The sequence below is a fragment of the Plodia interpunctella genome, chromosome 25 (assembly GCF_027563975.2).
Source record: "Plodia interpunctella isolate USDA-ARS_2022_Savannah chromosome 25, ilPloInte3.2, whole genome shotgun sequence".
Classification (NCBI taxonomy): Eukaryota; Metazoa; Arthropoda; class Insecta; order Lepidoptera; family Pyralidae; genus Plodia; species Plodia interpunctella.
Window position 1 is genome coordinate 6,027,174 of NC_071318.1, and position 138,328 is coordinate 6,165,501.

At 35.1% G+C, this 138,328-nt stretch overlaps 3 protein-coding genes across 4 annotated transcripts; 2 read left to right on the forward strand and 1 right to left on the reverse strand.

Annotated features, from left to right (window-relative positions):
- Positions 1-504: 504 nt before the first annotated feature.
- Positions 505-97,715, forward strand: Lrt (Leucine-rich tendon-specific protein). Its single transcript, XM_053764084.1, has 16 exons — positions 505-936; positions 61,207-61,360; positions 69,518-69,734; positions 71,655-71,773; positions 73,858-74,001; positions 74,605-74,752; positions 76,070-76,198; positions 77,756-77,947; positions 86,661-86,980; positions 87,739-87,941; positions 88,266-88,418; positions 88,669-88,919; positions 92,966-93,034; positions 94,652-94,740; positions 95,107-95,167; positions 97,585-97,715. Exons 2-16 carry the CDS (start codon positions 61,208-61,210, stop codon positions 97,713-97,715), a joined length of 2,379 nt encoding a protein of 792 aa, XP_053620059.1. The 5' UTR covers positions 505-936; position 61,207.
- On the reverse strand, positions 35,219-53,330 carry LOC128680730 (lysozyme-like). Its single transcript, XM_053764083.2, has 5 exons — positions 53,271-53,330; positions 49,598-49,740; positions 45,478-45,566; positions 38,455-38,518; positions 35,219-35,872 (listed from the first exon to the last, which is right to left on the reverse strand). Exons 2-5 carry the CDS (start codon positions 49,737-49,739, stop codon positions 35,739-35,741), a joined length of 429 nt encoding a protein of 142 aa, XP_053620058.1. The 5' UTR covers position 49,740; positions 53,271-53,330; the 3' UTR covers positions 35,219-35,738.
- Positions 97,716-118,313: 20,598 nt separating the features above from the next.
- On the forward strand, positions 118,314-127,320 carry LOC128680933 (uncharacterized). 2 transcript variants are annotated; one of them, XM_053764428.1, is made up of 7 exons: positions 118,314-119,373; positions 120,117-120,212; positions 123,775-123,964; positions 124,467-124,569; positions 125,097-125,198; positions 125,757-125,909; positions 127,167-127,320. In XM_053764428.1, the coding sequence occupies exons 1-7, from the start codon at positions 118,848-118,850 to the stop codon at positions 127,227-127,229; spliced, it is 1,233 nt and encodes a 410-aa protein (XP_053620403.1). In that variant the 5' UTR covers positions 118,314-118,847; the 3' UTR covers positions 127,230-127,320. The 2 variants fall into 2 exon arrangements, with proteins under 2 accessions (XP_053620403.1, XP_053620404.1); XM_053764429.1 differs by having other exon boundaries at positions 125,757-125,874.
- Positions 127,321-138,328: the final 11,008 nt, after the last annotated feature.

Genomic DNA, 138,328 nt, shown 5'->3' on the forward strand with positions numbered 1-138,328 from the left:
AACTAAGTGCAAGCTGCGCCTTATCTCTGCTAATTAACAGCTAAACCCGCCTAAAAATGACGCTTTAACTCTCGAGTTAAGGCGTCGCGTGAGCGCTCATTAGACATCCAACGAATTCATTACCGATCTTATGGAGAAACTCACTGTACAATGATCTTTTCTGTACAACAATAAACCAAATAAACTTGACACCACACACACCCTTTGTTACCTCAAAAAGTCGTAATCGATATAATATCGATACGGGACGAGGAATGCCAACTTATACTGGGCACATCCCTAGCTCTTTCCTGCACTGAACAGCAAAAAGTCGAAACGTGTGGGACTGCAGAGGAACCCGTTTCTCCATACAAGGTTCTGTACGCCAAGCAACCACCACATAATATTGTTAGCTGCCGATAGCTTTTTATGTCGAATGCATTATTCGATATCATTTAAAATTCTAACATAAGCTTATAAAGAAAGCCTGCCATTTTCATGTCGGGTTTCGCTGCAGCCAGTCGTTTTGGAAATCGAGTAGGCCGAAAGAACAGAGTTAAGCGTTTTATGTATTACGCAAATCATTTCGGGTGCTCGCCAGCCGGCTCTGCGCCCACGCGCCAAAAATCGCGGGGGCGCGTCGAGGCTTCTACGCGTGCTTAAACTAAAACGCGCGCGCAGACCGCATGATACACACGCCTCGATAAAAAAACCTAATAAAAAAAGTACGAAAAAAAAAAAACAAAACAAAATCTCGCGCGTAAAAAGTGTAGTGATTCGAATTTCGAAATTTGAATATTACTGCCAGTGTTGCGTTACCATAGACTTATCGATGGCCGATTTAGTTTATGAATGAAGTGTAAAAGGAAGTGACGTCATGAATAGTGTTGTGACTGTGCCAAGTTTAGTCGAACGGGCGCCGATTTGTTGACAATGAGTGGACATTAGAGCGGAAAGGTGAGTGGAAACGTAATGACTGTAACTATTTACTCGCTTGCTGTTAGTTTGTTTAATGCCGCCATCGAATACCATTCAGAGGCAGTAATGTATGCAAACATTCCAATAATGAACTTTGGTCATATATATTCACAGAGTTTGTATAGGTTAACGGTTCGTGACACTATGAATGGAAACCGACTACTTTCATGTAAGTTTATAGAAGAATATAAGAGGACATTTAACTAATTGTGTAGGTTGGTTATAATGTTCCGCAACCGTGAATGAAATAAGTTATTGACTATTACAGTTATGGCAGAATAATCTATATATATCATCACGTTGTTAAAAAATACCTATCATTATGTACCTATTTCTAGTCCGATCATAATGAAACATTTTTATTTTCTGATTTCCAATATAAAGAAAAATTGCTTCTTGAAGAGTTTTATTATATATTTATATTTATATTTAAAAAATGGTAAGCCCTTCTGGCATAATAGGCACCAACACTGTTTGAATGCGTTTCTTTCGGCATTTCTTCTCAGCAGTGGTCGTTCCGAAATGCTAGTAGTTTGTAGCTTTGGTAAACATCATTTAATTTAGAATATGACGTGAAAAAGTGCCTGTGAAGGCCTAATTTCTGAATAAATGATTTGATTTTGAAGAGATTTTTTAAATAGCTAAACTATAATAATTGAAAATTATATTCGTAATATACATATATTTTTATCCGAAAACAATTATTCTGCGTAGGTACACAAATAATAAACGCAGTTGCAAAAGCGATGAATGTTAAAATGGAAACGATTAATTGTAATGAAACAAAACAAATATTTGATGTACCTAGGTATCGTGAATGAGGTTAATGGGTTATTTTCATTACTATTCCTCGCAATTCTTTTAAATGAAAAAAAAAAACTCATAAATAATTAAAAAAACATTTTAATCCACTTGGTACTTAGCAACTATTCAATTACACATTTCGGTTCTTTCATTACGTTTTTTTTTAAATTCGTAATTTATTTTAAAATTAGGTAACTATTCATGCTGCGTCTTGCGCTTTTGCTTTATCCACGACACAATAATCATACAATAACTATATTTGTTACTAGATGTTGCCCGGGGCTTCGCTCCCGCGGGAATTTTGAGGTAAAATAACTATAGCATGTACTGTAATGTACCTTTCTAATGGTGAAGGAATTTTTGAAATCGGTTCGATAGTTAGTTCCAAAGATTACTCGCCTCAAACATACAAACTCACAAACCTACCACTTTATAATAATAGTATAGAAAACAATTGTATTGTGTGTTTTTATATAAATAGTTTATTTATATAAATAATTTTAACAAATATGGTTCAAAAACTTATCATTAGATAAGTAAGTATAGTACCTATATTGAAATTTTTCGATAATTACTTACATATTTTGCTGACCATATCCTGCAAGACACTGATTGCGTAGGTATCAAATAAAATTATGATTCTAGCATTGCCGCATCGAAGTATAGTCGATTAATCGACAACAATATTACAAAACAATTTAGATACCTTTTAAATAAAATAAACTTCTTATAATAAAACCATTTAAATAAATGATTTTCGCAGGTTCTGTCTTATTGTAGGTATTTATGACAATCCTGCTTTTTAAGAAAATGCTTTTCGATATAATTAAACCCGTTTTGTTGCATATGCGACCATTTGGTCGGCGCGTGGGTGAAAATAATAGAGCGAACGAGACGACGACATTTCGAAATTCGAAATTGTGCGCTCAGCATAAACAACAATAATTTTACACACAAATATTTAATAAATAAACTCTTAAAGTCTACACAATAAAGTCTAAAATCGAACAGGTTTTCGTTCGAGAATTACATATTTGAATTTGTAATCGCACCACTGGAAACGAATGCCGGAACGATGTAGGATTTGAATAAACTTAGCATACAATGAGGCGTGTGAACTGATGCACGAAAGATTTTAACGTATGAACTCAGAAATGGTTATTGAATATGTAGATACGATTTGCAGGTTAAGTCGGCTGAAACGAGTATGGTGAACAGCTGATTCACGGAAAGGAATTGGCGTTTTGATCCGTGGCATTTTCATTCCATTCCATCACCTACGAGTACAAATTCGCTTATTTTAATATTAAGTGTTATCATGTTCAACAAAATCTCATACCTAATATATTAATAATCATCATATCGAGTGTGTTATTGCTAACAGTGGTGTCAGATTTTATTCAAGTCGTCTAAAGACATGACTTTTACGACTACTTACCGCCATCTAGCGGCAGATAGTCGCATACACATTAGGGAACTAAACTGTCCGCCAGTGTGCAGGTTTCTTCACAATGTTTTCCTTCACCGGAAGCAAGTAGTTGTCTATGAAAACTACTATATATGAGTCAGATTGGTATACAAACTCGGATAGGATACGAACCCGAGGCCTTTGAATCCACAGGCCTTTACCATTACACCACCACCGCTTCTATAATGCACATAATAATATTAAGTACTTAACAGATTATTGTACACGCTAATCTCCGGGGCTACTGGACGGATTTGATTGAAACTTTTTTGTTGTTTAGCTATGAAGCCGATGCAATGAAACATATAGGGTACTAGATATAGCACGGGGCTTCGCTCCCGTGGGAATTTGAGATAAAATATAGCAGCTATAGGAGCCTTTCTAATGGTGAAAGAATTTTTGAAATCGGTTCGGTAGTTTCGGAGATAACCAGTCTCAAACATACAAACTCACAAACACTAACCTCTTTATAATAATAGCATAGATAAATATTTAAACAGGAACAGCTTATTCCTTACTCTAAAGGAATACATATCGAAATGACGCTTTAGCAAAAGTGGTATCAGACTGACAAGCAATATTTATTGAGTTATAAAAATTGAACATCTGGAATAACTGATGTGGAACACAAAGAAACCAGCGACACAATAAGATATGTATAAATAAATTACGCCTTAGCAGAAGTTGTTCAGTCTGATGAGCATTTACTGTTGAGGCACGGACGTTTGAAGGCGTAAATAAAAGAAATATATTTATTTTGTCTATGTGTTGAGGTATAAAAATCGAAAATGTTTTCAACATTTGATGTAGTGGAATATCAAACAGACCAGCTAGGTACACTATAACTACGGCAAAATTTGGTCTGCGTAATAAGTATTTTTACTTATTTTGTAGTTTAAGATTACGTTTTATGTTACACAATAATATAAGCTGGGAAAACGTCTCTGTCGCAAAATGTCGATTGGTTGCAAAACGGTACTTCCACGTGGTGAAGGCAGTAACACAGTTTAGGCTTGATTTTCGATGATGGCGGATTATATACTATATATAATCTATACTATTATTATAAAAGGTAAGCGTTTGTGAGTTTGGGGAGGGTAATCTCCGAAACTACCGAACCGATTTCAAAAGTTCTTTCACCATCAGAAAAGTACATTATTCAAGATTGCTATAGCTTATATTTTATCTCAAAATTCCCACGGGATCGATGGCCCGGGCAACATCTAGTCTTAGATAAAATCCGTCCAACTTGTTTGGCATTAACTAATTAACAAATATCCTCACTTTCGTATTTATAATTCACTGGAGTCACAAAGTTTAAGCCAGACAGTTTTTTTTAATGAATTCTGTGTGTTACATAAACTCGTTTTTAACCTTTTAAATGCGATAAAACATCAGCTCGTCGGGTTATATTTGAATTTTTATTGTGTTAAGATGTCCTTGCGATACTATTGTCACAAATATATTGTGCCATCTCACTCAATAGACGGGTTTACGCCCGGTTTCTGTACAGTTTTTTTCCCAAAAAGTCGTGCGCTAACGAGTTACATAGCCAGACTGTTTGAAGAAGCTGGGCAAATACTTGGCGTAAATCAAACTCTGCCTATCCCATTCAAATATTTTTAATGCCATTTATATCTAATTTCAACGGCTGTTGTCAAAAATTACATTACAAGTAGGATTGTTCAAGGTTTTAAAAAAAAATCATTGTTGTTGAGTCAATATTTTTGTTTAAGGTACTATTATAAGTACATTAATAAGGTATAAAATATATATTATCATCACTATACATGGTGTAAAACGAAGTCGCTTCCCGCTGTCTGTCGCTGTCCCGTTGTAAAATTACGAAATGGATTCTGAAGAGAGTTTTTTTTAACAAATATTTTGAACAGAATTTGTTATGTCAATTTGAGGAGTTTCCTTGACGGAGATGATATTGGTCCAGCCCATAATATACATCTATGGTCCATTGGTCCATATAAAAAATCCATTGAATGTGCCAATGAAAAATGTATTGAATAAAAAAATAATGTTTTATTTTTATTAAAATAATGTTTAATTATTGTATTTTCAGCCAATAAAACCATAATAATCACATACAGTACAGTAGTAGGTAGTTTTAAATACATCTTTAGTTAAATCAATAACTAAGTTTACTCAATCAACATGTTTGGTGCCTAATCAAGTCCTATTTCGACCCTAATTGTATTCTATAATATGGTAATATGGTATCTGACACCGAAAAACACAAAGGCTGTAATAATAATACTTTTAGCCAATTAAAAAATAAAGAAGGTAACTTTATGATAATTATTTTAAAAAATAATAATCACTACTAAACCATTACCTAGGTACATATAGTATGGCAAGTAACCATACTAAAAGAATGAATACCTATTAGAATTTGCGTTGGGATACGAACCCAGCTAAGATTTTAGATTTTGGTCCTCTAAAAATGCTCTTCACATTGTTCATTTCATATGCAACCATTCCTTTGTTTTATTTTTAATTCCATTTTTATTCTGTTACGATAACAACTCCAACTTTGAATTTCAGAATGGAATTTTAAAATTCAAATATCCGAAACACGGACGCGAATCACATTTTTACCAACCTTTCACGGAATAACACCCAGTAGATTGGCCAAATAATAAAAGATCCATCATTTTTGCAATTTTCGCTTTGTTTATAACACAGGCAGATAGCATTAGGTTATTACAGTCTACAGAAAGTTATGTTATCCTGTATAGACCTTATGCGGTGGTTATTAGAGCGAATTTAGGTAGGTTGTTGTCTGTACATGATTTACGATCTGTGTAATTCCATATGAAAATTATTATGGGGTAACGCATTTGAATTTTATTGTTGCCCTTTGTTTTTGTTTAATTTAAACCTCAGCCTTTGATCAGATGAGCTTGCAAATAAGTACTTTTATGAATGAGAACATAAAATAGTTTTTGCTATTACTAATAATTTTTAATTGGCTTTTAATTAGAGCTCTCAGTCGCCTCCCTTTTACTAAACACTAAGTGTCTTAGTTTATTGTCGTTCGCTTAATTTTAACATGTACATAATAAGACGCATAATTATTATCAGTTGACGTCTTTGGGGAAAAGGCTGCGGTGAAGTTTGTTGCGCTGCTTCTTTTTCACCTGCGTTTTGGAAGTCGGCAGTAGACTTGGTTTTAAGAAATTTTTTGACGTCAATAAGTGTTGTACAGTCAACAGCACATCAATCTACCCAAATTTATTGCAAACTCGCCGCTATTGCCGCTCCATAGAGGTTAATGCGGGGTAACTTGATGTGCTGTTGACTGTACATATATCACCCAAGTTGAATAAAATAAGTGTGGCTTGTGTTTCCGCCCTAAAACATTATCAAACCATATCTCACGGATGTCGTACGATGCGATTAAGGGAAACAGGCTAGGCAGCTGATCAGCAGGCATCAATAGCATTCCCATTAAGGGTTGACATCAGGCAGACGCCTGATGTCAACCCTTATAAGTAACTAAAAGTAAGGTTATACATATAGATGACAAATAGTAATACATCTGTCTCTGTCGCTCTTATTTCGAATGTGTTGGTTCATTCTAATGGAATAAGGATCATTCTATGTAAAATGTATAAATATTATATTACATACATACATTATAAATGTATAAACATTATATTACATACATACATTATAAATGTATAAACATTATATTACATACATACATTATAAATGTATAAACATTATATTACATACATACATTATAAATGTATAAACATTATATTACATACATACATTATAAATGTATAAACATTATATTACATACATACATTATAAATGTATAAACATTATATTACATACATACATTATAAATGTATAAACATTATATTACATACATACATTATAAATGTATAAACATTATATTACATACATACATTATAAATGTATAAACATTATATGACATACATACATTATAAATGTATAAACATTATATTACATACATACATTATAAATGTATAAACATTATATTACATACATACATTATAAATGTATAAACATTATATTACATACATACATTATAAATGTATAAACATTATATTACATACATACATTATAAATGTATAAACATTATATTACATACATACATTATAAATGTATAAACATTATATTACATACATACATTATAAATGTATAAATATTATAAGCCTGAAAGTTCGATTAAAGTTAACTTGAAAATTTAGAAGTTTGAAAGTTTGTTTGAAAACTTGAAAGTTTAGAAGTCCACCAGATTCTGAACAAAACATAACCTTTTAACAAAGTTATCGTAGATGAAAGGTCATAGTAGGTATGTTCTGCCTGCAGTGTACCAGAAAAGTTTCTAAACGGATTCCTGTCAACTCGTTTTGTGGGCGGCCCCAACCTCGCCACACGCTGGCCCACGCAACGCCACGGAATTTAGGATTAATAATGGATCTAGTAAATGATATTGGACTGGGCCAACGCGCCACCATTACATCTGTATCAATTTTTTTTAATTTATTGTCATTATTTAACGTTATTAAAAAAAAAAGTCAGATATTCATATAGGATTCTAAGACTTACCAACTTGCGTCCTTAGTGCTATAGTTCTCTGAAAAAAGATAACTTTCATCTAATTTAACAATTGGAACACATTTTCTATATTTTCTTGAAGAAAAAATAGAAAAGCGAGGGCTCTGAGTCTGTGGCTCCGGCGAAAGAAGAAAAGGTTTTAAGAACATCACTAACTTGTGCCTATCACTAAATGACAAGCGACGACAGCGCGACAAAAATGAATTAAGATTCTCTCTCGTCCCTGCGTTTAACGTTCGCTTGCGCGCTCAATTTGCCATTTCCATTAAACAAGTAAAATTAATGTACAATTCCGGGATCTAATACAATAAACGTCTTCACCATGTCATCTTTTTAATTCATCCACTTGAGCATCTCGTGTCCAGCCCCGAACACCATGAACACATAACTTCTAGATTTACCTCTGTGACAGGAATATGCTCAGACGATAGAGGCCGCGTTGAATTTTTCCGTTTAACCACACCATACCTAATCGATGATTGCATAAACCATCAGGATATCACCAAATAAAACAAGTATGTAATGAGATCATAACAGCTATCGATTAATGACTAACCTTTAAACCGCAGACATCTGACTTCCAATGTGAGCAAAAATTGTCTGTAAGCAAATGTTATGTAGGCTCCAATCATGTATGTAGGTTCAATTTATATTTGCCTAGTGTAAATAATGAAACATACAAAAAAAGTGCATTTATTAATGGAATAAAAGTTTTTAACTATCTACCAATAGATATTAAATCTATTTCTAATTGCCAACAAACTAAAAAAATGGCTTTTACAACAAGTATTCTATGATATAAATGAGTATTTTAATTACGATACTAAAAAACAATAAAAAATTAAGATTTCTATGGTTATATGTAAATGTAATTTTATTAAAATTAAGATAATACTATAATAATATAATAAATTGATAACTTTGTTATTGAAAAATATTGCACGCGTGAAAGGGCAATCTGTTGAAACTCTTACTTATATTTACCATTCTTGTATGTATGTAACATGTACACAGATTTTGCAATAAATGTTTTTGACTTTTACTTTGACATTGACACTATCGCTGAACAATGACAGATAGCGACGCGAATGCGAATACAATCGATAGAATCGATGTTGTGTATCTACATCCATAACACAAGTCTCGAACTTACTTTGGGGCTAGCTCAATCTGTGTGATTTGTACCTAATGTATTTATTTCTTTATTATTTATTTACTATTTGCAAAATCAGATCATTTGTTCAAACATTAGACCTTCATAGGTCACTTTTTCATGTGATATTCTAAATTAAATATTATTTATCAAAGCTACTAACTACATGCTTACCTAACACATACATATCCTTACAAACTTTCGCATTTTTTTTCTCAGTAATTTGAATTTGAATTGTGATCGAATGCTAATGAAAACTTATAATATCCTTACGTATTATAACACAAAGTCCACAGCCGCGTCTGTCTGTCTGTTCACGATAAACTAAAAAACTGATGCATGCATTTTCATGCGGTTTTCACCAATAGATAGTGTGATTCCAAAGGAAGGTTTAGGTGTATAATCTATTATGTTGTATAATCTCTTATATTTTTTTATACGAGCGAAGCCGGGACGGGCCAGTATATCTACAAGAGATCGAGCTTATATTCAGTTCCCCCCGGCATCTATTCACGAGCTGACGCATGGTTCAGCCATCGCGAAGTTCAACCACATTAGAGGGAACCTGCCAATGAATACTATCGATACTATTGCTTTTTCTCAAACTATCGATAATCTATCGAAACCCTATCGACAGTTGACTATCGAACGGCAACAGTATACCGGATACAACCGGTTAATGGTCGATCGATCTTGTCAGATAAATTTGTCCACATACATTGATGGATCGTCTCTCCGCGCATAATAGTTTATCCAATACATCTCACTATTTTGCAAGTTTTTTATTTAACTCGAAATGTATCTATCTCTCTCTCACATCTGAGCGTTTTCTCGGTTGCCGATGAGCGTCGGTCACAGAGGTGGGTGAATTTCGGGACCGTTTGAACATGGCGTGTAGCGTTTTATTAGTGTCGCACATTTAAAAAAATAAAGAATCTTTTTTTTTCAGTTAAACATTTGTAAAATTAACATTGTAGTCAGTACTTTACTTATTTTTAAAATAGGATGATTACTGTGTAGGGTACAATTTAATAAACACAAATGACAGCACGCGCGGGAGTTTAAAACGCTCGTGAAATTCACCCAGGTGGGTGAATTTCACGACTGTTTGAACGCGGCGTGTAGCGTTTCATTAGTGTAGCATATTTTATTTAAATAATGAATCATTTTTCTAAAATTAAACATTTATAAAATTACCATTGCACCAGTGCTTTACTTATTTATAAAATAGGATAATTAAATTGATCACTGTGTATGGTACAATTTAATAAACACCAATGAGAGCCCGCGGCGGCGTTCATGAAATTCACCCAGGTACGCTTTTGTACTTGCAATATATCTTGCAACTAAATTTTGTAGCAGATATCTTTCAGATTGATATGAAATTTTGATGACAAACATAGATAAATATGTATAAAATAGATTTAATGTCATAGCAGCCCGGTTCGTGTGAACAAACCATGTATGAACTTTACGTAGTTTACATTTCCGCCGTCAATCTAATTTACTACGCGTCTGTGTCAAATTAAAATTCAAAATTCTTTATTCAATTTAGGATGATATACATCACTTATTGAGGTCAAAAAATTACTTAAACTAAGTCTACTGCCGGCTTCCAAAGCGCAAGTGAAGAAGAAGCGGCGCAACAAATTTTCAGAATTTTGAATTTGAATATGCACGACTTTATAGTGCACACTGAATCGGCTCCCGACGAGGGAACATGCCAACGGCTTACTCGTGGCACGACGTGATAATTTTTTGTTATGACCTGGGTGGCCCCTTGTGCCTGGTACTGTAGTTAAGCCGTATTTTAATCTAGACTTTAAAAGATCGGTTTAGTCATTTTAATGTTATTGACGTGGCTTTAATAAGTCGATTGAAAGGAAAACTTCACAGTATTTTAAGTGCGTTTGCTCAACCTAAATAGCTATAGCAAGTAGGCTAATTTACACATACTAATTGTCGGGCAGAGCCGCGTGGGCGAGTGAGTCAGCCTCCATCTATCATACTTAGAGGAAAAGGGCTCTATGAATGTGTTTGAAAATTTATGCCTCACTAGCTTGTACCCGCGGCTTCGAAATAAATAAGAATAAATAAATAAATATGTATATTAGGACAAATCACACAGATTGAGCTAGCCCCAAAGTAAGTTCGAGACTTGTGTTATGGGATACTAACTCAACGATACTATATTTTATAACAAATACATATATATAGATAAACGTCCAAGACCCGGGCCAATCAGAAAAAGATCATTTTCCTTCATGACCCGACCGGGGATCGAACCCGGGACCTCGCGGTTCAGTGGCAAGTACTTTACCACTGCAAAGAAAAGGTGACAGATAGACAAACTTTCGAATTTTAATATTAAGTAGTATGGGTTGTGTAACCTCTGACATACAGAAAGACAGTCTAAACTAAATTATATAATTACTAGAGGTTCATCCCGGCTTCGCTCGGGTAAGACCTTAAAAAAAGCCTATGTTACTCCTGAACGATTCGTCTATCTCTTTGCTAAATTTCATCAAAACAGGTATAGAAATATTTCCATTTATTCCCAAACAAAAACACAAATATTTTCTCTTTATAATATCAGTATGGATATTATAAAGAGATTTTTACTCAAGTAATATTTTCTTTGACCTCATCTAATTTAGGGTCGACGCGATAAACGACCTATGTATGTACCTTTAAATCAAAAACGATTGTAGAAAAACCCGTGAAAGCAACGACCAAGCTTTGTTTTACCGCGTCCCTATTTCAGAACAAAAGTTGTCCTCAATAGCCATTTAACCAGCGATACACTGAGCTTTCCTAAGCTGCCAGGTTTCAGCCTGAAAAGGCCGAAATTGGACAGGAAAAAGTATTTTGTACTTCACGAGATTTTCGCAGAAATAGGTGTTAAAGAAAGATAGAAATCTTTCTGGCATCTTAAAGAAGTTGAATGGCTAAACACAAACTGCGACACAATAGGTATATTGTGGATTTTGTAATTCATTGACTTATAATGTGATATTCTTATATTTTAATTTAATTTGTATTTTAAATTGCAATGCCAGATAGGGTTTACATTGTGCCTAGATTATAATGACTGAGGTGACTAAGTTACTGAATTACCTTACTGTACATTGTAAAAAGCAATAAATGATTTGAATTGAATGAATTGATGTAGATAAAAGACAGACTTATTATGTTATTCATAATAAAGATAACATACAAAGATAAATATAAATTTATACATTTATATCCCAGTAAGTATATCTTATTTCTGTCAGAATTTCGGGAAGTCGCTATAATAACTTCAGCTTTCGATTGCAATGCATTTATTGTATTAGCAAGACCTGATGGTCTTGTAGTGAAGACCAGGATCGGCTCCCAACGAGAACTTTTTTATTTTTTATTTTATTTTATTTTATTTCACATATAAAGAACAAATATATATATAGTACATAATATAAGAACACTGACAAAAACCACAGAGGTTTGTCCTCAACAGTTTACAGCACGGACATGATATTTTGTTGCGTTGTTTGAAACATGATCTCTCTGACGACCATAAATAAATAAATAAATAAATAAATATATTAGGACAAATCACACAGATTGAGCTAGCCCCAAAGTAAGTTCGAGACTTGTGTTATGGGATACTAACTCAACGATACTATATTTTATAACAAATATATATATAGATAAACATCCAAGACCCGGGCCAATCAGAAAAAGATCATTTTTCCATCATGACCCGACCGGGGATCGAACCCGGGACCTCTCGGTTCAGAGGCAAGCACTTTACCACTGCGACATGAATTTAGTAAGTACTTCGGCACCTACTAATTCCATGCATGACGCCAAAAAAGGTAAAGTAAGGTTTTTTGAAAAGTCATTTTTCACATTGTGTCAAAAATTACATTTTAAAAAACGTTATTTCGGTTTATTAGGTGATTATGCTCGACCGCCACCGCAGGGAAGATCTTCCCGCCAGGCTAGGCGTTGCGCCTGGGGAACCGCACGCGACAGACGGTGTCATGTCAGAGGTTGTATTTATGCTTCCAATCGAAAACGCACTGTCTGCGCGGTCTAGGCTTGTTAGCTGTCCATAGTGAGTCGACCGTCGTGCCATCTGTCCGTAGTGTCCCGGATCACTTGTGTAGCTTGTTATTCGTTGCGTTTGGTCGGCTTTTTACATCTGCGCCGTTGTGCATGTGGCGTGGTAAATGTCGCCACACCAGTTTCAATTGGAAGCTTATTGTTTTGCCTCATGCTGTCAACGTCAAATGTTGCAATGTGAGATAGGAACAAAATATTTAACTATTATAGACTGAACCGTGTTGCAATATTGATATTATTACATTTCATATAAAAGTACCGTGTAAATCTCAAGCTTGACGTTGGCAAAATCATCGTTTTGGCGAACGATGACACATAAAAAAAAAACTATTATGCGTTTAACCCTGGTTTTAATCAGTCAAGTATCGGTCGGACTATTGCCCGTAGGTGGCGTCACTGTATTTTTGCGCCTCGCGGGAGCACAGTTGATTGGATGCATACAGGAGATAACACAGAGTTACTGGTTATAACGCTGTAAATATGATTAAGGGAGAGCACACGTGTTGAGCTGAAGCGGTGGTGGTCGAGTGGTCACTTGTGGTCAGAACATCTAGGTTACTTTGTATCAGGTCAGGCATGTACTCCGACGAATGAGGCCAACGATGTATTAAAAAGTAATTGACTGTTGTGGAAAGGACGTCTGCAGTAAAACGTATTAATCTACACATTGAACTGTAACCACAAATACTGTATTTTTGTGTCTTGGCTTTTCCACGAGTATCTTCCACTGATGAGAATTCTTCCAGTACCTATTTAAATTTAAAAAAGCTTCTTTAAGATCTTTAGCATTATCCGCCACGCTAAGATGTTAAATGTTGTTACATTAATTATGATAATTTGGAAGCAGAAGCAGTAGAATATAATGTTAGGTTTAACTTCAGCCCATCATAACATTTCCCTCATATAGCCTGGCCCTTATAGCCGTGATATCCCGTACTCGGTCATAATAGCATGCACGCTAAAACTTAAAAGCTTTTGCGGATAATCTCGTCGTTAATTATTTGGTGTGCCTTCGTGGAGAAATACAGGCTGGGACAACCCTGGCTTTGTAAGATAAGGGTTTTTAAAGACTAGGTTACCCTAGCCGCTTTCTCTATGTCTCGTCTGAGCGTTTTTCAGGTTACTTCATCAGCCATTGAGCGTCAAGCCCAGAGGCCGTTGTCCTACTTTCTCGTCTCCACTTCACATGGCAACACTAGTTGTCGGACAACTAGTGTTGCCATCAAGCCAGAACTTTTTTTCGCTAAGGACTTTGTATGCGTGCAAAAGTTTAGGAAACACCGCCGAAGGAAGTTTATTCCATAGACACAGGCACAGGTAGATATTATTTTGTAAGCAATTATAACCAAAAACATCTATCGAGTTGCTCTGGCGCTGCATCGCAGGCCACGATCGCATACAACACCCACAAATTCAACAATAAAACGTTTCATTTTACGAGTTTTTCGTGTATAATATATTGTCACCGGCGTACATAGAAGCCCACACAGTTTTTATGGTCGTGCAAATAAATATCTTTCGTTACTCCCACCGGAATGTTAGAGTTTCAAAATATTTACGTTTTTTAAATGCGCGATTTAACTGTGGTAATGGATAAACGAGTATTCAAATTTGACTACAAAACTTACCTGTTAGATCAAGGAATAAATTTTGACAAGACTGGCACATATTGGCATACATTTTGTAAATATTTAATTTGTAAGTTTTTTAGTATAAGTGTAGATAGTTTTAATTTTATTTAAATATCCTAAGATCGTAATGAATATTATAAATGTGAATGTGAAAGCAAATTTGTTACCTCTTCACGCTTTATCAACTAAACCAATCTTTTTGAAATTTTGCACACATATAGTTTGAAGTATGGAGAAGGACATGGGTTACTAATCGTGGAAAAATAACTGTCCAGTTGGAAATTTATGCGGGCGTAGACGCAGGCAAAAGCTAATTAGTCTAAGAAATCAAAACAAAACTAAACAAAAAGTTGATCTAGAAATAAGACTTTCCCAGGCATATTTTTAAATCTTCTAAGTACGTATTCAGCGTGTCGATTAGGCTAATTTTGTGACCAATACAACTCCACCGTAACGGCACTATATATGTGCCGTCATACACGTCTTTCAATGTACAGGTGGTGGAACACTTAGGGCAGGACTTAATTTGTCCCATGGCATGGAAGGAGGCGCCACATTGCCAAGCAATATCAGCGCTATAGACGCACTTGGCTATGTGTTGATTTGATAGATGTCACACCCTTATGAGATATAGACAATAGACAATTATTAGAAAATGGCGTCAGCGGGAAAACATTGCTTGTTAATTATTTTTGTACTTACTTAGTAAATACTAAAGTAAATAACTGTATGACTGTATCGTGATACCAGTTTAATTATTACTATGGGAACTAAGGATGGGACCGTGGTAACACAACCAAGTAAGTACCATGTTTTCTTTGCTACAGACGACTTGTGTCCTTTTCAAATCAAATCTACAAATTATTAACATTTCGAAACGACACCACACTACTATAAATTGACGTGTAAATGTGCAGGTAAAAGGTAGTATATAATATTAAAACAAATGTTGTCTGTTTACCATAGAGTACGCTTGGTCTGTGTTGTCTATGGTTTCGTCACAGTGACATGAAGCCCGCCCACCAGAGTCACAATCGAGTAGTACTGTTAAATTGTAATGAACCGTTTTAATGTTCAAGCAACGAAAAATGTATTCTCTCCAGCTTTTCAGTGCTTCGGATGAGTTATTACATTCAGCACGCCAATAAGAGCTGAATCTTTGTTCATTTAAAACTAGATGTCGCCCGGGGCTTCGCTCCCGTGGGAATTTTGAGATAAAATAAAGCCTATAGCAATCTTGGGTAATGTACCTTTCTAATTGTGAAAGAATTTATTAAATCGGTTCGGTAGTTTGGGAGATTACCCGCCTCAAACATACAAACTCACAAACGATTAAATACCTCTTTATAATAATAGTTTATTCATTTATTTCATAAACAATAAAAAGAAAAAAGGACAGGTCATTTTAACTTTTTTGAACTCAAACTAAACACCTAAATATTACCCGTGAGGGATGTTAAGAGCGCTGGCTGCATTCCCGGGTTTTATAGCGAGGTTCTCTAAGAGAAAAAGCTTTTGATTTTATTCACCACAAAAAAAAAAACAAAAATTTTCTCTAAAAGATTGGTATGGATTTAGCAGTATGAATAAAGTCCTCGCGCACTTCACTTGAATATTATTCCACAGCGGAAAACCGGCCATATTTCAATATCAGCTCTATTTTATTCGCATTAAAATATGAATTTTACAACTTTTAAAGAACCCTACACTTCTATGGCAATGAATAAAACCCGAGTGCTGTAACTGGCGCTCAGGGTTAGGTTGATTTCCACATATAAGCTAAGCTATAAAGCGTTTTTGTAAAAAATCAGTAGAATAAAAACCACTCTTATTTATTATTATAAATAAGAGTGGTTTGCATACGTGATTAGGTGGTGGTGGAGACTACACTTCAATGTACAATTTATCTAACACATATATTATAAATTCAAATTAATTTTCAAAAAAATATTTATTTAACTTTATATAAGTACCACTTATTGACTTCAATCAACAATGTTGACGTTAAAGAAATACTGAAAAATAAATCAACCGACGACTTCCAAAGCGTATTGGTAAAATGTAAACAAAACGTCACGGCAGTCATTTTTCGAAGGCGTCGATTAACAAAATGTGTTTCTTATATTATATGGTCGAGTATAAAGAGCAAGAAGATGCAAGACTTAGATCAACAAAAAAGACACAACATTTGTGTAATTGTATATCTATAAATGAACAGATTTCAAAAATACTTTCAAGTAGAAATTAAAATTTTTTCATAAGCCTATTTTAGTTCCCACATCTGGACAAAGACCTTTTCTTTAAGCTTTCAAAACTGGCGATCTATTACGCGTAGTACTAGTATAGCTTATCGCGCCAATATTATAGCTATATACAACATTTTTGGTGGGAAACTAGCCTAACAATGCATGCATGAGATATCACACGAGTGTTGAGCTATAATATACTTTGTAATGGAGTCTGAGCTTAATCTTAGGTATAGGGTCGGGACTTTTATAGTTTTATGATCTTGCTATTGTACATGTCATAGATTTAGAAGGGCCCGCGACATATCCAAACTAATTCTAATCATTTATTCAGAAATTAGACCTTCACAGGCACTTTTTCACGCAATTTTTATATAAAATAGTAATTTCTCGCAAGTTACAAACTACTGGCATTTCGGAACGACCAATATCAATATCAATGTACTCAAGAATTGACTAGCACCGTCATAATTTAACATTAAGAATTTTTTTTGTCTTTTGTGTTGATTTATGTACGAAGTTAAAATAAGTTTTATTTGACTGTCCTTTGAAAATAATTCGGCAATTCGGTATAAAATTAAAAAATACATAAAATCAAATTATTTATTCAGAAATTATACCTTCACAGAGTCTCATTAAATCACTGATAAACTAGCTTTTTCCCGCAACCTTGTCCGCGTTAATGTTGTGCGTCCGCTCATAACTTATTAAACCTAAACCAAATTTTAAGTTATACAATCAGCTATACAACTGTAAAAATAGCATCCAATTTCATTCAGTAGTTTTCGCGTGATGCGCCAACAAACATACAGACGGAAAGACAGACAAAATTTCTAAAAATAATTGTTTTGCTTCTATTAGTTCCATAAAGACCTCCTACTTATATTTTATATAATAATATATAGATTAGATTTTGCAAGTTAAATAAAAATTAGTAAATAAAATGGGATGTACTTATATGTACTGGTTATGGGTGACTAACTTGTAAACTTATTGAATGAATTATATTTAAAAAATGGTAAGCCCTTCTGGCATAATAGGGACCAACACTGTTTGAATGAGTTTCTTTCGGCATTTCTTCTCAGCAGTGGTCGTTCCGAAATGCTTGTAGTTTGTAGCTTTGGTAAACATCATTTAATTTAGAATATGACGTGAAAAAGTGCCTGTGAAGGCCTAATTTCTGAATAAATGATTTGATTTTGAATGAGATCTTAAAAAAACTGATTTTATAGTCACTTTATAATAAAAACTAGATAATGCCCGCGGCTTCGCTCCCGTGGGAATTAAAATATAGCCTATAGGCCTATAGCCATCTTGGATAATGTACCTTTCTAATGGTGAAAGAATTTTAGAAATCGGTTCGATAGTTTCGTATATAACCCGCCTCAAACATACAAACTCACAAACGCCTACCTCTTTATAATACGAGTATATCATATTATTAACATTTATCATGTAATTTCTTGCGTAAATAATCATTTCAATAATTAACTTGTGCTTAAAGTATTTTGTCTACCTTTGATCTAAAAACTTTTCAATGAATATTGGAATTTTTTTTCTCTCTCTAGAGCTCTGTGAAGACTCTTCACAATTCTAGCCATTTTCAATCTGTAATATACTTGAGTAATGACCACACTGTCTGTACTATGACTGGCTGGATTTAATCCCAGGACACAATGGGAGCTGGAACGGGAATCGTAGATGGGATTCAATTGGTAGCATTTTTATTAGCTACGATCTTTAAACTGTGTTTACCTAATGCTAACTAATATTATAAATGCGAAAGTAAGTTTGTTTGTTACCTCTTAACGGTCTATCTATTCAACCAATCTTTTTGATTTGTTTGCATACATATAGTTTGAAGTACGGAGAAGGACATAGGGTATCTTTATTCTCGGAAAATGCTCCCGTGGGAAATCACGCGGGCGAAGCCGCGGGCAAAAGCTAGTATAATATAATTAATTTTTCCTAAATACATTACAAAACAACATCGGCAGAACTCCGTGCAAAACTAAACAATTTTTTTTTTACAAAAATGTAATTTTTGCCACGTTTTTCTTTGTCGTCATAGAGAGCTCGTGGTATTCAACGCCTGACAATAAAACCATGTCCGTACTGCAAATCGTTGAAGATTTCCCTCGTTGGGAGCCGATTCTGGGTCTGCACCATCTGGTCACGCTTATAATAATAGAGAATTGTCATGGAAATTGAAGCGACGTGGGAAATTTCAAATCTGTAGGACAACAGACAAGCAAATATCGGTACAGGTGAAACTAAATAAAATCTTGTAATCTACATCTTTTATCTATACTATTATTATAAAGAGGTAAGCGTTTACAAGTTTGTACGTTTGAGGCGGGTAATCTCCGAAACTACCGAACCGATTTCAAAAATCCTTTCACCATTAAAAAGGTAAGTACATTATCCAAGATTACTTACTTAGTTACTACGGTGGCTCAGTGACCCCTAAGTGGATCTTGACCTCCAAAACGAGAGTAAGCCATAGTCTTCTGTTCTGCACGGAGTTCTGCCAATTGACCGCTCCCAGCTCGTAATACAGCTTATAGTAATCCAAGATTACTATCAGCCCCGAGCAACATCTAGTATCTCATATTTTTTGCCGTGCACATGTAAATGGAGAAGAAAAAGCAGAAAATCGCACTCTGGTCTTCATATATTGAGAAGGCAACCTTGAATGTGAAGACGTAGCCTTGACTGCTGATTAACAACGATAGCATTCCCAAGGAGATCATAAAATCGCTGTCGAAACTTCAAAATTACCCCGACCCATGGTTTCGCGGCATCACAAACCCTAAATCCATCGGGGAACACGCGGGGTGAGAATTTTTGACATTAACATCAACAATAACAGTTAAAATAATTACATAGTTTACCTACTTATCAGCCTAATACTCTTAAAGCGGCGAAAGTTCGGAGCGCAGCTAATAAAACTACTTAAAATTACCAAATAACATTTTAAACCTCCGACGCATAAAGAGGGGTCTGTCGGTCTGTCTATGTACATGGCACCGTAGCTCATCAACGGGTGAACTGCCGATTGGGATGCATTTTTTTTTATTTGATAGCTAATTTTTATGCGGTGATTCTTAGATAATATGTTTTGATCAAAACCGATTCAGCCGTTCAAAAGTTGTAGTGAAATGAATATTGAAAGTCGGGAGTTTTTTCATTTGTCTAACAACCAACTAACACATAAAAGAAGTATTTCCGTCTGTCTGTACCTAGTGTTGGCAATCTCGTCACGTACTCAAAACTCCTTACCTAGGCTCACTGAATACCCGGATTCGCGTATAAAAATGTTAAGAACCGTAGTGCAACCGGAAAATATGATACGAGACGTGAAAACTCAAAACTTAAAATTACCGCAGCATTTCTTATTCGAATCCACAATATCGTCGAATGCTCCGACTCGAATGCTAAGTTCATTACTTACATTGCAAAGTTCGTATGAGTGATTTTATTCAACGCAATGATAAACCAGCAATGTACCTATGCAGAATCCGTCGAAGGTCGGCGAACTTTTTCGCGATAGTGTGAAACCAAGGCATTAAACTTTTTCGCTTAGAACACACTTCTGAACACAACTTCATCTATACTATTATTATAAAGATGTAAACGTTTGCGAGTTTGTATGTTCGAGGCGGGTAATTACCGAAACTACCGAACCGATTTCAAAAATTCTTTCACCATTAAAAAGGTTAATTATCCAAGATTGCTATAGGCTTTATTTTATCTCAAAATTCCCAAGGGAGCGAAGCCCCGGGCAACATCTAATACTATATAACTTTATACGTATACTCTAGTCTCACTACGACTACGGTGAGTGCAAAGTCCTTGAAATGTCAGCTACATTAAATACTCTTCACTCTGTAAATAGAGGAATATTTATGTGTGAATTTATTGCTCAGTAAGCACGCTTATAATAGTATGTTCCTTTGCCATTTTTGTGTGTGTCCTTTCGTCCTTACACCCACAACTCTTTCTGCAATTTAGTAATTCCTTTGTGGTTACTCCATGTTGGATTTGTATGAAAGGGTAAGTTGCACCGCCAAATTTGACGTTGATTTTAACTGGCGCACCGCTGACGTTTAGACAAAATGGCGTACTTTGTGTTTTTCATGTTAAAGTTAACGTCAAAGTACACGGTGCAACCCATCCTAACAGTTTATTATCACTTTACACGTTAAAACACTTTAAATCACTGTCATTGACGGGCATTTTTACAACCATTTTACGGCTTAGCATGTAAAAAACCGTTGGTTAATTGCGGTAATTGGTTATAAAATGATAACCTCAAAATCAGTTCACACCTTTCCACATGTGTATTCTTTCATAAATATGTAACTAAGTATATAATTTTGACTACCTATATCTACGAGCTGAAGACAAAGAATTTAAAACATTAGCAAAATTAAAAAGTACAAAAGTTGTTCAATGCTTTTTAAAAATGGACACCAAACATTTAAGCTATGCATTAAGTAAAATACACATTATATTTTAAGATAACTAATATATCTATGAAGTTTTATTATCTAGATATTTATGTTTACTAGCTGCAAATTAGTACTAAATATTTAAAATAAAATACTTTTTTAAGCACAGTAGCGCCATCTACTTTATAAAGCGCCACTGACTATCTGATGTTTTTGACCAAATCCTACGGGAATCGCGTTTACCTACTTCCGGGATAAAAGGTATCAAGTATTAATCTAAGATATCAGTACCGAATTTCATCAAAATTGGCCAAGCTGTTTAACCGTGGAGATATACCAAACATACTCATAAACTGTCGTCTTTATAATATTAATTGGATTCCTACATGTGGCCAGCGACTATTATTTCTATACGATTCAATATTCGATTCCGTTATCAAAATTTTCCCGCGCATCAGAAATCGAATTCCAATTTCAAACGTTAATTTACATGTCACATAAGCGTAATCATTAGACGATTATTAGGCTGCCCACTCACTACACAACAATGGCGCTGCGGGCGTTTCGTCCCACGCATGTGAATGGACAACTTGTATCAATGAACAACTATGGATTTGCATAACGGAGCTTGTAATACGGTTTTTTATGGTTGTATTAGGTATGTGGATGGATCGTGAGTAATTTCTTCATCAATTCTGAGCGAATGAAGTCATACAAACTTATATAATACATACAATCTGTCAAAAAAGTGAAGAAAATGTCCTAATTTTAATATGATATTGAAGAATTCAACATTGTATTCTTCTTTTACTGGTAAATATGGACTATTGGATCAACACACTGAACGGGTTTTAAAAAGCTAACACAACTAAACATTAATATTGTTATTTTACGACTACCTATATTGTTATTTAAATTTAATTTACATAAAAGAATACTGCCAATTATAATGAAAACATTCGATCATAACATAACACTTCCAATGTGTTAGATTTTGTTATAATAAAACGTCAAAAAATACAATTATAGCTAGAGACCGCCTACTGTTATACATATAATATAGCTTACCATGCCATTGAGTTACTACACATGGTGGTGACAATAAAATTCGAGAAAATTGGTTGATAAATCAAAGCGTGAAGAGGTAAAAAACTACTTTAGGATTTATAATATTATTACTAGCATTTGCACACGGCTTCACGCTCGTGAATTTTCTACTTATTTCCCACAAACACGAAGTCTTTCTCCGTACTCATGTATGCGAAATTTTAAGAACACTGGATGTGTCTTTCAGTGCCATTACTTTTCTTTTTTATTAGCGTGTGTGTAGATTAAGCAATGTTGAGATTAACAAACAAATAAACATGTTTTCGCATTTATAATATTAGTGAGGAAATAAAGATATGATTTAGCCTTAGGTATGATAATATATAATTTTCAAATACCTTTCTTTAGTACCTATTTCTGAGGATTTGGCATATTTGGATAACCATTATCACACCATATTGTTACACCAATGCGTCACAGAAGGAAGATAAGATTAGTAACATTTCAGAGCTCTTTATTAAACCTCTTTGAACTGCCTACGAATATAGCAATATTGGGTGGTTCGCAGAGCGTTTGGAAAGCTGCGGTCGCGCAGTCATTACAATTTTTCAAATTTTAACACAGACAAGAATGAGTTTTACTATATGACTTTACATTAATTACTTTGTACTGTAGTATTGTCAATTTTATGAATGATTGATTTTGGAAATGATTCCTTGCTCAAGAAAATTGACGGATTGTAATGACCGCGCAGCCGCAGCGGGCGAAACGCTCAGCGAACCACCCTATTATGATGTCGACTCTAGCCATTTAGTTCTACACACTCGTCTATCTTATAGTCTTGTTTGGTTTCAAGGAAATTAATGCAAAACTATTGCCTTATGTATCGAACTACATCTCGTAAGATTTATATTTTTTATAATTTACATAAGTTATGGCAGACATTTTATGGACGATGTATTTTAAGTAGGAGGCAGGGACCATTGTAGACAAAAAAGCGACTTTTTTACACGAATACCCAAAAAAGGGTATGTAATGTTTTCTGTGTTCAGTGTTCATGTTTGTATGTATATACTACTGGCGGCCTGACCCGGCTTCGCTCGGGTAAAACTATAATTAAAAAAGTATGTCACTCCAAAAATTCCATCTATCTCTGTGTCAAATTTCATCAAAATCGGCCCGGCAAGTAGTATTTGAATTCATTCATTACAAACAAAAAACTAAAATACAAATGTTTTCTCGTTATAATATTATTATGGACGTATGCAGAAAAAAATATATTTCAAAATACTACGTATCGCATACGGAATTATTAACACTTATTATGTGCCTTTCGTCCCATCGCAATTGGGACGAAAATTTAATGGGACGAAACGCTACCGTCTCCCTCGTCGCCCCCATTAACCAATATCAATAGAAGCGTCTCCCACGCACGATGTGGGCGTTCTAGTAAACTTTCCAAATTGAACACAGTTCTATTGTATAACTAGATTCTTAAAATAACTTGAATTATTAAGAATATATATATATATTAAAATAATTTCTATTGCCGTTCAATTTTTCGTATGTAATGTTGGACATTTATTTTTTTTACAAGCTTTTATTTAACTTGCAATGTAACTATGTATGTATGTCGCTATGTCCATTCGGATGGAATCTTGCAACTTAATTTTGCAGCAGATATCTTCGACCAGTCGACCTGAAATTTTAAACACACGTTTAGTTTGGATGACAATGCATTATTATGAGCTGATGGTGCACCTAGGAACGGCTTCAGACGTGGGAACTCCTCGACGGTTTACTGCACGGACAATGGTTTTTTGTCACACATTGAATGGTTTAAGATAAATAAATAAATATATTAGGACAAATCACACAGATTGAGCTAGCCCCAAAGTTAGTTCGGGACTTGTGTTATGGGATACTAACTCAACGATACTATATTTTATAACAAATACATAAATAGATGAACATCCAAGACCCGGGCCAATCAGGAAAAGATCATTTTCCATCATGACCCGACCGGGGATCGATCCCGGGACCTCTCCGTTCAGAGGTAAGCACTTTACCACTGCTCCACTGAAGTCGAGATCTCTCTGACAATAATGAAAGCTTGTGCCAAAAATGACATTTTTGTAAAAAAAAAACTTACTTTATTATTCTCTGCGAAGATTGATAATCAGGATTAATTCTGAAGTCTGGCACTCAGACGTTTCATAATCTGTTTAGTTGAAGTTATTTTTACAAATTGTTTGTATTGATTATACTTAAAACAGGTTTCAAATGCGCACGTGTATCTAGGACGTTTCCGAAACAAAAAGATTTCAAGATACCAAAAATTAAGAATTGTAGCTGCTATATTTTTGTATTTTGTGAAAAATTACTTGAAACTGTATGTCACGACTATGTAATTCTTATAGGCCGCGAATCAAGGGACCAGCTTAAAAATAAACTTAAAATAATCTTGACAATTCGGCTGTGATTTTCTGACCGGCCTCCAGCCTGATGTCGACCCTTTTGGGAATCCTATTGTTGCCATCTAACAGCCGCCAAGGCCTTGTTAATCGCTAAAGTTGAATTGTAACACGCAATATGAAAAGTGCCAAGCGCGAAATCTCGAACGTTTGCTAGCGATCCATTCGACTGCCTGGCATCCGAGCGATTGATCGCAAAAAACATCGTCAATCGTTCAGCTTATGTCGACGACCTTAGTACGTGGGAATCTATCCTTTGTCCTTGTTCAACTCTCTGGCGGGACAGAGGGGTGTTATAGATACTAACGGCCCGTTCCGACTTCGCATTTTGTCATATTCCTCATGGCTGAGGGTCGTGATCATTACGCCTTGCCTTCTCCATTTCACACAAGTTAATAAGAATCAACTAGTGTGCAGTTTTCCTCACGATGTTTTCCTTCACCAAGTGGTGGTCGATGAAAAGTACTTACATGAGTCAGATTGAGATATAAACTCATGTGGCACGAGTAGGATTCGAACCTGGGACCATTCAATCCACAGGCGGGCGTCTTAACCATTACACCACCACCGCTTTTTATTGTTTAGTTTTTTAAAAATCCTAAAGCTATCCGAACAGTTACTGAATTTAGGAAACACTGTTGTAGCGTAAAAACGTTTTCAGTTTTATTAGGGTTCCGCCTACAGAATACTTAGTGAATTTTATGGGCTCTTTGCGCATCCTCCGAGTGGCTTTAGAAAATATTTCCGTGTATTTTTTGTCCTTTTCTTTTAAGCTTTCGGTAGCCTAACTTGGATTGACCTTAAGAGGAATGAGGAGCGGACCGTAACAATGTTTTTGGCATGTACACGCAGGACGCCCTGACGTGCATATTTCAGCCAACGTGGCTTTGATACATGGAAGCAGCGTTACATGGGTCGCCTAAAATACTAATTCTAATAGAGGAGACTGCGTTAAAGTTGTACGAATCGACGGTAAAGAACAAAAGGACAAAAATATACAACATTTCTTTTTTATTACAACAAAATATACAGAATTTTGAGATAAAATCATAGCCTATAGCAATCTTGGATAATGTACCTTTCACATGGTGAAAGAGTTTTTGAAATCGGTTTGTTAGTTTCGAAGATTACCCGATTCGCGTTAAATGCCACCAGAACTCTCTGACGACAATGAAAGACAAAAATGACACTTTTGTAAGTAATTTGTTACCCCATTTCGACCGAAGCAAATAGAAAAGTAGAAAAGTTCTCACATTTGCAGCTGTAATCTATATAACGTAAATAGACATGCGTAATCTAATAATATGTCATGTTTATTGAAATATATCAATAAACTGTACTAAGTGTTATTGATACCTATATTGTATCAATAAACTATCGCGTTATCTGGATGGCATCGTAAATTTTGCATTAACGATATTGTTTAACTCCATTACTGATTGTTATAGGAATAGGATCCGCCTACATCTAAATTAATGTACACAGATATTCCCGTACTCGGAAAACAATTGAAAGTGATATAAAATGAACATATATTCTATCTTATTATTTATAAGGTTGCATTGTCAAATTTGACGTTGACGTAAATCGGCGCGCCTAGAAGTTTGCTGTTGCTAGTTTGCTGTTTTCTGCGCACGTTGAAGTTAACGTCGGTAGATATTATAAAATAATATATTGTAGTATAGTGTATATATCATTGCCAATAATTTTTCTATCCTATCGTCCAATAACAATGTAACTCGACACTGGCAAAAATAAGCTCTATTGAAGAAGTTTGATTGCCACAAAGAAGAAAAGAAAAAAAAAAAGTTAACGTCAAAATTGACGGGTCAACCCAGCCTAACAGTTTATTATCAATTTACACGTTAAATCATTTAAAATAGTTAGTGACGGGCATTTTTACAACCATGTTACGTCTGTTATGCACAATTTAGAAAAATACTTTTATTCTTTTAGTAAGTATATATCGTTGTTTCTAGAAATAAATTTACAAAAAAATTAATTTTTAATACAAGCTTTTATTTTCATCAGAGAGATATCATGTTTCATTAAATGCGTGATCAAAAAATCATATCCGCTGTGAATCGATCATCTCTCACCATTAGGTCTTGCAACAATGCATTGACTGACATCCCGGGACGAAAGCCACGTGTCAAGTTTCATGACCGTAACAACTGTTGAGGAATTCGCTCGTCTGGAGCTGATCCTGTGTGCACTGAATAATCCACATTATTTTTAAGAATCGCGCTGATCTGCAATTTCAATTGTAAAACTTTATTTCTTCTGAAACCTAACATTCTCTTAGAATTTCCAAATTATTGTACAGCAGCTTTTGCCCGCGGCTTCGCCCGCGTGAATTTCATAGCAAAATCTCAGTAATTTTTTTATCGCGTACTCTGTAAGACTGGTAAACATATATTATTCAAATTCGCATTTTTTTTCATCTTTAGTTCAATTTTCTGTTTCCCGTTGCGTGTCTCGTCCCGCAAACTTGTCCAATCCCGCTTCCTGCTATGTAATGTAAAGTAGATATCCCGTACCATTTCCTACATATTGTGCCATCATGTTTTTTGCAATGTGTCCCGTCCTGTTTCCCACTACGTGTCTCCTTCCCATTTTCCGCTCCTACTCGCACTCCCGCTTTCTGCAACGCGTGCCGTCCCATTTTCCATGAAGTTTTACGTCCTGGTTTTTTATTAACTTGTCGTTAATAAAAAACGTAAATTAAACATTTTTTTTTTAATTTACTATTACTGTTATTTACTACAAAAAGTAAGTGTGCCAATTTTCAGCTTTTTATGTTGAAAATTGTTTTAAGTCCCATACAATCTTTCACCCCCCTCATGAAGGGGTTGTGGGTTAATTTTCAGAAAAATCTGAAACACGTATTAATTACTTTATTGTAAATAACCAAAATCCAAGTTTTCAAGTCACTAACTTCAATGTAAAACTTTCATATTTACAGTTTTTCGCCCCTTTCACCCCCTTCGGAGTAGAATTTCCAAAAATCCTCTTTTAGTGCTCACCTACACTCACCTATATACCAAATTTTAGCTTCCCGCCCAGCAGTTTCGGGTGTATGTTGTCTGTCAGTCAGTCACTCAGTAACGGAAGAGTTTTATACTGATATATTGATACATACTGCGCCCATTATATCTATATCAGACGTTGATCGATAAAAACAATTTGTTTATATTCTGTTTACACCTTTCTACAAAATTTTAAAGTAAATCGGCTCCGTGGATTGTTATTTTAATTTTCTTATAGGACCCTCCTCATTTTCCGGGATGAAATGTCTATAAGATGTTAACCCGGGACTCCGAGAAATTTTTGATTCATAATTAGTTTTACAATTATCCTACGGGAACCTGACCATTTACTGGCATGAAATGTATCTAAGATGTTAACCATACCGGGTTAGGTTTACCATAAGGTACCTACATACCAAATTTCAAGCAAATCGGTCCAGTCGATTTCGAGTGATGCGCGTTCAGACAGACAGACAGACAGACAGACAGACAGACAGACAGACAGACAGACAGATAGACAGACAGACAAAATTTTCCAAAACTATATTTTCGTAATCTATATCAGTAATTAAGTATATTTCATGAAGAATTTAAAAAATATCCAATGTACAAATTCGGCCTTTCTTCAATTTTATTATATGTATTGATACAATTTTATTATATGTATTGATTAATTTCGAAGATAATCTCTGAGAAGAATATAATTAACGCATTGTCATACAAACTAGTGCTTTAAATATATTTATGTAGTTGTGTACATGCAACTACACATCCAGCATTCCTGGATTGACCTCTATGAGCATAATGTATAGGCTGATGTGGTATAAACTGTTCATTCTCCAAATAACTAGAGGCGGGGTAAACTTAGGCTTAAAAAATAACAGACTCAATCGTTAAATTAATTAAAAAAATTAGCTTTTCTTAACTGCTTATCTGTCTAATAGTTTATTATTTTCGTATTCTTGATACCATTTGTTTGTTGAAAAAAGTTGTTAAATTAAACAAAAAATGTATGCTAATGTTGGAGAGCATACTGCAGAAATGAAACTCGAACTGTAGTAGAAAATCAGACGATATTTTGACAGATTTACACGGCTATTTATTACCATAATTAACATTTTAATCGTATAAGAAATGATGATAACCAATAACAAATTGCGATTTATTTTACGCCGATTGCCGCCAGGGGTCCACTGCATAAATATGTTCGATCTGTCTCAACGCTCGCAGAAATGCAGTGACGGCCGTGTGGCGCAGGCGTGAAAATCTTGTTCACAGCGCCGTGCAGTCAAATCTCATACATGCATCATTGTAGAAGACGCTACACTAATAATAGTTTTAAACATAATACAATTTTCGTTGAAAACAGTTGCTAATATGTAGCAGAATTAAATTAATTTAAATTATTGATAGTTTTAACTTGTTACTTTTTTTTACTTATTAAATTTTTGAACGATTTCAATGAACTAAAATTTCTAAAAGAATTAAAATTGCCAATGAAATAAATTGAAACCGTAAGCAGTTAACCTAACGATTAATTAACCTATTTTTGTGACTAAATTTAATAATAGTATTATGTTGTAAGATTGTCGTTTAAACGGCTCTCTCGAAAAACAACCACTGATTGAAATAATTACAAAATAATGCCAGGTACCAGGCAAGTAATGTACAGTCTCTGAAAGTTACGGGCGCGGAGTTTAGCGCACTCTGTATATGGGATTAAAGTTGGACGGATTAGATTTTCATTTAAAAATGTATATACACGTCCTTTAGTGATGTGCACGAGATGGTTTAATATGTTTGTCGATGTTATTGTAATTTTGGAAATGATTTGTTGAAAATCTTTATTGTTATTTTGTTAAAACACCATGTTGTGAATTATTCTTTCAAATCATAGATGGCGATATCCGAAATTAAAACGCCAAACTGACCTAACTACAGATGTTAATGTCGAATGTGTCAAATATACATGTAGTATACTTATGTTTGGAAACGTAACTATATTTCCACACCATTCTATGGTAAGGCATGTTGAGTCTAAATTGTTTTAAGATTTTATGTATAAATTTACACGTGTTTTTGCAAATAAAAATATCATTTATCTTTTTCTCTTTTAACGTGTGTATTTTTCTATTTATTTTATTTAAAAGGCACACAAACAGATTACAGACAATGAAGGACAGAATATTGACTTAACAATAATTATCAAACTAATAAATAATCATCATTTTTCTTACATTGTGGTGCCAACTAGCAATCGTATTCAACAAAAGCCAGCTTGTGTAGGTACGTTCTTTTAATCTGATGATTGTAATTGTAAAACAATATTCTGTGCGGCGAATGCTATCCATAAAGAAGGAATAAATAAGAAAGGTCTGTGTTGTTTAAATGGCTGAAGACATTGAATACTGAGCTGTTCTTAATCTTGACGTTGGTATAATCTTTCTGGCGTACGATGGAGCCATAACACAAGAAGAAGAATGCGCCATTGGACGAATTACTTATTACTTGCACGATCTTAAAGGCACGGTCATGAAGCATAAACGGAACTGAGCAGGACAGTGGTAGGTGGAACAAAGCACTGACTGTGGTGGTGAACTAAGACATGAAAGAAGTGTCGGACAACCTGCAATGAGATGGGCGGACGATGTAATGGAAGTCGCTGGTCGTATTCGGATGAGAGAGGCACGAAACATAGGATGGTATACGCGAAGAGATGTCTATACTCAGCAGTGAATGTAAAAGGATAAATTAGGATAGGATCGGTTCTCTATTGGTTCTCAACTTTTTGGTCATAAACAAACTGAGGATTGTAAATTTCGTTGTCTGTATGTCAAGATTTTTTTTCATTAAATAAATGTTTCTAAAACACACATAAGAAAGAACAGTTTCAGAGTCGACTTATCGATACTTATTATCGATGAAGCGACGTCACTAATCTGAAAGGCTGGGCTAGGAAATTGTCAGGGCTTACCTAACTTGTTTCTGGATTTAAAAAGTTATTTAGTTTTGCTTTGAGTGAGTTTTGCGTAGTGGTCACCACGCTTTCAATTTGGGAGTCCTGTGTTTGATTCCCAGCGGGGACAAAATATAGGCCCGGTTTTCAATGATATTTATCTGCGGTTAAGGGTGTTTACAAGCTTAGTAGGTAGTATGAGCCGTTGTGTATTGGAATGATTGGAACCAAAATGTAGCCTTGTGTCCTTCCTCACTCCTGACTGTATACATTAAATTTTACAATTAATAAATTAAAATAAATAAATTTAAATCATTACAGTTCATTTTGAACGCTATTACTCGGTAAATGAGTGTATAAATGACAAAACTGCCTATAATTATGAATGTTCTCAATAGACTCATAGTAAAAAAAGTAAAAATAGTAAAAACTAGATGTTGCCCGGGGCTTTTCTCCCGTGGGAATTTTGAGATAAAATATAGCCTATAGCAATCTAGGATAATGTACCTTTGTAATGGTGAAAGAATTTTTAAAATCGGTTCCGTAGTTTCGGAGATTACCCGCCTCAAACATACAAACTCAAAATTCACAAACGCTTACCTCTTTATAATAATTGCATATAGATTGACCGTGTAATTTGAATTTGACTAAAATATTTGACAAGATCTGAAACGCTCAATCTGTATTCTATCTACCTAGATAGAATACAGATCAACCGCAGATCAGATGAACCGCATGAAAATATATTCTTTCTAACATTATTTGTATTACGTATGACAGCTATAGCGCAATAATTTTGTAAAATTTTAATTTTAAATTGCTGCACAATATTTTGTAATCCTTATGTTGTACATGTTTGCAAATAAATAAATTATGAATTATAAAAAAAAATATTGCAATTAGGATGGTTGATTCGACGAAGAATAAAAATCAAATTGTGCACATTATCATAATAATGCACACTATTCCAAATTAAACGTGTACTTAAAACAAAAAATAGGTACATACATTGCAAGTTAAGCATACTTTACAGTACTGCAAGTAATATATAATACTCGTAAAGTATTACTTAAATCCCTCGTGTTTTAAAAATCTGAACAACATCGCATGTCCGTTAAATAAATATCAATTAAAATTTTTCAATCCCGGATAATCGTCTCTGATTGGTTTTAATCGGTAAAAATCGATACATCGATCAGCTTTTTAGGATCACATAGCGAGTCGGACAAAAGTCGCTTGTCGTAAAAACCGGAATATCCGAAAAGGAAATAAATGCCAGCTTGTCCAACCTTTTTGTGTGTCGGATTTATGTGTACTGCAATTCGGTGTGGTTTTTTAAACGTTTTAATTGAAAAGATTTATCTTATATTATTACATTTTGGTAGGTAATTGAGTATTAAATATAAATAAATATATATATTAGGACAAACCACACAGATTGAGCTAGCCCCAAAGTAAGTTCGAGACTTGTGTTATGGGATACTAAACTCAACGATACTATATTTTATAACAAATACATTTATAGAGAAACATGATCCGTCCGGGCCGGGATTCCATCATGACCCGACCGGGGATCGAATCCGAGACCTCTCGGTTCAGTGGCAAGAACTTTACCACTGCATCATATATAGTATATATTATCACTAGTAAGTAGTCTTTTTCCCTGAAAAACCTACGTACAGACCTACTTAGCGATTTAGATTAAATTCAAATTCAAATCATTTATTCAGAAATTAGACCTTCACAGGCACTTTTTCTCGTCAATATTTATAGTCATTTCTCACAAGCTACAAACTACTGGCATTTCCGAACGACCACTGCTGAGAAGAAATGCCGAAAGAAACTCATTTGAACAGTGTTGGTCCATATTTTTTATCCCTATTAATTATTTTTGAAAGGCCCTTTTTAGGGTATTAAAAGACTTATTGTACCCCTCGTCCCTCGTGTACAGGGCAAGGGATATATGGACTAATATTTTATAAATCCTCTTATACTAGTTGTTCGCCGCGAACTTACACCTCGAGAACACAATAAAATTTTTGATGACTTTTACAAAATTGTGAATATTTCAAAAACGACTTAACCGACTTTGATGCCCCACAAACTAAAAAACCATATTGACAGATTCTACATACCTTTTAAATTTGAACAAAATCGATCAACTATTCAAATTCGAAAGTTAACTTTTACGTAAATTTTTTTGTTGGTATGTATGTATATATACATACATACATACAAAAAATGTATTTTGCCCCAAGTTGACTTGTAGACCTCGCCCGCTCGGTCAATTATTTCTGCTTATGGACAGAAGTAGGTTTACAATAATATTTTATGTCATTATTGTCGTCAGTTAGAACTTGTTTCATTCAACGCGTGATGTAAAAATGATATCCGTCTCGCAATCCATTGAGTTTTCTCGCCGGTAACCGATCCGGGTACACTATCTAGCAGGGTGTGCATATAATAATTGTGCATTGGATAATGGATCCATGAAGTCATATGAAATACCAGAGGTAGACCTTGATACAAAGGTCGTCTGCATGGCTGTACCCCTCTCCCATCTGTATCTGTCGCCAAACAGCAGCGCTTACATTGTTGTGTTCCGGCTTGAAGGGCGAGAGAGGCGGTGTGATTACAGGGCACTGTGGCAAAAGATCCTAGGTCATAAAGCAGGCAACGCGCGTGACAACCCTGGTGTTGTAGACGTTGATAGGGCTGTGGTGACCCCTTCCATCAGTTGGCCCACATGCTTGTTTATCTGTTTGCTAGTATAGAAAAGAAATACCTAAAATATAAAGTTATACACAAAATTTCGCGTTTGTAATAGAAAACGTGTAATTGAATATCTCACAGATCCGCCAGCATAAAAGTAGTCTATCAACTTTTATAGGATTTTCAATATAAAATGCATCGCACACGTCGAACTAAAACGGGTGATATGGCTGCGTCAAAGGACTTTTTTTTTATACTAAATATATCAGAAGCTTTGCCAAGGAGCTTAGAGTCGTATGAATCTAGAGTGAACTGAGAAAATAAATACATTATTTAATAATTTCAGTAGAAACTGGATATTTAGAGTAGGAAAATAGACAAGAAAACCTTTTAGTTAGTGCCCTAATGTTTTAAAACTTTTTTGAATGTTATATATTTTAGGTATATTATTCGAAATTCGATTTGTGAAAAAGGGGATGGGGAGCAGTGCGGGTTTGCATTTGACTTCTCATTATCGAATCAATTCGAAGTGAGACGCGGCGAACCAATCACATTGCGCCATTGTGACACAACGACAACCACACCGCAATGTGATTGGTTCGCCGCGTCTCACTTCGAATCGATTCGATAATGAGAAGCGAAATGTTTACCCGCACTTCGTCCAAGGTCGCAGTCCATCGCGTTAAGAGATGATGGTACCTAAGTACCCAGTAGTACAGTTTCTTTAACAACACAGATCATAGATTACGAATTTAATATTCCATGTTTATAAAAAATATATATTTAATTTTCTGGATACAATGAACAATCTTGTCTTCTGAGCGTACAACGCCTGCAACATCCCGTATAGCAACAATGTGCTACAGAGCTAATTCACTACATCGAGTCTCTCAGGCGTTAAATGGCTTACTTGACTGGAAGCCCTAGAAGCTTAATTCCCGTGTTGATAGATACCTAATTAGATTATCTATGTAATATTTCAGCTGATTTTTACCTGCGACGAAGCAAAAGAGAATTGTGTGTGCCAAAGTAAGCTGTTAATGTACTTATGTGTGATTCGTAATGCGTGTGATTTGATTTCGTTTCATATGTGGAATGTGGACCATTTAATATTTTCATATCACGACCCACCGGGGCGTTTTCTCTTTGACGACCTCTGTGACCTGATTGTCATCATGCCGGACTGCTACACTGGAGGTCCCGGGTTCAAACCCCGGTCAGGTTATGATGGAAAATGATGTTTTTCAGTTCGACCCGGGTCTTGGATGTTTATCTATATATGTATATGTTATGAAATATAAAATCTTTGAAAAAAAAATCTTAAGTATTCCATAACACAAGTCACGAACTTACTTTGGTTCTAATTCAATCTGTGTGATTTGTTTTATTTATTTGTCTGTAGGTAATATAACGATCTACAACGCTGTTTTGTGTGTACATTCAACAGCACACCAACCTACCCAAATTGTAATTGACTGTACAATATGTACGGCGTTTTTTTATGAGTACTCTAGTACAGCAGCATACACAATATTTGCATTACAATATTAATAAAACAAAACCATTTTATAGAAAATGATTTATTTATGCTTTTAGATAAAAATAATAAAAAGATTGGCAGTGTTGGAGTTATGTTAATTGTTAGTGAGTATAAAATGTTATCCTAACAATAATAAAAAATAGTTAAATAACAAACTTCTTGTGAGGTTAATCTATCATAAAAACAATGTAAATAGGTACTGTTGGCAGTGTCTTATTTCACTATAAATATTCATTGAGTATTATTAACATAAATTTAAACTTTGCCGCCATGTTTCGAAGTCCAGTGGCGTATATTGCATTCCATATGAAGTGCTTGGAGTTAAAGAAAGTATTTAGTTAAATCAAGGGCAAAGTTAAATAAAAAATCTTTTATATTTTGTTATGATAACCCATTCAAATTCACGACTGTGTCTCTCTGAGTAGGTAAGTAAGCCATTGTAATATGGACTGACAACAAACTGACAATTATTCTGGTTGATGTGTTGTAGGCTGCACTTTGACAATAAAATAGGCTAGTCAAGCTTTGATGCCGACTGACAAATTATAATAACTTTTAGCATTTCGACAAATCAGGTAGGCTTTTTTCCTGGCAGTACGAGTAGGCCAGGGGCCAGGCTTTAAAACCAACCCGGTCGTAGATTCTCTTGGCACACCGCACGTCGTCTGCAAGGTCTTCGTTCAGGAGATCTGTGAACACATTTTTAGCCAATTCAAAATTTATACCAGTGATTTATATAATGATAAAACTGTATGAAGTGAATAAATAAATAAATAAAAATTGCTAATTTCAGACAAACAGTCCATATTATCATTTATACAGGGTGATTTCTTATACATTGGCATTATTTTATTTACATACTCAGTCTATGGTACTGAACAACTTTTCGTGTGGAAGCAACCTTGAAATCGCGAAAAAAAAGGTACTCAATTTTGTATAGAACAGCAGATTTCTTTCGCGATTTCGGAGTTACTCCCATACTAAAAGTTGTTCAGAATTATAGACAAGTGTGTAGACAATATATTGCCAATGTATAAAAAGTCACCCTGTACATGCCCATAAAATAAAACTTATCTTAAATTGACAATTTATGTGGAGATGAGCATACCTCTTTTAAACTTCTGAATCCATCCTCTTATCAATGAGCTCAAAGCTACAAGTAAGCTTAAGTCAGTTGCGAAAATAAGTTTATTTGTTGTTTGTTACATCTCCACGCTTTGGCCTCTACCAGCCTTTATGAAAAAAAAAAAACCTAAGTATCATATATGTACTTCAACCAGAGGCGGCAAGGCATCGGCGACGACAGACGGCCACCGTTCAAGTGTCTGAATTATACTTCTATTTCGACGAATATGATTTGTAATTATGAAGTCATGGGAATCGAGTGTGTCATGCTCACTCAAATGGTCTATCTGGTGGTGGCGTCGTGGGCCGGGTCGTGAGGTTCCCTCTATTATGGTTGAGCTACGCGATGGCTGACCCATGCGTCAACTTGTGAACGGGTGCTGCCAGAGGGAACTGGTCATTACGTTTCTCATATATTTTTGTGTAAGTTAATTGTGTTTCACATCGATATTGTATATATATATATTTTAATCAGCACTCGGATCACAATCATAACCTGTCCTGTTTTGAGATACTTTTTGACTATGTACATTATATACTTTTATATATTATTAGAAAAAAACATTGTAAGATACAACAATGGTAAGCCGATCTGGCATGATAGGGACCAACACTGTTCAAATGAGTTTCTTTCGGCATTTCTTCTCAGCAGTGATCGTTCCGAAATGCCAGTAGTTTATAGCTTGTGAGAAATTACTATTTAATATAAAATATGACGTGAAAAAGTGCCTATGAAGGTTTAATTTCTGAATAAATGATTTTATTTGATTTGAAAGCCAAACTAATTTACTAAGAAATTAACAAACCACGCATTGAACTTGAATTACCACATATTATATCTGCAAGTGAAGATAAATGTAAATTGCGATTTGCCGATAGCTTGCTCGTGGACGATTTGAGATTCGCTTTGTTCAACCAACCAAATTAAATTTACTCTCATGTCCTGGGTTATTGAGAATTCTGTTTATAACTTAGGCTTTTGATTTGTCAGGAAAATCTGTTCTGTTCGTCTGATTTGGAGGATTTGCGTGCGACGTGGTGCGGCCACGTTTTGCGTAAACCTGTAGACCTTTTCTACCTATATAGATTGCGGAGATATTATATACAATTTGATTTTTGAAGCTAAAAAGTTGTCGCATATACATTACTAGCGCCTCGCCCCAGCCTCGCTTGGATAAAATCATAATAAAAAGTAGCCTATCAGTCACTTCTGAAGGTTTCGCCTATCTCTATGCTAAATTTCATCACAATCGTCAAGTAGTTTTTAAGTTTATCCAATACAAATGAAAAACAAAAATACAAGTATTTTCTCTTTATAATATTAGATGGATGGGGCTATAGTGCTTTCATAGCACTTAAGCTATAGTCAATCAGTGTTTATGGCCGTTATATACCTTTGGAGGAGGGGAGGACCTTGGGAGGTCTTTGCCCAGCAGTGGGGCACCACAGGCTAATAATAAAAAATATATTTACCTTCACCGGAAGCAGGAGGTGGTCTATGAAACTATTCATGAGTCAAATTAGTTTACATACTCATGTAACACGAGTTGGATTTGAACCTGGGGCCTTTCGATCACAGACCCCGTTACTGCTTCAAGTTAGCTACCTACTTGAAAATTCAGGGCACTTTCGACATCAATTGAAAGAGATTAAACGAGTTTAAGAGTGAAAATTGCTTGGTTGTATTTCCGCTAATGTAATTAGTGCTGCCCTGGTAATTTGTGATTAATGCTAAAGTGGTACTAGTTTGTTTGCTAGGCTAGCTTTCATATCCCGGCACTTATCTCCGGTTTTCCTAATACATATGCGTCTGTCTGTCTGTTCGCGATAAACTCAAAAACGAATGCTCTGATTTTTTTATGTAGTTTTTACCAATAGCCAGTGTGGTTCCTGAGGAAGGTTTATGGTGTATAATTTATTATGTTCTAACGCGAGCGAAGCCGGGACGGGCCGCTCATATTATTCATATTAGACGGAGTACTCTGCCGCGTCATTCTGTTCGCGTAAAATTAAAAAATATGTGCGTGTCTGTCTGTGGGCGCACTTCTCGAAATTCTAAAACTACTGCACGGACTTTCATTCGGATTTCACCAATGGATAAAATGATTTCTGAATGTTGTTGATATAATTATATAAAAACCTTCACCTTCGCACTTCACACTGCAATGGCCACCCTTTCTTCCCTTCTTGCACCATTCTTTGTTGTTTATCTGAAAGAAAAAACCGATAATTTTTTTATCGATCAAAAATAAAACTGATAATTTTTTATCGATCAAAAATAAAACCGATAATTATTTTATCGGGCAAAAATTTATAAACATCAGCATCATCAAAAGATTTCTTCATAAACATCAGCATCATCAGTCGTTATAATAAACTAGATTTTGCCCGGGGCTTCGCTCCCGACTAAAAATATAGACTATAGGAATCTTCTCACAAACGCTTACCTCTTTACAATAATTGCATAGATTTTTTGAGATTAGAAAATTAGTTGAAGAACTCGACTCACTCTTGACCAATTATTGATAATTGCCTCACAGTAATACCGAATTCATTCACTTATTACACGATATATATATATATATATATATATATATATATATATATATATATATATATATATATATATATATATATATATATATATATATATATATATATATATTCATTAATACATCGAAACCCCTGACACATTATTGGGCTTCTCAATTTTGCTAGCTGATTATGCAGATGATTTATCATTATCGCTGATATTTCACCTCATTTGGGCTTCATCAGGGGATTGTTAATTAATATAATGCATCCATGAAATGTGCGGCTCATTTTCTGCCAGCAATGACGTAAGCAAATCGTGGACCGTTATTCATTTTCAGCCGGCAAATGGTGTACCGTTATGTGCTGTCCTCTGCATGTGACTGTATGTCACAGCCAGGTTACTGACGTTCCACCCACTCAGTGCTTCCTCAGATTTAGTTCTTACCTAATCGTGTGTGGATGGTTTATATACCAATCTGATTTATCTATAGTAGCACATCGACCAATGATGCTAATGAATACTATTATACGTGAGTGAGATTGATATAAACACTGGATTCGAACCTGGGACCTTTCTATTCACAGACAAGCGTCTTACCATTACACTAACACAGCTTCTTACCTCATACCTCACACAACTTAATATAGCTTAGCCAAGTTTATAGCTTAGCCAAGTTCATAACTTAGCCAAGCTTTACATTAAAGGACCACAAAATCCTATCAAAACAAACCGAAAATGCTACAAAATTCATCAACTCCCGCTCCTATATATTGAATTTTCAGACGGACAGACATAGTAGTTATCCGGACGTGTGAGCCTTTGCGATGCAGAAGTGCAGTGGCCCAATTGCATCCAATGAATATTGCACCGGCATCTATTGGTTCGAATAGCTTTGTCCTTTCAATAGAAACAGTTTTAATCTAAGTACTTACATAAATTTTTTTGGTTGTTCATTTGAAAGGTAGGTAAATAAGTCAAAAATGCCATTTTTGACACAAACTTTTATTGTTGTCAGAGAGATCTTACTCAATTAAATGTGTTACAAAAACTCATGTCTTGCACAGACATGATGAGTAAAGCGTTGAGGAGTTACACTGACCTTGGGCTTCGCGGCCCCACAGCCCAGAATGTTACCAGGAATATGAGAAGATGAGGAAGAATACCTACAAAGTATATGTAGATAGATTTGTTATCATGTCAGTGCTACACAGCTGGCAATATAAATTAGTCTCTTGGGATGTTATCACTTATTCTCTGAAGTGTGCAGATAATATTGTTACATTGAATTAAGCTTATTCGCGGTAAAATCATGTTTTTCTTAAAAGATTTTTCAGGATATTCTGCTGTCTTTTTTCAAATATTTAAATCGTATTTTGGTCTATCCGAAATGTTAGCATGTAATTTAATTTTGAATATGATGCAAAGTGACCGTGAAAATATCCGCCGCGCGGGATATTTTTCCAGAAATATAATTAAAATGTAATTTTCAAAATTAATTAAAAGCATTATGTGACATATAGAGGAAAATATTGTTGTAATTTAAACGATTTATCCATTGAGAAACTCAGATAATAATTACATTAATATAAATCTTATAGTTCTAATAGTGTTAAGTTTTTCTGTCTGATTTTGTTTTTAGCGATAATAGTGTCTTTATTTCTCTCCGACGACCTCGGTGGCGCAGTGGTAAAGTTCTTGCCCCTGAACCGAGAGGTCCCGGGTTCGATCCCCGGTCGGGTCATGATGGAAAATTATGTTTTTCTGATTGACCCGGGTATATATGTATATGTTATAAAATATTGTATCATTAAGTTAGTATCCCATAACAAAAGTCTCGAACTTAATTTGGGGCTAGCTCAATCTGTGTGATTTGTCTTAATATATTTATATTGCATACCCATAGCCGGTGAAATATGTAGAACTTTGTTTTATTTAGCACCACATTATATATAATACATAATAATTATAATGTTAACTCGTGTTTTTTAATATCCTATGAATCCTACCAATATTATAAACGCGAAAGTTTGTATGTGCGTGCGTATGTTTGTTATTCTTACACGCAAATTCGCAAAATCTACTGGACATATTGTTATGGATTAATATAACCCGGATTAACACATAGGTTAGTTTTTTTTCCCGAAATTCCCACGGGAAAGAAGAAAGAAACGCCCCGGGGCGCAGCTAGTAAATACACCTTAGTCTAAACTAGCTTGCCATTTAAAATTTCATCGAAATCTATTCACATGCGAAGATACAAGAATAACATCATCCAACATAACAAACTTTTTGTTTTGTAATTAATATTATGCCTCAGATATCTCATTGCAGACGTAATGTGATTGTAATTATAACTGTGGTTAATTCTACTGTTGGTAAGCTGAGCTAATAACTTAATTATTCATATAACATACGATATACGCCTTTGCGGCGTCTGGTTACCGCCCTAAAATAGGATTATTACAAGTCTGCGGGGATGCCGCACAAGGCAACTAAGATATACGAGTAAGTCAATATGATTAATATCATCCTCAGTTGTATAAATAACTAGCTTTTGCTCGCGGATTTGCCCGCGTGGATTTCCTACGGGATCGGGCCGGAAAGGAATATAAAAGCTTGTAAAATAATCGTGTGCAGCGTTGCACAAGATCATTTTCTTGAACAAATACCTTATCAAGACATTAACAATCTCCGAAAGTATTACTGGAGGTTGTTTACCGACTGCCTGGTTTCAATCGGGACTTCGATTTAAACAGAGACGCGTCTTCTAGTGATGGGGCTAGGACGAACTTGTCGATATTTTTGATTATTCCGATAAATCACAATACACGCGCCTAATGCTAGTCGATTAATCCTAACTAATATTATAAATGCTTCTTCAAGCTCTATCTACTCAAATTAATTTTCTTGAAATTTTGCATAAATGTAGTTTAAAGTACGGAGAAGGACTTAGGGTACCTTTCATAACTGTTACCGCGAGAAATCACGCGGGCGAAGCCGTCGTCTTTAGATAAATGAGTCGATGTTTTTTAAATATTAACTATGGTATAAATGCGAAAGTGAGAGTTATAGTTTGTTTGTTTGTTACTTGTTCACTCTTTAACTATACAACTGACGTTCTTGAAATTTTAGTTTTAGTTTAAGACTACGCACAAAATCCCTTGGGAATTCGAACGCGGGTAGAGCCGCGGGCCAAAGATCGTGGTTGTAAATGAACTTGGAACAAAAGCGACTTTTCCTAATGAACTGTAATTTAAATCGGATAAGCAAATCTAAATCGGATTTCTTTTGTGAAAAAAATAAAATACACACTAAAAGTTGTGCACATAAATTTCTTGATTACAAAAACTTATCGATACATCTTCAAAAGTATCGACACCGCTACGTCACCGACGTAGCACGTCTTCGAATAGATCCGAATCGATCGCACACCGCAAGGTAACGAGAACTCGAATCGGTGACAATGCAAATCGGTACTCGAGAGCTATCGAATCGGATAGTGGGGCTTCAATTATTGGCGCCTTGCAGCAATAAATTGCGTCCAGGTTATTCTCGTGCTCAGTATCGCTGTGATAACGTGGCGACTCGGCCTTACTTCACTTCCCTCTTTTTCCACCCAAAAATTAGCTGAAAGGAAGCATTCAAAACAAAATCAAATTATTTATCCAGAAACTAAACTTTCACAGACACTTTTTCACGTCAAGTTTCATATTGTATAGTAATTTTTCACAAATTTACAAACTAGTGGTATTTCGTGATGACCATTGCCAGAATTTTTTTTTATGTTTGTAAATGTTGAATTAAAGAGTTCTGTTATATATTTATTTAACTATAAATTTCGCATTCTCATACTCAAATCGAACTCTAACTGCATCGTTTGACATATCGCTCGTTTACAGTTCAGTCGATACATCATAGATAAAACAAAAAATATCGATTCATCGCTGAACGGTATTCTTATGTGTGTTCTTATTCTTATAATTCGACATTTCTCGCTAATATAGAAGTGTCACTGGAATATTGACGACGTGAATACCAGTTTTGAGTAGGAAGGCAATCGAGCTATTTTCCAACATTGACGACATTTCAATAGGATAGCGATACGAGAATTACCTCGCTGGGAATCGATGTCTGCTCTTGCGTGTTAACCAGTGGGATGTTAAGACAGAGGGTAGGTGTGACAAATGGTATATTGCCAAGGATATGTACAGACCAACTAGCGGCCCGTCCCAGCTTCGCTCGGGTTAAATCATAACAAATTATACTCTTGAATTGCTCTTAACCCGAATTTTAAAGACCAAAACATATACGGGAAGACAGCGGGAAGGGACTATGTTTTAAAGCGAGCTAGCTTTTGCCAACTTCGTATGTGAGTAAAAATCCGATTCCCGTGGGAATTTCAGATAATCCCTTCTTAGTGCTCCCCTACACTGTCCTAGTAACCTACACACCAAATTTCAGCTTTCTACGCCAAGTAGTTTCGGCTGTGCGTTGTCTGTCAGTCAGTCAGTCACTCACTCAGTAACGGAAGAGTTTTATATAATTTGATTGATTGATAAAGACCAAAGTCCCTTCCAGCTGTCTGTCCCTATATACATAGGGATATGTCATATATACTTTCTTTTATAGTGAAACCCGTGCAAAGCAAAAACGTATGCAGTGCATACACTGCATTTTATTTTAGCGTGTACATCTGTACATACGCGATTCTTTATAATTATCACTATCTTGGGAATTTTCCACGTTCTTTGTAAGTCTTTGTATGGCCTTTTCCATACTTAAAACTACATGTATGCAAAATTTCAAGAAGTTTGGTTGAGTAGACAGAGCGTGAAGAGGTAACAAACAAAGTTACTTTCGCAATTATAATATTAAGTATTTAGGATTCCAGATTTCTGCGCAACTGTTCATAACGTCGATTCCGATAAATTCAAATGCTGTGAATTTATCAAAATTGACGTTTTGAATAATCGCATCTAAGAATATTGGATCCCGGATGCCAGTTCACACCAATAAATCCAGTGTCAGATTATGGATTCCTCCAGATTCCTATCAGCATCAGGTCTCACCGCGATCCGAAGACAATCGATTTCAGAAATAAACGAGTTGAATTGACGTGTGATATTCGAGAAAAAAATGTAAATTGTTCCGTGGGTTTAGTGCGGGTTTGCATTACACTTCTCACTCACCAATCACATTATAGTGTGATTGTCGTTGCCTCACAATGGCGCAATATGATTGGTTCGCTGCGTCTCGCTTCAAATCAATTCGATGGCCAGAAGTGAAATGCAAACCCGCACTAACCCTTCTGGCGACCCGGCCCGGTTTCGCGTGCGATATATACCTTCCATAATAAATCTAAATGACATACAGAAAATATCGCAATCAATTTCTTTTTCATAATCGTATGTTTCATGCATTAGGTGGTGTAATGGTTTAGACGCCCGCCTGTAGATCGAAAAGTCCCAGGTTCGAATCCTACTCGTGACACATGAGTTTGTATACCAATCTGACTCATGTATAGTAGTTTTCATCGACCACCACTTGCTACCGGTGAAAGAAAACATCGGGATGAAACCTGCACACTGATTGATTATTAACTTGTGTGTGGAATGGAGAAGGTAATGGCAAACCACTCCATTACTAATGCCAAGAGAGTTGTTGTGTGTGTTTAATCCCACGTAATGACCACGACCCTCAGTCATGAGGAATAAGAATATGAAGAAAGAAGATACTTCATGACTGAGAGACGAGAGAGACTAGAGATTCAGTGATTTGACAGTATAGTGTACATTTAGCGAACACATAAAATATAACTCCAAAAGATTAACAGCATAGATTATAATAAATAACGTCCGTACGTTTGTCTGTACAGATAATTCGTACGTATCAGAATAATTTAGATTTCTGGCAATTATTTACAGTGGCAGCCTAACATCGACTGATTAGTGCGCGGATCATGCAAATACGTAACACATTCTGATTGAAATATTTAAATGCGTTGTGAATCTGTGGCGTTATTCCATGATACGATATTTATCCAAGCGGTGATGGCCCAGTGGTTAAGACCGTCCGCCTGTGATCGAAACGTCCCAGGTTCGAATTCTACTCGTGCCACATGAGTTTGTACATATGTTTTTGTTATTAATTCGTTTACCCATGACAGATTCTAAGATCAATATTTTTGTGTGCTAGGTAGTCAATTAAGTCATCTCTGGTCTCGTTAAAGGGTGAATTTCTGAGCGTTTCGTCCGTGCGGCCGCGGGTCAAGGCTAATTTTTCAAATTTTAACAAAGACGAGAATCAGTTTTACTATCGGTGATTTTGGAAATGATTCCTTCCTCAAGAAAATTTACGAATCATACTGACGGTGCGGCCGCAGCGGTCGAAACGCTCGGAGATTCACTTAAAATGAGTCTAGCGGTTTTCATATAAACTTTTACCCCCCATTACAGTCATTTAGGGGTTGATTTTTGAAAAAAAAGTAGCCTATGTTTGAACGGGGGTTTTGTCAACATGCATCCCAAATTTCATCCAAATCGGTCTAGTTGTTTGGCCGTGAAACGTGAACAGACAGACAAACTTTCGCATGTATATTGAGCATGTATTGTACGAGTATATTGTATAACTTACCTGAAACAGGCCGTAGCTTGTGTAGGAGTTGTTATGGTTGGTCACCTTCTCCGTAGTCCTACCGCTTCCATGTTCGATCAGGCAGACCCCTGGATAGAAGGAATTATTAACGAGATTCAGGGTGAAATAAATCTAAAAGATCGGAAATGAATTTTTCTATAATATTTAAACATTTAAAATTGTTTTAAAAAATTTTCACATGTCCCGATGTTTCATCAAAACTTTCAAGTTAAATTTCATCTAATTTCGTTTGTCCTACAGTGTTGAAATTTCCCACGTCGATTCAGTTTCAATGACAATGCATTATTATGATAAACGTCACCAGATAGTGCACCCAGTTCTCGATTCCTCAACTTTTTGCATAAAGTTTTCGCTGAACGATAAGTTTGATGACAATAAAAGATTTTTTCAAAAAATGACATTTATATAAAAAAAATATTGTTTAAACTGCACAGACAAAATTGATATAATCGCTGAAAAAATATCAACCCTAATTTTAATATTGGTTAAAAAATACCCAACAGCTTATGCAAATTCGAAATCAGAACAATCAAAAACAGGTTTATTTTTAAACGGCACTTAAAACCGGCCAGTTGTTTAAGTAAATTAAATTCGCCGACTTCCGAAATTCTTAATTCAAATAATAACATTAAGGAGGCCGCAAGCAAATGAATCGCTGGCTGGTCGACCCTTAATAAGCAGTGGCGCGAAACTTCGCTCAGAGAAGATCTCGTATTTGCATAAAAAGGGGACGTTCAAATGACAAAACATTCTAGAATCCCTTTCATTTAAGTTTTAAATTGTAAAGGCTTTTAATTGACACTGTCGAGGCGCGAGGCGGTGTTCTAATCCGCATTATTTAAATTAATACGTCAACGAATTTAGAATCGCGTCCGTCATTTGCAAATCACCTACTCGTGGCGAAATTTCAAATTTGACAAATTAATAGAGTTTACCTGCAAAATTGGAGTTGTGTTTAAAGTAAAATGGCGTAGTATAAATATAATGTCCACCCTTTGTAACTACCTCGTGAAATTAGGTTAAAACTGTCCTTAAATATTTTCCTCGTAGTTTGGCTTGCGTTATGTAATACGTTTGATATTTTATTTTTCGGAGTGAAAGGCACTTTAATTAGACAATTGCATAAAACACTGCGTATTTCACTCACTTTCATGGATATAGGTAGAGTTGTTTTTATTATCTTACACTTTTAGCTATAATTTATGTTTCAGTTTTTCCCAAAGGTTGCCTGGTTGCTTTTAGTATGAATTCTTAAGTCCGCCCTTTGTGCCAATTTAACCAATAAAGTTTGATTGAACAAACAAATAAACTTGGCCACTTTTAAATTTCAATTTTCTTTTTTCTTAAACTACGAATCTTGAGTTCCAATTTCAATCGTCACAATTCAAACCTATTCTTGGTGCTCAAGAATAGCGCAGGAGGTCGACACGACCGAGGCGTGTCTCTAGGTTGTAGGTCAGACGTCGACGGGTTAATGTTCAAACGAAATTTAATTTCCCGGAACCTCTATATCGAATGTAAATAATATTACGTCTATAACATTTAAATCATCGTCAATTCATCCGAAGCATTAATATTCTTGCTTCGAATGAATGATGAATCAAAAACGTTAATTAAATGTTATTTATTTTTAACTAGCCGTTGCCCGCGGCTTCTCCCGCGTTTATTTCATGCGTCCGCACATAAATTATTATTGTTAACATCTCGGGTTCTAAGTAACGTATTGCGATGTAACCTACACCAGATTTTAAGTTACGCCATTCGCTAGCGCATTCAATTCCATCAAGTAGATTTTCCGCGATTTTTATGCGCGAACCAACATACATACAGACAGACAGATAGACAGATTAGGATTCCATAGTTTTGGCTTCTGTTTAATACCACATTTCAGGAACGCTGGAAGGTGGGCTAATATCAACAATGACTTTTATATATACCGTCTATAAGCAGTTATGATTCTAAACTATAATTTCTGAACGTAATTTCGGTGCATTTCACGTCCGTATAAATGCTGCTTACTTACCGAGCTGACACTGGGCACAAAACATTGAAGGTGCAGGAGAGCTTAATTATTTCTCACTAGCGCGACCCGCTCTAGTTTCACACGGGTGCAATATTATGTATGTTATAAATATTTATTTATTTAAACTTTATTGCAAAACATGAAAGTTAATAATTAGACTTAATGCTAAAGGCATTTTTTGCCAGTCGATCCTTGAGATCAAACAGAAACAGGCAAAAGCACTCGTTTAAATTATTTATTTAAACTTCATTGCACAAAATACAATTAGTATAAGTCGAAAAGATGGACTTAATGCTGAAAGAATTATCTAACAGTCAACCATTGAGTCATACAGTTCTCTGTATGTCCCAATACATAGTCATACAGTTCTCTGTGTGTCCCAATACATAGTCATACAGTTCTCTGTGTGTCCCAATACATAGTCATACAGTTCTCTGTGTGTCCCAATACATAGTCATACATTTCTCTGTGTGTCCCAATACATAGTCATACAGTCCTCTGTGTGTGACTGGGACACACAGAGAACTGTATGACTCAACGGTTGTTATGTGCGTGCAAAAAATAAAATAAATATAATAAACCTTCAGAATTCGACTTCATCATCTTTTGACTTATTTCGTCTCTTTTGTCAACCTTTCTTCTTTCAAAAAAATATTATTCTGTAAAGGAATACCTTGAGACGTAATTAAATTAAAATTGTTAATTAAAGAATTTAATATCTATTAATAAATAATTGAAATTGTTTAATATATAAATGTTTATATTAATAAATGAAATAAAAATTGTTTTATGTAAAGTTTTAATCTTAATTTTATCAATGTATATATATATGTATTTTTATAAAAAAGTATATTATTTTTATTAACCATATTTGCAACACTCGCTGATTTGCTATGATTAGAGCAAAAATTATACATAACACCGTAATTATACATAAGGAGCAAATAAATGTTTGAATCTTTGAAACCTAAACATTAACGCTCCGCAACCCCTAAATGTGATGGTGGTGCCAGTTTATGGGTTTGCGCTGATCTTGCGCCTTTTTAAAATACGTTTCCGTACTTATTTTCCGTACCCTCGCTGATTTGTGTCTCGACATTTTCGAGGTAAGCCCAAGAGGATAGCGTTCGTTAACTTGCATTAAATCTGTGTTAGATGTTAGACTCACCTGCTCGCACAGACAGACAAATGGCCCGGCCGAAACTGAGCTATTTGAAAATGTCTTTATAGTTAGACTAGCTTTTGCCCTCGGTTTCATCCGCGTTAATGTCCCACGGGAACTGTTATTTTTCCGGGATGTAAGGCACCCTATGTCCTTCTCCATATTTCAAACTATGTATGCCAAATTTCAAGAAGATTGGTTGAGTAGATAGAGCGTGAAAAGGTAACAAACAAACAAATAAATAAATAAACTTACTTTCGCATCATTAGTTAGGATTAAGGTTAGGATATTTGTTAGGATTAGGTAGGATAAAACTGTACCTAAGAGGAGCTCAATGGTGCACTGGTCTGCGCTATCGGCCTGATCAGATCTTGACGCCAGGGTTAGAGCAAGACAAATAAAGAGTAAGAAAGATATTCTTTGCAGCTGACATTGGGAGAAGGTTCTATGGTGTTGGAAATCCCAACACTAATTTGTAGATTTTTGATTATAGCAACACTAACGCTCACATTAAAAAAAAATTGTTCTTCTTTATTAATATTCTTCCTCTTTGTCTTTCGTGCGAATAAAAAGTGGTCCGAATTAAACTCCGTATATTTATTTAACCAAATCCGAAAAGCACTAATTAACAGTCCACTGCACAACGAGCTATCAGTTATACGATGGAGTGTCTTATGTATTGATGCCAGGGGTAGAGGTAGACACAGCTGTTCTAAGCCTGGGTTAGACTAAAAAACAGAGAGTCTCTCACTCTGCGAGTGACATAGAGAGTGAAAGAGAGGCAGACACTCTCAGAAGGTAGCTGTCATCGTGAGATGATTCAATGCAGTTCGATGACTGGCTTAGACTAAGACACAGAGAGACAGACAGACTCTGCGAGTGACATAGAGAGTGACAGAGAGGCAGACACTCACAGTTGGGTATGAGGCTTCGTGGCAGGTTATAACGGAGAAGTTCTCTTGACAGCTGACAGCGGGAGAAGGTTCGGTGGTGCGCGTCGCAGGACATCAGGAGAAGAGAAATTAGGAGAAACATCTGGAACGATGGTCGTAGCATCCTGTGGACAAACAATTTATTCTTGCTTGGTGATACAAAACATCGTGAATACCTTTTATTTGTATCTGTCTTTTCTATTCACGTATTCGTGCATGTATTAGGGGCTGCGATGTCAAGAAGCTAGGGAGTCCGCGTAAAAATAAACTTAAACGGTTTTGAAGATTTAAAATCTTCAAAATTCTGTGTCTATTACCGGCCTTCTGCTTGACGTCATCCCTCTCATTTTTTGGTCTATGCTCTTAGCTTCCAAGGCTTATGTATCCCTTACCCGTCTCATACGACATCTATTTTTGATGTCAATAAGTATAATATAGTATAGTATGACAAGGGTACTAGGCATGGCGACTACAATTAAATACTTTCGAAGATAATTTTAAAAATATTATTTTCTGTTTCGTTTAACAATTAATAATTCGACAGAAGCAACGACGGCCATACTGGGCTCAAATAATTGTGGCATCCATCATCCTAGCTTCAAATTATAAATAATAGTATGTCAAAAAAGAAACATAATATTGTTAAATCTGAGAGCACCTTTGACTCCGTAATTATAACTGTTATCCGCAGTACAACTCGAGTCGAGCTCGGGAATTTGTGCTCAAAGGATTTTGTATTTCTGCTTTCTCGTATTTGTCTGTTTGAGAACTTAGTTAAGTGGTATTACCATGATAATAACAGTTTTCGAGGCGAGGGTATACGCTAGGTTAAAATCATAATAAACTGTACATCTAAATCTTTCCCAGGAATCACACTATATATTTAAAGAACCCGCATAAAAATCTGTTGCGTAGATTTAAAGATCTAAGCATATATATATGGACAGATAGACAGCGGGAAGCGACTTTTTTAATACTATATAGCAATAGTGAATAAGGAGGTATGGATAACCTATATATTTTTTTAAATCTAATTTAAGATATTTGTTTGCAAATATTGTTTATTTTTATCCCAGAACTAAACTTTTACTTATTATGAGTGTTTTGTTTACTGAGTTAGCCCCTAAGTAAGTTCGAGACTTGTGTTATGGGATACTAACTCAACGATACTATATTTTATATTAATGCAACATCCATACTGATATTATATAAGCATAAGTCTGTAAGTCACGCATTCACGGCTAAACTGCTGCGCCGATTTTGATGCAATATACGATAGATGTAGTCAATGACCCGAGGTCAAACATAAGCTGATGCAAGCGGACCTGCGGGTAACAGCTATGGACAATAGATAGTGTGGATATCCGAAAACGGCGGTAACGAGTGTGAAGCAAGTATAGGGAGGACACAACGAGATCAAACTGCTAACTCAATTAAACCGGCGGAAAGCCTTTGTGCATTCTCGCTGTTGCACTCCAGATGTAGTCCAGGGGATGGGGACTTATTTCATAAATATTTACACACTAGCCGCGCCCCGACGCCCGCTCCCGTGGGAATTTCGGGATAAAATGTGTACATATATGTGTTATTTCGAATATTTATTCGTTTGTATTTCATATTATATATATTTTTTTTATTTCAGGTTATTTTCTACCCGTTTACCAAATTTCATAACAATCGTTCCAGTAGGTGAAGACGTAACAAACAAACTTATTTTCGTATTTATAATATTAGTTGGGATATTTATTTAGACAAAACAGTAAAATAAATAAAAATTGATTTTTTTTCCAACCACTAGCCTCAAACTAGACGTTAGCCTGTATATTCAATACTAGATGTTGGCCGGGGCTTTGCTCCCTTAGGAGTTTTGAGAAAAAATTAAGCCTATAGCAATCTTGCATAATGTACTTTACTAATATTGAAAGAATTTTTGAAATCGGTTCGGTAGTTTTGGAGATTACTAACCTCAAACATACGCTCACAAACGCTTACCTCTTTATAATAATTATTTAGATTTTTAATTTTACCCAATTGCACCTAAGTGACCCACTGCCGAGCAGAGGTCTTACATTTTCACCAGTCTCGGCTCATAGCAATGTCTGGTCATTATTCAGATTTTTTTGAGTATGTTACGCCATCTTGCCAATTTCATGTTACTAATAAATACCCTCACTTGTATTTCAATCGAGGGATTGTGACAAGGAAATGTGCTTTTGCTATGCTTATTGTGATGTCTTATTCATAAAAAAAAAACTGAAATCTTTTCTTTCTAAGTTACTTAAATAAATTATAAAGCATTATTGTTTCTAGACTAGAATTCTCTCTGAACACATACCTATGTTCGGAATCGGAACGGAAATCTTTAACTGTTATATCATCAAATTTCTTCAAAATCGGTCCAGCGGTTTAACCGTGAAACCGGAACAGAGAGACAGACAGACATTAGTATGTAGCATAGGAGTATGGATATTGTAATTTTGTGCAATAAATTTATAAATAAATATGAAATAAACTAAAACTTTTACTGTCTGTCTCTTCGACTACACAGCTGAGCGCAAGTTTCGGAGCGTAACACAACCAAAATTTGTTTTTAGATATTTTGCTGAATAATATTTGCGCTGTGATGTACAGTTAGCAAAGTTTGACTAAACATGGTGATGGATTGCGCTTGCTTTGGGAATACATGACCGCGACTGCGCAACTTTTGTTCGGCGTTGTACCTTTATATTCGAACTTTAAAAAAATAAACGTTTGTTCTTTTCTAATTCTTAATTTAAAATCAGGTTTCGTAATGTTAATATTGATGTGTAATGTAGAAATGATTTTATTTTTAATTTTGGTATAATTTGGCATACATATGAAAATATTTGTTGGATGTTAATAATATGATTATGATAATATGAATACAAATAAAATCGTTGCGATTCAAATTTCGAAGGATATGTTAAAATTCGACATTTTCAATTGGTCGTACAATTTTGTAATTTTTATCCCCCGACGACAGAAGTTATAAGTTTAACGTGTCTTTGTATCTGTTTGTCTGCCCGTGTCATCGTAGCAGCCAAACGGCTGAACCGATTTTGATATAGTTATTTTGTAATTAAAAATAATTTAATCGAGATTGTTCTTAGATAGAGAAAGAAAGAAAAAAACATTTATTTGCTCAAACATAATAGTTTTCATCCTGAAATTAAAGTTAATACGTGCTAATATTATAAATTCGAAAATCTATCTGGCTCATTTTCTCGGCTAAACCTTTGGACATTTTTTTCTGAAAGATATATCTATCTATACTATTATTATATAGAGGTAAGCGTTTGTTCGTTTGTATGTTTGAGGCGGGTAAACTCCGAAACCGAACAGATTTCAAAAATTCTTTCACCATTTGAAAGGTACATTATCCAAGATTGCTATAGGCTATATTTTATCTCAAAATTCCCACGGGAGCGAAGCCCCGGGCAACATCTAGTAGTTAATAAACATAGGCTACCGCAGACAGAGCTGTGGGCAACAGTTAGTTTTAAATAAATAAAATGCCGAGTCTTTATAATGTTTAGGTTTATTTTTACTCTGAACTCGGGCTTCGCGGAGTCACAGTCCCGAATGCAACCGGGAACATGTGTAACAATGAGATGAAATAAATAAATATATTTACCTCAAGCTGTACGTAGGAGTGCACGCGGTGCAACTGCAGCAAATGCAGTTGATCTGAAAGGAGTCTGTCTATTACACTATTATCCACTTAGGTTATCAAATCAATCTATCAATGGCGCGTATTTAGTGCTGCATTTAGCACCTGTAAGGGCCCTGGGTGCGTTTCCTACGGAGCGTCCGATGCAATACAATACAAACTCGTTTATAATATATTCATTTATTTCTTTTTGAATTTTTTTTCCAACCAACTTCAAATGTTTGTATACAGAGCTGCATTGTTACAGTCTGTGAATTATCATAAAGATCCGAAATATATCTGTTTTAGCTAGACCAGGCGTTCGCTGGAATCGTAGACCTCGCGAATACAAAATTTATTTACAATTTTTTTTTTAAATATAACAGATATCATGTCAAATATATCAAGACACCTTTTTCACAGTTACAGTCTTTTGTCTTCACACGGCAGCGCGTGCCGCGTTCAACAATATATACTCGTACATAATATAATATAATTTAAGTACATGAAATAATTCGGCGTGCGTATTTTTTAATTCCACGATATTTCAGAATCTATTCAACCAATTTATGTGCTGTAAAGGACATAATTTATCTTCATGAAATTATCTTAATGATGAATTTTTAATCGCAAGGATTAATATGCTTGTGTAATGATAATTGTAAAAATGCACCTTTTAATTATTTACAATATCTTTTTACATATAAAATGCCTTATAGATACTTAATTATAAAATATAGATAGTATTGTGTCGCGGACTTTTTTATGGATGTACAAAAAACCTATATTGTTGTAGTACATTATATGCATATATAATCAGCAGTAGGGCCGGCGCACGCGCGTTAAGATTTTCAGTAGCGCTTTTTTTTTCGAATTACTTTACGAATTGTTCCTTGATATTGCTGAAAACTAATTTATTTCAAAACAAATTACTTATAGCAATCTAGGATAATTTAACTTTCTAATGGTGAAAGAATTTTTGAAATCGGTTCGGTAGCTTCGGAGATAACCCGCCTCAAACGTGCAAACTCACCTCGCGAACACAATTTTTTTTTAACAAAATAGTAAATATTTCAAAAACAGCTTAGCCGATTTTGTTTCCCCACGAACTTAAAAATTCTATTGACAAATACTAAGTATAACTTAATAATAATTTCATCAAAATCGGACCAACGGTTCGAAAATTATCGCGTTACAAACATACATACACACAGAAAATTTATTTTTTCCCCAAGTAAAATGTGAGACTTCGCTCGCTCGGTCAATTATACATATTTTTTACAATTATATGACCTTATTAACCACCCCATTCAAGTGTTGCTTTGTCAGCAAAGTGCAACAGTTGTAAGGACTGTGCACCAAATATATTGCAACTCTTGCACGTCCGAAACGCTGCGACTTAAAGCGCAGTTAGTGCACTGAATGACAAGTTACGTGGGGACACACTCTGTAGTTGAGTCTTTTTAAAATTTTATGCATATCAACTCGTCCCGGTCTTCCTCGGGAATCACATTGTCTATTGGTGAAAACCGCATGAAAACCCATTCCTCAGTTTTTGACTTAGTTATATATATATATATATATATATATATATATATATATATATATATATATATATATATGACTTTATTATATATATATAGTGAAAGTACCTAAGGATTACTAGGGCTCCATCATATTTTTATCAATTACTTTTATTAATAGCAAAAAACAAAAGACCGAAATACTCAGACGCCTAAAATTGTTGACAATGAACATTTGGATTAATAAATAATAAAATAAATAAATATATTAGGACAAATCACACAGATTATAAGCTAGCCCCAAAGTAAGTTCGAGACTTGTGTTGTGAGATACTAACTCAACGATACCATATTTTATAACAAATACATATATAGACAAATTTCCAAGACCCGGGCCAATCAGAAAAAGATAATTTTCCATCATGACCCGACCGGGGATCGAACCCGGGACCTCTCGGTTCAGAGGCGAGCACTTTAGCACTGCGCCACCGAGGTCGTCAAGTGAAAAAGTGACAGTAAGAATGACTAGGCCTCCATAACATTTTTATTCCACAAGATTAATATACCACAAAATTCCTAAAATTACCTAATTTTATTAATATCAAAAAACTAAAGACCCTATTCCTCAGACGGCTAAAAGTGTTGAATTTACTCGTTTATCACTTCGTACGAGTTTCTTTAACACTACATCCGCGACATAGACTCACGAAACGCGTCCTCCCCACAGTGGGCTAAAAGTTAATAATCCGCCGGCTCACCCCGGGGGTTTCCGTTCGAGTCTGTGTCCAATCAAGCTTTGTCTTCCTGATTCCCACACAGAGCACGTACTACTGAAAAACTACGGATTTACTGATATTCCATAATCTCTTCTCACAAACACTAGGGGACTGTTAGTTAGGGATTTCGATTCTAACAATAGGTAACTTGTGTAAACACAGTTTTATATAGGTTTGTAGGTGTAAGTTTTGATTGGATTTCATGAAAGAAATAAAGAAAAATGTTACACAGTAGAAATAAACTGTACAACAAATGTAATGCTTGAAACAAAGTAGTCTCCGCTCAGCATATGCCGATGTTTGAGCCACGTCGCTGGTCTTCCGTGGATGCCATTTATAAATAAAACAAACAAAAAAAAACTAAAACTTTCTACTATAGGAATTTATATATATTGCAGGTATATATTGAATAATGTCCTTAAGGGCAATGTCCGAAACTACCGAACCGATTTCAAAATTTTTTTCACCTTTAGAAAGGTACCTTATCCAAGATTGCTATGCGCTATATTTTATCTCAAAATTCCCATGGGAGCGAAGCCCCGGGCAAAATCTAGTAAAATAAGTAAATTTTAATGATGCACTTTACTTTGACATGAAAATAAACTCTCTCGTAAAGTTTGATCGCTTATAAATTAACTCACGGGTACAAACTCAAGCTGAAAAGTTCGCTGAAAAGATTTTGGGATAAATATTAAACATAGTAAAGCGATGTAATGGAAACTGAAGCGACGTGGAGAATTTAAACTCCGTAGGTAAACGGAAGTAGGAGAAACTTTTGCAACATTCGACTACACATTTAAAAAATATCGGGATAGATGAAACTAATTACAAAATGTATAGAACGTATGTATAGGTACCGAAAATAGTTTGTATAGCAATCTGAAACTTGATGACGGTAGATATCAAATTATATGAGTCAACTTTAAAGACGTGGTGAATCCTAAAGAATGAGAGAATTCTAGAAAATTATGACGTCATTTATTTCTGTTATCTGAGCTGCAGTAGCGGGTTAAGCGCACTTACATTTCTTCGTAATTTATCTCTCTATTTTATTAACCATCGAGTTTAAAGGAGGGTGTTGTTTTGCATCACTTTAATGTACGGAACAGAGATTCGATTTTTGGTAAAAAGAATTAAACAAAATTGTTACAGGTTTAGGTGGTGTGTGTTATTGCTATCACTGGGAAATTATATTCAAGTCGCTTAAGACTTCTGACATGACATGTCATTTAGTTTCGTCTGTCTCTGTGCCAAATTTCACCAAAATCGGTCCGGTAATTTTGAATTTATTCATTACTTAAACAATGATACAAATATTTCTCTTTGTAATAACATGGATATTATGGAAATATGGGCGTGTTATATACAACTTCACTATATACTCTCATTTGCACATGAATCATTTATTATTAAAAGGGAAGCCACATTTCAGTTGACACCTTTTTGTTAACCGTTAAGTGCAAAAAGGACATTCTCGGCCACAAAGGTCCCAGAAGGAACTAATAAAATATTTGTAATGGACCACCATTTAAGGGTTGAATCGACCAGTTACATTTGACCCCTCGATATCTTAGTAAACTCTAATTTTCAGTTCGACTTCTGGGGTCAATGTACATCGGTTTCGAATGAGACAATTTATCACCAAGTGTAACTGTGGACGACGTGGGACGCGCGAAACGTACGATTTTCGTGGCAAACATTGTTTTACAGAGTTCAGTATGCATTGTGATTTAAAATGTGCTTAGAAAAATGTTTTTCACGCGCATTTCTTTGCGTAAATTATAATTAGGCTAATGAAGAGGAATGTTGAATTTTTGCCCGTTCCGGGTGAGTTTCAGGGAAGAAATGGCTACTCTCTTGTGTCTCGTTATGGTTGTTTTCAGCTGTGTATCGTTATACAGATGATTTTGTCGACATCGTGTATGTATTTTTTGATTTTCAGGACTATGTTTTTTTTTTTATATAGTGTTATTAGTCTGAAAGAGATTACATATTGCCTTTTACCAACATTTTACTTTAAAAATATTAATTTAAGTTTATATATGACGATAAGTTTATATTTGACGACCTCGGTGGCGCAGTGGTAAAGTGCTTGCCTCTGAACCGAGAGGCCGACCGGGGATCGAACCCGGGAGGGTTCGATCCCCGGTCGGCTCATGATGGAAAATGATCTTTTTCTGATTGACCCGGGTCTTGGATGTTTATCTATATATGTATTTGTTATAAAATATAGTATCGTTGAGTTAGTATCCCATAACACAAGTCTCGAACTTACTTTGGGGCTAGCTCAATCTGTGTGATTTGTCCTAATATATTTATTTATTTATATTTATATGCTAACTAATATTATAAATGCGAAAGTAAGTTTGTTTGTTATCTATTCAAGATCTATCTAATCAAACAATCTTCTTGAAATTTTGCATACATGCAGTTTGAAGTACGGTGAAGGACATACGTACCTTTCATCCCGGAATAATAACTGCTCTAAAACTAATATCCAAGACCCGGGCCAATCAGAAAAAGATCATTTTCCATCATGACCCGACCGGGGATCGAACCCGGGACCTCTCGGTTCAGTGGCAAGCACTCTACCACTGCGCCACGGAGGTCGTCAAATTATATTATATTATTTGATCATTCGCTTTAATATTTATATACTTTATTATCCCATAAAGACCCCCGATTATAATTATTTTTCTTTAATATGTAATATTTATGTACAGACAGATCACAATAGTACTAGACAAGATCAAAGAGAGAAGAACGTAATTGAAAGCAATAGAAACAAGAAGGGGAAAGATGTTTGGCCACCTTATACGACACGACAACTTTATGAAATATCTGATTGAAGGAAAAATCGAAGCAAGAAGAGGAAAACGGAAAGCCAAGAAGGACATTCCTGGATGAAATAAAAGAGAAGGCAGAGCTCGTGTCGTGTAGGGAGGTGACATCGATGGCTAAGGACAGAATCAGATGGAAAATGCTCCACCGACAAGAACAAAGTTCTTAAAGTACCTTATTACCCTATTAGAATTTCAAGAAGTGGGCCCTCAGACCTCACGCACATGAAGAAATGTATGTAAAATTTGAAAAATACAATAATGATAAATAAAACCCCTCTGGCACGATAGCTAAAACTGTATCGACATTTCTTCTCAGCAGCAGTGGTAAAATTGCGAAAAAACAGTATTTGGTAGCGTTTTTTATTTATTTATTGGCACACAAAACAGTTTAATAACATAGCATGTTTTTTTTTTTTTAATTTATTTTCACATATAAAGAACAAATATATATAGTACATAATATAAGAACACTGACAAAAACCACAGAGGTTTGTCCACAGTGAGCATCAAAAATTGTTAAACTGTTTTGTTAAATGGCTGGTTGAAAGTGCGCACACCATGATTTACATTATTGACGAAGATCTACGTTTTGAGAAATATTAACTATATATACATTATTACAAATTTTAAGTGTAAAAGTGCCTGTAATATGAAGGTCTCATTCTTGAAATAACTTTGACTTTAATTCTTTTTACGTTTGCTTAAGATATTTACAAAAAAATTCTCAATCAGTCTTCATTTTTTCACGATTCAATAACCTGAAGTCCAATTGAAAAATTTCTTAACAAATAACAGTATCAAACGGCTCAAGAACGTTCTGGAGAGATTCGGGTATTATCCCGGCAATTCGGGTATAATCCCGGGCACTTGTAACAGAATCGCTCGCTGCGTGTGGAGACGACATAATGGGGCATTTCCACTGAGTGACGGCCGGACGAGAGGCGTGGCGCAAGGTGGGAGATTTTTAATGGTGGAACTGCGAAAATATCTTGGTATAGAAAATAAAATATGTTATAGCGTCACAGTGCAGTACTAGCATTTGAAAATAAAGCGTATTTTGATCATTCCGGGGCAGTGGTCCAACTGCTCTGTCCAACTAGTTGGACCACGGACCTTTACACGGGCTGTTGTTCAACTTTAAAAATAGCTGGAACTCTCAAAAGATGCTGTACATCTTTTGAGAGTTCCGTTGTCCACAATTCATTAAAAATATAACTTGCTAACTCTAACACCTTCACTGCGTCCGTCCAAAACTGTATATATGGACAATGACAACATATCTACAGCAATCTATATGGTGACGCTGTTATTGGGACACTGTTTGAATGAGTTTCTTTCGGCATTTCTTCTCAGTAGTGGTCGTTCCGAAATGCTAGTAGTTTGTAGGAAGCCTGTGAAGGCCTAATTTCTGAATAAATGATTTGATTTTGATTTTTGATTTATTGGCTTTCAGCTGCCAATGTTTTTTATTTGTTAATCACCTCTTACCAAAACCGCGGAGTTCTATTCTAGGGTGGATAACAAAAACCGTCAACAATTGGAAGAGTTTCATAATATTATGTAACAGGTCAAACTGACCAAGCGACTGAAATCGGAATAATTTTAAAAAGTTCCTTGTCTAATTTATTCAACAGCAGCGACGCCCCCGCCGTAACTTATATGTTTGTTTGTCCCATGGATTTAGTAAATACTGTATGGAGTACCTACTAATTCCATGGTTTGTCCATAAAATTTCTGACACTTCGTGTCTGTTTCACCGCGTGCTGATTGATAAATACCTGATAGCATAAATGTAACATATCGAACAGACAGATATAAGATTGTGTTTCACAACTATTGGATAAGACTGGGGCCAATCACTTCAGACAGATTATTTTAACACATACAGACTCAATTCCCAGACAACCCTGAGCACCTCTGACGCAAATGTACGAGGTGACCCGACCTCAAATATTTTGGAAGAAGGGGATGAAGAAGAAGTAGATTTATCAGAAATTGGTGAAATAGCACCTTATTCACGCTCTCAACTATGGCTTGCACACGTCTTGCATATAAGAATTGTACCCGTAGATGGGTTCACGACTAGTAGTTGCCTAGTTTCCTCCCAAAAAGTCGAACGCAAACCCAAGGGTAAGGATGGGTTTGCGCTGGACTGTTTGTAAATAAACTCGGCAAATATTGGACGTAAACCCATCTTTGATTGCATCTATTGAAAGAAGGGGTGATGGACGCTCGATGACCTAGAAACGGCAAATTGAAACGATTACATTCAGAGAGGACTTGACAACACCGTTCTTTAGCGTTATGATAGGGTATATCATACTTTAGGTATAGACTGATATTTGTGTCATTATTTATGAGGGGATTTTAAGCGTACTTAGAAATTTGTAAAGGATTGGGCAGAAGTAAATAAATGTTTAATGTTTTGCATTGCAAGGTGCTGCTCCCAGTAGACCACTTCTTTCTTATATGGCTTTTTATTGATTAGAAAGTTTAATCGAGTCAAATCATTTTGGAGTCAGCCCTGGCACAAGGGCAAACTCTACAAGTTCGGGCTTGACGTCGTCAAGGCTGATGCGTGCCATTGATTAAACAATTAAGGGTGTCGAAGTGTGAGGGGGAGAAAAGAAAGGAAAGTGAATCTTAGGCTCCGACGCTCTATGGCGACGGAAGAAACCCTGAATACATTCCAATAAAAATTACAGAGTCGAGTTTCGATATAGATGATATTAAAGACTGTTGTAATAAATTAATTAATTATATTGTTTTCTTGTTTCAGAATGTGGTTAGTGGGTGGAATGGCGGTTCTGTGCGCGGTCTCCCACGTTACCGCCCAGTTCAGATGTCCAGGTTTGAGCGCCAGACCAGCAGCCGAGTGCTCCTGCGATTTACCACACACGCTGCGGTGCGCAGGCGACCATACCGCCTTACAGGTAAACTAGATGGCGTTGTGTCGTTTTAAAACTCGCAATAGAGATTTGCGCCGCTTACATTATGTACGGGATAATCTTGAATATTCTTGGGTTTACTCGAAATCTCTTTGGTGTATCGTTCGACGCCCGCCTGTGGATCGAACGATCCCAGGTTCGAATCCTACTCGTGCCACATGAGTTTGTATAGCAATCTGACTCATGTATAATAGTTTTCATAGACCACCACTTGCTTCCGGTGAAGGAAAACATCGTGAGGAAACCTGCACACTGGTTGATTATTATTGTGTGCGAAATGGAGAAGGCAATGGCAAACCACTGCATTAATAATGCCAAGAAAGTTGTTGTGTGTGTTTTATTCCACGTAATGACCACGCCCCTTTGGTCATGATGAATACGACTATGAAGAAGGATCGTTCGCCGGCACCAAGAACGCAAAAGAAGACGACGCTTTTTGTCTTAGGCCCTTGTGTTGTGAGCAATATATCGCTCTGATCCTTGTGTCAGTAATACCCAAAGCCGAGATACTATCTGGGAGTAATTTGAACTGTTACTGTTTCGGCTGTACAGTTCTTGAGACTTATACATTCATACAACAAATTCAGATAATGAATTATGAGAAAGAATGTAGGTATTATGCAGAAAGAATCCAACAAATGGATGTGAACTTTTTACCTAAAAGAAAATCGAGGATTTAACCTATTTATATCAGCGGGCAAAGAATTCCAGAGGTGTGAAGATTAATTACAGACAAACACTTCAATTTTACTCATCTGTTAAAATTGATATAGTAAAATGTATCGTACACTAGCTGCGCCCCGGGGCTTCGCTCCCGTGGGAATTTCTGGATAAAAAGTACCTAATAAATTAACAAACATACATACATCCTCACAAGTTTTCTTATTTATAATATTAGTGGGATCGAAAAATAAACTTTGAATTCGGTCTGCAGTACAGTTGAAGCGTCTAAAAACGGTGGAAACTCGGGTGTCGGCAAACGTAATGTCTCTATCTGCATTTTTAGAGCAGAATTTCGTTATCTACAGCCTGTGTTGCCATACCGCAATGCAGTTTTACACTGGGCTGAGTATAAAACCGTTATGTGTGGCGTATTTTGGAGTTTAAATTGTGGATGTGGATCCAAAGCTCGAAAGAAATTCTTTTGCGGTTACCGTGGTACCAATTTGTATACATACTATATATACATATCCACCATCTTAGATAAATGTTGTTTTTTTTTCTATTTTCTTGTCATTGCCACTTTTTATATTGTGTTGTAAAGTTAAGGATATAAATGGCTTATATATTTATTTTATTTGTTGTACCATTTTACCGAATTTAATCTGATTTAGTCCATTAGATTCGGAGCAAATTGGCCGTGACAGATTGACGGACAGTCACGAGTGATCCTCGGTGGGTTCCGTTTTTTTATTTTCTGTACGGAACCCTAAAAATTACCTGTATTAAGTTATGATGACAACTTCCAATTTATACTTGTCTGTAAGAAAGAAAGAACATTTATTTGCCAAAAACATGAGTACAAATAGTCAAAATGAATTAGACCTACACGTTTTACCGAATATAGGTATACAAATATAAATAAATAAAGAGGAGCATGCTATCCACTACAAATCCAAAACAAAAAAAGAATTATAATGTACTTAAACTATCCGATTCTATCCGAGTCTATCATTAAAGAAATCATTTAAAGTATAATAACATTTATCAGTTAATAAAGACTTGAGGTGCTTTTTAAATAGATTTAAATTTTTTTGTGTACTTTTGTTTCGAGCATAACAATTTTGTACTACCAGCCACTTTCAACTAATTTATGTCTGATGCCGGCTTAACACTATCCTCGAACAGTCCGCCATAACTTTGGCGGAATTGTTACATATACAATGCCGATTTTTCATTGCGGTAAATAAAACCACTAAAACACACTACGCAATGTTCGTGCATTCGCGCCGACACCTGTCTTAGTTAGTGAAGTTGTTAGCCAAGATAAATAACATCGATTTTCATAAGTCACTAGCATTTGCCCACAACTTCATATGCGAAGGAAAAGGAATTTCAGGAAATCCCTTCTTAGTGCTCCCCTACACTGTCCTAGGAACTTACACACCGAATTTCCGCTTTCTACGTTGTGCGTTGTCTGTCAGTCAGTCAGTCACTTACTCAGTAATGCAAGAGTTTTATAAATATATAATATATTTCATTGAAACATTTTACTTGTAGGTCGGAATTTCTTTATGTATTATTGATTTTGGCTATAGTGTGACTAAGTATATGAAACAACAAACAACCAATATCGAAGTATTGGAACAAGATAGCTCTTACTCAAAGCCAGTCGGCACCTAGGTGTGAATCTACCGCCGTTGTGTTTACTCGATCCTGAGGCAGTCACCTATGTGACATATCCTACTATGGACACTCGATTTTGCGGACTGTGTCACGTTTTTATGCCTTACGCGGTAGACAGAGCCAAAGTTTTGTGGGGGAATCCGGAGTGGAAATAAATATTAAATGATGTTAATATTTTAATGAATTTTCTTCAATTACGGTTGCCTGGACTAATATTTTCAATATACTATATTAGTGTGGCCAACGTCTGCTTTGACCGCCCGTGTAAATAAGGCTGCCCACAGTTTCAATTAAAATAAAAAATCTTTATTGTCTTATATGATATAATGTTGCAAGTTTATACGTAGATTTTTAAGAACAATTATGAAGGTGAAAGTTTATATGTTTTATACTTTTTCACTTGATTTGGTAAAAAAAATCTGATGGTCAAGGGCGCTTTCTATTGCGATAAATGTTAAAGTGAGTCTGTATGTTCCTCTTCAAGCTTCAATTATAATGTAATCGATAGTGAAATTTTGCAAGAAATTATAAGACTTTTTTAATCTCTGAACAAATTCTGCCCCCGTGGGAAATTTATATGGGCAAAAGAATATTCAGTAGCATAAATCGAAAACCAATGGTATGCACAAACACACGCAGCATCAGGTTTATTGACTTGCAGCGAATTGCAAGTAGACGACGTATTGAGGCAATAAGGAATGAGCTTTGTGACAGAAAATGTATCAAGATTTGTCGTTCTGACAGCAGGGGCAAACCCAAGAAGTGCTGGCTTGATGTCGTAAAGGTCTGACAACTAGGGATGCCGACGACCGTGCGAAGTGGACACGAAAAAGTAGGAAAGTGGACCCTGGACTCCGACAATCAACGGCTCAGGAAGAAACTGAGAAGACGCACAGGTGACACAGGGAATCAATGTTACCGAACTGAAATTATCGTATTCAGCGAAGGCTTTGTTTAATTATAAAATCGATTTCGGAGTTCAAAACCTTGGTGATTTTGTGCCAGGAGAGTGGACGCTGGGCTCCGACGCTAAGGACTGTGTGGCTAAGGAGGCGATAGGGAAAACACTCTGATGAGAGAAAGACATGCACAATACTATGAAGAGAGTCCTGTATCTAAATATAAATGAAAAAAAAAATGGTATTGTATACGTTATACATACGTTTGATGTTATTGTAATGGTTTTTTTAATATAGATTATAGTGACAGACCATACAGATTGACAGATTGAGCTAGCCCCAAAGAAAGTTCGAGACTTGTGTTATGGGATACTAACTCGACGATAATATATATATCCCTACTAATATTATAAATGTGAAACTAAGTTTGTTTGTTACCTTTTCACGCTTTATCTATCCAACGAATTTCTTAGAAATTTTCCATACATATAGTTAAAAGTATGAAGAAGGATATATAATTTCGGGAAAAAGTACATTTCCCATGAAAAATTCACGCAGGCAAAGTCTTGGGTAAAAGCTAATATTCTATAACATATACATAAATAGATAAATATTATTGTAATACATTTCAAGTGAAGACGGTATTCACAATTATGTAATCAAGGGCTGACAAGAATTCCAGTGTTGTCACATTCTCCTGGAATTAGTTAGCTTTGGAGCCAAATTTATTGCTTTCCCGCCAACCCTGGATTAAATCCGTCGTTTTGGATTGTCGTTAGACATGTTTTCTAATCAACACGCCATTAATTTTAATTTGTTTCGACAATACACGGTAATGAAAATGTAGTGTAGTCTTTTCTGAATCTATATTTGTGAGATTTCTTCTACTATAAATGATTTCGCGCGTCCGCTAGTGAATTATTATTGTCAATATATGGGGTTCTAAGCAACGTATCGCGATGAATCCTATACCAGATTTTAAGTTAGACCATCCGCTATACAACTGTTATGAATCACATCCAATTCTATCCAGTTTTCACGTGATGCGCGAGCAAACATACAGAGAGATAAAAATAAAATAAAAAAATTGCTTCGGTCTCTATTATTCAAACAAAGACTATTGTTTAAGAGAATGTTGTAAGAGATTTTTGTTTATTACAATCTAAATTATTGTGCGCTCGATTCTCTATTCTATTCTATTCTAGTCTCCCTCGGACCCACTATTCAAGCTTAGATTAGTCAGAGTTATAGTGACCGGATTTTATTTATCACATCACCTGATGCTATAAATTGAGTTTATTCTCAAAATAGCATCGATCCGTTGACTGATAGCATCAGAGAATCACAGTATAGCATTCAATATTTACACTGCATATAAAAAAATTCTGATCCCGATTGGACGACGAAAACAAACATCCATAGCAAACACGAATTGCCGTTGAATTTTCTCTTTTATCAGTGAAATAGTCCACTGGAAGATTTATTTATGAGGAAACAAAAGTATTTCCTCTCTCATCTCTCATGAGTTTATTTTTCATTTACGGCTGTGACGCCCCAAAGCCTAGAGGTTGCGAAAAACGTGCATTTAAATTTAGATTATTTGACTAATAGTTTCGATTGACTTTCCTGATAGTTTCGACATTGGGGCTTTCGAGAAAAGTCCTTCCTGTCAATTCAGCTACCAACAAACATAGATTTTGGTGGTATATCATCACTCGACAGGTTAACGACCCTCTCAATTTACCACTGTTTGGATTAGATAGCTAACTGACAGATACATTTCTACTAATTATGAGTATGTGTCCGGCTTTGGTCTAGATTTTGGTAATAATCGAGAAAAGAGTCTATCGTATTTTCAAAAAGTCGGCAACGCACCAGTGACTCATACGGGTGCCGGTGTCCATGGTCTTGTGTTTCCTTACCATCAGGCGACCTGCATGTTCGTTTGCCCACAATACTATTTAAAGGAGGAGGGCTATTAGGAACATAAAACACGTAGTATGTCATTGTGTGCTCACGTTCTGTTTCATCGCCATCTAGTGACATACATATTCAACTTTCATATTGGCGTTTAAACACGTTCTAAATTTTTTAACACGATGCGTACACGGCATGGGAAAAAGCGACAATATGTGGGATGTTAGCAACGTGTTCGTATGTCAGGTGGTAGGAATGCTGACTTTAACCTCTGTCATTGTCGCTTTGTACCACATTAACGGGAGATTATGGAGTGGTTCTATTCTATTATTTAACACGTTGCACTATTCAATCTTCTACTTCTATTCTTCAGACATAGACCATTTGCAGTTTTATTATTATTTAGTTATACATCCTTACATTATACTAATTAATTATCCTACTATATAAGTTTGAGCGCATGCACGAAACATACGTGGGCGAAGCCGCGGTCAAAAGCTAGTTATCAAATAAACTGATTCAATTTATTTATTCGCAATAAATAGGATTACTTTTATGATAGTCTAAAGATGAAACAAAACGTTTAGTTAGGTTTTCTGGGCGTTAAGTCTATACATCTCATCTGTCTATGTTATTTTTTATAACTATATAAGTACTTAATCTTTTTATTAATCTATGGTACCTAATAAAAAATTACGAGAAAAAGTCCTTCGAAGATCTCATTTCTGAATATATGCTAAACTTTTGATTCCATTGTCTCTTCTATAATAGCAGTTAAGTCTATTTACATCTATGGCGGTTCATAATCGGTCAAAGGCACTTAAGACCAGTAAGACGTTTATTGACGGCGCGGTTGGAGCCCCGGCGACCCTACTCAACCGCCTTCAGGTGCCAATCGCCTTGTTTACTCGATTGAGAATAGACTCGTGATGGTGTTTCTGCTATTATTATTTTGGTAGGCGCTAGAATTTATTATTTATGTGTTTATTTACCAAAAAGCTTACCTTTATTTATTCATTTTTTAATAATTATGGGTAAGATTGAGAAAATAAAAAATATATGAAACAACAAAGAAGATATAATTAAAATAAAACGAATAATACTTACATTCAAAATTTACCTCGGTGGCGCAGTGGTAAAGTTCTTGCCACTGAACCGAGAGGTCCCGGGTTCGATTCCCGGTCGGGTCATGATGAAAAATGCTCTTTTTCTGATTGACCCGGGTCTTGGATGTTTATCTATATAATATGTATTTGTTATATAAAATATGATATCGTTGGTAGTTAGTACCTATTCCATAACACATGTCCCGAACTTACTTTGGGACTAGCTCAATCTGTGTGATTTAAAAAAAATAAATTCAAAATCTAGATGCTTACATTATCCTTATGTTGCTAAAATAACAATGTTCTACTCAATCATCCTTCTGGGTACGGAGAAGGACATGGGGTACCATCAATCCTCGGAAAAATATTCGCGTGGGTGATGTCGCGGGAAAAGGCTAGCAAAACATATGTCTTTGTGAATAGTACCTTTTAGAAATAATAATTACCTACATACATTTATAAATTCATTTATTTATACAAAACTGAAAGATTTCTACTTAATAAAGATTATAAATATATCCCTACGAGAGTTTTATACTTCTTACTGGCTTTTGGCCGCGGCTTCACCTGCCTTTATTTTGTGCCTCTGCTGATAAATTATTAATAAATTACGAGTATTATTCGGGTTCCAAGCAACATATCGTGATGAAGGTTGCATCACGATATGTTGCTTAGAACCCGTAACCTATACCAGATTTTAAGTAAAACCATCCGCTATACAACTGAGGAAACCGCATCAAATTCCATTCACCAGTTTTTGTTTGATGCGCGGACAAACATCGACATCGACACATCGACAAAAATTTAACCAATAATGTTTTGTCTTCTATCAATCCAATATAGACACACCATAATTATTTTTCTTTAATATCCCTTATGTAAATAAAGACATGGATCACATACGTTTTTATTATATGTGTAGATTGTCAATTGACGTCTTTGGAGAAAGGGCTGCGGTGAATTATCTCCATTAGGTACAATGTAAGCACACATACAATTAATTCCTGTCAATTCAGCTACCAACAAACATAGATTTTGGTGGTATATCATCACTCGACAGGTTAACGACCCTCTCAATTTGCCACTGTTTGGATTAGATAGCTAACTGACAGATACATTTCTACTAATTATGAGTATGTGTCCGGCTTTGGTCTAGATTTTGGTAATAATTGATCTCAATGTTTGAATGTTATGAACAAATGTAATTTAAGGTAATCTTAGGCTGAGAATCTTAGAGGAAAACTGAACTTACCGTTGACCAGTTTTTATATATTTATTTTTACTTTAACTAAAAGTTAAAAAAAAATAACTGGTCAAGGTTGAGTTGGACCTGTATAAAGTAGCACTAAATCAATCTTCAATAAATTATACTATTATTATAAAGAGGTAAGCGTTTGTGAGTTTGTATGTTTGAGGTGGGTAACTCAGAAACTACGGAACCGATTGCAAAAATTCTTTCACCATTAGAAAGGTACATTACCCAAGTTGCTATAGGCTATATTTTATCTCAAAATTCCCACGTAAGCGAAGCCCCGGGCAACATCGAGTTAATATATAAACGTATAATGTATGTCTGCCCTTCCCTTTAACTCTCTTCTCAAGGATCTGTAAAAAAAAAACATTTGAAACAAACAACTTAATTTTTCTAACAAGCAGTTTCATTCTTCAATGTGTGTACTCTCTCTCTTTCTCTCACATATTCGCTTATTCCCGGTTGTATTCGAGGCTGTGAAACCGCGAAGTCCAAGGTCAGTTTAAAATTTATTATAATAAGTAGTGTAGTATATAATATGTAGTGGTCCTATTCTAGTGCGGAATAACACGCCACATGTGTACATTAATTATGAAATAAATATATCTATATTCTTCCACAGATAATCGGCCATCATTTACGAGAACAGAAAGCTAGAAACAAGAACACAGCTGTATCGCTTCTAGATGTGGCGCTTCGAGGGGTATCAGCGTTGACTGCATCATCTGTGGCGGAATTGGCTGGCGTGGGTTTGCATGGACTTGTGATATCTTCGGGCGATATACGAAGGGTGCAGCAAGGAGCTTTTCTTGTCGTTTCCAGCACTTTATTAGCTTTAGGTCAGTGTAGTTTTTAGTTTAAATTTGTATTTGGGTGAATTTCACGACTGTTTGAACGCGACGTATAGCGTTTCAATTGGTGTGGCACATTTTTTTTGAATTTGAATAAACATTTATAAAATTCACATTGTACTAGTACTTTACTTATTTATAAAATGGGATAATTAAATTGATTACTGTGTATGGTACAATTAACAAACTCTAAGACGACCTCGGTGGCGCAGTGGTAAAGTTCTTGCCACTGAACCCAGAGGTCCCGGGTTCGAACCCCGGTCGGGTCATGATCGAAAATGATCTTTTTCTGATTGGATGTTTATCTATATATGTATTTGTTATAAAATATAGTATCGTTGAGTTAGTATCCCATAACACAAGTCTCGAATTTACTTTGGGGCTAGCTCAATATGTGTAATTTGTGCTAATATAAAAAAATTACTTAAGCATTTTTGTTGCCCTACGAACTTAAAAATTCTATTATATATCTTTTAAATTTCATCAAAATCAGACCAATTATCGCGTCACAAACGTACATTCATAAATACAAAAAATGTATTTTTGCCCCAAGTGGAAGTGTTAACTTATATATACTTAAATATAATGTGATTAAATAAGCTAAAATAAACTACGTATCTATATAACAACAAATATAGGTGTTACATAAACACGCAAACATTCAGACAGACAACAAATTCAGATGATGAATTCATGAGAAAGAAAAAAGAAAGTATTAAATACTCGTACGTTCTTTAATTCCCAAAGTTAACCCTAGAGGGAGCTAGTTGAGTACATCAATAAACTTGGATCAACTTAGTTTTGTATTCTAATATAACACACAATCTACATACATTTTCGGTGTTCCAATTGAAACTTATCGAGCCCACTGTGTGCTCTGGGGAAATCAAGATGGCGGCGTTTCAAATTTATGCAATTAGCTAAATACCTGCTTTCAATCTTCGACATGGAGTGCGGTTCCGTTCATGTCTCCTGGGAAGATCATTACAAATATATCAGGGTAATTTTTTGAGCACATCGATCACCGTCATTGTCCTGTTTCAAATTTCAACAAAGAAAAGAATATTTTAACTAACTACTAATTTATAAATAACTAGATATTTTTTTAATATTAGATATTCTATGACAGATATTTTTCCGGGACGAAATGTACCATCCTCCCCTATAGTTCAAACTACATAATATATTCAAAATTTCTTGAAGATTAAGGTCAAGTTGATAGAGCGTGAAGAGATAACAACCCAGACCATTTAGACAAACAAACAAACTTACTTTCGCATTTATAATATTAGTTAGGATAATCTGTGTTGTATTTGCGATTTCTAAGATTTTAGAATTGTCAAAATGCACGGAAATTCATTTAAAAAAAAAATGCAAAAGCCTATGTAACCGCTGAAGGTTTCGTCTGTCTCTATGCCGAACTTCATCAAAATCGGTCCAGTAGTTTTTGAGTTTGTTCATTATAAGAAAAGAACTTTCTCTTTATAATATTAGTAATGGTTATGTAAAGTTAAATCCATACATACTATAGTACTAGCGGCCCGTCCCAACTTCGCTCAGGTTAAACCTTAATAAATTATACACCTAAACTTTCCTCAGGAATCAAACTATATATAAATAAAACCCGCATCAAAATCCGTTGCGTAGTTTTAAAGATTTAAGCATACATAGGGATACAGGGACAGAGAAAGCCACTTTGTTTTATACTATGTAGTGATGTCGCTTCTGACTGTAAGAACGTAAAAACTTAAAATCTACTAGACGTATTTTTGTGTGGTTTTAATCATTAAATACATTGATTCCTGGACATAGTTTAGTTAGTATATTTTGTTATGGTTTTAATTAAAATTATTAATATTTTTTATTATTATTATTAATTAATATTATTTATTGTTTAATTAAATTCAGGTCTACCCAACAATCAGCTGCCGACAGTACCGACAGAAGCCATAGTGAGATTGTGGAATTTGGACCGATTGGACTTGTCTAACAACAAGATTCATACGTTAGACTCTAATTCTTTTAAGGTAAATTTTATTTCTGTCTGTCTATGTACGTGGTATCATAGCTTATCAACGGGTGAACCGATTTTGTTTATTTGATAGCAAATTTTTATGTAATGGTTATTTAGATATGTTTGATCAAAATCGGTTCAGCCGTTAAAAAGTTGTAGCGAAATGAATATTTAAAGTACTTTAATTTGACTGTCTAACAAATAAACTTGTTTCACACGTCTTTATTCCTTACGAGGTAGACAGTGTCAAGAGTTGTAAGACTCGAAAGACACGTTTAGCTGTGGTTCCTCTTCTTCTTTCAGTGCCATCTTCATTGAAGGTTGGCAATCGTCAATACGATCTGTGACTTTGAAGCGATTACTCGGAACAAAGGTCGCTTTATGTGGGCTAAATGCAATTTTCTAATTTTAATAGTTTGTAATAACTTTATTGCACTAAAATAAGTACATTAATCAAAATTAATACAAGAAAGATTGAACAATTTATATGGTCGTAACAAATGAAGCTCTTGTGTAGTGGCAATTAAAATGTAAATATATATTGGAAGTCAAAAATATAGGCGGCAATTTTCTTGACAGCGAAAAATATTTGAAATTAGAATAACATTGTCAACTTATTTCAGTGCAGTTATTTTATTGTTATTTAAATCCTCGACAAAGATACGTTGTACAACGGCGGACTTATCCCACGTAGGGATCTCTTACAGTCAACCGGCGATAGGTTGAGAGGACGTGTATACAGTAGCAGGCTGATCAGAACTAATAACATACAACATGAATAGAGAAGACTATAAATTGTAAGAAAATAAACAAATATACTTAGGAAAAGTAAAATCTAAATTAATAAATACATATTAATCCTTACGTGCAATTATAAAATTTAGTTTTTATAATCTCGAGTTCTTTGCCCATTCTTTGCAATATGTACGGTGATGGTATGGGGTTGTTAGATTGGTGGTATTGAGAAAATATAGTGATAGGACACTGCGAATTTAGCTCCAGACGACCTCGGTGGCGCAGTGGTAAAGTGCTTGCCTCTGAACCGAGAAGTCCCGGGTTCGGTCCCCGGTCGGGTCATGATGGAAAATGATCTTTTTCTGATTGGCCCGGGTCTTGGATGTTTATCTATATATGTATTTGTTATAAAATATAGTATCGTTGAGTTAGTATCCCATAACACATGTCTCGAACTTACTTTGGGGCAAGCTCAATCTGTGTGATTTGTCCTGATATATTTATTTACTAGTTAACAACCACTCTCCGCTTACACTAGGTGCACAATCACGTCGTATGTATTATAATAAATAATGCATTGTCTTCAAATCTATTGAATATTTTGGGATCCCATTTTTTCGCATAAATTTTTTATCCTAATTTAATTTTGCAGAACGATTTAGGCATATATTTTTTGACATACCTTTTCAATAAGCATAATTATAGTTTAGGCTAATGAATTTTACTATAATTTTGATTTGAATAAAGCAATAGTGTAGCAGTAGGTCAGGGTGCGGCGGGGCGGCCCTTGGGTCACCCATAAGCCGCCAATATGCTTTAGAATATTATGCTTAAAAAATTGTTATGCTCATGGTAGGTATGCGTAAAAAAATTGTGCCTAAAACATTGTGCCAAATTAATATTGTGCGTTACTATTATTATGATAAGTAAAAGTGTGCCATGTCAAATTATGACATCAAATTGTATGCACAAAAATAGGGAATGGAATATTTTTGTAGTTAAATTAAAGTTTTAAAATTGTTTTGCAAGATTTCACTTTGATCAGAAATAATTATGTTCACTATTCGTGACAGCGTCTTTCTAATTCGTTGGGACGAAAACCCTCTTCTGTTGCAGTACTGCTATATCTTTCGACTTTAAAAATCATTCTAAATATATATATATAATGTATTTATTCGTCTATATAATAAATAGTAATACTTCAAGCAGAAATTGCAAGTTAATTGAAATTATTTAAAATTGAATGTAACTTTTTTTTTTTAGTCATGAGGATTTAAATTATTATTTCAAATGGTTTCAAGTGAATTATGGAAAAAAGCATGTATATAATAATATATAACACCTAATTATATACGTTCACAGGGTATCCGCAACCTGACTTACCTGGATATCAGCGACAACCAGTTGACAGACATATCGTCAGACGCGTTCAGACCACTCATTCGGTTGTCAGTGCTTCGACTGAGAGGCAATTTGCTGAAAGTGTCTGCACTTGCAGCTTTAAAGGTATCATATCAAAACCTTTCTTTCGAAGTGAAAACTTCTTTAGCGGATTTGTGGACTTTTTGTGAATTCGCAAGACAATGCACAACAATGCACAACGTTAATAATCAAGTTTTCACTTCTGCCGGCACTCCCGGAGTGAAACCCGTTTTTTTAACATAAAAGCTATCTTTCTCTTTTATTTTTTACCCAGTCAAATAGACATCCTTACATGTTATAAAACATAGTCCTCTATCACATCTGTTTGTCTGTCTGTTCGCGATAAACTCAAAAACAACTGCACGGATTTTCATGTGCTTTTCACCAATAGGTTGAGTGATTACTAAGGAGGGTTTAGGAGTATAATTTAATATGTTTTTATGGCCGCTAATATTTATCATAAAACATTAATATTTAAATTAATGTTTTATATTATTACCAGCGGCCCGTCCCGACTGCGCTCGGGTAAAGACGTAACAAATTTACACCTAAATCTTCCTTAGGATAAATTTCGTGCCTTCGTTTTTGAGTTAATAGCGAACAGACAACAGACGCGCGGCAGAGGATTTTGCCTTATAATGTAAATGTGTTTTAGTCATAAGACATGATATTTAAACTAACGTACAGGCAGTCCATTACCTCCGAGACGTGGACCTCTCCAGCAACGCGTTAGAAGGTCCACTCGGACCCTCAACAGTTCCCGCTCTCGACAGCCTCACTATACTACAACTGTCCGATAACACTTTTGCTAGTATCAGGAGAGGAGCTTTATCAGGTACTGAACCATCCTATTTAATAATGTAAAGTTTAGTTAAAATTACCCGCCTTTCCCGGCTTTGCACGGGTAATAACATATTAAATTGCACATGTTAACCTTTCACAGGAACAACATTATTGAACATATTGGTGAAAATCGTATGAAAACACGTGCAGTAGCTTTTTTAAGTTTTTAGCGAACAGACAGACGCGGCAGATTTTGTTTTATAATATATAAGGATATAAAGGTTATATTTGAAGTGAAAACTTCTTTAGTGGCGTTGTGCACTTTTTGTGATGGGTTAAAAATGTTAAACTCGCGTGAGGACACGTGACCAGTTCACTTCTCGTCATCGAATCGATTCAGAATGAGACACAGCGAACCAATCACATTGCGCCATTATGACGCAACGAGAACCACACTGCAATGTGATTGGTTCGCTGCATCTCACTTCGAATCGATTCGATGGTGAGAAGTGAAATGCTAACCAGCTGATCGAAAATTTTGGAAGACGTCAAAAATGCACAACGTTAATATTCAAGTTTTCACTTCAGCCGGCACTCGCGGAGTGCGACCCAGTTTTTATTACAAACAATTATAGTCTACAATCACTCTATCTAGAAAATAAAAAATTAAATACAGATTTTCAATTTCAGATCAGCTAAAAGAAAATAGATTAATATATAGAATTTTTTCTTTTGTCGTTATAATTTTTGGTTCAGTTAGTTTTGTAGCTTCGTAGAGCTTTGTAGCAAGTCTACGAATGTCCTACGACGCTACGAGATGCTTGCACTAACAAAAATGTTCAACAACAAACACAACAATTCAACAAACAACAAAACAATTCAAACTTACACATCCTATTAATATTATAAATGCGAAAGTTTGTGACGATGTTTGTTTGTTACTATTTCACGCAAAATCTACTGGAGCGTTTGTTATGAAATTTGGTACACTGGTAGAATATAACCTGGATTAAAAACATAGGGTACTTTTTATCTCGAAATTCCTAATAGTAGTATGTCCGCTAGTAACTACATATATTTTTGACTAGTTGCGCCCCGGGGCTTCGCGTTTTCTTCTTGTAAATCTATAGTATTATTATAAATAGGTAAGCGTTTGTGAGTTTGTATTTTTGAGGCGGGTAATCTCCGAAACTACCGAACCGATTTCAAAAATCCTTTCACCATTAGAAAGGTACATTATCCAAGATTACTACAGGCTATATTTTATCTCACAGTTCCCACGGGAGCGAAGCCCCGGGGTACATTTAGTCAAAGTATAATTTGTTTAGTGAACTTCATATCTGATGGAATTGTTTTAAAATTGTTTTAGGTCTTCCAAATCTGACGAGTCTGAATCTCCACAACAACCAGATAGACGTTTTGGAAGACTACGCATTCAAACACCTCTCTAACTTGACACATTTGGATTTGTCACACAACGAGATTGTTGCCGTATCTGGTAAGATTATTACGTATTCATTTTGTGCACAAGAAAAGCAATTCGTACTTGCAATGGCCTAATGAATGGTAAGTTTTGGACGATATCCGAAGCTAATGCGAAAGAAAATTTGTTTGTTCAAGTTAGTTTTGTCATTTCACGCATTATCTGATCATCCAATCTTCTTAAAATTTCTAATACATATAGTAACAGGCTATTTTTGATTCCAGGAAGAAGTACATTTCCTGTGGGAAATTCACGCGAACAAAGCCGCGGGTGAAAGCTAGTATTTAAAATGTCTCAATATTATGAAATCAACAAAAAAAGAACGACGAAAATATAACGAAATATATATTTGAAAATAGAACACCCGATTCCTAGAGTAAAATATTTGAAATTAGAACACTCATTTCTTTATCATCTATTAGGTGGCCAGTGCTGTATAAAAGCCAGTAAAACAAATAAAGGGATTTTTTCAAGTCAAGAGTTACTGTTTTTTTAAACTACATTTAACAATTTAGAGAAACATATTTCCCGTATGTTAATTAGCACGATAATAAGCGACCCACATCTAAGCTCTAACTGACAGTTAATTTCCGCCGTTAAAATAGGAACGGTCAGTTTACCATACGTATTACGAAAGAGGTCTACGTTTTCGCATAATTTCATGAAAATTTTGCCTTCACATTAAGTAATTGTGCTCTCAGAATTGGGGTTCAAAATAGTAGGTTCTAAAATGAGGGCTAGGAAATGTTATACTGGAAAACTCTCGTTGACGAATGAAAGAGATAGCAATACATTTATTGCTTGCATGAAAAAGTTCTTGCGTGTGCTGGCTCCAGCATCATAACATAGCTTTATCATAGACCACTCAGTAATTCGTGAGTTTCAAAGAAAAAAAAATTCGTGAGCCAAAGAATTTATATTACTAAACTACAAATAATAAATAAATAAATAAATATATTAGACAAATCACACAGACTGAGCTAGCCCCACAAATCACACAGACTGAGCTAGCCCCAAAGTAAGTTCGAGACTTGTGTTATGGGATACTATCTCAACGATACTATATTTTATAACAAACACATAATATAGATAAACATCTAAGACCCGGGCCAATCAGAAAAAGATCATTTTCTATTATGACCCTACCGAGGATCGAACCCGCGACCTCTCGGTTCAGAGACAAGCACTTTACCACTGCGCCACCGAGGTCTTCACACTACAAATAAAATGCTTGCGAATGAGCAAAGCTGCTTCTAAACTTGTGTGTCAATATTTGTAGCGGTTATTTTCTTTGCTTTTCAGTAGACTAACAGTTTACCAGAAGGGGATGGCTACTTTTGTATATTAGCAAGCAGACATTGTGGAAATTTAATCTTTATAACAATGCCGATAGGTCTAGTTTTCAATGTGTATTTTGTCATTATTCATAATCATTGCATTTAGCACAGAAGTTCCTTGCAGAAATATTGCTATTGAAGATCTGTCAATGTCAAACGTTCCGGCGTAAAATTCCATATTTTTTGTGTTTTATTTTTTTAAAATATCACTGGCTGTAAATATTTGTTTTTTCAGGCGCCTCCCTTGCTCAGCTTACAAACTTGGAACACTTGGATCTTTCGCACAATTTTCTTCGCTCGCTCTCAGCGGAACCGCTTAAATCTCTCGGACACCTGAGCGAGTTGTTACTCCACGATAACGATGTATCGATGATTGACGACGGCGCATTGGCACAGCACAAGGACCTTAGACGATTCACTATTGAAGGTAATGGCGATTTGTTTTACTTTGGAATTTGGTTCAGCTGGCAATAGGGAGTATTACTGCACATTTATCCCGCCAGAGTACAGTAATGTATGTTAGGTACACAAAAGCGCGATCTACGCTGAGCTTTGCGTAATATGCCCTATTCCAGGATTCAAGTTATAAAAAATCAAATAAATAATAATAATAAAAAAATACAACCTACCTCCATTTGCTGTTATTTAATATTGTGTGTTTCTTTTTTGTTTGGGTCACAGTAGACAGAGAAAACGTCATGTCATCGTCATACTAAGTTAAGCAAATAGTATTATATTGTTAAAAAATGATAATCCCAAAACACAGATCTGTCTACTTTGGAAAATTCTGCAAGCAAACTATGTGTACGTTTGCCAATAATTTCAGCAAATAGAAATAGTTCCTAGTTCGTTTAAAAAACACCAGCCCAAGACAGTCTAGTCTTGGGCGGAAACCATCACCAGCCCAAGACTGTCTAGTCTTAGGCGGAAACCATCACCAGTCCAAGACTGTCTAGTCTTGGGCGGAAACCATCACCAGCCCAAGACTGTCTAGTCTTGGGCGGAAACCATCACCAGCCCAAGACTGTCAAGTCTTGGGCGGAAACCATCACCAGCCCAAGACTGTCAAGTCTCGGGCGGAAACCATCACCAGCCCAAGACTGTCTAGTCTTGGGCGGAAACCATCACCAGCCCAAGACTGTCTAGTCTTGGGCGGAAACCATCACCAGCCCAAGACAGTCTAGTCTTGGGCGGAAACCATCACCAGCCCAAGACTGTCTAGTCTTGGGCGGAAACCATCACCAGCCCAAGACAGTCTAGTCTTGGGCGGAAATCATCACCAGCCCAAGACAGTCTAGTCTTGGGCGGAAATCATCACCAGCCCAAGACAGTCTAGTCTTGGGCTGGTGTTTTTTGTTATTGGCTAAATAAATTATAACAATTATTATACAAGGAAGAGAAACTAGTTTTGAAATACAAGAGAAGAAACGGTAGAACGCTATTAATCTTTTGTCTCTTTATGGCAACGTTCTATCTCATGTGACTACGCTAGCTTGTATTTAGATTATTTTTCTTTGGTCCTATCACAGTTCTTGAGACTAAAATCGAGTAGTTGTTACGATAACGATGTATCGATGATCGATGTCGGCGCCTTGGCGTTGCGCGAGGTCCTCCGACGATTCACTATTGAAGGTAATGACGGTGCGATGATATGCAGTTTAGGACGAAACATACTGACGGCAAGGATTGAGAACAGTTTTACTATGTTCGGGGGATTGTTGGCGTGATTCTTAAATATATTAGGTATATTATTTCTATTTATTCGTTGGAGTAGCCTGCTCTTGACAATTGTCGCTTGAAATTATAATGAACACATTATTAATGTGTATGTTTAAATCAGATTTTGTAACTATTTTTGCAATTTTTTGTAAGCCGAAAAACCGAAAATATAGAAATATGGAAAATTCTCTACAGACATGATGAATTATTATTGTTAAATTAATGACCACTAAAATTCTTATGGCATATGGCGGAACATGGGTAAACTCATTCAAGTATAACATATTCTATATACCCAACTTATGTTAACGAAATAACAGATTTGACCTGGCTCTTACGAGTTCGCCTACGTATTAGATAGAGGTCGTTGTTTTTGCATTGTTTCTCACTCGATTCTTCGTGATTCGTGAACGGGCAACAGAATTTTTTTTTCTGTTGTCTTTATCGACCGAGCGAGCGAAATCCGATACATTTTTTGTATTCATTCATTGCACAAATTTACGAAAAATATGTATTTAACGCTATATAGAAAATCTCTACCGACTGGTAGAGATTTCCATATAGCGTTGTCTTGGTCTTATGGTCGACTGACCATAAGACCTTGTGAGAGATAGCATGAACTTGTGTGTAAGAGATAGAATTGTGGTGCAATAAAGTGCATCTAATACATTAATTGTATGTAGACATATGTACATACATATGTCTCACATTACTCTCAAGCCAAAGGCCAAATTTAGATGTAATTAGATAGGAACACAAAATATATTGACACAAAAACGACTAGTTATTTATAAAGAATTTTTTTTTCAATTAATTGTATGTATGTACATTATGTCTCATCACATTACTCTAAAGCCAAAGGCCAATTTCAAGAAGATTTTTTTCTATTGCCTGTTCCGTCAGGCCGTGTGTCCCGTAGGCATTTGTCGATATTCGCAGTTTTGACGCGGGATTCCATTGTGGGGCCGAAACGCCACTCTCTCCTATATTGTTGCATGACTCGCGGTTCGCTTTTGTGCTATTTATGAATTTATGACTTCCAACGACAGGGTTGCCAACTCTGTTTTATTTTCGCGCGGCTTCATTCTCGGTTGTGACGCCACAGATACGGGGGCCCGCTTGAAAATAAGGCTTGGTTGCCTCATAATATCTGTGGAGGATGTGTAATGGTTTTATTCTAAGGCGGGAATCACATGGTTTTCAATATCTTAGTAAGCATATAAGACTTTTTTGTTTAGATTCCCAATCGGATATTTGGTGTATTACCCATTTATAAACTTTTGCGTTTTGAATATATTACTTTTATCTACTGATAATACATATTCATACTAATATTACAAATGCGAAAGTCTGTCTGTTCCGCTTTCACGGCTAAACCGCTGGACTAATATTTCACTTACTTTTTACTTTTTTTTTTTTCAAAAATCAACCCCTGACTTTAATTTGGGGTGAAAATTTGTTCGAAAATCGTCTGTTCCGTGTTCGTGTTCTTCGAAGACACGACATAACCGATTTTGTTGCCCCACGAACTTAAAAATTCTATCGACTGATCTCATACCTTTCAAATTTGATCAAAATCAGATCAACGGTTCGAAAGGTATCGCGTTACAAATATACAAACAATAAAAAATATTTTTGCCCCGATTTGATTTCAAAGTAGACAAAACATTAAAAAAAAAAAACAATTAAAAATGTGAGATATATTTTGTATATGGACGTGTGGCAACCCTATCGATGTCGGTGATGGATAGATAATTTGTAGGTTAGGATTAAAGCCGTTATTATGCCGACTTAGACGTGAAAAGGTCTTTGTGGAATAAGGCCATTGTCACATTTTGATATTAAATATTGCTCTTGTAAGGTTTAATTTTGGCTTTTTCAGCCAACGTTTTCAGCTTGTCATTTTGGTCTCTTAAATTTTTCCTCTCATATTCGCGTGTTCTCGGTTTCTTTCACGGCTGTGGTGCCTAAAGCCCACGTAAGAAATGTAAGATTTGGCTCTGATTTTTTGACTGGCCGCCTGCCTGATGTCAACCCTCTGTGCGACGTTGTAAAATCACGGTAATTTTTTATCACCATTTACGTGAAACAATATGAGAACAACATGTCTCGCCATCAAGATGGCGTGTAAATTTAATTATTAATGCCTAATTATAACCTCATGTTATTGAGGTTTTCTACTAATATACATGTTTGCCAGATAAAAAGATTTAGGTGAAAAATTTGCGATAAAACATTCAAACAATGGCCATGCATATTAAAAACAGAAATTATGTAAAAACAAGAATTAAAATTGTTAAAACAAAATTATGACTTCTATTTCGTGGCACAAAACTCTACGTTATAGATCGTGAAGGAAAACAGAGGATTTTAATTTTTTGAAGATGTATTTTTGTGCGTTGTACTAATAGTTTTGTGGTATATACAATATCATACACTCCGTGCACATACGAAACGGTGACATGAGGTATCTTGGTAGATCCTCTATGCGAACATTGAAGTAAATATTAACATTTAAAATTTTTTAATGTTAAGATAATAATTATTAAATCGGTTGTGTATTGTATATGCTAGGTGTCCCATAGTAGCATCAAGAAGGTGTAATCATATCAGTTTTGTCTGTGTGTGCGTGCAGTGCAAAAGGAACATTGATCTAAAAATTGTGTTGTGCGCTGTTTGTTGACATGTCAAGATTACATTTTCATAGTATTTTTTTATCTCCCTTTCAAGAAGGGTTGATATTTACAGGAAACTACGTATAAAGGATCTATATAAGGTACCCTATCACCCCGTTTTGTATGTGCATGGGATTTATGATACACTCTGCATAGTAGAAATACCTGGCTAGTTTTGCGAAAATCCACAAAAGTATATCCATCACGGATGCACTCCAATTGTGACAGTGACGTATCTCCGCGCTTGTCCCTGCGGATCAATGAAGTTCAGATGGACCTAGTGTCATTGCCATTTACAGTAATAGATACAAAAGATACTATACTATTGAGAAATACTAATATTAATATTGTAAAGAGAATGTATTTTTGCTTTTTTGTTTGTTTGTAATGAATAAACACCAAAAACTCCTGGTTTTGGTGAAATTTGGCATAAATAAATAAATAAATATATTAGGACAAATCACACAGATTGAGCTAGCTCCAAAGTAAGTTCGAGACTTGTGTTATGGGATACTAACTCAACGATACTATATTTTATAACAAATACATATATAAATAAACATCCAAGACCCGGGCCAATCAGAAAATCAGAAAAAGATCATTTTCCATCACGACCCGATCGGGGATCGAACCCGAGACCCGGTATGTTTTGTGGTAGATCTTCGCATAATAAATTGTCCCCGGGTGTTATCTAGTGGTGAAAATTGCCAGAAATATTTCCTAATCCAAAGAAAGTTTCCTGAAGACTTCCAAAATTGCCGGCAACTTTGGAAGTTTTCAAATAATATTTTTTACTTACAATAACAATATTTATATAAATAGGCCTTGCCGAACACGCCATTTTTATTATATTATTGTAATATTATATTGTCTGTAGCGTTTATGGACCTTTTATGTTACGAACAATACAAATATTAAAACTATTTTTTATTACATTGAAAAATTGCTGAATATTACAAATAATACCTACGTTTTCGACAAATATGTACTCTTATATTTGAAATGCGCTCACTTGATGCCATCTAAAATCCACATCGATGTTATTGTAAACAAAAAAAAAAAACGATTATGAAAACTTCCAAAATTACCGTAACTTTGGTAGTTTTCGCGAATATTTCTCGAAACATTCCAAAGTTACGGAAACTTTCGGTAATTTTCACCTCGAGTGTTATCTATTCGACATGTGGTCTTCGCTGCTGACAAATATCACTCGGGTAGGCCTGTCCATCAATCATACATGCAGTCATACATGTATGGGAGTTGTTTTTGTTTACGCACTGTCTGAAAGAGGGTGTTACGACGTAAAATATGACTTGTTGTCAAAGAGATGTGAGATGAAAAAATGTACGCACTGTTGAAATCATATTACCGACTAGCTGGCTATCTACGTCTTTGGTAGAAACCGCGGTGAAGTCTGTTTCGTCGCTATTTCTTCATTTGCGTTTTCAAATTCAAATTCAAATTCAAATCATTTATTCAGAAATTAGACCTTCACAGGCACTTTTTCTCGTCAATTTTTATATTTATAGTTATTTCTCACAAGCTACAAACTACTGGCATTTCGGAACGACCACTGCTGAGAAGAAATGCCGAAAGAAACTCATTTGAACAGTGTTGGTCCCTATCATGCCAGATTGGCTTACCGTTATTGTTTCTTACAATGTTTTTTTTTCTAATAATATATAAAAGTACATAATGTACATAGTCAAAAGGTATATCAAAACAGGTTATGATTGTGATCCGAGTGCTGATTATAATATATATATATTATAATCATATATCATCGATATATATATATATATCGATATATATATATATATCGATGTGAAACACAATTAACATGAAAATATATGAGAAACGAGATGACCAGTTCCCTCTGGCAGCACCCGTTCACGAGTTGATTTCATCTTGTTTATCTATGTGTGTATATAAAATAAACACAAGACAAGTCTCAAACTTGCTTTGGACAAACTCAATGCCTTCTCTTATGCAATATAGGCCCATACATAGTGGCCCGTCTTGGCTTTTCTCGGGTAATATAATAATAAATTATACACATATTTATACAATTAATACTCAGGAATCACACTATCTATTGGTGAAAACCGTATAAAAATCCGCCCGGTATCTTTGAGTTCTATTGACATTTTAAATCACTAATGAAGTGAATAACGTAATGTTTTTATGTCTGTGATGTATCATCAAGTACACAGTGTAAAACAATGACGCTTCCCGCTATCTGTCTATCCCTATGTATGCTTAGATCTTTAAAACAACGAAACAGATTTTGATGCGGATTTTTTTAAATAGAGTGATACCATAATTTATTATAGTTTTACCTGAGCGAAGCTGGAACGGGTCGCTAGTTATAATAATTTACACAGATTGAATTGCGATGGCGTTGAGTTTACTAACCCATTAATTTAATAAATAATACAAATTAAAATACAAGTTAGATTAAATGGAATAACCCGATTAAACGGGTTGTAATATAAAATTTCATTCCATAAATTCATTCCCAAAATACTCTACAGAATTATTATTATTTTCAAATATGTATATATGTTTTAGATTACCGGATATTCTGCTCTACGGATTTTTAAAATTGTTCCCAAAATGCTCCACGGAAAATTTTTAAATTGCTTTATTAAAATGATTGAATCATAGTTTCATTTTACTTCATCCGATATTAAAAAGGTGTAGTCGGCTACAAAATTTCGTGAGTTACGTAGGTGTGGTATCATTATTTATGTTATATATAAAAGGATATAATACAACTATGGACAGTTTAATAACTTATTCAAAAATATATAAATTCTTAGTTATAAGGTGGACACAATTGAAGTACAAATCTCAATCTATTGTGGGCTGGCTCCAGGGGGCTAAATAAACATATTGGAGATAAAATTTCCAAAATCGATATGCTAGTTTTTTTTTCTAACAAAAAAAAATTAAATTATGGCATTTCATATCATACTGTAGAAACATGTTAAACATTTCATTCAACTTTAAGCTTCACCCAGTAAACAATAATTGAATTAATATATTAGGTCGACCTCGGTGGCGCAGTGGTAAAGTGCTTGCCACTGAACCGAGAGGTCCCGGGTTCGATCCCCGGTCGGGTCATGATGGAAAATGATCTTTCTCTGATTGGCCCGGGTCTTGGATGTTTACCTATATATGTATTTATTATAAAATATAGTATCGTTGAGTTAGTATCCCATAACACATGTCTAGAACTTATTTTGGGGCTACCCCAATCTGAGGGATTTGTCCTAATATATTTATTTATTTACTTATTTTTGCGGTTGGGATAGTAAGAAAGCGACTCTGTGTGGCTGAGGAAGTAACCAGGAAAAGGCTCAGTTGAAAGAGAAAAACTTAGAGAGAGATCAAAACATTTTGCTATCTTAAAATTAAGCAAAGAATTTTTAACTTCTCCATAGATATTCCAGCCAGATAACTTGCGGAAGTAAATTACCAGTCTCATTAAGATAAAAAAATTAAAATACTACTTATTTTATTCTTAACTAGTTAACCTTCTCGGCTTCGCTCCGGTAAAACCATAATAAAGTATAAACCTAAACCTTCCTCAGAAATCACACTATCTATTGGTGAAAACCGTATAAAAATCTGTCTGGTAGTTTTTGAGACTATCGCGTTAATAAACACAGACAAGACAGATGGACGCGACAGGGGGAACTTCTTTTGTATAATATATAAGAATAAGAATAACTTTGATATTTGCAATCTGGCTTGTGACACCCGAAGTCCATATGAAACTAAACTTTTGAACGAAGATTTGACTTAAATTTTTTGACTGGCAGTCTGTCATACTTTAATCATATTTATGAATGCATACGTGCCTTATCAATCGTCATGGCTTGTTATTCCATCGTCATCTTATACGACATCCACGGGGTGTAAGGGAGTGGTCCTAATTTAGGGTAAACAGTTTTAAAAACTACTTAATTAGATAGATAAACTCTTTATTGCACCCTTGATTGATATTTTAGATAGATAGATAAACTCTTTATTGCACCCTTGATTGATATTAGTACCCTTTTAAAATTAGTAGAGATTCGAGAGATTCATTATTTTTTTTATACAAAGCTTTGATGACATCCGTGGCGTGTCACCGTGTCTATCAGCTATCAGGGAGGCCCTGGGTTTGATTCGACGACGACCTCGTTCGCGCAGTGGTAAGTTCTTGCCACTGAACTGAGAGGTCTCGGGTTCGATCCCATGGTCTTGGATGTTTATTTGGATATAGTATCGTTGAGTCAGTATCCCATAACACAAGTCTCGAACTTACTTTGGGGCACGCTTAATCTGTGTGATTTGTCCTAATATATATTTATTTATTTATTCCCAGCGCTGGCATATAATTGTACCTGTAATATAAATATATCTGTATTTTGTCTGCAGTTCTGGGCCACGTTGTCGCCACACAAACTTACTGCTTAGTTTAGGCCAATGAGTGTTGTCCATTTATTATTTACTAGTTTTTGCCCGAGGCTTCACCCGCGTTAACTTCTCTGCAGAAGCGGAATAAACACGATTTTCATACAAACTTTCACCCCCGTTATAGTCATTTAGGGGTTAATTTTTGAAATAAACTGCATTCTTACCTAATTTTACCAAAATCGGTCCAGCGGTTTTCAAAATCGGTACAGACGACAGACAGACAGATAGACAGACAGACTTTCGCATTTGTAATATTAGTATGGATTTATTTTTCCCCAGATAACCCACTCAATTGCGACTGCCTCATGGCTGGGTTTGCAAGATGGCTTCGTGAAGCGAAAAATTTGTCACAATCTGATAAATCCGTAGCCGTCTGCGCAACACCTCCTCATTTAGAAGGTGCCTTACTATCCAGACTATCCAAGAACAAGTTATGTGATGATATTGAACATACTGATAAGAAAGAAGTCATAACGAACATGATAGATGATAAGGATGAAGTGGATCTGTATGCTGATAAAGAAGGCTTAGATGATGATCTGTATGATGAAGAGATGGAGGTACCTTCAGAAGATGAGCTGCCTACGTCTAATTCACAGGTGAGTAATTTGTTGGCTTAATTATATTCATTATTATCCATGGCGTAGTGGTCCCTGCGCCTGCACGCTATCTGGATATCCTGGGTTCTATTCTTAGCACGGGAACATATTTGTACCCATGATCACAAATATATGTCTGCTGTTCTGGGTGTGTTGTGACCGTCACTGTGTTTGTGTCCATCAGACCCGCGATACAAGCTTAGTGCTTAGTGTGGGCCGTTGATTGTTGTGTTGTCCATTATATGAATGAGATACAAGTCTCGAACTTTCCTTGGGGCTAACACATTCGTTGTTATTTGTGAAATACGTAAACAATTATCTATATGCCGTTGAGCCTGGGAGAGGGGATAAAAACAAGAAGTGCTGGCTTGATGTCGTCAAGGATGATATGCGTGACAATGGACTGACAACCAGGGATGCCGACGACCGTGCGATGTGGAGACGGAAAAGTAGAAAAGTGCTCTTTGTGCTCCAACGCTCAACGTCTGAAGTAGCAAATGGGACAAATTATCTGAATAATACAGAGATATGTGTCAATATTAAATAGCCAAATAGACAGAAAACAGTTCGTAGTTGTTATTGTTATGGTAAAGCCAGGGGTGAGACTTAAACTTGTTTTAGTCCACAGGATATTGTACCTTAAAGTCAATATATCACTGGCACGTTTCGATCGAAGATAATACGTTAAATTGGAACAAATATCATTTAGCTTCTTTATTTCTAAAAAAAAAACATTTGATTTGATATTCTATGTTCAGGTTCGTCTAACAGACGCATGGTACGACGAGGAAGTTGTCCATTTGACCTGGTCTGTGGACCCCCCTTCTACCCATCGCTACAGGTGTACAGGGGTCACTGTATCGCGACCCGGTGGTCTCACCAAACATGTCGCTTGTCACAGAGCGGGACCTTCCAATGTGGTGCTAAGGGGGCTGAAGATCGATCCTTTAGAGCAATACACGTAAGTTTACGATTTATGTGTGATTATCCAAGGAAAAGTCGATTATATTTCCAATCTTTTATTAGAACTTTTTCAAATCGAGCATGACTTTGCCAGCGTTGCGTCTTTTTTTTCTCTTTCTTATCGAGTGTGTCATTGCTATTATACTCTGCCTAAAGACATCTGACTTAGCTTTGAAAACTACCTAAAGTATTCGCAATCATACTAAGTCGTAAAAGTCATGTCAAATACTTTTAAAGTGACTTGAATAAAATGTTACTGACACCATTGTTAGTAATAACACACTCGATATGTTGATGATTAAGCAAGAAATGTTATTTCCAGATTCTGTATAGCTTTGGAAGAGATGGATCCCTCAGATATTCCTCTCTCCCTGGTACTGGGTTGCGGGACTCCTTCAATATTCAGGCAGAGGGCCACCTTTGCAACAGCAGTACCTATCGTTGTCACACCGGCTGTTGAGACTGAACCGTATAGGTATGAATAAAATCTGAATCTTAAATCTAAGATACTCGTACACACTTTTTGATCTAAGTCTTTGGTAAAGACCGCGGTGAAGTATGTTGCATCGCTTCTCCTTCACTTGCGGTTTGATCTTTGTTTACCTATGTATGTATATATAAATATATCTAACTATCGTATCCCATTAAGACAAGTCTCGAACTTACTTTGGATTAACTCAATGTAATATAATAAACAAAACATTACACTCCATTTTTCTTTCCAGGGTAACAGAGGTCCGTTCAAACGTCACCAGCGACGGTCTCCTGTCAGTTTTAGTATCAGTCATGGGTCTTCACCACCGATCTTTCGCCTCGCAGCGTTCACAACGCCTATCATCCGACTACCCGATATACAATTGCTATGTAGTCATTGCAGTTCTATCCAGAGGATCTTTAGTTGCCCAAAAGGATACTCCATGCCTGTCTACTCTTCAAATCACTATGGAAGGCCTGATCAGAGGCCCTTATGAAATCTGCGCGACGTTGTCGAAAACAAACGACGACCATCCTATATGTGTTATACCACAGTTGTTAGAGAGCGGTTCTTTGGAGATGAAGGCTGGCATGAAGACGCTTAACACAGCGTTGATAGGTGTAGCTCTCGGTCTGATGGTTGTGGTGGTTGGTCTTATATGGTTTGTGAGGAAGATGCTGAAGAAACCACCGGAGTTTGAGCCCCATCGGTGCTTCAGACAAGAACCGGTGCCAGAGGAGCCAAGAGCTAGCTACGTGATGTTGACTGCCACGTCTAAATTGTAATTGTTTCGATGAGATTGATCAGTCGTTTTGGTAGAAAATGACAATGATGATCAGCCATTATTAAAAATATTGCTTTGAAATGATCACACTGGTCGAAACGAAGGGCCCGTTTCATTCTGATAAAATTTTATATTGGAATCTGACAGAAAAAACTAGAACTGCTACATTGTATTTGCGTTATCCACCTGATGCAATTGGCCAGATATCCCAATCCAATACCTGAGAAACACAATTTTTAACACTATCTGTTTTATATGTTACATATAGACTATCAGATATATTCTCAGCAATTGGGCCTTAAGATAAGTAAGCTTGAAAATAAAAAATAAAAATTCTATTTTTTCTAATTTACAATCGGAGTTGATAATAATTTTTATTTTGTACATACATATAATATTGCATATATATAAATATATATAAATACCTATATAAATATATAGGTGCTATATTTTTATATTAGTGCTGTTTTTATTTATAAAAACATTACCTAATAAAAAATAAATAAAGTCTCAAAATTATCAATATTAAGGCTGATCACTCTCGTATTTTTACTAGTCTGAGAAATTTTATTATAAAAATAACTTGGCCATATTATAAATTAAATAAATTCATGATGATTACTTGTATATAAGCTAACACGATAACCGATAGTATAAAAAACTGTTTTATAATTTTTTTGTTAGATTCTGGACAATAAATAGTTAATTTATTTAATTTTTTTGTTATGTTAAAACTTAAGTTTGAAAAAAAATTATCTAATTTTTGCTAGATCCAAATTAAAAAATAGAACAATTAATTCAAAATATGTCATTTTAAAACTTTTTTTTATAAAATTAGCTGGCGAAATCTTTCCTCGTGTTTTTTTATCTGTTTGTTTTTTTTAATTTAACTGTAAAACAGTATTTAAAATAAAATTCTTAGAATGTAGTATTTGTAAACTTTGCCGATAAGATTGACTTATTACAGTTAATTGTAATAGGTTTGAAGTCTTTTATCTATGTCAGTTATTTAAGTACATTATTCCTGTAACTGTTATGTAATTATTTAGTAACTAATAAAGATTAATTATTAATTGAGACACAAATGCTAATTATGCTTGAGTATGTGTGAATTTTATCTTTATTGTTATCAGGTAAACGCTGAACGTAATGTTAAGTTTTCCATGAAGCAAATAATAAATTAATGATTTTTCATGAAAAAAAAATATTTTCATTGGTTCATATATGTTTTATTTTACTAATAATATTTAATAAAATCACTGTCGTGCTAAATTGAAGTGTACCTATTGTAAAAAGAAATAATAATTCATGTATTTGATAAAAATGTGTCATACCCCGTATTCATACATTTTACAATTTAATATTTTAAATGTATGGACATTTAACAATAATATAAATGTATAATGATAAATATACTAGATAAACGTATTTTTTAGAATGGCTATAGGTTTATAAATAAATAAATATATTAGGACAAATCACACAGGTTGAGCTAGCCCCAAAGTAAGTTCGAGACTTGTGTTATGGGATACTAACTCAATATTTTATAACAAATATATATATAGATAAACATCCAAGACCCGGGCCAATCAGAAAAAGATCATTTTCCATCATGACCCGACCGGGGATCGAACCCGGGACCTCTCGGTTCAGAGGCGAGCACTTTACCACTGCGCCACCGAGGTCGTCAATATCTATATATTATACCTATATAATATGTATTCCGTCCACATGTCATAGAAGTGATAAAATGATATCTAAAAGAGATTTTATATTATATCACTTATGAATATTGTTTATATGTGATGTAGTTTTATTTTTTACTAGATGTTGCCCGGGGCTTCGCTGTCGTGGGAAATTTTGAGATAAAATATAGCCTACCTATAGCAATCTTGGATATAGTACCATTATAATGGTGAAAGAATTTTTTAAATCGGTTCTGTAGTTTCGGAGATTACCCGCCTCAAACATACAATCTCACAAACGCTTATCTCTTTATAATAATATTATAGATTTATAACTAATGTTTGGAAATAATGGCATGCTCATTCAAAATAATAAAATTCACTTCAAATTCCTTTAATGCCCTAATTATATAATAAATTAATTACTTTTATCCCTCAATTTACCTTATCTTCTGTGAAGACATCATTTGAATAAATTACTAATAATATTAACGCGAGGCTAATGGACAATTTTAAGTATGAATTGTCCATATTCACATACATATATTTAAAAATCCGTTTTTTTATTAATATAGTTAATATTTTTTTAAATGTGCACTGAATTCTTCTTTGCGTAAACTCTCTCTCTAGTGAAGTTCTAGTTTTGTATTTAGTGTATTAAATAATATTTGTCTGTATATTTGAAAATTACGCAAATCATGTTAAATCACACAGAAGTTTTAATACAATCAACAAAACCGACCAAGTTTTGAATTCCATTATTAGAAACACGTTTTATATGCTTTAGACTGTTTATAGTGTTTTGAGACAAAAATAATTGTGGATTTTATTTATTAGTACAAGTATTTTATTAGGGCAGCGCTTAATGGACCTTACTTACCAAATTGGAATCAAAATTTAGGAAATCAAGATGAACAATACAAATAAAGGAATAAATCCTAAAATTGGTTATGTACCCTAATGTGCTCGTCCAAATCAAAAGGGACCTTATGGCGCCCGGCACTTACGATATTATTGCCGTTGTTTTGTATTCGAACAACGGCAATAAAGATCTAATTACCAGCCGCCATAAGGTTCCTTTTGATTAGGACGGCCACATATATTATACTATAATACATAGTATAAAACAAAGTCGTTTCCCGCTGTCTGTCCCTATGCTTAGATCTTGAAACTACGCAACGGATTTTGTTGCGGTTTTTTTTGAAATATATAGAGTGATTTCTATAATATTGCAATAATATAATATATCATAGACAATCTTTAAGAGAAACCTTATGTATTTCGTATCATACATAATCAGTGCATGTAAGATTGTTAACTTTTGAAAGTTTGTTCATATCTAAAAGTTGGTACGGAACTTTCGGCGTGCGAGTTGGACTCACACTTGACCGATTTTGAGACATACTATATTTAACTTACGTTTTAGTTTTCATTATAATTTTTTAACTCGCGTTGTAAGGTAAACAGCTTTATAATTTGTATTAAGCCGCTATCTTGTAAATTAATTCTCGGCTTGTTTTGTTAAATATGTGTATTTTTTGTAAATAAAATTGAATCGCACATTTTCTTGAATAAAAAATTAACAAGTTAACAATTGTTTTATTTAAATAACTAAATTACCACTGGAGTCGGCGTATCCTTAAAGGTCATGTCAGATGCCTTTATATATATAACTGGAATAGAATCCAACTCGGCACAGTAATATTCTCGATAAGAAAGATTCAATTAACTCGAATAAAAATTAATTTAGGTTTTTAATTTTTAGCTAAAGAAAGCTATAAGAAATATTTGGCAATAGGTATGTTTTCATAGAGGATATGGAATATACGAGGATGGACTTTAATTCGTGTTTTTATCAATTATTACCGACGCATTTTAAATATCATCCGAGAATGACCTAAAGAAAATAACATTCATTAAAAACTGTATTTTCCGCACCTGATAACAACATCAATAGATGCGCGCACGCAATAATTACACGAGAATCGTCAGTTATCGTCGAGACGCGATGTCGGACGGGCGGTTCTCGCGTGTCGCTCTCATTTTAGCATTGTCATGCGTTTTAGTTCAATGCAAAGTATTCACAAGATGTCAGTTGACCCGTGAATTATTGAAAAACAATTACCCAAGGACGTTCCTCAGTAATTGTGAGTGTTTTTTTTTTACATATCCGTGATATTATGAATGTGTTTTCCTTATATTTTTGATGGGGATTTCTCGTTTTTTTGTTCTTGTATGGGAATCGATGTTGATTTTTTTTTACTGATCATGCATAAATCTGTATAATGTTGATAATGTGAAGGTCAAACTAATATAGATGAAGTTATTAACAATACATAATCAACATAATTCATGCATAATTCGTTTTTTGTTGTGTGTTCAATGATTTGAATGGAATACATCAATGCTTTTTTTCACATTTGTTTGTGAGTGATGTAAGAATGAGTATTAAATTATGTTTTAGGATTAAGATCCCGCGGGAATTTCCGCGAATCTGAACAGCCTACTACTGAGGCGTGTAGGTCGATATTTTATATGAAAAATACAAGCACTACCAACAATAACCTATATAGGTTTATACGTGGTAAGGCGAGTCACTACTCATTACAAATTTACTCAGTTAATTATATAGTTCTTAAGCATTAATTTATATTTGATTGTGCTGGTTTCCAAATTAGTTATTTTCTCACAAATATTGTTAGGGTATTCATTCGATATAGATGGCAGAAAATACTCCCACTTTCTTATACCGTGGATATTGTTAACTGACGGTAAGGTATACCTAGGTAGGTGTTCTAGTTTTAACTTTTAAGGATTTTTTTTTTAGGTTTTCACACACCTTTGACCTTGAACACTACTCGCCATGAAAAAGATTATGTAAACAATTATTATAACTAGACTTTGTAAACAATTATTATATAAAATATCACCGTTGCATTTATCTTTATTACCTACAGTCCTATGACTAAAATTCCTATGACTTATAGATTATTCGACGACCTCGGTGGCGCAGTGGTAAAGTTCTTGCCACTGAACCGAGAGGTCCCGGGTTCGATCCCCGGTCGGGGTCATGATGGAATGATCTTTTTCTGATTGGCCCGGGTCTTGGATGTTTATCTATATATGTATATGTTATAAAAATATAGTATCGTTGAGTTAGTATCCCATAACACAAGTGTCGAACTTACTTTGGGGCTAGCTCAATCTGTGTGATTTGTCCTAATATATTTATTTATTTATTCGATACAAGTCACCTTTATGGTCTTAATTTGTAAGTATTAGAGGCTGGTAGTAATGGATTAGATTCCGATAGACATAATATTGGCAACCTTTGAAGATCCTCACAAAAATACGCCGGTAAATACAAAGTAGGATGGTACGCGGAAAATAATACTATTTGTACATATTATATATTGTCGTAACTCACTGATAAAGACATGTAAACAGATATGCACGAGAAAGTTATGACACAAACATATTTCCTTAATATTTATTTAAAAGAACATTGTTGTAAATTCGAAACAATAAAGAAACTAAAATTAAATTTACAGCAGGGTGGCTGAACTCAATGAGGAGGATGAAGAAAACCGATGCCCTTTAAATGTTCTTTTACTCCCCTCTTTTTGCGTTGGGGGTTAAAAATACCTGCTAGATAGTTCTTCGCTGCATAAAACTATTGAAATTCGTATAATAAAACTAAAACCTAATTAAATAACTATATTTAATTCGGTTTAATCAACAATTGTATATGTTGCACATTTCAGGGGTATGCCTGATCGAGCAACAGAGCGAGCGAAACACTTCAGCTTTAATAACTAAATCTCCAAGAAGGAAATACTATGGACTATTCCAGGTAAAAAAAATTACAAACAAAAAATACAAATAACTTCCCAACTTGGTGCTCCTACTAATATTATAAATGTTTATGAGGATGTTAGTGGATATATGTTTGTTAATCTTTCACACAAAATCTACTGGACCGATTGTTATGACATTTGGGTACACGGGTAGAATATAACCCGGTGTAACACATAATAATAATACACAACATCAAAATTCTCCAAAGGGCCTCTACGTGTTTGATCCATATCCCCACACAAGCCTCTCAAAGGACCGGACTATGTGCCGTGAATCCCAAAACGAGAAACTGATAATAATATAGCCTTTTTATTCCATAATAATTATACATGCAATGTGTTTTTTGGCCTCCTGGTTTCAGATAGGAAGCGAATGGTGCAAGGAAGGTCGGAGAGGGGGCAAGTGTGACATTTCGTGCGAAGGTAAAAACTATTATTAACGATATCTATACGTAGGTACACATAAGACGCAAAGGTGACTGACTGATCTATCAACGCACAACCCAAGCTATTATACTGAATCGATCGGGCTGAAATTTGGCATGCAGATAGTTACTATCATATAGGCATCCGCTAAGAAAGTATTTTTCGAAATTCATCCTCTAAGTAGGTAAAAAAAAGGTTCAAAGTTTGTATGGGAAAATAAATAAAATAATTCACCGAAAGTACATTCACGCGGTCGAATCCGCGGGCAAAAGCTAGTGGTCACCAATTATAGAGGGGGCGTAGTTAGTGGGCGTGTATTCGCCTTTCCTCTACTAACATTAATTGATTCCTACTGGGATCTTGATCAAATTAAGGACGACGTTTTTATTTACACATATTCGTATAGTCACAGTTTACGTAAGAAGGTTTACAATCACACAGCACTGGAGGAGTACTACGAACGACGTGTGTCGTATGAGATCCAATGACGACTGTCGGTGGCTCTGCATACTATTTAGTTAGCTCTAAATAGCTCTATTACCTACGTTACGTTACGCGAAATATTTAGTTTGCAATTTTCTGCGCGATAGTACTGTTCTTAATAATAAAATTGCCAATAAAGTCCAATAGTATGGATAATCTTAATATTATTTATAGGAGGTTCGAATCGGACATACGAATAAGGTCCAAGGGGTACCATTGCCATCGGAGTAAGCGAATGTGTACATTCACTATGAATCCCGATACCTGGTGGACAAACATTCTCGTCACATTATGTTAGATGATCAACATACCTGAAACAAAAAAGGGAAAATTATAATATTGATGCATTTGTCCACGGAAATTGATTTAAAAGTCTTTGATGTAACAACAGACAAATTCAAAATTCAAATTCAAATCATTTATTCAGAAATTAGACCTTCACAGGCACTTTTTCTCGTCAATCTTTATATTTATAGTTATTTCTTACAAGCTACAAACTACTGGCATTTCGGAACGACCACTGCTGAGAAGAAATGCCGAAAGAAACTCATTTGAACAGTGTTGGTCCCTATCATGCCAGATCGGCTTACCATTATTGTTTCTTACAATGATTTTTTTTTTCTTTCTAATAATATATAAAAGTACATAATGTACATAGTCAAAAGTTATATCAAAACAGGTTATGATTGTGATCCGAGTGCTGATTATAATATATAGATCAATAGAGTAAATCTAGGAGTTTCTTTTTCACATCAATAAAAAGCAAGTAATGAGGTTTTCGGCAAGGCAATGAGGTCAAATCTTAGAGGTCCGGTGGGTACCAGCCACAATTAAAAAAAGAGGTCAGGTGGGCACCTTAAATAATTTTTTTGAAGGAGGTCGGATGGGCCCTTAAAATGAGGTCCAATAGGCACTTTTTGCATTTGGGTCGAATTTTGGAGGTCCAGTGGACACTTTCCCAACCGGACTGCGATATATTATTGCTGACATTACAAATGTGTCATGTACATTGTAAAACACATCCTCACAAACTTTCACATTTACAAAATTAGTAAGATTCTTTTTCTATAAGTTTAGATTGAATTCAAACCAGAATTCAGTGGACGATCAACATCAATAAAGTTACCTACTATGATAACAAATGCAAAGTTCAAGGTTACCTGAATCGTATTGTATGTAAAACACCCGGTCGAAGCGTTCACAGGTCGATAATTTTGGCTAAAAATAATTTTCTTCCGCGTTAATATTACTTAAACGTTATTATCCGTCTATGTGTCTCGTGTTTCCGTTTAGATTCGGAGCTGTGACACCTCGAAGCCCAGGGTTCGCGTGAAAAATCAAATCGTTAAATTTTGAATATGTGTCTATGCTTTCACGACCGGCCGCCTGCTTGACGTTGACCTTTTTGGTGGTGCTATTGTTGCTTGTCAGCTGGGCATGAATGAGGAAAATCCTCAACGGCTCACTGCGCGGACATTACTTTCGTCACTACAATGAAAGATTATGTCAAAAATGTCATTTAGGTAAAAAAATCTTTTCCCCTTCCCTTAATAATAATTTAAGACTTGACTACGTACGTTTTGTACATTTGGTTTTGTAAATATACATTTTTATTGACAATTTTCAATAATTTTATTGAAAATACTATAATTTTTATTAAACTTATAATTTATTTAAATTTTAATAATGACGTGAATTCGTGCTTTTAATTTTTAATATCTATATGTATAAGACCTACATTTGTTAATTGACGTCCTTGGAGAAAAGGCTGCGGTGAAGTTTGTCGCGCCGCTTTTTCTTCACCTGCGCTTTGGAAGTCGGCAGTAGACTTAGTTGAAGTAATTTTTTTAACGTCAATAAGTGATGTATATCATCCTATTATTGAATAAATAATTTTGAATTTGGATAACTAATTGTTTATCTGTTACCAGCCCTCCTCGACGACGACATAAAAGATGACAGCACGTGTGCTCTGAAGGTGTTTGAGCTGGAAGGCTTCAAGTACTGGTCCAAATGGGAGGCCAGGTGCAAGGGCCAGATGTTGCCAGACATCGAGAAGTAAGTAATATGGCAGCTGTCTGGTTCCCGCTTTAAATCCTTCCACACGATACAATCTGATTGCCCAATTTGATTGACGATTGATTTGAGTTCTGATCGTCCGTCCACAGTATACAACTAAATCGCCAATTTCAATATTCGATTGAGCAATTCCAAATCGGGCGATACCGACTACCCACTGACACTGACAACAGATAAAATTAAACAGATGATATGGCATACTTTTCGTCTTTTTTGCGTAGTTCAAAGTTAACGTCAAAGTTGAGTTTAACGTTGGAGAAAACGGGAAAATGTTCAAATAAGAAATGAAGTTTATATGCGATTCTAACATTAGAGTTTTCGACAACGATACAATTTAAAACGTACCGTTTTCTACGTGATGCTATCACGATCATAAACATTTGTATGCATTCGCGTGTCGAGTGTTGCAAGTCACACGATATACATAATTTGCATATTATTATGTTACCGTTTTAATTAAGTATTCAACTATTTTGACCTAACTTTTGAACGGAAAGACATTGAGGCTAATTCCTAACTAAAATAGTCAGTATTTCTAAATGATCATCATCATAATATCGAGTGTGTTATTGCTAAAAATGGTATCAGGTTTTATTTAAGTCGCCTAAAGGCATCTCACATTACTTTTACGACTACTCACCGCCATCTAGTGGCAGGTAGTCGCATACACACTAGTGAAGTAAACTGTCAACCAGTGTGCAGGTTTCCTCACGATGTTTTCCTTGATGTTTTCCAACTATATTTGAGTCAAATTGGTAGTTGGCTTTTTATTTGTATATATATTATTCATATATATACAAATAAAATATTTTAAATATAATATTATAAATATTGCAATAATTTTATTGGAAATACAACTTTTATTTTATTTTTCATTCAAATTTTGACATTTTTAATAATGATGTAAATTCGTCCTCCTCATTTTTAATATATGTATAAGACCTATATTTGTTAATTGACGTCCTTGGAGAAAAGGCTGCGGTGAAGTTTGTTGCGCCGCTTCTTCTTCACCTGCGCTTTGGAAGCCGGCAGTAGACTTAGTTTAAGTAATTTTCTTGACGTCAATAAGTGATGTATATCATCCTAATTTTTTTTGATTTTATGTATGACGCAGTGGTTAGCACGCTTGTCTTGTAATAGTGGTGGTTAAGACACTCTGACAATGGTCGGTTATTGGATGGGTGATCAAAATTGAGCACCTTCGAGCTTTAAAAGCACGTAAAGTCGTTAGTCCCGGTTGTATTTGCATTAGTTAAAACTCGCGCAGGTTTCCTCACGATGTTTTCCTTCACCGGAAGGAAGTGGTGGACAATGAAAACTACTATACGTGAGTCAGATTGGTATACAAACTCATGTGGCACGAGTAGGATTCGAACCTGGGACCTTTCGATCCACAGGCGGGCGTCTTAACCATTACACCACCACCGCTTCTAATTATATTAGCTAAACAAAATAATAGTAAATCATGTAATCGATAAAACTTGTTGTTGTTTCAGTACAGAATAGAAATTTTTTTTTTTCGTGACTGTATAATGAACATAATAATACATTACACTGTTTTGTTAACATAAGTAAAATATATAAAATCGGTAAAATCTGTTTTTCAGATGCCCGGACTGGCAACACCCGCCTACAAATACGAGAATGTCCCCTGTGAGGGACAAACGGTTTCTGAGGGGACGGAGATCGGTGCACCCATTCAGAAAATTGATCTATAGCATACAGACATGATTCTTTAATTATAAGTACGTACTTAAGTACTTTTTCATTAAACTGTTTTGTCTAAAAATTTGTTGTTATTTTATAAGATTTTTTTTGTTCAATTTCAAGTGTCCTCTCCGATATTTGTCTCTAATCAATTTTTACGAGTTATCTTGGGAGAAAATTATCCTAACTTTTTGAGAGTAAATAATTGAAGCAAGTTTCCTCACGATGTTGCTCACATGCACGAGCATCAGCAAGTCTCCTCACGATGTTATCGTTCACCGAAAGCAATGTACTCTATGAATCACATATGAGATTGGTATACAAAATCAGAGTCACATTCTGTCGACGATATGTTCGTAGACGAAGCAACTGTCGGAAAACCGTTTCAGACTCACAAATTCAATAGCAAGTACAGTAGGATTCAAAACTGGGATCTTTCACCACAAGCGGGCGTTGTAAAAGATCATCACTATTTCTTCATAAATCATAACAGTTTTGCCGACCTCCGTGGCCTAATGGTTATCATTCCGGACTGCAACACTGGAGGTAACGGGATCGATGCCCGGTCAGCTCAACATGGAAAATGATCTTTTTCAGATTGTCCTGGGTGTATGTTATTGAATATAGTATCGTTGAGTTAGTATCCCATAGCACAACTTTCGAACTTAATTTGGTGCTAGCACAATCTGAGTGATTTGTTCCTATATCTATATTTATTTAACAAATTCTCATGAGAACTTACATTTTTCACAGTAGGTAAAAAAACGAGGTTAACTATTCAGTAACTAAGGTATTGTATCAAAAACATGTCGAAGTATGCTTCGACATGTTTTAACTAATAAAGGTCGTGTAACAGAATCTAGGAGAATCTCGTTACGACCACTTTTTAAATTCATAACAAAGCATTCTTTATGGTAAAAATATAGTTTACTTTATATTGAAAATGCAGTTTATATTGGATTTATTTTATAATAATGGAAAATATTAATGCAAAATTAAATGAAAATGTATGGAAACCTCGCCTCGCTTTCATCTATTTGTACTTCCTATATATAAATATAAATAACAAGAAGTTGCCCGGGGTTTCGCTCCCATGGGAATTTAAAGATAAAATATAGCTTTTTAGCAATCTTGGATAATGTACCTTTGTAATGGTGAACGAATTTTTGAAATCGGTTCGATAGTTTCGGAGACAAATATACGAACTCACAAATTCATAAAGTCACAAAGTCACAAACTCTTCCCTTTTTATTATAATAGTATAGAGTATACGTTATAAAATATAGTATCGTTAAGTTAATCCATCACTCCATCCACTCGTGAATTTTTTGTTTGGTTAATTATATATATATATATATATATATATTTTCCTTTCATCAGCACTTGATCACAATCATAATATGTTTCAGTACCTTTTGACCATGTACTTCATTGTGTACTTACATTGTTATATTACTGATAAAAAATATACATAAATTTAAAAAATGGTAAGCCCTTCTGGCATAATAGGAACCAACACTGTTTGAATGAGTTACTTTCGGCATTTCTTCTCAGCAGTGGTCGTTCCGAAATGCTAGTAGTTTGTAGCTTTGGTAAACATAATTTAATTTACAATATGACGTGAAAAAGCGCCTATGAAGGCCTAATTTCTGAATAAATGATTTGATTTTGATTTTGATATCCCATAACCACAAGTTGACACAATTGACACAAGTGAATCTTCACTTGTAAAGTTTTTTTTTTTAAATAACCCCAGGCTTCGGGACCTCACAGCCTCGAGCACGAGTTTTAGAATCATCTAAAATGGGTGCAGCAGTAGAAATAATAATTATAAATGCTTTAAAACGTATAAAATTTGTAGAGTTGCATAAAGCAATCGGTTGGCTTATAACGGCTACCGTGATCTAGTATGGAAGGAGAAATCTCTTTATTAAGCCGTAAAATACTTGGGAAAGCGCGGGAAATTGTCAAAAAGTAATTGGTAGGACGGTTATGCCGTAATTACAGTCGTGTAAATTTTCCCGTATAGTATTTGGGTTCCGTAGTCGATGTGGAACTAAAAGAAAAATCAAATGTGCGTTACAAATTAATCTACCTGCCTATAATTTGCTTAATTTGTAACTGAATATGAAAAAAAAAACATTGAATTGAAACAAAAAATTCAGAAATCTATTCGCGCGAGATTTTTAAATTATATATTGCACCTATACGAAGGCGGCTTGCTAGTTAATTATAAAGCCTTAAGTAAGTTTGTTTTATTTTTATTTATCTATAAAAAATAGAAAAATTACTTAAGCAGTAGATAGCACACGCTGAATAAGACTGTATAAATATATTATGTATAAGAATAAAACTAAAAATGTGTCATGAACGTGGAAAGATTAGTATATTTCATCTGAACCAAGTATTTCAAAGCATTTTTGTTCAGAAATTTGACGTTCACAGCCGCTTTTGCACGTCAAATTATATTCATGAGACACAGCCTGGTGACAGACAGATAGATGGACAGACAATGGAGTCTTAGTAATAAAGTTCCATTTTACTTTTGGGCACGGAACCCTAAAAACCATAGTTTCCAAGAAGTGTTAAAAAAGCTGTTATTTTATTAAAGAGTCTAATTTCAAATTTCAACCCAAGGCCGCTCGACCCGAATGGTATCCTCCATAATTCACACAGTGCCCGCGACATGGGCTGGGCATATTTAAAACAGCGCCGAGTAAGGGATTACTAAATAAATAAGTCGGGTTAAGCCGTTCAAGTTTTGAACGTGAGGGTGCATGTTTCCAGTGGAAATGAACTTGTCTTTGTGTAGTTGCAGATACATTTTCGAAGCGGTGGGACGCCCGTGTTTCGAAAGGTCCCAAGATTCGAATTTTACTCGTGTTTGTATAGCTACGAGTCATGTATAGTGTAGGTAGCTTCGGAACCCATATAGCATAAATTAACTTGAGACCGCGGCTTCGCCCACGTATCTTTGCAGCTTCATAAGCTTATTATTGTCAATATCTCTGGTACAAAGCCACGTAACGTTATGTTCGACAACCTGCTATACAAATTTGGAAACTGCATCAAAAATAAATACTAGTTTTTGCGTGATGCGCGAATAAACATACAGACAAACGGATAGAAAAAATCTAGATTGATTCAAAGGAGATTGAAGCTTATATGAAAAATACGCAAATCTTTTTTTACGCGGTCGAAGTCGCTGACAACAACAAGTTAAAACACAAACAATTTAATTTATTCAATTGAAAACTCAACGACCCAAAGGAATCGTATTAAACGGGTTTATTTAGTAACAGATGTAAACAGTTAGTTTTAACTGGATAACTGAACTTCTAGTTCAAAGTGAAGCAATAAGAAACTTTTCGTAGGAAGGAATGCTAATTGAGCACATTGGCAATTACTCGTTATTAACAGGTTATACACACGATCTTTGAAAATCGGTATAATTTACAAGTTTTTATTTAGTTTCACCCTGTTCAAATTGTTGGTCTAAAATAAATTTAAACTATCGTGTAGTGCATCAATGTAAATAATTGTATCGAATCTCAAAAAAATATAAATCGTATTTATACATGTTAAAGACAATCGGTGGCAATCTTATCTGTCAATATGAAAAAATATTTGAACCTAGAACACATTGTAATTTATTCCTTTATCAGTGGCCAGTATCACTGAGGTCCTCTAGTATAATCTAAAATGGAAACCTTTCCGTCAGTATGTTTCATTATATATCACTTGTGGTCACCAAATTGCGTACCATCGCCGAAAACCTATCAATTTTAACGCCGCATCCTTAATTAAAGTGGCGTTAACACCGCGTGATAATTACGTAAGTACTAGCTGACGCACGCGGCTCCGCTCGGGCCGAAAAGTAGGTCATGTCGCTCCTATATAGATTATTTCTAGAGGTGATTTTTGACCTCAATGCTTCTACGTAAAAGCACAGCGTTTCGTAAAATTTGTTTTTTAACCCCCGACGACTGAAGTTATAAGTTTAGGTACCTGTCTATGTATCTGTATGTTTGTCCGTGGCATCGTAGCTACAAATCGGCGGGATTTTGATCTCTCTCTTCTTCATAGTCGTATTCCCCATGGCTGAGGGTCGTGGTCATTACGTGGAATGAAACAGACACAACAACTTTCTTGGCATTATTAATGGAGTGGTTTGCCATTGCCTTCTCCATTTCGCACACAAATTAATAAGAATCAACCAGTATGCAGTTTTCCTCACGATGTTTTCTTTCACCGGTAGCAAATGGTGGTCGATGAAAACTACTCTACATGAGTCAGATTGGTATACAAACTCATGTGGCGCGAGTAGGATTTGAACCCGGGACCTTTCGATCCACAGGCGGGCGTCATAACCATTACACCACCACCGCTTCTCTTAACCATTTTGATCTAATTTTTGTTATTTGTCAGCCTGTTCGTCATGAGAAATTTGACAGAATATATATAGCGCTCTGTACTGTATAAATTTCAGCTGTATTATCAATACCGTCCTCTTGTCCGTGTTGCCATACAAAACACGTGGCTGACTCCCATTCTGCAGGACTTAGATATACTGTAAGTCAGATACTCCCATTCAGTAACTAACGTAGAGTACTTTCAGACAGATTTCACGTTAGAATAATAACCTAGGCTCGCTAAAATATTCGACCGATTCTGGCATAGTCTCGATAGCTCAGTTGTTAAGAGCACTGACCCAGATAGATAGGGACGCGGGTGCAATTCCAGCTAGATTCCAGAATTTTTCATATATTTTTTTAAAATATGTTAAAAAGCAGTCACACATGTTTATCAAATCGTTGAAGCTCGTAGTCTGCGTTGAGTCGAGACTGTCGTGAGCGGAATGTGACTCATTGGCACCGGTCCCTACAAGGCTGCCACGCCGGTGAGTGCGCGCGTCCAGACGTGGGGCTGCGGGGTGCGTCGGCGTCGATGAAGTCGAAGAGAGTTGCGGGTGCCAGAACCAGGAAGCACGTTGCGTCGGCTGCGATGGTCCTGTAGATGCCCTTGAAGATGAATGATGGCTTGCTGCTGAGAGTGACTGCTTGCTGCTGTCGACTTGAGGACCAATGAGGGTGCGAGGAGTGATGATGCTGAAGATTGGAGAGTATGACGTTGGAGAAGGCTGCTTTTCAATCACGTCGGGGTCACCACTGTAGCGGGATCTAGGTTATTATACTCGACCGCCACAAAGGGAAGATCTTCCCGCCAGGCTAGGTGTTGCGCCTGGGGAACAGCACGCGACAGACGGTGTCATGTCGGTGGTTGTATTTATGCTTCCAATCGAAAACGCACTGTCTGCGCGGTCTAGGCTTGTTAGCTGTCCATAGTGAGTCGACCGTCGTGCCATCTGTCCGTAGTGTTCTGGATCACTTGTGTGGCTTGTTATTCGTTGCGTTTGGTCGGCTTTTTACATCTGCGCCGTTGTGCATGAGGCGTGGTAGATGAGTGTTTTTATTTACCGCAATGAAAAACTAGCAATGTATACCGAATATGCCAAGTTCGGTGAAATGGACCGCGATAGTGTGGAGCCGGGATCTAATTAGTTCAAACAAAACAATACTACATTGTGGATGGAAGAGATCTGTATATTTCCCCTACTCTGTGGCTAACAACTCAAAGACATAACGGGCACAGTATCGCAGTACGAGCCTGCAATTCAGCAACTATACTAACTTTGTGCCTTATCGTGCTCGAAATAAGGGCGAGTTTCGCACACTAACTACCATTTTCGGAGTGTATTTCGGTAGATATTTTATATTGTCAGGAATCTTGTGTGTGTGTGTATTTGTTTTTTTTTTTGTAGAAGGTTCTGTTTTTAAAGGACAAATTAATAAAGTAATGATAATAAATTTATAAATAACAAATTTAAAAAATATATTGTCAGAATACATTTCAAATTACATGAGACAATTAATGCCATGCAGATATCATTTTATATTATAGAAGTCGGAAAAATGTATGGTACAGTACAGTTACATCAACTTACTCATTTTCATGCGACTACCATCCACTAGATTGCGGTAGGTAATCGTAAAAGTCATGTCGGATGCCTTTAGGCGACTTGAATAAAATCTGATACGAGTGTTAGCAGTAAACACTCGATATGATGATGATAACTCATTTTCATTGGAAATTCACAGTTATTATTACCTATAGCTATTAATTTGGGAATCTGATGACTATACAAACCATTCTTTCCATAGTAATTTATTTTTCAAAATGACGACCTCGGTGGCGCAGTGGTAAAGTGCTTGCCTCTGAAATGAGAGGTCCCGGGTTCGAACCCCGGTCGGGTCATGACGGAAAATGATGTTTTTCTGATTGGCCCAGGTGTTGTATATTTATCTATCATCTAAAATGGTAAGCCCTTCTGGCATAATAGGGACCAACACTGTTTGAATGAGTTTCTTTCGGCATTTCTTCTCAGCAGTGGTCGTTCCGAAATGCTAGTAGTTTGTAGCTTTGGTAAACATCATTTAATTTAGATTATGACGTGAAAAAGTGCCTGTGAAGGCCTAATTTCTGAATAAATGATTTGATTTGATTTAATTTGATTTGATTTGATTTGATTTGATTTGATCTATATATGTATTTGTTATAAAATATAGTATCGTTGAGTTAGTATCCCATGACACAAGTCTAGAACTTACTTTGGGGCTAGCACAATCTGTGTGATTTGTACGTATATATTTATATTAATTGGTTGAGGAAGAAACCGGGATAACGCCGAGAGAGACAGACATTTATCCAGGGCATTTCGTCGTTAACGATTATCGATTTATACTATCTTGTTTGAACCAAAATTATTTATTCTACTTACGGGTTTCAATTTCCAATCAACTATCCAATCGATACTTGGGTTAAAGTAACAAATAAAATATGTTAATAATGATTCCTAAAATCAGTTATTTCGAATTTAGGCAGTAAATAAATAAGTAAATACATTAGGACAAGTCGCACAGATTGAGCTAGCCTCAAAGTAAGTTCGAGACTTGTGTTATGGGATACTAACTCAACGATACTATATTTTTATAACAAATATACATATAAATAAACTTCAAAGACCCGGGCCAATCAGAAAAAGATCATTTTCCATAATGACCGGACCGGGGATCGAACCCGGGTCCTCTCGGTTCAGAGGCAAGCACTTTACCACCTGGCGTGGCCTTGCCTTGCCTTATGAAGCATATAAATTATGTCACTCATATAATTTTTTTCACTAATCTTATCGTTTTCTCGGCTTATTTCATCAGACAAGAGACAGTTTTCCTACTCTTTCTCTATTGTGCATGATATACGGTACAACGCACAGCCGAAACTACTAGGCATAGAAAGCTAAAATTTGGTGTGTAGATTCCTGGGATAGCGTAGGGGAGCTATATTATGAAGGGATTTCTTGAAATTCCCACGGAAACGGATTTTTACTGATAAAAGTGTCCCAGTCGTGAGCGTACAGCCTAATGGACCTAAAAATAATGTTTCTAATTATTTCTATAACAGATTATTTCAGACACAAGTTTAGTTCTAAAAAATCATTCTTTTTAAATCCTCATGAACATAAAAATTATTAATAGTGGACATAAAAATGCAAAAAGATCCATCTATTGATCTTTGAGATGGATTTCAGTGGACATAGCGGCATTTATGGATGTCAATTTCATACAAAGTTTGACGATTGAGAGGCAATAAAAATATTCTTTGAATAATTTCAATACTCTTGCCTGAAAAGGATTTCGGGTTTCTAGACGTCATAGTTGTGAATGCAACAGGAAATTGAGAGAAACTTATCGAAGAACTTGTATATTTTTAGGATATTTTATTATTTTATTTGTTTTTTTATTCTCATGGGAAATATCGTTAAAAATATACTTGCGCATCGCTTTTTTAGACGCAAAATGTTACAATTTATTGAATGTTGAATGTAAAACGCACTCATCTTGCATGTCCAAATAAATATAGTAATTTGGTTTTAATCGAGCAAATTTTAACTTCATGGTAAAGGAAATAAAGTTGAATATCGAATAACAGAAATACGAAAAGTGTCAATAAGTACAGTCGTAAAGAAAATTTGTTGATAACCCTTTTATGTCAGACATCATGAAATATCTTAATGGTCTGTCATGAGTAAGATTGATTAGTTTGTATAGTCTCATGAAATTGCCACTAGATGGCAGTGGTCGTCAAAATCATATCAGATAAAAACTAGTACACACACAATTTTGTATACCAGCCTGACTCAGAAGTCGTTTTTGTCTTTATCGTCTTCACACAGAAATGCAGAGCTTGCAGTATCGTAGCGTCTCTTAAAATTGATTATTATGTAGTAACCGCTTTTTTTCTCTAAAAACTGTTATCATCATGTGGAAACCTGTTCAATTGATACATAGTTGATGAAAAAGTCATTTTGGATGACTACAATGAAGAGAAAATTTAATAAGTGGCTTATCGACAAAAGTTATTAATAAATAAATATAAAATATAAATATATTAGGACAAATCACACAGATTGAGCTAGTCCCAAAGTAAGTTCTAGACCTGTGTTATGGGATACTAACTCAACGATACTATATTTTATAATATATACATATATAGATAAACATCCAAGACCCGGACCGATCAGAAAATCATTTTCCATCTTGACCCGACCGGGGATCGAACCCGGGACCTCTCGGTTCAGAGTCGTCATTATAGTCTGAACGGTTTCTATGTTGACAATTAATGTTTGCATATTTTTAGCACATACGTACGTACATACATACGTTTTTTGTACATACGTTCCACAATTGTAACATCTTTATACCTATGTTTTCCATGTTTTTCAGCAAACAAAAAACATGATTATGAAGAATAATGTGTATGGTATAATCTCTAGAACTCGGAAAATATACATTCGTTATGAAAGATGGGAGATGATGTAATTATAATTATTTTTTTGCCAGAACCAAACACTTGAAATAAATAAACGCTTAAGTAAACACGAGGGTACAGAAAGCCCTCGCGATTAAACGAAAGAGAAAATAAATTTGCTCCTCACTGTACCCAAACACAAATACGTCGATGTCCCACAAGGCAGAGCAAGGAACAAAAACACTTGCAAGGAGATTCAATTTTCATATTTCAGAAGCTCGGTTGCACTGCGAATGTAAGTGCTGTCGACTGCCAAACGCGTGATAAAACTGCCAGTTGGAGAACAACGAATGTGTGGAGTCTGTAACGATCTTCTTTTTTATTTTTTAAATATTATTCTTATTGTTTGCGAAGGGTTTTTACCCATACAACATAAACTAGGACAAAAAATAGAGAGGCAAGCAATTTTTGGATAACATTGTCGGCTTCGTGGATCCTGACAATATCGCCTTCAATACGAGTAGAGTATAATGGGCAGAGGTCAGTGACGTGCCGCATACTTTGGACCTCCCCGCAGGGATACAGAGGACTGACCGTGAAGTTCCATCTGCACAGCAATTCGGCGCATCTTCCTTGTGAAGTTCGGCATCTATTTATTTGCGTCCAGTATTTTCGCGGAAGATCAAAACCAGGTACTTGCAGTTTGGCGTCGGAGATAAGTTATTTTTAATTATTTTTTTATTAATGATTTCAGTGCATTTGGCTTCAATCTAGCACCAGGCTAGATAGATAGATAGATCATTTATTCCTTAGAACATGGTGATACAAAGATGTTAAAGGCATAAGGTACAGCATATTCTGCCTATTTGGCGTAGAAATATAAATTAAGGCCAAATGCACGAGCAGAATAAGTGGAAGCAAATATAATGTCTAGAGTAAATAAGCACAAAAAATGCCTTTCACTCTAGCGTTGAAAGTTCCTAAATTGTTGGACACGGGAAATATTGAAGGGGAGGGAATTCGAAACCAACCAACCAGAACTGAAAAAGATATATATATTTAGGTGATATTTAAATATATTATTTTTAGGTGTCCAACTTGGAAATCTGGTATCGAGTTAGATGTTGGATATAGTAATCACAGAATTTGTGTTCATCAGTAAGTCTATAGTGGAGTTTAAACTGTCACTGAAATATTTTGAAGTTATTATTGGTGTTTTGTATTTGGAATCACTGCAAAATTAAAATAATGTATTGAATTAATTAATTCTTTTGATTTTCGAAGATTGTTGTTTTTATTTCGTGTGTAAATTAAGTTATTTTAAATAGTAATATTTAAATAAAAATTCATTGTTTTGTTCTTTTGTCTCTTCATCAACTATAGCTTGACAAGTAGTAAAAGCCTTACGCTTTAAGTTCACCTTTTAAAAAGCCTTAGTCTACCATATGTATGTTTTGGTAAAGTCATATAGGAATAAATAAATATAATTCAAATTAATGTCTCAATAGATTTCCCTGTGCTCGGCACCCAATATTACTCTAAGGTTAAACGTGTGTTAGACAATAACGACCTCTATTTCAAAGTGTTAAGAGTTCCAGAGAGCATAGTTTTATTCCAGCTATGTTTCAAGGTAGAAACGCTGTCGCCTTGAGAATTGAAAATCAAAATTAAGATGACCTCACGTACTGTTTACACTCCCAAGATGTTCAATTGAACAACTCATATATAACCAGTGGCCCGCCCAGGCTTCGCTCGGGTAAAATCAGAATAAAAAAGGAGCGTGTTACTTCTGAAGGTTTCCTCTATCTCTTTGCCAAATTTCATCAAAAACGGCCTACTAGTTTTTAAAGAAAAATACAAATCTTATCTCTTTATGGTATGATTCGGATTGGGGTAATTGTCATCAAGTCAAATCGATGATTTGTAATCTGATTGATAATTAGAAATTAAGATCTTTTCAGGTCACTTATAATCGATATAAAAGTAATCGATATTAAGGTAATTAGATAGTATGTTTGTTCAAATAAAAAAATATCGGTCCAAAAGTTTTTTGTTTTATTTTTGACATATATCTTTCAAAGCTTAATATTACAGTAATTTTATCAGTGATGATTCTATTAATAAAAGAACCTTAAAATAGTAATGAAAACAACAAATAAACAACACGCCAACTAGCCTATTATCAATCGGAACATTTCAACAATCAAAATGACAATAATAAAAATTGCAAATTAAATTTATCGAGGCAAAGTCAAACCGAGTCAGGAGCCCTTCGAGAATTCCCGCCAATCAGGACTTGTCAAACTCGTTTTTGGAAGTTATTGAAAATTTTATTCAAAAGTGTAGTCCTCCCGTAAAGTTTGTGACTTGCTTCTCTCAAGTACAATTAAATTATTCTAGTTATGTCATAGAATAAGTGACGGAATAATATAAAGAATCTTAAAACGGAAATCTTTCAAAATAAAAAAATTAAAAATACGGTATTTTTTTTTTATAAAAATATATTTTAGACTATTAGGAAGGAAACAAATATATCGTATTTAATATATCGTAATTCTTAATTGTCGTCATTTTATTTTTAAATCGTATCTGCATCTGATTACGATTATTATAATGTGGTCGTTCAAACCAAAAAGGACCTTATGGCGGCTAACAATTAGGTCTTTATTGTCCGTTGTTCCAATACAAAACAACGGCAATAAAGACTTAATTGCTAGCCACCATAAGGTCCCTTTTGATTTGGACGACCACATAATACGACTACCAACTAAATTGTTGCAAACAAAAAAATACAATAGTGAACTACAAATTCAAACTGAACTAAAATATAATACATATATATTAAATATACTGTACTGCCATTAAAGCGTGTCCCGCGGCCACGTGCCCAAACTGCCATTTAAGCGTGTTCCGCGGCCACGTGCCCAAAAGGTTGGCAGCATTGCTAAACCACGAGTTAAACCCCTCATGGGGCCAGTCTCTGGTACCTAACTGTGTGGCGACCTCCCTATAGCGTCATATTCATTAAATATTTATACGGTAAAATTTTGAGGATGCTAACTCAATTTTGTCCGATTGTCGAGTAGGGTTATGATTACAAGCTTTTATGTAGATAGATAGATAGATAGACTCCTTATTCCATCATTTAGAAGATTCATTTCATACGTAATAACAACATAAACAAGCGCAAAGGCGGATTTATCACAAATGCAATTTCTTCCAAGGTTGGTTAAAGTAACAAGTTTAATTGTTAGACAAATTAAAAAACCGACTTCCAATATAAATTTCGCTACAATTTTTAAACGGTTGAATTGATTTTCATGTAACATGGCTAAGAACACTCGGGTTAAAATTATCTATGACACAAAAAAAAACTGAACGAAAATCGGTCGACAGACACGTTAAATTTATAACACCCCTATTTTTGCGTCGGGGGTTAAAAAAGTGAACAGAGATGGTGCAGTAAACTTGATAGTATATGAATTAGTCATAAATCATTTTGTTACAAGTTTCAGTTTCTCTTTCTCTCTCTCTAATCTGAGCGTTTACCGGGTCCCTTTCTCTTACCCCGTCGGAGCTCAGAATTGAAGAGCCAATATTGTTTTACATTGAAAATATATAAAGTGATCTATTAATATAGTAAGTACAGCACAACTGTAATAAATCACCAATCGTTCCCCTGGCGAGCGATTGAGTCTGAACAAATAGTTCCGTGCGATACTATAGTTCCAAACTAAGCTGTACTTACTAGTATTTAATCTACTTAGATTAATTATTCGTTGGTTAAGTTTTCATTGAATTACATCATTTAACTTATAATATAACTAGCTGCGCCCTGGGGCTTCGCTACTGTGGGAATTAATACTCGCATTTGATGAACGGAGCCACTACTCAATTGATGATTAGCGAACAAAAAAAAATATAATGTATATTATTTTATATAGGTATAAAATAAATACACGCGCATGCGTGTATTAAACTGTAGATATGATTAATATGGCGATTATATTTAAACATTTGAGTAGAAGATGAATTTAGACAAGCCTTGACTTAAATCTTATAAACCTGAATGGTGTCATTCAGGTCTAAGTCAATTATTACCCTATGAACACATAGATAGAAAATACCAATCTCCGACAAAATGGTTCTATAAGATTGCCGCCTCTTTAAAAATGTAAAACAAAAAGAAAATAAAAATAAGCCAAAGCAGATCGTTTATAACAAAATCTTTTTAATTTCCTGCTATTTGCCGCCCGTTCAAATATTTTCTTTGCACAAAATACCGAGGACAGAGCAAAATTACAATAAAGACTTGTTTTTTGTTATTGAAACTAACTTTATTAAAAGTACCATCTTTAGCGGATAGTCTAACCTAAAATCTGGTATGGCAATAAATTACTTAGAAGGAACTCGAATTCTTGACAATAATAAGTTATGAGCGGACGCACGAAATAAACGCGGACGAAGCCGCGGGAAACAGCTAGTCCACAATATATTTTTTAATCATATTTTCATTCAAAAAGTGTCTCACCTAAAACTTCTCTAATTTACAGCCTATTTACTGAACAATGGCACTCAAGAGAAGACTTATACAAGTATCTTCCAAGTACCTGGTCGATCTATCTCATATCTTCATGCTCGGTTGTGAAGCCGCGAAGCCGAAGAAGGGGTAAGTGAGAAAAACCCTTATAACTTTAAAGATTCGGTTGTGATTTTTCAGTTGTTTTTTTCGATTGGCTTTCCCCTTATTAATAAAAACGTTATTCTCTGATTAGCAACGGAATACTTATTCTTTGTGTTGTCTCCTTCTTTCAATGTCAAACTGAAAAAAGAGAGAGGGACAACACAAAGAAAACTACTCCAAATAAAACGGTATATGAGTGTAGAAAAACAAATAATTACGTATGCAACCATAAATATATCTTCGGTAATAATGTGTGTATTTTTGTTGTTGATCTCCGTTATACTTCTTCTCTTTTTGATCTCATTGTATGATTTTATTGCTATGTGTGTGTTCGTCAAATGTAATGGAAATTACGATGCGTATATGAAAATTATCACGCGTTATATGAGCGTAATAAGCATATTATCATATAATATGGGCTGTCTACAATTCACAGGAACTATCTTCACCGAAAGCACGTTTTGCCGAATTTTTTTTTGAGTTTTCTCAAAATCTAGATTAGTTTCTATTAGAATAATCGGTGAATTCAGGACTATGAAGAAGAAGAAGCTGTTATTACTGATTTGGGAATTTTGTTGTAAAATTTTGAGTGCAATACATACTATTGACGATCTCGGTGGCGCAGTGGTGCTTGCCTCTGAACCGAGAGGTTCCGGCTTCGATCCCCGGTTGGGTCATGATGGAATATGATCTTTTTCTAATTGGCCCGGGTCTTAGATATTTATCTATATATGTATTTGTTATAAAATATAGTATCGTTGAGTTAGTATCCCATAACACAAGTCTCGAACTTACCTTGGGACTAGCTCAATCTGTGTGATTTGTACTACATAATATATTTATTTGTTTATTGTTACTAAGCCAATCAGTAAAACTAATGGAATAGTCACACTCGTACCATAATACGAACACAGGCAATAATAAATTAACAAATGCGTTGTGTTATGAATGATGTGCTATAATGATGTATTGTCCGGTCAATACATTTGTGATATTAAGGCAGTAAATCAAGCCAGTCTAAGCAGCACATTAACTCGTATGTGAGACAACGGTAGCTCTACGGAGATGATAATATCCCAAAGTAAATAAATTTCCAGTATTGTCTCTCTGGTTTAGTCAACTATGTCTCCCAAGGAATTACTTTCTGTTACTCATATGAACGTTACCGGTTTCTTCCGGCGCCGTAGAGCGTCGGAGCCCAGGGTTCGCTTTCCTGCTCTTTGTTCTCCACTTCGTACGGTTTATGCTGTCAGATTTCTTGGGTTTGTCACTTCTGCCATTGCCAGGCAGAAGGGGCATAGCTAAACATTTATTCCCTGCGCAATTTACTGGTTTACTCAAGACGTGGCTGTACCAGCTAATGCGAAACTGGAGTTTGTCTGCAATGTCTCGGACATGATGGTTGCTGTTAATGCGCGGGTCCCACACATTCAGCATAGCATTATCATTTTCATTGTTATTCTCTCTGTCTTATCTGATTTTGACGACCTCGGTGGCGCAGTGGAAAGTGCTTGCCTCAAAAGTAGAGGTCCCGGGTTCGGTATATATTTGTTGTATTTGTTATAAAATATCTTTGAGTTAGTATCCCATAACACAAGTCTTGAACTTACTTTGGGGCTGACTCAATTTGTGTGATTTGTCCTAACATATTTATATATATTGGAATATATATTTACATTGAGCGTCGGAACCCAGGCGCCGACTGTGTACTGTAAATATTATTATTGTAATAAAAATAATATTATTATCTTATAAGGATGATTTAGGGCAGGATATCTGCTGGCGAAGACACGCGGACCGGTTGATTAAGAGAAAAGATAGGTTTTCACTCTCTCGTACGAGTATAGACCCGATAGCAATAAAACTGTTGATACACCTAAGACAGCTGGTGTAACTGGTGGCTTTGGAGATGTTTTTGAGGATGCATGCGATGGCCCTCATCAGGAAATAGTTTCAAGTGAAACGGACAAAAATGCACCCGCCAAGGTCGAGACGATTGCATCTCCGAAATCTCTGCCACCACCAGATATGTCTGCTCGAGATTTACGAGATTACAACCGAAATTTAAAAAGAGATTTTGAAATGTATATAAGGATTAAAGGGGGGAAATGTGGCATGGACTGGCCACTTGCTTCTGTATTTTTATGACGATGTTATTAACTGTCAGTGTCAAGCTCAATAAATCAGTCTACAGCCAGCTTCCGTCTTTCATTCGTTGCAAATATAATATTTAATTATTTGGACAACTCTATATAAATTGCCAATAAGTACAAAGAATTCTAAGGGTAATATTTTTATTTCCACTGTACACGGCGTTTGCCAAGTGTGCCATGTTATTGCACACAAACACACACATACACTCATGGTCCAGGAAAATGTTGCACTATAAAAATATTTTCCCAAGGCTTTGCCTTTAGCATAGAATGTTTGGTGGCACAACTAATACAGAAAGTTGAATTAAGTTTGAATGAAATCAAACATTATAATGTATTGCCGAGTTATAAAAATTGTTCAAAGTCATAAATTTTTTGAGAAAGTTTGACTAAATATACATACTATCGTGATTAAGTGAATGATTGTGATCAAATGGTGATAAAAAATCTATAGAAATGTATGAGAATCATAGAAACTTGTAGAATATCTATGAGAATAACGCTGACTAGTATAGTTCCCCTTGGCAGCACCCGTTCCCGAGTTGACGCATAGGTCAGCCATCGCTCCGATTCTCAAGTAATCGAAGTTAATTTTAATCTATAATTTTTAATTCTAATAACTTTTCTCCAATTTTTGTCGGAGATTTTGACCAAATATATCTAATTCTGGTTACTGGTTACTAATTATCATTTTCTCTGAAAGCAAAAACTGTTTAGCGCACCTTCAAAAACATTGAGATTTACGAAATGAATTGATTAAAAAACTTCGATTGCGTCAAACGAGTTTGCGGACATCGTAGCCAACCCAACTGAGGAATACCCCATGAGGGGTCGAGCCACTGTTCATACCTAACTTTGAATTTCATGGGTCCACTCTCTAGTTCGTTTTTCCACTGTCTTCCAAGTTTGGAAACCAGCCAAAACCGGTTTTGTCAAATAGGCAGATTTTTTATAGTGAAAATAACCTCTTACTACTATTGTTTGAGAATACGTAATGTGTATTTGAGATAACGTTTTCGCTAAAACCGGATTTATTTTGGAATATTTTTTCTCTGTTTGTATCACGGTACATTTTTAGGTCTGTGACAAAATTCGATTCAAATTCGTATACTTAACTTTTCAAGTAATAAATAAATAAATGTATACTATATATATATATATATACACTACATATATCTGTATAAGTATATATATATATATATATATATATATATATATATATGTATAAAATATAGTATCGTTGAGTTAGTATCCCATAACACAAGTCTCGAACTTACTTTGGGGCTAGCCCAATCTGTGTGATTTGTCCGTATAAGTATATACGGACAAATCACACAGATACATACAATACATATACAGATAAACATCCAAGACCCGGGCCAATCAGAAAAAGATCATTTTCGATCATGACCCGACCGGGGTTCGAACCCGGGACCTCTCGGTTCAGAGGCAAGCACTTTACCACTGCGCCACCGAGGTCGTCGACTAACTAAAGCTACACTAAGAAATATAGTTTTCAATTAAGCTTATTTTTTTTTCTGTTTCATTTTTAATTTCCCACAAAATGGTTTCTCTACTATTTAATTAGTCATAACTAAACAGTGTTCATTGCTTACAAACTTTTTGTGAGAGGAAAAATTTCGTGTATTATAACAAAAAAAAAAATACTCACAAAATCTTTGCCAAACATTTTTAATAACAAATGAACAAGGCGATTGTTTCGAAAAAAAAAAAAAAAAACAATAAAGCTATCTCATTATCCACAGAACAGTTTATTAATTGAATCTCTTTTCAATCCTGCCCTAGGGCCATAATTATTTCTTGATGCTCCTTTAATAGCAATTTTAAATACGGTAAAATAATGAACGAACATATTCCATTTTTGTTCGCATTTTTTGTGATAATTAGATTTTCGTTTAATTAAGTATTTGCACAATTATTATATTTTATTGTTCAAAATAATATTAAATAGGTGAAAACAACATAATTATTGAATGTATATTTTTAGTTAATTTTCATAATAATGCATTGTCATTCAAACTAATCGCCTTTTCCTCATTGTCATTTATTATCATAAAACATTTAAACAATTAGATAAATTATATATACACTTTATATAATAAATTATTGTATAAATATTATGTAACTAAAATTTCGTATGCCTTATGGCGGGACATAGAGAAGCTCATTCCAATGTATTATACCTATTATGTAACCTGTGTTCACGAAATAAACGAATTGAATTGAATTGAATTGAACATCTCATTACATGACAAATGTCTTTATTTCCATCGGATAGACCGATTCAAGTCGCTTAATGGCATTTAACATGACTTTTACTAATACCAACCGCGTCTAGTGGCAAGTAATCGAATACACGCTAGTGAACTTTAACTGTCAACCAGTGTGCAGGTTTCCTCAACAAGAAGGTATACAAACTCATGTGGCGAACTTGAGACCTTTCGATCATAGTCGAAGAACAGTCACCAACGCTTCCATAAATTTTCATAAATGTAAATTGAAATTTATTAATATAAATTTCTATGATTGTAAATCACGATAGCCTCCACCTTTTTAACTTATTTATTAATGGGACATTTTTTTTAAAACAATCGAAAAATAACGATTCCAGTAAATTAAATGAAAACGACATAAAAATTACAGACAAAGAAATATGAAACTTCATAAACAAAGTGAGACAAGAAAGCGGTAATTTCTAAAGTAATTGGCATCAATTTTCTTATAATAAAAATGTCCTATTTCCTCACAATAAATCTACAATATCAAAGAGGTGTCGCTCAAATAATACGAACATATGCCAGTTTTTCTGACATATCATTTTGTCTTTTTTAACACTCTGTAATGACAGGTACAGGCGTGAACTACGCCTTCGCCATTTTATGATATTCTCAATAATTTAGTTACTTTTTTATAGCCTGTATTTTGTGTCCCACTGCTGGGCAAAGGCCCTTCTGTCTTCCAAAGGTCTCTATCCTGAGCCATTTGTTGCCAACCACGCCGAAACCTGTTTAAATCATCCCGCCGTCTAGTTCGTGGTCTACCTCGACGCCTGCGCCCTTCGGGAACCTAATTTGTGGTGATCTGTGCCCATCGCTCTGGCGGCACTCGACAAACATGAAAAATCCACTTGAGCCTGCTTTCTTGGCGCCCACGTCAATGATCCGTTTTTTTTTTTTAAATACAGATTATTTTACGCTCGAAAATCTTACCGGTGACTGATTGCGTATATCTGATTTATTTTTAAATGAGTCGTTAATTAAATTATGTTTTAATAAGGCATTTTAGTCCATTAAGGCACAATTAGTTAGCGGCTTTCGTAGATATGTTTTATCTACTAATTTCTATCTATCTAATTTAAAACTATGCAACGGATTTTGATGCGGATTTTGAATAGATAGAGTGATGAATCAATTTATCTATTAAGAAGGTTTAGGCTGTTGACATTTTGAACTGTTTATATTGTACGTCAATGATTCTTTGAGATATTGAATTGTTGATTATACGGTGTTGATATTTTTACTGTTGATATTTTACATGTTGATATTAAATATGTTATAAATTATTATAGTTTCACCCGAGCGAAGCCCGAACTAATAAATAAAAGGGCGTTGTCACTCTACCACTCAACTGTACACATTTAAATAGGGCTTTGAAAAAATCAGAGCTCATTTCTTACTTTTCCAAAATGGATGAAACCTTCGAGGTGTTCCATCGGGTCTTATCTTTCGGCGGCATTTCGATATTCACCAAAAATAACTGGGACTCGAAATCATGGCTTCTTTTACAAATATTCAACTTCGTAATAGGTGTTTTTTGCTTCATTTTTACCACTGGATTTGTAATGGAGAACTATTCTGAATTACTGATATTCATAGAAGGAGCATGTATTTGGACCACAGGAGTTATAATGACAATATCATTGGGTGTTTGCTTGATTTTTCGCAAGCAACTCCGCCAGTTCCTCGAAGAGATGGTTTTCAACGATTGTGTTTTGGAAATTCCCATAATAAATAGTGTTTTGAAGCGTGATGAGGGGGAAAAAGTGGTTGAATTGAAGACAATGGTGGTTGAGTCTCAAGAAAAGCTGTTGAAGTACACAAGAGTGCTATTAAAATGCTATGTAGGCAGTGTGTTCTTGGTGGCCACTTTGTATCTGTGCTCTCCACTATATGAGATGTTTGTCAGCAATGACGATAGCTTAAGGCTACTGGGTAAGTTATTTAAAATATTACTTGGTTATTTTTAGTCAACTCGTGAACGGGTGCTGCCAGAGGGAACTGGTCATCTCGTTTCTCATATATTTTCATGTAAGTTAATTGTGTTTCACATCGATATATTCAAATGAGTTTCTTTCGGCATTTCTTCTCAGCAGTGGTCGTTCCGAAATGCCAGTAGTTTCTAGCTTGTGAGAAATAACTATAAATTTAAAGATTGACGAGAAAAAGTGCCTGTGAAGGTCTAATTTCTGAATAAATGATTTGAATTTGAATTTGAATTTTGAATTTCAAATACTCAGTTCTTTCATATTAGCTGTCAAATAAATTTTCATCCGCCATTTCTGGTCTTGCAAGGAAGTAATTTTTTTAATTCTACCAATAAAAAAAAAAAAATGGGTTTATTATTAGTTGCGCTCCGGAGTTTCACTCCATTGCGAATTTCGGTATAAAATATTACCCCATGTGAAATTCCAAGTTATATTCGTGTACCAAATTTCACAACAATCTGTCCAGTAGATTTTGCGTGAAAGAGTAACAGGATAGACACATACATTCTTACAAACTTTCTCAAATATATTGTACTTAACAAATCAATACACTTTTTTTTCATAATTAAAAAAAAAAACAAATATTAGACCTATTCGTTTTGTTAATAAAATAATATTTGTTTTTATTTTTCTTATACAAAAAAAAAAAATATAATTTCGGAAACCTTTGTGAAAGTTGTTTTTTTATAGCATTTGGGATGTGGTTTCCGTGGAGTTTGGACGATATAAACATATATATTGCTTCATTCGTGTTCCATGCATATGCTGGCTATCTGTGCTGCATTGGTATGTATTATGTTCTATATTTTCAGCTTTTTCTTCCTTACCCAAGTTTTCAGCAGTCGACTTAGTCTTAAATGAATGTTTGATCTCTAATAAGATATATATTTCACCCAAAGCTGAAGAAATATTGTGTCTTTTCTAATGTTAAGATTTTTCTTATTTGGTGGATTTATTGAATTTTTAAAAGTGAATTTAGTTTTTTACGATGGTTGAGTTTTTTTTTTCAATTTTATCATTTTTTGAAATGGACTTTCCAACCAACTTAAAATGTTCGTATAGTGATCCAGAGGCATTGTTACAGTCTATGAATTATCACAGATATATCACAGATATATATATACGTAAAACGTTTGTTTAAATAAATTTGGTTCTAATTATTTATATAAATTAACAAGGCTTTTAATCTAACAATACAAAACTATGCAAATTGGGAGCTTGCGAATACCTGAGCTTTTAATATAAAAAGTAGCTTTTAAATGCAAGTTTCAATTTATAGCTCAAGTTCTGAACTTGATGTTCTTTGTTTAAAATACATTAGTTTATTTACATTACCTTAACACTATTTTGTTCGTGGGGCAACAAACACGTCCACTGAATCGCAATATATCGAGTTACCTCATAGAGATTGCTATATTTATACTAGCTTTAGCCCGCGGCTTCTCCCGCGTGAGCCACGGGAGCAGTTATTTTTCACGGACAAAAGGTACCCTATGTCCTTCTCCGTACTTCAGACCATATGTAATAATGTAATTTCAAGAATATTAGTTGAGTAGATCGAGCGTAAAGAGGTAACAAACAAACAAAAAACTTCCTTTTGCATTTATAATATAAGTTAGGATTTGGATTGACTTAGCACAAAATTTTCTTATTTTATGTTAGTGATGTTCAGTCTGGCTGCGACCACGGCGGCTGCAAGGTCGTTGTAACGTCAGCAATATAAAAATAAACTGTGATAATGGAAAGACAAAGATTATTTATTTGCAAAAACATGAGTTTATTTTGTACAATGTGGTGTTAAAAGGAATACTTAATTCTACATGTAATTCTTGAGGTACGGTGTAGGTAGGTAATTTCTTATGATAATAAGGAAGGGCCACTAGTATTAAAGTAAAATACGATATTAATTTATTTCCTAGTCGAAAACCCAAACATGACAGATAAAAATCTAATTCCAAAGAATATTATTTAAAGTTTTCTTAGTTTCATACCATCCATCACAGTGTTCTCAACTTGCCTGTTCCCTGAATGACATTTCATTTTATGCAGACCTCCTAAGATTCTTTATTAAAAAATTATTTGATCAGAGCAATGATATAAAATCTGGCTAGAAAACAAAAGTGCGTGAAATTGTTATGACACATCTATTAGATATAATAAAAAATGTGAATTGGCTATGTCTGTACATAGGAGGTATTAAATAACAACAATCTTGTCTATCTGGGACTAATAGGGACTAATAGGGGTCTTTGTGGGACTAATAGGGGTCTTTGTGGGACTAATAGAGGCCGAAACATATTTTTTTTATTTTTGTCAGTTTGTATGTTTGCTCGCGCGTCACGCGAAAACTACTTAAATGGAATTGGTTGTGGTTTTCACAGTTATATAGGTATAGCGAATGGTCTAACTTAAAGTCTGGTAACAGGTCTCATAATGTCGCGATACGTTGTCTTTAGAACTCGAGATATTGATTATGAGTTAAAACCCTGATAATGTTGATAGTTATTTTCATTACTTTCTTCTTCTTTTTCAATAACTTCCATAAAAATACAAGGAGTCTGTATTTTTATATAAGTTGCTGAATATCAGTGACGACCTCGGTGGCGCAGTGGTGAAGTGCTCGCCTCTGAACCGAGAGGTCCCGGGTTGGATCCCCGGTCGGGTCATGATGGAAAATGATCTTTTCCTGATTGGCCCGGGTCTTGGATGTTTACTATATATAATATGTATTTGTTATAAAATATAGTATCGTTGAGTTAGTATCTTGTAACACAAGTCTCGAACTTACTTTGGGGTTAGCTCAATCTGTGTGATTTTGTAATTTATTTATTTATTTATTTATTTATTTATTTATTTATTTATTTATTTATTATTTATTTTACTAATTGATTGCTCACCAAGCAAAACTACCTTCTATGTGTTTTTCTATGTACCCTCTTTTTTAATATCTGTTCTATTTATGTTGTGCATGTGTGTGATTGTGGCTAAATATATTCAAAAATAAATTCAAAATTCTTGACATACATCACATAATAACGTCAAAAAATTACATAAACTAAGTCTACTGCCGGCTTCCAAAGCGCAGGTGAAGAAGAAGCGGCGCAACAAACTTCACCGCAGCCTTTTCTCCAAGGACGTCAATTAACAAATGTAGGTCTTATGAATGAAAAAAGTTGTATTTTCAATAAAATTATTGAAAACTGTCACAAAATATATATAAATAAAAAGCTATTAATAAGCATTGTCTATACATCTATCATTATCTAAAATACGTTGAGGTAATTGCGCAATGTGGTATCTATTTAGTATAATATCTGGGCATTGGGCCTTGTTCGCTTATGAAATTTTTGAAAGTCTTTATTATTGAAATTGATGCTAGGTCTACGGGGAATTTATATTAAAGAATTTTGAAAACTGAAGTATTCATCATCCTTTTTTTCCAAAATTTCAAGGCCTAAATTGAACATCGGATTGTGTTTGCGGTATTTTATGAATTCCTAAATTCTTTGATTTGTAGCATTGCTGTCCCTGGCAGAAGGGGCAAACTCATGAACTCCTGGTTTGATGTCGTCACATGCGTCAACATGCCTTGCCAATGATTTGACAACTAATAAGGCCGAATAATGTGCGAACTGGAGGAGAAAAATAAAAGAAGGAAATCAGGAAAAGTCTCTCTTACTTTTTGCTAAAATCTTAAAAATCTCCTCATATATAAATAACCAATCAGCTGCGATTTTTCTATGTTATGTGAAATTTAATATTTAAGTGGGAACTATCTGCCTTCATGTATGCTGTACTCTTGCAAGGCGTCACTTGTATTTATCTTCTATTTATGTAACGTCATATAACTTCAATTTGTGATTTGTTATGAATAAATATGAACCTGAAAACGCTAGGGCGAAGTGCGAATTTACGTTTCACTTCTTACTATCGAATCGATTCGAAGTGAGACGCAATGAACCAATCGCATTGCGTTGTGGTTGGTTACACAATGGCGCACTGTGATTGGTTAGCTGCATTTCACTGCGAATCCACTCGACGGTAAGATGTAAATAAATAAATATATTAAATAAATAAATATATTAGGACAAATCACACAGATTGAGCTAGCCCCAAAGTAAGTTCGAGACTTGTGTTATGGGATACTAACTCAACGATACTATATTTTATAACAAATACATATATAGATAAACATCCAAGACCCGGGCCAATCAGAAAAAGATCATTTTCCATCTTGACCCGACCGGATATCGAACCCGGGACCTCTCGGTTCAGTGGCAAGAACTTTACCACTGCGCCACTGAGGTCGTCAATATTAAAGATGAGGCAAAGAGAGCTTTTATTTCAGCCTATCCAGGTTTGCAATTAACAATAATCCTGTTAGTCGGTCAGAATATTCGACAGCTTCGAATACTAACCTTTATTCTGTTGAACTTGGATGAGTTGGTCATCGAGCTGGGTCACAAGAATGACAACTGGCAGATGTGCTGCACTGATGTGCTTGCGCAGTGTGTAGTGCAGTATGCTAAAGTTAAAAGGTAATTTCTTCTATATTTTGGTCATGATTTGAAGACAACTGACCGCCCGCCTAACGTCAACCATCTTTGGGTGTGCTATCGTTTCCTATAAGCTACAAGAAAATATTGAATGTCTGACTGATATATTATCAACACACAGCACAAACTACTGGGTCTAGGAACTTCAAATACAGCACGTAGGTTCCTTGTGGTGTAGGGTGAACTAAGAAAGGATATTTCAAAATTCATCCCCTAAGGGGGTGAAAAGGGGGTTCAAAGTTTGTATGAGGAAACCAGATTAATTAAAGCGTCTAAATATTTTACTGAAAAGGAAATTGATAGGATATTTCAAAATTCATCCCCTAAGGGGGTAAAAAGGGGGTTCAAAGTTTGTATAAGGAAAACAGATTAATTAAAGAGTCTAAATATTTCACTGAAAAGAAAATTACGCGGAAACAGCCGCGGGAAAAGCTAGTAAATATATGTATATATATTTTTTAAAGACTTATTTTTGTTTTTATAGTTTCAGCAACCGTGTAAATGTCATTTGTCGGCCATTTTATTTGACCCTTATTCTGGTCGCCATTATGTTGGTCTGTATGTGTTCCGTGAAAATTGCTGTTTCTGTGAGTATTGTTTGAATACTGTTTATTATTTTATGCACGCGGCTTCGCTGCAAAAAGTAGCCTGTGTCGTCACTCCCCGGCTTTTTAATTATTTCCACACCAAAAACCACCTTAATCTAATTCTCCGTTTTAACATGATAGAAAGAGACAAGCACACAAGCGCGGTTTCGTCCACGTGAATATCCCGTGGGAAACGTACTTTTCCTGGTACCTGAAAATTAGTTTATGTTCTTTCCGTAATTTAGTTAGTCCCGGCTTTGCTCGGATAAAATATAATTAATTATACGCTTAAACCTTCCTCTGAAATCACATTATCTATTGGTAAAAACCGTACGCATATCTATGAAGCATTTTACGCAGTAGTTTTTGAGTTTATCGCGAACAGACAGACAGACGCGGCATAGAATAGGACTATTCTATTTTTGTAAATATTTGCTTTGAAGTACAACAAAGTAAATTATTACACTATACCTGTAAACAAGCATTACCTACTATATACGGGCAGTGACAATAAAATATGTTTGCAGGACAAACTGTCCCCGGAGACTATGAAGTATTATGTGCACGAGTTTTGCTTCATCATCGTTGTTCTCATGTTCTGTCTCTTGGGGCAGCAAATTGAAAACGAGGTAATGTCTCCTATCTACCTTTGTAACAATCTATATCTGTAAGTGTACTATGACTGTATGTAGGACATTATTATTACGGAAAAATAATTATGTGCTGCCCACATAGGGACAGACAGTGACAGACACACAGTGGGAAGCGTAAGCGACTTTGTTTTTATACTATGTAGTAATAGTGACATATAAAGTTCTAGTAAAAATAATATCAGCTTGAAATATAATTATAACAAAATCGCATTTAATTCTTTCTTTCATTCATTCATTCGTTCGTGCATTCCTTAGTTCATTCATTCATTATTTATTGAAGCTTTATTATGATTCATTTTATTATGATTGGCTTATAAGCCTAATCTTCTAACAGCGAATTATGGAAATAAATGACATGACTATTAATTGGATGTGACTGTGGTTGGCACGTGTTATGTATTGTACGATTAGCTGTAGTACTGATGGGCTTACGCCCGGCTTTTGCCCAGTATCTGTACTAGACAGTCAGATTTGATGAGGCAAACGCAGCGTGTTATTGTTTATTTTTTTTTTAAAGACTGTTTTTTTTTTCAGTGCGAAAAACTAGAACAAGCCGTAACAGAGAAATGGTATATTTTCGACAGGAAACACAAGATAAATGTCCGTATTTTCAAGACCGCGCTGAGCCAGCGAATGCCAATTTACATATTTGGTACCATACCTCTATCCTTACCCACTTTCACTTGGGTAACGTATATGGAAAACATATTTTTCTAATTTTTTCAATCTGTACAGACTTCTTTTTTCCGGGTTATAAAGTAGTTTGTCCTCCCTTCGTACATCTAACTATGTATGTATATTGGTTAAGTAGATAAAGGGTTAAAAGGTAACAAATAGCTGTAAACCACACTTTATTCAAATGGAAATACATATACTCTCGTGTTTATATAATATATAGAAATTGCCACGTTGGTCAGGAAACATTTCTATCTATTCACCCAAATAAAGGACACACACGCAATTAACACACGACACAAAAACAGACGAATACTACCGATAACGCACATAAAAATGTTCCAAAATAGTCCTTATGTACATTCTATTAAAATATATAATAAAATCCTGGAAAAAATAAAAGTCGAACAAGTTACTTCATTAAATAAATATAAATAAATTCAAATCACTACTCATTTTGAAAGCATATTACTCGGTAGATGAGTATTTAAAGGACAAATCACACAGATTGAGCTAGCCCCAAATTAAGTTCGAAACTTGTGTTATGGGATACTAACTCAATGATACTATATTTTATAAAAAATACATATATAGATAAACATCCAAGACCCGGGCCAATCAGAAAAAGATCATTTTCCATCACCGGAGATCGAAACCGGGACCTCTCGGTTCAGTGGCAAGAACCTTACCAATGCGCCACCGAGATCGTCAAAATGACAAAACTTTATTAACAAAACTGATTATGATTGTGAATTATCTCAATAGACTCAGAGTAAAAATAGTAAAAATTGACCGTTTAAATTGAATTTGACTTAATTATATTTGACAAAATCTGAGACGCTCAATCTATGTTCTATCTACCTATGAACCGCATGAAAATATATTCTTTCTAACATTATTTGTATTACATAAGCGGACTGCTATAGCGCAATAATTTTGTAAAATTTTACATGTTTAACTGCACAATATTTTGTATTCCCTATGCTGTACATGTTTGCAAATAAATGAATTATGAACAAATAAAAAAACCTTACTTTCGCACTATAATAGGCTTCATTTGGACAAAACAACCATAATAAATTATACAGTCAGACCTTCATCAGGAAATCACAATATCTATTACCCGTACAAAAATCCGTTCGGTAGTTTTTGAGTTTATCGCGTTCATACAGACAGACGCGACAGTGGTGTATGATTTAAGTAAGGATATTTTTTTATGATTTTAGCCATCGCCTAATTAGCATTAACTGATTTTTTTTATATTTTCAGTTCATAAAAACTGACATGTCGTTCTTCACACTCGTCATGTCTGTATTTGAAAAGCAAGAATAAAGTTGTGGTTTATAGATATAATAGACTAGACAGTCATACATAACAATTATACATATATATTTTAATTATATTATATAGTATGATAAAGATATTAATTCTTTTTTTTTCATTCTCACCAATCTATTCAGGCGCTAAAGGTTATAAAAATATGATCTTTATCATGAAGTTACATCTATTTTAAAATTTATTGTTTCTTTATTTCCCAATCAGCTGGTTATTAAGGTTATTAAGACCCTCACACTCTTCAACTGATTTACTTTGGGACACTAGAGCCAAGTCATTGACTTAAATGAAACTATCGATATTTTTGGCGATGTGCTGATCATTGGTATAAATAAATAACACGGGACCTAGAACACTGCCTTGTGGTAAGCCATTTCAGTGCAGTCGCCATCTACTTTGGTCAGACTGCAAGTGAACTTTTAACCTTCAGTTATTCAGCAATTCTGTTAGTACTGACATAAATTGGTTATCGCCTGTTGTGGCAACTCGTGAACGGTTGCTGCCGGGGGAACTGGTCAGCTCGATCTTTTATTAAAAGTTTTTTTTTGTTTGGTTAATTATATATATATATGAGTTTCTTTCGGCATTTCTTCTCAGCAGTGGTCGTTCCGAAATGCTAGTAGTTTGTAGCTTTGGTAAACATCATTTAAATTAGAATATGACGTGAAAAAGTGCCTGTGAAGGCCTAATTTCTGAATAAATGATTTGATTTGGCACGATCTTTCTGTTGGAGTTTTTTGATGATTAACTGTGTCACATGCAGCTGACAGATCGATAATTACTACACTAGATATAAGACGTTTCTCGAAACTATCTACAATAAATTGTGGCCGTGGTGTGCCGCAAATAATGAAATTTAATTAACATTATAGACATATTAAAAGAACATTACAGTGGGATATCGCACTAATTAATAACACTGGCCTTTGCAAGCCCATTAATTTGTGACATTTTTAATTAAAGCTTTAAAGTGATATATATCCCAAATAGATATCACGAAATGTGATAATTTAAAAAATATATAGTATCCATTTATTACTATACGAGAATAGTGTTAATATAAAACCAAATATGATAATTAGCTTTTGCCTGCGGATTCGCCCGCGTGAGTTTCTCTACGGAAGCGTAATAGAAATGATTTTCTTGCAAACTATAGCATTTGAATTTTCGCATTTATAATATTTGTACAGAAACACAAAATTACTACATATTTCTGAAGAAATTCCTTACAGTAGAAATAAAAAGAAACACAAATAATATACAAATATACAAATAAATAATATAATAAAAGAATATACAAATTATATAAAAATTACATTTATGCCACAAGCTTTTCAGTCAGAGGGATTTCATTCAACGCGTGTCAAAAAAATGTTTGTGTGGCGTGTGGTTCCGGCCTATAATAAAATCAATTCATATTCTCCCCTGATAGATGTAGTACAAGACTAAGGTGTTTCTTAGACGCCTCATAACTTTGGTAGGTCAGATTTTGATGAAATTTCATCAAAATCGGACCTGCTAATACAATATTTACTTTCGTGGGGCATCAAAATCAGTTCAGTCGTTTTTGAGATATTCACAATTTTGTATAAAAATATAGTGTTCGCGAGGTCGAAGTTCGTGGCGAATGACTAGTATTAAAATTATTTTTTTTTACGCTGAACATTTATAAGGCTAAGCGGCATCACAACTCCTAATGCATCCGAAAAAACGTCAAGATGATAGAGAGATAATCAATAAATGAAAATACAATCTATAATAATTTTGGTCAATCCCGATATCCCGTTTATTGCGAATCTCGTTATTGTCGAATTCTGATGGCATAGTTCCGTATCGTCGGATTGTTTCATAACCCCACATTTTGTCTGCGATGACTCATTATGTAAATGTTACTTTTAATTACTATAGCAATTAAAAATGTATATTTGAAGATAAGCAATATCTGATCAAGAGTGGTTCTGAATGTTGTCCTACACATGTATACAAATAAAGCAGACTTTTTTTCACATTCAATTTCAAAAACTCTTTATTAAATTTAGGATGATATACATCACTTGTGATGTCAAAAAAATTACTAAAACCAAGTCTACTGCCGACTTCCAAAGCGCAGGTGAATAAGAAGCGGCGCAACAAACTTCACCGCGGCCTTTTCTCCAAGGACGTCAATTAACAAATGTAGATCTTATTTATATATTAAAAACTAAGAGGACGAATTTACATCATTATTAAAAATGTAAACAATTAAACAAATACATAAAATATCAATGGATAGACATAAATTAATAGGGACACATCACATTTATTGAGTTAACCCCAAAGTGAGTTTGAAACTTGTGTTAATGGGTAGCATCTAAAGTAAACTACTATGATATTAAACATATATAACATCCAAGACCCAGGTCAATCTGAAAAAGATCACTTACCATTTTGACCTGAACGGGGATCTGAGCATGTAAGTTAGATAATTATATAAACTCAGGAGGCACAAATTGGATTTGAACGTGGGACTTTTCGATCTCAGGCGATCTTAACCACTGTACTATCACCGCTTCATCACTTATTATACGAAAATAGGCTAATATTTAACCGAATAGACCCAAAATTCGTGTAGCCATTATATTGCTTTCTGGGTTATAAGTCTAACTCAGGAAATTACATAAAATTGAGGTTGGAATAACAAAGGAAAGTTGATTATATAATTATCTAATTAAATTTAATCGAACAAATCCATATAAGTTGATATTTTAGGAAATTTCATTAATGAAAATCGCACGGTACCTAATTACTCAGTGCTTGTTGCTGTCTTTGTCTAATTAGACAGAGAAAGTCATATATAGCGAAGTAAGGTGTTTCGATATAATAAAAATCGCAGTATGAAGCTTCGGACCACACATAGGGAATCCTATGAAAATACATTTTAATTAACTCGCATTTCTTTAATAAGTTCTTGAGTCACTACATACTACTTTAAAATAATAATGAGATAAAAAAGAATCGAACTGAAAAAGAAACCTTTGGACACGGAACTCTAAAAAAAAAATCTAAACTCTTACTTAAACAGTTCGCTATGTTAATTGGTAAAACTGTAACCCAGAAACGGAAAACGGAGCGTAGGACAACCAGCAGCTAGATGGGTCGATGATGTAAAGGAAATTTCTGGCAACAACTGGGTAAGCATTGCAAGCCCAGGACAGAGATGGTTGTCGGAGACAGAAGGAGGACTATACCCAGCAGTGGGCCACGGAGGGCTGCAGATAACAATGTTGTCCGACTCGCACTTGGCCGGTTTTATGTTTAAAATACTGAAGCACTCACTGTAAGTAGTTACTATTGAGAATTAGATGTACCAACATTGTTCAAATGAGTTTCTTTCGGCATTTCTTCTCAGCAGTGGTCGTTCCGAAATGCCAGTAGTTTTATAGCTTGTGAGAAATAACTATAAATATAAAAATTGACGAGAAAAAAAGTGCCTGTGAAGGTCTAATTTCTGAATAAATTATTGAATTTGAATTTACCAAAAACCTTATCAAATGGATCATATGTTTTCTTTTTGATAACATAATTTGGAATAACGAGAACATAGCTCATTTCTTTCCTCATACCTAATCAATGTTTCCCTCTCTATCATATTGATTTTGTCAGCGAATGTATGTTATTTATGATAATATTATTTTCCTCATTCGAACCACTGTATTAAAGACAACGTTATGTTTGTATTTCCCTTGGCATTTTCCTCTGAATATTTCTTTATTAATATATTGTGAGAGATTTATTCGTATTTCGATGTTTGGCCACGTTGATCTAGAACCCCACAAGGGGATTTCCACACGTTCTAAACAGCTTCAAGGGAATATGTACGCTGATGCTACGCGATGAGATTTAATTTCGTCTGCTACTGCACTGCGCCGATTGGTACTATCAGCTTTCATATCAATAAGTTTCAATTTTGTGCGACAACTACACTGGTTTTATTCGACGGAGCGGCTCTAATGGAAAAGCGACGCTACTAGCACGCGATAAGGTTAAACTTCGTATGGCGACCAATTCAATTTAAATAAAACTCAATCATGATCCGGGTTTAATGGAATATGAACGCTCGCACCAAGCGATAAGATTCAATTTGAATTATGACTATTTTCCAGAGTCAGTCTTCTGTATACGAGTACTAGTTATACTTTATTAGGATGTAAGATTTATTCATACTAAGAATATTTACGACACCAATCCATTAACGGTAGCTTATTGAGTGGTAGTAAAGTTTATGGCCATATAAATAATAAGGTCCTAAAATACAAAGAACTACTTTAGTAAATAAAGGCCAAAAGCTAGGTAAGTAATATTTATTTTACTCAGTTAAAAAAATCGGGATATGTGGTCCCACATGGTCCCACAATAGGATCACTATAATATATCCATCAGTGGATGTAGTACGATTAAGGAACATATATCTCTTCTTCATTGTAGTATTCCTCATGGCTGAGGGTCTTGGTCATTACGTGGAATGAAGCACACACAACAACTTTCTTGGCATTATTAATGAAGTGGGTTTGCCGTTGCATTCTCCATTTCACACACAAGTTAATAATAATCAACCAGTGTGCAGGTTTCCTCACGATGTTTTCCTTCACCGGAAGCAAGTGGTGGTCGATGAAAACTACTATATATGAGTCAGATTGGTATACAAACTTATGTGGCACGAGTAGGATACGAACCTGGGACCTTTCGATCCACAGGCGGGAGTCTTAACCATTACAGCATCACCGCACACAGGGAACACATAAATAGCCTAAATAGCTGATAGGCAACAATAGAATTCCCAAAGAGAGTTGACGTCCGTTACGCGGCCGGTTCTAAAATCCAAGTCTTCAAAATTTTCAAATACTTAGTCTGCGACGCACCGGCGGCGACCCATATCGGGTTGCTGATGTCATAAAGCTCTGGTGTTTGTCCACTTTTTTTAATCTGTTCTGTCCCACTGCTGGGCAAAGGTCTGTTTGCCCACTATGCCATGAAAAAAAAAGCACATTTCACTAAATCTCTAAATAGGTATATTAAGTATCTATTCTTTTAATCCATGGCAAACAAAAAAAGCAATTAAATCAACATTCAAAAATAAAATGAAACATTTCATTTCGGCAACTTAACAAATAAAAATACTAGTAAGGTATTATCTGTGCCAACGACTTTTTTACCTAGACAATAGATTGTAAGATATAGACAACTAGTTAATGCCCGCGGCTTCGCCCGCGTGAATTTCCCACGGGAACAGTAACGAAAGGTATGACCCTATGACCCTCTCCATACTTCAAACTACATGTATGTAAAATTTCAAGAAGATTGGTTGAGTAGACAGAGCGCGAAGAGGACGAGAAACTTACTTTTGCATTTATAATATAGTTAGAACCAGACTTAGGTAATCTATTTTTAAAATTCGACGACAGAATAAGTTATAAGATTCATGTATTTGTGTCTTTTCGTATCATCATGGCGTCCAAACGGCTGAGCTGATTTTATTCAATTTTTTAAACTATTTTTAACAGCACGCAAGCACGCGGAGCACGAGCGAATTTTGTCTAATGGAAAATTATAATACTATCTAATACGATTATATAAATTTAACTAGTGTAGCATATCCATTTGGAAGCGACTTGCGTGTCTTTTACGACTACTCACCGCCATCTAGCGGCAAGTAGTCGCATACACACTAGTGAACTAAACTGTCCGCCTGTGTGCAGGTTTCCTCACGATGTTTTCCTTCACCGGAATCAAGTGGTGGTCGATGAAAACTACTATATATGAGTCAGATTTGTATACGAACTCATGTGGCACGAGTAGGATTGGCACCTGGGATCTTTCGATCCACAGGCAGGCGTCTTAACCATTACACCACCACCGCTTCAAAAATGTTGCTACAAACATTGTGTCCAGTATTAGAAGTCACGAGTCTTTCCTAACCAAATCCGAGTTCGCAAAGTGCAACAATGTGCACAATATGCAAGACGAGACGAATCATTGTTTTCGGCTCTTCATGACGTTGGTTGCTTGAAGTATCTTCGCTAACTTATGGTGCGTGATATACAGGGTTACTGGTATCAAACGCAAAACCTCCTAAAGACTACTTGGGTACATCAAAATAAGCAACATTTATTTTACGACTTTTCGGGAGTCGTAGTTTTTTTTTCATATAAGAAAATATTCTAATTTGCGATTCTACACATCTTAACTCTACGACATTAAAACTGAAAAAAGGAAAAATTTTGTATTTATTACGTTTAGACAAAAGTCGTTGAACAAAAGATGTCAGTCTCTATGTACCTTATGCACCTTTGGAAGGTTATGCGTTAGATACCAGTAACCCTGTATATAAATGGTTCCACCCTGCAACTAAGGACATATAGTTTTGGCAGCTGATAGATAGATAAATAATAATTGCATTCCCGAGGGGAGTTGACATCAGGTTGTAAAATCACGGCCGAATCTTGTATATTTCAAGGTTAGTTTTCAGTAAATGTGACAGATAGTTTTCGTGTCTATGTTTGTCTCTCTCTTATCTCGCCGCAAAGCCCGAGGTACAGCGTACCTTAAAAATCCGAATACCTATACGACGGTACTTGCTGGAGAAATAATATGGCGATGGAAGAAGATTCTACCGGGCAGTCGTCGTCGCTATACTTTGCTGAGTCAGTCGCCCAGTGACCGCAGACCTTAATAACAAGCTCCGAAACGTCTAGAAATTCGACAAAAAAGGTATACATAAGCGCATTTAATACCTGTTGTTTAGGTGTTGTATATGTAATTATGCAATGCGAAAGTTTAAAAGTTGTTATGACAAAACAAATTGCAAATTAAGTTTAGATTTTTCAAAGTCCATCAAATGGAAAGTCGAATGCGCGCATATGAATTCAGCGTGTGTACTGTTTATGAGAAATGTTTAGTGGGACGGTATTCCGTTGCGGTTTCGAAGGCGGATCTACTGCCAAATCTGAAATGTGAAATTTAGCTCCCGTCAAAATGTGGTGGTGGCCAAAGGGATTTCAATAGGGGATAATTGGCTGACTCTAAGTGAAAGTATTTATTCATAAATTAGACAGGGAGAATTCAAAATTAATCTATACTATTATTATAAAGAGAGAGCGTTTGTGAGTTTGCATGTTTGAGGCGTGTAATCTTCGAAACTACTGAATACCGATTTCAAAAATTCTTTCACCATTGGAAACGTACCTACCTACATTATACAAGATTGCTATAAAAAATAAATTTTAGTATGTTCAGTGAAAATTATGGAAAATTGTCAAAACAAAAAAACACAAGCACTTTTTCACATTTTTTTTTTCAATTACATAGTATTTTCTCAGAAAGATACAAACTACTGGGTTTTTGGAACGTCTATTGCTCTCAGTGATCGTTCCGAAACGCCGAAAGAAACTAATTTAATTGATGTTGGTCTATTTTATTGTTTTTACATTTTTTAACAAAAAGTTTAGCCAAAAAGTATACAAAATACATGTTACGATTGTAATTGAGTGCTATTTACATAACCAAGTAAAAAACATATATACTCTTTTATTCTTCTACTGTAATTAAATTAATTAATAAAACTCACTAAATTATATTATTAAATTATATTTTAAGTTTTTTCTTAAGATTTGACAGTTAGTTTTACGATAATTTCCAGAATTGTAAGAATTAGTCAATCGACTTTCAAGCTAAAATCAGTAACAAGCATGAAGTTTGAATCATAAAAAAAAAAATAAAAAATAACTTTCTATGAATTTACAATCTGTCCCTGACAACCAATTTAAAATGTTATTAACTTAGAACATTGTTCTTGATACAAAGTTTAAATATTTATAGGTACTTTTAATTTTAATAACATCATTGTAAAAATAATAAGTTATTATAATGCTGTCTTGTTCAAAAAGGTTGGTTCTTTAAAACTCATACCACTTGAACTTAATCCGCGCTATGAATTGAAGTCATTCAAATAGTTACAGTTGACGATTTATATGAACACAAAAAATTCTTTAATAACAAAAATATTTTAGTACAAAATACGTGCCTATATAATATACGACAAATAGTTCATAATGATCAACGCATGGACATGTTGGTTATTATATATACAAGTCAAAGCCGAGCGCTATAATAAGGCTGATATCTTTGAGAAATCTAAACTTAATTTGCAATTTGTTTTATCATAACAACTTTTAAACTTTCGCATTGCATAATTATATACAACACTTAATAATGATCAGTTTACGCGCATGTCTTACAAAGTAGATTATTGCTACATATATAAAACGTCGAAAAAAACGCTAGCGCCAGTAATCTTACAAGAAAATGTGTTGCAAAACCATTTACTCCTCAAATAACAACAGCGCAACCAAAATTACAGAACAATTAAACAAAACAATAGCGCAACTTCGAAATTCGAACTCGCAATCTGAATAAAAACTCAAGCGGCATCCATTTTTGTTCTAACGCAAAGAGCGCAATATGGCGTCGAGTGGCGCTCCACAACTAAGGCCTCTCAACGACTTATGGACGTGAATTGTATGACACACTTTTATTGTGAAATGTATTTTTGATCTTTTTTAATAAAGGGGTTTAGTTTATCTATCCCTAAGGAAGGCTAGTGCCCAAGCAGTGGGGACGTTAAATGACTAATGAAAGTCTTTACAGTTTATAGCCTATCGTCAATCTATCTCTCGTTTATCCGGGCTCCGACGAGTTGTTGTAATTACCTTTAGGCTGATATATTTTTAAAATATTATTTACTATGCCTTTGTGTAAAGTTTTGTCAATTTTCAATAATCATACTGATTTTTTTTTAAATTTAAATTTTAACATACGACGTAGACAGAGCCAAGAGCCGCAAACCAGTTAATAGAATTGGCATTAAATAGATTGATAACCGAATAGTTTATTATATGACATCAAAATAAAACTTTTAAACAGAAACATAGGGCTTCAGATTTCAATTTTTTTGTTCTTAGAAAAAGAGCGCAATATGGCGTGGAGTGGCTCTCGACCGCCGCGAGCCGGCTCTGAACAACCAGGGCCTCTCCAGCGACTTATGAACGCGGAACATAATCCACAGTTACCCGGAGTCCTAGCTTAGCTACAAATGCAACAACATGAATAAATAAAAATACATTTATTGCCATCTAAAAATTAGACTGTTGCGTATTGTTCCGATTATAATATGGATGATATAGAATGAATGTTCTTAGAATAGGACCTATATTATCCTATAGATTTCATACTAGGCTACAGAATACACTGACAACAGACAACAATAACAATTCCAGGGAGGGTGGACGTCAGCCAGGCGGCCGGTTGTAAAATCACAGCTGGATCCTCAACATTTTAAGGTTATTTTTACGCTGGTTAAGCGTCATCAGAGCCGCGAATGAAAACGGGAACTTGCGGGAACGTTCCTGACAGTGCGCGCTTGTGAGTGAGAAAAACACTGATGGTTTTCATCATTGGAGCCATTTCGCGTATGGGCAATATATTGATTGGAAATGAGATTGTGGCAGTGTAGTAACGCTCAGTCTCTGTTAATATAGAGACTATATATTAATACAGAGAGATACCTACAGATTTTGACGGGTTTTTATGACCCTTTCGAACACAAGCACACAAGTTTTGTTATCAAGCCCTAGTTTTTATCAAACACAAGCAGTAATAAGCAATTACAGAATTAATGTTTCATGTAAAATTTATACGATCGATTTTAGTTGTAAAGTCCCTAAAAGTTAAAACAAAAAATGAGAAGTTTTTAAAGTTGCGCCATTGTTTTGTATAATTCTTTTAGTGATTTTGGACGTACTACTCTTCAATAGAATAAATCAGAGTTTGTTTGAACGTACCTTTGGATGTCTAGTATACATTATTTTTTGTTTGAGATATTTATTGTTAAACAATCACATTTGGACCATTAAAAAGAAAACAAATATTTACGAGAAATAAATGAATAGGGACCAACACTGTTTGAATGAGTTTCTTTCAGCATTTCTTCTCAGCAGTGGTCGTTCCGAAATGCTAGTAGTTTGTGGCTTTGGTAAACATCATTTAATTTAGATTATGACGTGAAAAAGTGCCTCTGAAGGATTAATTTCTGAATAAATGATTTGATTTTGATTTTGAAAATAAGTAAAAAAAAAAATGATATTTTTGACACTAGTTCTTATTGCAATAAACGCGTGGCAAAAAAATCATGTTCGTACAGTAAACCGTTGAGAAGTTCCCTCGTAGGGAGCCTGGGTGCGCTATCAGTATCACAATAATGCATTGTAAACAAACTAAACGTTTTTGTAAAATTTCAGCTCGATCGGTTGAAGATATCTGCTTCAAATTTGAGTTACAAGATTCCACCAGCTCAACCATACTTACATACATTGCAAATTGAATAAAAGCTTATAATACGAGGGCTGCTATTTATGTATCCGGAATAACAAAATTAAACAAACATATATTATTACATATGGTTTTATTGTTTCTCGAAGTATTCTCCGCGATGATCTATGCACTTCTGCATACGATGAAACCAATTTTCAAAGCACTTTTTCCATTCTGATTGAGGTATGTCCAAAACGTGTGTTTTGAACGCATCAACGGCCTCTTCGCGGCTCGAAAAACGTTGACCACGTAATTTATTTTTAATGTTTGGAAATAAATAAAAATCATTGGGTGCCAGGTCGGGGCTGTACGGCGGATGACCCGTCAATTCAATCTTTTGACCCTCCAAAAAATTATTTGTTTCAGCCGACTTGTGGCAGCTAGCATTGTCGTGATGAAGTATGATTCGGCGTTGTGGGTTGTTCTTTCGTATTTTTTCAAAGACTTCTGGCAAACAAATGGTGGTGTACCATTCAGAATTAACGTCCTACTATTCTCTAGTGGCACTGTAGCTACATGTCCGTTGATACCAAAAAAACAAGCGACCATTTGCTTTAAAGTGCTTCTCGCACGAACAACTTTTGTTGGATTCGGTTCATCTTGAAAGACCCACACCGTTGACTGCTGTTTAGTTTCAGGGTCATAAGCATAGATCCAGGTTTCGTCACCTGTGTAGATATTATAAACAGCTT

Bases quoted from the DNA above. Each gene is read 5' to 3' on its own strand.
- LOC128680730 (XM_053764083.2), bottom strand. From the start codon at position 49,739: ATGCTACGACCATCGTTCCAGATGTTTCTCCTAATTTCTCTTCTCCTG. The intron at 45,567-49,597 runs GTGAGTGTCTGC...CCTTCTATCCAG, and splicing joins ACGAAGCCTCATACCCAACT to GGGTCTGCCTGATCGAACAT. The intron at 38,519-45,477 runs GTAAGTTATACA...TTTTTCTTTCAG, and splicing joins CAAGCTACGGCCTGTTTCAG to ATAAACAACAAAGAATGGTG.
- Lrt (XM_053764084.1), top strand. From the start codon at position 61,208: ATGTGGTTAGTGGGTGGAATGGCGGTTCTGTGCGCGGTCTCCCACGTT. The intron at 76,199-77,755 runs GTAAGATTATTA...TTGTTTTTTCAG, and splicing joins CGAGATTGTTGCCGTATCTG to GCGCCTCCCTTGCTCAGCTT. The intron at 95,168-97,584 runs GTAAAAACTATT...ATCTGTTACCAG, and splicing joins GTGTGACATTTCGTGCGAAG to CCCTCCTCGACGACGACATA.
- LOC128680933 (XM_053764428.1), top strand. From the start codon at position 118,848: ATGGATGAAACCTTCGAGGTGTTCCATCGGGTCTTATCTTTCGGCGGC. The intron at 119,374-120,116 runs GTAAGTTATTTA...GTTTTTTTATAG, and splicing joins CGATAGCTTAAGGCTACTGG to CATTTGGGATGTGGTTTCCG. The intron at 125,910-127,166 runs GTAACGTATATG...TTATATTTTCAG, and splicing joins CCTTACCCACTTTCACTTGG to TTCATAAAAACTGACATGTC.